Here is a 143,865-nt window from a genome sequence, read left to right as displayed (position 1 = left end):
GATATTCACCCAAGCGTGAGCAGTGTGTGTGTGTGCGTGTGTGTGTGTGTGTGCACGTTAGAGAGGGAGGCAGATACAGTACACGGAGTGGATTGAACAAATGATGATCCTTTATAATTGAATCGTATAGGGACGTTTTGTTGTGGTTATATCCAAGACATGATTTCAATGCAGGTACAGTCAAATTGACTGTAGTGTGTCTGTCTGTCTGTCTGTCTGTCTGTTTCTGTGCATCTGTGATACAGTCACTTGTGATTGAGCACTACGTTAGCAGTAAGTACATCAGTACCTTTAAGAGCGCAGGTCTCACCTCACTTGATCAGCAAAAGAAAGCAGCAGAAGAAAATCTGCGTCAGCTCCGGTAACACTCATATAGGCACAGTGGAAAGGGTAGAGAGAAAGAGATTTAAACAGAGAGAGAAAGAAAGAGAGGGAGGGAGGGATTGAAGAGGAGAGAGCTGAGCTGTCTCTCTGGTATAATCTGGGTCCCCCATCCTGCTGCTGTTTCTCCATTCACCATTCTCCTAATGATGGTTGACTGGGAGCAACAGAGAGAAACATAATGTAGGAGAGGAAGAGAGAGCGCGAATGAGAGAAGAGAGGACTGGGGCCTCTGGAACAATCAAGCAGTCAATGGCCCAGAACACTTCCTTACGCAGCAGCAACCTCAGTGTGCTAATAGAAAACACACCTTAACACAGACAGACACGGACAGAAAGCCAGACAGACAGACACACACACACACACAAAATGCCTTTGAAACACCAGCAGGTTTTTTCAGATGAACCATTAATACTAACTCTCAGTGAACACTACCGAACCTGCAAATACTGTTATTGGTATCGACCAAAGAGCTTCCCAGCCATAAGGCCACAATCTCCAATGGGATGGTGAAAGCTTTAGGACTAAGTGCTCTTCCTTCTTTTCTCTCTTGCTCTCTCCCTTCATCATTTTCACTCTGTCCCTCCCTCTCTCTCTGTCCTTCTGTGGTGAGCTGAATGGGCTGTCATGAATTGAGTTGGACATGATAGAGTGGTCCCAGAGCTTGGGTATAGGCTATATGCTAGGGGAGAGGAGGGAGTAGAGAGGTCCAGAAGTCTGCACGATACTGTCACAGAGCTCTATCCACACACGGCCAATGCCTAGTCTGCTAGCAAAGCATGACATGAACAGGTACAGGAAAGTATAACATAAGAAAACAGATAATCCTGTATTGTTATAAATGGTGTAATAGAGTATACCGTAAGTTGCCGAAGTGCTCTTTCCCTGCAACAAGTCTATCTGATGACATGTCGTTATTGAGACATAATACTGAATAACAGATAGAAAAGCTGAATGTACTGCACATTCCACTATAAGAACCAGTGTCCAATATACAGAAAAAAATAAGATTGTGACACAAAAGATGTGCATTGTTTTGAACAGCTTGTCTATCCAGAGTGTAGTTGCCTGTGCAGAGCAGACGGTACAGCCCAAGTCTCTGAATCACTAGAATGGCATAGTGTATGTTGGTCTCTGAAGAGAGGGATTGAATTACCAAGACCTGGAACACCTACCACAGCATCATCACTCATAAAGGACAGAGGAGGAGAGGAAACTAGCGTTAAACTTTAATGCCTGAGAACACACAGACCTGACAGGAGGCAGAGAGTGGAGGGAAAAGCAGGGAAAAGCAGGTCCGGTTTTGAGAGGGAAGCTAATCTTGTGCTGGGCTGAGGCGCATGCACAGACGCACATGCACACACTATAGAAAACACACAGTGACACAGCCATGTTTAAATGTACAGTTAACATTTATATAGCTAAATTCAAAAACACTGTGGTACAGATCAATTATAAAAAGAACAACAACATAAATAATTTGCAATCATGACCATTGCAAATAGCTTAGTCCCCATACTGTAGTATCAGATGAGTGAGTGAGAGAGGGAGTGGATGTCTTATTGCTTTCAGAATCAACAGTCCACTATGTGTAAGAGTCAATAAGTCACAGGTGATCATCTTGGTCCTACCCCACGCATCCTGTCCCATTGATTGAGTGGTTGTGGTGAGGGGACAAGGAGACAGGTGGATGAGGGGAAAACAGGGGTGGAATGCCCTCATTGTCACCCCCCAGGGCCGCACGCTCAACAAAGCTACACCTTTTAGAATGATCAGACGGAAATACATGATATAGAACAGAAATGCCCCTCTCAGTCAAGAATCACATCAGCTCTGTTTGACATTTCTATCTGACACACGCACGCACACACACACTTGACCTGAGAGCCAAACACACTTACTGTATGTACAGGTAATGATACTGTACAACCTGTACGTTATAAATTGTACATGACATAACCATACATGACATAACTACTGTATGTGTGTTTTACACGTCATGAGAATATACAACATTCAATGGGTGGAGGAGCTCAGGAGTGAAATGGTAAAAGGCAAAATGGAGGAATATGGAGTGATGTGAATGGGTGGATGAAAAGAGAAAGACAGGAGGCTAACGGACAGGTATGGAACACAGAGGAAAACAGTGAGTGTATAGAAAAGGAGGGAGTGGAAGAGGAGGAGAGATAGATAGAGAAAGAGGAGAGAGTCACTGAAGAAGGGTAGTGGTGAGAGGAACACAGTAAAGTTGTAATACTGATGGTGGTGTTGATAGAGTGAGTGACAGTGTCAATGTGAGATGTAGCAGAGGAGGGTGTTGTAGGGTTGTCGTGGGCTGTACTATAGGGCTCCATCCTGACCCCTACTGGTCACTCAGGAGTAGTTCACAGGTACAGGTGTGTGCGGCAGGTGTCCATGGTAACCCGCTGCTGTGTCAGTCTTTGTTGTTGAGTCAGGGCGACGAGAGATGACAGAAGGTCCAAATACGTCCACCTGTCCATCTCCATCTCCATCTCTTGAAATAAGAAGCCCTATGTCGGAGTCTGTCTGTCCATTGGTCTGTCCATCTGCCTGCCCACATGTCGGTCTGTCGGTCTGTCCAGATATGTCTTTGCGTGTGTCTGTCTTTCAGGGGATCTGGATCTGCAGCTCCTCCTCCTCCTCGTCGGGGTCACTGGGAGGTCCGTCTGGGTTCTCCGGGCTGAAGCGGGCCGACCTCATTTTCCCAAACATACCCGGGTTCTGCTGCCGCCTCAGCCTAGACCAAGGAGAGGAGAGGGAGAGAGTGAGTGGACATGTGGGACAGAACTACAAGTCATGAACTGTGACAATGGATCACACTGCGCTCCGGTCTCTATCGTTTCCAGTAGCTTTGCTAAACATGCTAGCCGGGAGATGTTGTACATTGAATCCCAATGGATTTAAATGGGTTAGGATCAGCACCCCAAGTGCTCAGAAATAAAGTAAAACTCTCTCTATAAGACCACAGTGTTGGGTTCACATAGTCTCTCTTTAACAAGATTGACACTCTTGACGACCGGTGAGCGTTCACTGCAAAAAGCAGCGTGTGCAAAAAAAAAAGGCAGAATTCTGGACTCTGCGTCGGCTAAACAAACCGCCTTAAAAACAGAGTCGGTAACATAAGCATGTGCTGCTTCCGTTGCCAGGTAACGCACAACTGGCCAACACTGACCAGGCAGGCAGCCACTGAACTTCTGCTGTTTTACCGGTGTTGACACCGCCAGCCTGGACCACTCTTATTATGAGCTCAGTTAAACACTCAGGACAGGAAAGGGGAGAGGTGGGGGAGGGGAGGGGAGGAGGTAGAGATGAGAGGAGAGGAGAGAAGGTAAGTGGGGGATGTGGGTAGATGAGAAGAGAGGTAGAGGTTGGGGGGGGTTAGGTTTAGGGATTCGGCCGAGGTTTCCTGATCGGGTCAGGCTGTAATGAATCCCTCTCAGACTCCCAGAAAAGCTTAAATGATTTATCAGCGAGGTGTTTGCCCAATTGATCTTCATCTCAAGATGATTCATAGACTTGACTCGGGGCCCAAAACCATACCTGTGTTTGCAGTCCACCCCGGCCCGCGCCGTAATGACAAAGACAAACAGGTACAAGAGGAAAGCCGCCGCACTTAATTCCTTTAAACCAACACTCTCTCCCCCCCTGTTTTTGTCCCCTCTCTCTCTCCATCTTTCCTCCCTTTCCTGTCTGTATGGCTCCCTCTCTTCTCTCTCTTTACTTTAGCCTCCCTCAGTCCTGCCTTCTTGTGTCGCCACGGGCTCTGTCTATCTCCTGTCAACAACAACAGCTTAATTGTCGGGAAAACGTGTGTTCAAGACAATACCTGTCATCGCGTCTGAGCCGGGGCTCTGTGGGACCGGGTAAATTTGCCAGCTGTCCAGGTAAACAGAGACTAATTAGAAATGAGACGAGGGGAGGAAGGCTGCAGCAGCACCACCACCACAGGCTTAGGGCGGCCAGTGAGTGTGATCCTCAATGACTCACCCTGTTGATGAATAATACAGGACCACTTATGAACTTAGCCAGCAACCATGGGCCGGAGCAGAGACTGAAATCACTGTCATTCAGAGGCGCTGCTGCTTGGGGACGGGGGACGGCGTTGGGGGGGGTTAGATGGAGATGAGACTGAGATATATGAGCTGTGTGCAGAGTAGAAGAGTGGTGGGTGGGTGGGCGCTGTTCATATGAGATATGAACAAGCAGTGGAGGACACACGCATACACACGCAGGTATGGGCTAAAGGCTAGCAGCAGGTGAGCGAGATGCATGCATGAACGTGTGTGCGCGTTCATGCTGGGGGACAGACACACTAAACAGTGACATGTTGTGACATGTTGGTGGCTGTTCTAATTCTGATGCCGTCACCGGCAGGCTTTACCACACACAGGCAGGTCAAAGACTCAACGTGCGTTCACATAATGAATCCACTCCCCTTTTAAATCATTAATGAACCTTTACTTTCATGACTGTATCTTATAAGCTGAAAGTGTGATTTAGCCCAGGAATAGTCTAAATCTGTGTCTGGGGAAACTGCCCACATTGCTGGGATGAACTGGGCAGTATATTTGCAGTGGACCTATTGTATGGTGTAGCTTACAGTATAATGTGATGTTATGATAACTCATAGGGTTGCTCGGACTGGAGTACAGACTGGAGTACAAAGGTTCAACCTTGAAGATTCAACCTTGGAATCAATATCAAATCTCGGCAGGAACAGAACCCACTACGCATTTCCAATAAACAGTGGTTGCTCCCAGATTGTCAACGGTGCATTGCAGTCACACTGCACAGATGATCAGAACTCAAAACATCTGGAGAGGCGTTTTAGATCTACTGTTAGAAACCGCATGAGTGTGACATTTGCAATCTGCTGATCTGGACAACGTGACTGCGACGAGTCCTGTCTCCCTCTCTCCCTGTCGCTCTCCCTCCCCGTCTCCCTCCCACTCTCACTATCCCCATCTGCCCTTCCTGTCTGTGTAGCAGACCTGGGCTGACCCTCTCCACACCAGCCTACTGAGGAGACTCACTGTCAGAAAGTGGGATCCTTTTAACGGCTCTAAATTACACATAAAAGTGTTTTGACCAGTCACCCGCTAAACGGCTAAAAGCTTTTCAATTGAGCCCAAACACTTAGCTAGGCCATGTTTAGGTGAGCGACTGTAAATCTGGAGAACAAGAGGAAGAGAGAGAGAGAGAGAGAGAGAGAGAGAGAGAGAGAGAGCTAAAAGGAGAGATTCCGAGGCTCCCTCTGACATTAATTTATCAAACTTGGCTGCAATTGCTTTTCTCAACAATTTCAACAAAACTCAGAACAGCAAATAGAGGAATGTAACAGAACACCAATACCTAAGCTAAACTTCACCAATGTGTCATCCCTGTTGGCTGTCAGCTGCTGTTACCAGAATAAAATTGAAACAGAGCACAAACGGGAGGAGACATTTTTTTGACCGACCTGAAATACTATGTGAGAGCTATACCACCACACATTAGAATGAGAGGCAATAGAAATAAGGGTTTACAGGAATCACGCCTGTCACTAACACACTAAGCCTGCACCTTATATCCACACACAGATCCAGTGCTCTCTCTCCCTCCCTCTCCCTCAGGCACTTATCTGCCTCTCAAATCGCATTAAACCTCCAACACCGCGCCTCAGTAAAATAAACACACAACACACACACACACACAGGGGAGGGAAACGCATCATAAGCACACACTTCTTGCTGTCAACATCAACAGCTTTTAAACCGAGGGGCTCTGTGCATTAAGCCCCTCGGTATACAGCCAGCCAGTCGTGTGTTAATAGCGTTAGCGCGAGAGGAACAGAGCAGGCATCACGATGGCAGTCTTAATCGGCCCCCTGATTGCGCTAAACAGACATTCCTACTACAGTGAAGGGAAATCAAGAAAAAAAACAGCTTTATTTTCTCTCATTTGTAATTGGCTTTCTAGTGTACAAAATGCCCTGACATGCACGTGAATTCCTCCATGTACACGTATGCACACATGCTCTCACACACACACACACACACACACACACACAATTATGCAGTACTGTATAACTGGCTAGTTGTTACCGCCCAATACTACGGATTGAAGCACCATGTATCATAAAGCCTTCAGCCTGGGTCCTGGTTGAGAGAGCCTTCACATGACACCAGCACACCTCAGGATCAGGACCTTTCCATTTAAACGATGCTCTGACCATGCCTCAGGAGCGGTTTTACAGCAATGTCCTTGTCCTCCATTGTCAGAGGACACATTTCCCATGGCTGCTGTATATCTGATGTGTTCCTTCTCTTATCTCCCTCTTCATTCCACAGACTCTCTCACACACACACACACACACACACACACTCACACACACACACACCCACGCCTCAGCGCCCCCTCTCACCCTTGACCCCAATGCTGTTAACACACCCAGGAGGCCAAAGGTTGTGTGTGTTTGTGAGATAGTAGTGAGGAGGAGTTGTAAAGTGTGAGTGCATCATGGGTAGTATCATGCAAATAAACATGGGTGTAGTTTTATGTGAGCATACATACATGCAAATTCTATTGAAAACATAGGGGGAACATATGTGTGTATGCTTAGAGTCTGTGTATTGCTCCAGGGGTGCTGCATTGCGGCTGACCCTGTGCTCTGTCCCTTTCTGTGTGTGTGTGTGTGTGTGTGTGTGTGTAAAATGCTATGTATGCGTATAAAAGTTGTTGTATTGTATTGTATTTTGTGTGTGTGTGTGTGTGTGTGTGTGTGTGTGTGTGTGTACAGGATCAGTCAAATTCAGGGGGAATTGATTGATAAATCAATATGAAGGATGGACTTTTAACAAGCCACAATAAAACAACAATTCAATGGGTCAGTCCCCAACCACCCAAACCTCCCACACAACCCTCCACTCCCCAGCCTGCTGGAAGTCCCAGAATGCAGCAAGGTCTTTCCCGGATCACCTGCCCAGTTGTGGTGTATATATTGATTTAGGCATTAGGTTTATGATTATAGACTGGGCAAGAGGTAGTAAAGTAGACTCCACTATGTTCTCTCAGACTGAAGGACCGGGAACTATTTCTTTCAGAAGAGAGAGAGAAAGGGAGGGGGAAGCATTAGAAGGGTGAGAGGAGAGAGAGAGAGAGAGAGAGAGAAAGGGAGGGGGAAGCATTAGAAGGGTGAGAGGAGATAGACAGAGAGAGAGAGAAAGGGAAGGGGAAGCATTAGAAGGGTGAGAGGAGAGAGAGAGAGAGAGAGAGAGAGAAAGGGAGGGGGAAGCATTAGAAGGGTGAGAGGAGAGAGAGAGAGAGAGAGAGAGAAAGGGAGGGGGAAGCATTAGAAGGGTGAGAGGAGAGAGAGAGAGAGAGAGAGAGAAAGGGAGGGGGAAGCATTAGAAGGGTGAGAGGAGAGAGAGAGAGAGAGAGAGAGAGAAAGCAGGGAAAATAGTTATAGAGATTGGTAGGTATCCTTAGGGAAGATAAAAAAACTGAATAATACAAAAATTAAAAACCTAAACTCATGAATACGTCCTACTCTGTGTAAGACATGTGATAACTGTCACCCAAGCCTGTATGACTCCTGTGGTTATGGGTTCGTTCCTCTTTCTCCCTATAGCTCAGTATGGTACAGTAACAGCACAATCTCATAGTGTTATGGGGTTATAGGGTACATATCAGGTTACGTATTGTTGCCTGATATAACCTGTCCCAGGTCTGTTATGGTTCCATCATGCTGCTCCACACCAGACACACATTCCCCTCTCAGACGTACTGTGTGTGTGTGTGTGTATGTGTGTGTTTGATGTGTGTGCGTGTATCAGGTCCTGAAGGCGTTACCATGCCGACACGTCTGTCGCTCCTCTGCTGAGCTACAGGGGGGCCAGCGCTGCTGCGCAGCTTGAAGGCTCTCTGTTACTACGGTAACCTGCAGCTGGGAGGCCCACGATTGGCTGTCTGAGGGCATGGGCTGGGACGCCGACGGAATGATAAGGCAGCGAGATGGAGAGAGAGAGAGAGAGAGAGAGAAAGAGAGGAGGGTGTGAGAGGCAGATAGAGGGAGAGAGAGGGGGGGAGAAAAACAGTGCAAGACGCTGAGAGTAGGAGATAGGCAGAGAGGAGACGAGGGAGAAAGAGGGAAAAGAGAGGGCGAGGTGGGGAAACGTCCTAGTGTGAGTAGACAGGGCTGTCTGACAGGCTAAGACTCATGCCTCATAGTGGGCTAATCTCCTTCAGTTAAGACACCTGTGTGAGCTGGAGTCTCTACTGAGCATGACAGCTAGAAGTATATTGTCTGATTAACATCACAAACTACCAGGCCCACTGGCAGGAAGGCTTACAAAAGGCATGACATAGGAAAAGCACACACTTACACTGTGCCCTGCATGTGGATTAGCGTAAGTGTGCTTTCGCTAATAAGTGCGTGAGAGTATGCATGTGATCATACACGATGAGTGTGTGTGAGCACAAACACAGTATGCATGTCAAACACATACAGCAGGAACGTGTGTGTTTGTGTGTGACAGTAGCACTCTGACCTGGACTGCAGGTGCTCCAGCTGGAGCTGAAGGTTCTCAGACTGTTCCACCTGCTCATCCAGAGACCTCTGGAGCTTCCTGGTCTGATTATGTTCCTCATCCAGCTGCAAAACACACACACACACACGCACACGCACACGCACACAATCAGACTTCAATTCCCAGAATCAACATTCAACAAAAAACATAAAGTTCCATATAACAAGTGTATGCAAATGTATTATCAATAATCTAGATGGTGCTTATTCAGTTAAGTGTTGCGGCTCACCTCGTCCTCAGCCTGTCCCAGCTCCTTCTTCAGCTCCTCCACCCTTAGCCTCAATTTCTTCACCTCCGTCTCATGCTGCTCCACCCGCCGGTTGGCATGTGCCAGCTCTGCCATTTTGTCCTGGTACTGCTTCTTCACCTTGGAGTGGACATGGCGCATGTCTGCCAACTCCTGAGGGGGCACAGGAGAGGAAAGAGGATCGGGTCAGTTAGGGCCGGTTTCTCCAAATAAAAGATTCCTCAATGTCTCAGTTGAAAGTGCCATTTAAGTCCATCTCTGTGTCCTAGGGTACATGCAGTCTCGAACAATCTTAAAACCTCCTTGAGTTTCTGTGTGAGGTGTGCGAGTGTTTGGTCTGGTCATTGTTGTGATAGTCATTAGCTAGGTTAAAGAGCAGTTAGTATCTTATTTCTCTTATCTCTTAAAGACAAACATCTAAAGGGAAAGCTGGTGGGCAAGGTTATCCCGTAAAGTAGTGTGAGACAAAGTGTTACAGGCACGACAAGTATACAAAAGAACAAGAACACAAATAAAAGAATGAAATGCTCAAAGCTCGCGCGCTTCTCCTCTTCCGTTGAACATTCAGGCGGCAGTATTTACTAGTCATTATTGTTACTACAGCATCCCTGAATCTTCCAATGAGCATGGTAGGGTAGCACAGACTGTACCATACATGTTTTATGGCCAGGGAAATCAAATCATATGAGAGGGATAGAGCTGACATTCACCACTGCATAGCCAAGCAATAGGGCAGGCCTGGCTACAGGAGCTAGCCTATTGAAAGAGACAGCCCATTGGACCGATTCACTGCTCCAGCACTACACTTAAAAAGCAAGGGAGAGAAAACATACCTTCAAAACAAACACACACACACACACACACACACACACACACACACACCAATGTGAGGAAAGAAGAGATTTGTTTTGTGGTTGAGGTGATGAATTGTCAGTGCAATACCTCAGACCTAATAATGTGGTCTTCTACTTTATGTAAAATCAATTTTCAGGGATGATAGAAGTCTGATGGAATTCTATACCTGTCTCAAACCCATCAGTTCCCACAAACCAATTATCGGTGCCTTTATACCAAGCCACCACTGACAATATCATAATGTCACTATGTCTTACCGTCACTCTCATATTCATATCTCTAACCATACCTTCTGGTAAACAAATCTGACAAATCCCATTCCTCATTATGCATATCCCTCGATGGAAACAGAGAAGTGAGAGAGGAGAGGGGAAGAGTGAGGCATGTATGGACAGACAAAGGGGCATAAATCCATTGTGGCCGCATTTGCCTCCCAGGGCCAATTGAGGCCTTGATTAAGGTAAATTATTTAAAGGTTTCCGTGGATTTCATATGCTGAAGCAGACTGAGGAAGCCCCCCCCCCCCAAAGTGACTATCACCTGGACCCATGACCTCTACACTGCTTCACTCACACACACACACACACACACACACACACACGCAGACACACACCCACACAAAAAAGGAAGGGAGAGTGGGCTTACAGTAAGAGGCAGGAACAGAGAGAGCACATGGGTCATCAATAATTCAACATGGTAATCAAATGTCCAGACTGTGTGCAAACACATGCATAATGGGCTGCCCCACACTCCAAGCCCTGCCTCCACTGAACTGTGATAGGTTACACAAACATGTGTGCATCCACACACACACACACACACACACACACACACACACACACACACACACACACACACACACACACACACACACACACACACTCTTTCTTTCTCTATTTCTCTCTCTCCCTCCCTCCCTCCCATGAAACCCCCTTCAGTCTCCAGACCACCTGGAGAGAAATGTTCCATGATGGTGGGCTCTTTGTTTCTAGGTCACATCAATCGAGGACATGGTCTAGTTCCTGCAGCATGTCTGCATTCTGTAACTGCATGTTGAACATAGCCTGACAGACTGGATCACACAGAGCAGAGATACCCAATCAGATATCAGGACATGACCTAAGCTTATTAAGGGGAAGATTGATTGGATGATTGGTTGGTTGATGTCAGATCTGAAGAGGGTTAAGTTGAGAAGTCTCAAGGTCAACAAACAGACAAAGGCAGAGAGAGGGGGGGAGAAAAAGAGAGATAAAAAGGGGTAATGTAAAGTGGGAGGGGGGGTAGGGAAAGGAGGAGGAGGAAGATAAGGGGAGGGGTGGCATAAGAAAACAGGACAGAAGTGAAGATCAAGAACAAAGGGAATTTGCAGAAGCTAATAGCATGATGAAAAAGAGAAGAGGGGGAGTAATAAATGAAAAGACTATAGTGTGGGGGAGGGGGGGTGAAGGAAGAAGAGCGTGCACATAGAAGTAATAAATTCACATCATTATGGCCCCTTGTCAAAAAAAAAAAAAGAATGTTAAGTCAAACATCAGACAGCGTTCTCTACTTTGGATTTTAAATTTCAGCCCAATGTCATTTTTGTATGTGAAGGAGTGCTTCAATAAAGAGGGGAAGGAAGAAAGAGTGAGGAAGGCTAAGAGCTCACAGTCTCCATAAAACATGAGGGAGGCTGATGAACGATCTATGGTGATGAAGACACTCACTCTGCCCTTCAAATGGGAGGTGAGAGATGGAGATATTGTGTGGTGTGTGTGGGGTTTTCTGAGTGTGTGTGGTGTGCCCATACACTGGAGGAATTGGGTCCAAAATACATATTATACAATTGTATGATAAAAAACATATTTTTCAGAATTAGAAGATGGTTAAGTTGCTCGAAATCCAATGTTAGCTGTCGTCCACCCCGGAAACTGGCAAAGTAGCCACTTCAGGCATTCGCAGAGTTGTTTTGTCAGTGATAGGAATATATATTGTGAAAGTAGCTGAACAACAAAGTGCAACAAAGTGAGTGAGAAGATATTTTAAATTGTGTCACGAATGTTTTTATTCCTGCATCTCATCAGAATGTGCATGTGCGTAGCAGTCACTCTCCTTAAATAAGTACTTTTTTTTGCAGATTGGCAGGCTAACATGCTCTGCTGTGTACAGGGCGGAAAGATCGTAGATTCCTGGACATTACACTTAATAAGGACATTATGCAATATATATATATATAAAAAAACCTGAATGTTTACAGCTCTCCTATTCTTCCCCAGCATTGAAAATACATCCCAGTCCTCATTTTTCCGCAGTGAACCCCCTGGCTCCTCCCATCTCTGTGCTTGTAGTGGGCACACAAGGGCAATGCAATTAAACACACATAACAAACATTATTTTATGGACGCAAATTCCACACGAAGATTGACAGAAATACACGAGCAGGCACCCCCATATACACAACTTCTACGTAAATAAATAAATGTGTGTGTCACGCGTGGCTGGCTGTTAAATGTTTCTCCTTGACTGGCTCCAAGACCATGAAGTCTGCCACAACATCTGCTCCACTGCACTGAAACAAAGGCACACACACACACTGCAAGTGACCACACATACTTCTTCAGGTATATTGCTCACACACTCATATCCTCCCCCTATGCCAATTTCACATAATCACAACACACACACACAGAACAGAACAGAGGAATTGGGTTGATTATATGGCTGTCTGAGGGAGAGGAACCTATTGCACTGCTCAAGCGTGGTTGGTCAGGATTAGATCAACCCTATGGAGACGGGATAACAAGGAGAAGGAGGGAGGGAGAGAGAGGGACAGATGAAGAGGGACATCAATCAATGGCAAACCGGGGGCATTGGGAGTAGCGTAACAGTAATGGTTCACTGTCAGCAAAGCCCATTCCCACTGAAACACTCTGTGTGATTCACAGTCCCCCTACAACCATGAGGAGTCAGAGGGATTCTACAGGGAACAGCTAGCCCCCGGTATAGTCTATACCACAGCCACACAGTCTCCTACACTGAGCAGTACAGTCAGACAGTCTGCACCATGCAGCAAAACAACAATACACAGTATTTGTCATCTCTGAGAACAAACATACAGTTCTGGCAGAGGATGTGGAGAATAATTAGAAGCAATAATTAAAACAAACACAGACACACACACCTCTCCAAGCAGACAACCCCTTGCCTCAAAGTAGGAGCCCATCTGCAGTAATTGGTGGAGCAGGTGCATGGCCTTCGGGGCAACCGCTGGAGTTAATCTCTCTGTGTACCTGGCAACCGCACAACTTCATTACCCTGACCACATCTCCCAACACCTAACCCCCCACCCCTCGCTAAAAACAACAACTCTTTAAAACAGTTACTGCTGCATCAAAGCTAGTTTAGGTTTTCGGCTCTACAATACCTTGCTCTCCTCCATCCAGTCTCTGTATCACTATGATTACTGTACCACCGTCAGCCCCAATCAATGTAAACACACACTCCTTTCCTCTAACCTTTCTTTCACCTCTATCTTCTTATCATCTCCTTCCTCCCTGTCTCTAAAACACATTTTGCTGACCCTTGCCCCTCTCTTCTTCTCTTTTTCTCTTCTCAGAGCTCAGGATAAGTGGCTAAAAAGCACATGCACACACGTACACACACACACACACACACTGGAACGCATGTGCCCTCAAATTACCTCAGCTTCTGCATGGTATCTGTAAAATGTCCTCCCTCTCTCTCTTGCTCACATTTTACAGTGGCAGTGTTTTTTTGCCCTTCACACACACACACACACACACACACACACACACACACACACACACACGCCAAATGTATTTTCTGTATTTTAATTAAAATACTTTTGTCCTAAGTATTTTGTAGTTTATTTTTGATACATTGGTCTTTAGGGTATTTTGTTACATTATACATATTGATGTATCTTTGCTCATCTCTGCTAATGACACAGACTGAGGGGGGAGGACGGCCTCTGTGCTGCCTGCTAACTGCAGCATTACCCTGTGGAACCTCATAAATAACCCACTGGGGCAGGCAATAATGGAGTCATTTACACCACATCTCAGACCACACGGCCTACCTGCCACTTATAGGCCCGTTTAGCCTGAGTAAAGATTAGGGGAGAGCTGCATCACACTGAATGGTGTCCACACTGAATGATGCACTGACAGGCTTTACACATACATGTGTTTTATTTTGCTTTACACACGTGCATGCACGCACAGACGGACACACACACACAACAAGGTGACCTCCTGTGTGCAGTAACAATTCCTTTTCTTTCTGTCAGACCAATGAGAAAATCACGTCAGTATGTGCCTGTCATGCAAGGTTGTGGATGCTTTGAAATAATAAAAGCTATGAACAGCGTATTAGGAGAAGAATAGAGAAAGGAAAGGGAGGGAGAGACAGTGAGAGAGGCCACAGTATGAAATAGAAGACCACCTCGGGGAGAACACAGCAGGTCCTAAATGGAAAACTACTGGAAGAGAAGCCCCGACTCTGAGGAGCACGACAGATTATTTCACACCAACTAACCCCAGATGTTACAAGCGCATGCCAGGAAAGAGCTCATTTACATAAACACACACAAACAAAAGCATGTAGGATCACAAACATTCATCTAAATACAAATATATTCGAACACAGAGACAAACACAGCCACACAAACAGGTGTGCACACATACACACACAAACAAACAAACACAAACACATGCAACAGCCAGTAAAATGCTAATGAACATCGCTAACAGAACCTGTTAAACCAAATTCATCAGAATGAGAGAGTCCATTAGTCTGGCCTGAGCAGATGAGAGCTCTGTACGGCTCCATTAATCATTGTGATCGGTGAGCGGCCAGCTGTTTTAGGGAGGGGGGCGAGGGTATTACCGATGGGGTGCTTATTCACCCTGTAGCTGGTTCTGGCATCAACACCTATCCACAGTAGCGCTAGGAGAGGTGAGAGAAGAGGTTACACGCTGCTCAATCAAGGTGTCTATCCGTGGTGGATTGGCTTGCTGTTAAACCAAGCTATCTTTATTCAGGGACTGAACATCTCCAGAAGGAGAGAGAGAGAGAAGAAAAATAACACACAGAGATACAAAAAGACTTAGTGAGTTACCTTGAGCCTGTGACTCGTTCTGCTTTGACGTTTGTTAATGCCAGCCAGCTTGGTGTTTGAGTTGTGAAGCTTGTACTGTATGTGGGTTCCATAGTGAACTCCACCTCTTAGAGAGATCACTCTAGCTGCTCTGTCGCCCACGCTGCCGCTTGTACCAGTATTGGTAATTCTGAAACAACATTAGCCTCTAACCGAAGATTTGTTTACCAGGTACAGTAGTCTTGAACGCTGTGTGAACCAGTCTTCCTGTGCTTTGTGGTAATGTCATTTCTCCAATAGCCCCTGAGCACCTGACATATTTTACAATGGCTATGTAAAATAGCACAGAGCAGTACTGGCAGGGACATTTAAGTGTGTGCCTGTGTGTGTGTGTGTGTGTGTGTGTGTGTGTGTGCGTTGTATGCAGTTAATCATCCACCCTCTCTGTACTTTATTAGACTTGTCTTCCCCCCATCACTCACTCATAGCATATGCTGAAGGTGACAAGGAGAAATGCTCAGCTATATATTAAAGTTTTACACCAAGCTTAATCTGTTATGCTCCATGAAGAATATCCATCTCCATATGTGCAAAGACAAGCTCCTGGCCTCTCTGCCACACAAATATATATACAGCACCTCACACTGATAAGACAAATACACACACACACACACACAGGCAATGTGGTTAGGCCATTGATTAAATGCATTTATCAAATCTCTCTCCTTGCTCAATCAATAGGCTTCAGTTTAAGTTTTCTTCAATGTAACACCAATAAAAGTTAGCGGTCACACACACACAAACCAACCAACAGAAGCTGCACACAAAGACACAAACACACACACACACACAGTCCCATTCCCCATCTTCTCCTCAGGGCCCTCTGTATTGCAGTAGGACAGACGACATCAATCTCAGAGCCGGGTCGTGAGTTGCCCAGAGTCCTGGCTAGAGGATGGATATGATTTTGGTATCAATCACACTTTGTTCTTTGTGTGTGTCGGCACAGTGTCTTAATCGCTCTGTGTTTCTCTCCCCCCTGTCCCGATCGATAACCCAGCCTCAACACCACACAGAGATGGACATCCATCACCTAGAGAGTTTCAGTGTCTGCAGACTGCTGTTAGATACACAAACACTCTCCTTCTCTCAAACACAAACACGCACATGCACACCTTTACCCTCCTCTTTTCAGCTCTGCTTCTCTCCCTCCTCTCACTTGCTCCCTATTGCCTCTCTCTCTCTCATGTTGACAGAGAGTATGCAAGAGTGGGAGAGTGTGTGTGTATGGTTGCAAGTGTGTGTGTGTGTGTGTGTGTGTGTGTGTGTGTGTGTGTGTGCGTGCTTATATACTGTATGTGGGTGCGCGTGCTGGAGGGTGGGAGAGTGAGTGACGGCTGCAGTCTGATACGAGTGCAGTCTGATAAATCACGTCCACCTCTGATGGAGGTCATGTAAAGACCCTCCACTAAGTGTTTTGATTCCTCCATAGATTCCTTTAACAGGGCCATGCAGACGCACAGCTGGACCTGGAGATTACACTCAGACAGAGATGGATGGAGAGATGGTGGGTGGACGGGAGAATGAGGAAGGGAGGGGGAGAAAAGGAGCGGAGTGCAGCTATTCTTTCTCTATTTTCTCTCTTCTTTTTCTTTTTCTCGCAGTGGTGACCTGATTTATCAACCTCGATAAGTTGCCGTAACGAGTGTGACCACTCCACACATGCCTGCAACCATACATACATCAGTCAACATAAGCAAAAATCTATGCTAGGTGTGTGTGTGTGTGCGTTTCCATACATGTGAGCCCGAGATAGTGTAAGACATTCATGTGAGCCAGTACAGTGTGGGGAATGCTAGGTGCCCAGTTGGAGCAGGCCACCTGCTCATGATGGATGAAGGGCTCCTAATATCTATGACATGGGCAGAATTGATAGGCAGGCAGGGATAATTGGGTCCTGTGGCGGGTGCGGCACGAGGACACACAGGACAAATTTAAATAGAAAATTTCAAGGTTCCTCCATCTGTCTGTCTACTCCACATGGCCTCTCCATCTCTTCCTCACTTATTCATGGCCAGAAGTGTAGTGTATTGACCCAAAAGGAGCATCAGGTAAAATGCCAGAGGTACACAACCTCCAAGTACTTACACAAAGAGAAAATGACACAGGTATTGAGGACACAAGGAAAGGAGCCTTGGGATAGACAGTTCAGTAAGGCGACCGTGTCTCAGGTATGTCAGAAGTGCATAGAGGTGTGTATGGTGTGTCAGAAGAGAATGGAGGGGTGTGTGTGTATGGAGGTGTGTGAGCTCTGACCTGGTTAAGCCCCACCTCTGGCTAGACAGCCCAGCAGTAAGAACCCTGTCTGTAAGGTGCATCAAGGTGTGTGTGATGTGTGTGTTGAGTGACTAGTCAGCAATCATGTGACAGCTGTATGCAGGAGGTGTTGTGTGTGTGATGTGTGTGTTCTGACCTTGTTCCTCTCGAACAGCTCAGACTGGATCGTCTTGAGGTCGGTGTCCAGGGCGCTGGCGGCCTGACGGCGTTTCCGCGCCAGCTGCTCCTCCAGGTCCTCTGTCTGCGCCCGCAGCTTCTTGTTGTCCCTCTCCAGCGCCAGCTTCTCCGTCTCCAGACGTTCCCGCCGGCCCCACTCCGCCGCATTCTCCACCTGCAGACGTTCCATCTGGGGGAGAGAGTATTTTTGTTGTTGTATGTTTTAATACACCTTCATTGCTCAATTAGGTGGTGACAGAGCTAGTGCCACACATTGGTAGAGTGGTAGAGAGAGAGAGAGGGGGAAAATAAGAAAAAGAAAGAAAGAAAGAAGAGAGAGAGACCACTAGCCCTAACCCCCTATGTACTTGCGGAGATCTGACAGAATTGTATTCAGTAGATTCACTCACTATCGCACAGTAGTACTTATGGACAAGCCTGGAGTCATTTGAGGACATTTCACACAACAAAGAGATGGTATAAACGCACTAGGACTAAAGGAGATGGCCTGTCAGGATTCCAACATGCTCTGCTTCTCCACTGGTGAGCCAGCAGCAGCAGAGTCATTAAACATGCACAGGCTGTATTCCCAAGGCTAACTTCCCAGCAGAGCGGATGTGTGGTGGGCATGAGGGAGAAGGAAAAGAGCGGGCGTGACGCTTGTGTGCGGGGTGGACAGCAGGCTAGCGTGGGGGCCTGGTGGTGGGGACACTGGGATGTTGTGCCACGGGGACATCTGGTGGGAGAGCGCTTCAAAATACACTTCAAAAGGAGGGGACATGTTACGCTCGGCCATGAGAGCACCATGGGCTGTACTTTTCCAGAAAGCGACAACAAAGTCAGTCAGTAACAAACGACTGACACCAAGCCCCCTGCTGTCACCGCATGAACTTAATGAGTCACTTGGGTAGGATTGTCAACTAGAATTGACTATATGGCACAGAGAGTGTTTAAGTGTGCATACAGGCATCTGTGAGTAGACCTCACCTCTGCTCGTAGCTCGGCCAGTTTCTTGTCCATGCTGGTGCGAGCTCCCAGCTCGTCCTCCAGGTCCTCTGACATACGGCCCAACTCATCCTGATGCAACTCCTTCAACATGTTCAACTGAGAGAAAGAGAGAAGGGAGGAAGGGAGAAATGGAGAGAGAGAGATCAGGGTACAGAGATCATGTCATATACTGTAAATACAGTTAGGTCCATATATATTTGGACTCTGACACAATTTTTGTTATTTTAGCTGTTTACCAAAACATATTCAAGCTACAGTTATATACATGGGCTTAAAGTGCAGACTCTCAGCTTTAATTTGAGGGTATTCACATCCAAATTGGAGGAAGCGTTTAGGAATTACAGCCCTTTTATATGTAGCCCCTCTTTTTTAAGGGACCAAAAGTAATTGGACAATTGACTCAAAAGCTGTTTAATGGACATGTGTGGGCTATTCCTTTGTTATTTCTTTATCAATTAAGCAGGTAAAAGGTCTGAGTTGAGAGTGGCATTTGCATTTGGAAGCTTTTGCTGTGAACTCACAACATGCGGTCAAAGGAGCTCTCAATGCAAGTGAAACAGGCCCTCCTTAGGTTGCAAAAAAAAAAATCCATCAGAGAGATAGTGGCAACATTAGGAGTGGTCAAATCAACAGTTTGGTACATTCGGAGAAAAAAAGAACGTACGGGTGAGCTCGGCCACACAAAAAGGCCTGGACGTCCACGGAAGACAACAGTGGTGGATGATCGCAGGATCCTTCACATGGTAAAGAAAAACCCCTTCACAACATCCAGCCAAGTGAAGAACACTCTCCAGGAGGTAGGCATGTCATTATCCAAGTTTACCATAAAGAGAAGACTTCACGAGAGCAAATACAGAGGGTTCACCACAATGTGCAAACCATTCATAAGCCTCAAGAATATAAAGGCCAGATTAAACTTTGCCAAAAAAACATCTAAAAAAAGCCAGCCCAGTTCTGGAACAGCATTGTTTGGACAGATGAAACTAAGATCGACCTGTGCCAGAATGATGGGAAGAAAAAAGTATGGAGAAGGCTTGGAACGGCTCATGATCCGAATCATACCACATCTTCTGTAAAACATGGTGATGGCATGGACATGCATGGCTTCCAATGGCACTGGGTCACTAGTGTTTATTGATGATGTGACAGAAGCAGCCGGATGAATTCTGAAGTGTTTAGGGATATACTGTCTGCTCAGATTCAGCCAAATTCAGCAAAGTTGATTGGACAGCGCTTCACAGTACAGATGGGCAATGACCCAAAATATACTGCGAAAGCAACCCAGGAGTTTTTTAAGGCAAAGAAGTGGAATATTCTGCAATAGCCGAGTCAATCACCTGATCTTAACCCGATCGAGCATGCATTTCACTTGCTGAAGACAAAACTAAAGGCAGAAAGACCCAAGAACAAACAACAACTGAAGACAGCTGCAGTAAAGGCCTGGCAAAGCATCACAAAGGAGGAAACTCAGCATTTGGTAATGTCCATGGGTTCCAGACTTCAGGCAGTCATTGCCTGCAAAGGATTCTCGACAAAGTATTAAAATGAACATTTTAGTCATGATTGTTAATTTGTCCAATTATATTTGAGCCCCTGAAAATAGGGGACTGTGTATACAAATGGTTGCAATTCCTAAATGTTTCATACGTTATTTTTGTTCAACCTCTTGAATTAAATCTGAAAGTCTGCACTTCAATTGCATCTCGATTGTTTCATTTCATTGTGTTGGCGTACAGCGCCAAAATTATGAAAATTGTGTCACTGTCCAAATATTTCCGGACCTAACTGTATGTACAGTAGATAGGCTAGCCAACAATCTCAGTTAGAACAAGCAGAGCTAGCACAATTAGCTATGCATTTAGAAGGTGCATCTGAGACAATGCTTGAAGGAACTATGCTCTTAGTGTGCTCCCTGTTTAGACTTGGCAGACATTATTTACAATGTGGCGATATTGTCTCTGAGCATCTCAGCTGTGAATGTAGTGTATGATCTTCTTGCTGTATTCTAGGTGAGAGTTGTGATCATCAAAACCCTACTGGTAAGAATACGGATATCCTTACGCAGAAACTATACCAACACCGAAACGAGAACGTACAGTCATAGCTCCCTTAACACAGTTTTCAGGGGGCTGCACCAACAGCCAGACGAGACGCGCTGGTACAAACGTTGATCTGATGTCAAAATAGGCTATATTTCATAAAGGGAAGCTATCTGAAAATAATGTCAGCTAAACTTCATAACGGGAGGCTATATTCGTTAAACCTCAACAACTAACCTGCAATTTAAATCATTTGAAGTAGCCTATACATGCATGACATCAAGAATTGCGTCAACACTTAATCTGTTTATGATACAAGCCTAAAATGTGATACCGAACCATTCAGTGTGTGCAGGTGATTTGTGCAATGTTCCTACTTAGTTTTAGGATGATTGAGGTTAGCTGTGAATTTATATTAATATGATGTGCTTATTTCTCTGCATCTACGCCTCGACAACGCTCTCGCTGCAGAGGAAAATGGACTCGAAGCGTAAAACTACGCTGCTTCAAGCGAGCATCGCTTCGCAGACGTGCTGATTTCTCATTCTGTCTAGCATGTCTCACCGTGACTTGTTAAACTGCGGCTCACGTTACTGAGACGTTGCGGTGCCGTAACGGCGTTACTATAGTTTGGCCTTGAGTCTTCGTGTAACTTCTCTCTCCTTCTATAGTGAGCTATCCTCAGTGACAACCATGCAACGTGGTTTCATCTGCTTACCTACTGCATTTCCTCTATGGTCCAGGTGCTTACATTATTGCTTCAACCTTCCTCCTCTGGCGGTTCTCAGTGTTCTTATCTCACCTTTCTATCACACATTCATCTCCTGTCTCATCCCCTTGTCCACTACCTCTCGCCTCTGTGATATCCTGACATTCCTCCGCCTGCCCTTCACTGACTGCCTGTCCATTCATGGTTTTCAATGAAATTGATGCCGTTGCAAGATAGCTCTGCCTCTGAGCACTGAGTGCCCCCTAGTGGCGAACCCTTAACAACACACTCTCTGTCTCTCTCTCTCTCTGAAGTGGTTGTCTCTGCATATGTGTCTGTGTGAGGTGGGCCCGTGCCAGGTTGGGGTGGTGACGGCAGGGGAGGAGGGGAGGGGAGGGGAGGAAGAAAGGATGTGTGTTAAGTAAAGGCCATAGGGATCCCATGGCCGATACGACAACAACAAAAAGGACCAGGATTATGGCTTTAGCTTTAACCCAGCACCAAGGGAATCTGTTATCCTGAGCCTCTCTCTTCTCTTACCTGTTTCATGGCCTCCTGTTTGGTCTTATTTAGCTCCTCGTATTTGAGTTTCCACTGGCTCAGGTCCATCTCCAACTTCTCAATGTTCTTACTCAGCGCATGCTTGTCCCTAGGGAGAAGAGAAAGGGTGTCATTGTGCTGATAACAGCATCATATAGGACAGAGGTATATTTACCAAGGGTAAACTAAACTACAACCCCCAGAGATTCAAGTAAAACGTCCTCATATTCCATTCTTCCAGATATTTTGCGACCATCAGCTCTAGCATACACTGTCAAAATGTCACATCCCCTTGAGCAGAAGGAGAACATTTTCCACCAGCGTCCACTACCGGTCATGGGGAAGTAGGGGCCTTTAAGGAACTGTGTATCGTGAACACTATCCAACCCCAAATGCCACCAAAACTGACTAGATGTCATTGTTAACTTTAAGTGACATCATTATTCTGGGACTGAATAAAGACTCTGACAGAATATTCCAGAGTAGAGACAAAGACAAACACAAACAGGTCTAATACAGATGGCCTGGCCACACTGGAGGATTTGAAGGAGACCACCAATGACGACAGAAGCCAGAGACTGCCTCTGGAGAGCTCATAAAGCGGCTATGATTCTAATGGAAAACCTAATGGCAGTGCTGCTGGCAGGAGTGGGAACCTGCACTGGTGCCAGAGCACAGGCCAAATCAGGAGGCTTCACTTGTAAATAATTAGTTAGGCATCTCAGCTTGGCTGGAATAGAGAAAGCACTTTCTAGTGTAGACAAATCCAGTGCATACAGCTGTACCAGCATTTGAAGCTCATACAAGGGTGCTTCTGTACACGTTTGGTCTCATTCCCACACCAAAAAGCTGTAAATGTACACACATGTTTAGTTGTTGATGTGGCTGTCCAAATGCACATGAGCTACTGTACATACAATGGTGATCGGGCTCAGGTAAACAAAAATCCATTACTATAGAACAACCACATCAGCATTCAATCTGATTCATCTACCACCATATCTTAATGAAAGTGGTTTCTGACATAATCCCTCAATCTTTTCACCATTAAGCCTATTGAGAATAATAGGCTATATGAAGCATGCATTGTCAAAGTGACAGACTATAAAGCTGCTGCATTTTCACACAACCCACATCTGAAGAAAACATCTCCTTCACAAAAAAACACATATTCCAGAACCTCCCCCCCCCCCCCCCCTTCCTCTCCTCTCCTTACTCGCGCTCCTTGAGCAGGACCTTCTGAGACTCGTCGAGGCGTAGCTGGAGGGCGTTGAGCTTGCCCGAGTCCTCCTCCATGGCGGTGATGTCGTCCCAGAGCAGACGGCTGCGGTCCTGGCGACTCAGGGCGGAGCGCAGGCTACTGGCGCTGCGGGCGTCCCACGAGTCTGCTGCTGCTGGACCCTCGGCCTTGGACCTCAGCACGCTCTCTAACAGCTCCAGCTCCTAGGGGGAACACAGGAATATTCAGCATTCAAGCTTCATGGGTCATCAAATCAACATATGACAGAAAATTGTCTTTGACATTTTGGGGGGAGGGTGGGAAAGAGAGAGAGAGAGAGAGAGAGAGAGAAAGATCAGCATAGAGTGTAGTGTAGAACAGCAGGAGAAAGACAAGTGTCAGGACAAGAGTCAGGACAAGTAAATGTGTACAAGAGAACAATCGAAGAGAGTACGAGTTGAGAAAGAAAAGTAGGGAAAAGAGAGCTGTTGATAGTGGCTGGCTGTATACAGTATGTGAGTCATCTGTTGGATGAGGACATCAGATCTCTGGACAGACAAAGAGAGAGGAGGGGGGAGACTGCTAGAACTGGAAGAGAGGAGAGAGGAGGCAGTTGGAGGTAACAGTGCTGCTGGCTTTACATCTAAGTATTGACTGTAAAAGTGTCTTGTGGAGAAAGACATCTCAATGCCGTCATCATCACCATCTCAACTCTGCCCATAGAGAGAAGGCCGGAAAGAAGAGAAAATTCCCAGACTAAAATATTTACATTTCTTAATTAAACCTCACATGGGAGGGATTTTTCTTAAAACTCAATAGCGCCGGCACAGCAGCTATCCTATTACCCCCTATCCCCATTTCCTGTCTGTAAAAATGAAATTCCCAGGCTTTTTGGCGGAGTAATCAAAAACGGCCCTTTTCAAAACAACACTTTTTTCTTTTCCTTCTCTTCCTCACAGCAAGGATTACATATCAAAGGGTTGGCCCTGGGAGCCACACAGGGGCTCTGGCCCCTCTGCCAACTTCCTGTGAGAGCAGAAGCTCCTCACCAAGGCTGAGTCACTCAAGTCTTCCCCCGATTCCTAACATCCTCTCTCCTTACCTCCTTCTCAAAAGCGATTGGAGGAGAAAATCTGAGGTTCCTCCACTTAGACGCTCTTCTTGTATCCATTTTGAGAAGGAGAAATGAGAAAGGATGCAAGGAAAGAAGGCTTTTGAGGTTCATCTCAACTATCAGATGTGGAAAAAAGATGCTGTTGAAGGGTCGGGGAAAAGTGATCATAGCTCAACTTAAGAGTTTGGCGCCCCTGCAGCCATTGAAAGTAAATAAAGGCCTAGAATATAGAAGTGGGGTTTTAGTGATTCTGACTTTGGTGTACTATTGCTCTGTTTGACATATTTTGCTTCAACAATGTAGTTAACTTTTGATAATAGAACAGAGCCTCTTTGTCTGTGAGGGTGAAGTCATACTCAGGTGTCCAGCATTAATTAGAGAAGTGTCAATGTTATCTCATGGGACCCGGAGAGTTTGTGGTCTGCAGAGCCTGGCACAGGGCAAGATAAGAAAGATTCCTGCAATAAATTGATGTGGACAGCTCACTGTTGATTTGAAACCCAAAACCTGTTAAGGTGTTTGAATATGATAGGCTGATTTTGATTCCTCCCATAAAAAAAGACCAATCAGTGCAACGCTAAATCTGACGTAGAACCAGGTATAACTGTGAATGCACAGCAGAATTATACTTTGAAAAATGGCTGATCCAGAACGTTCTCCCAGGCACCTGTCTTGTCTACTGCTTTTGTGCCTGTTTTGTCTGTGCCTGTCTTGTCAATAAAAACATCATCTTGTACTCTGAAGATCCACCATCTGATCCTTCATTATTGATCACTTCTGAATCCTTCACTGTTTTACTTGCCTGGCCACCAGAGGGCCCTAGAGGTTAATGAACTAACTAGGCAATGTGGTGGGTGGACTAGGTGAAATGGCAGCACTGCCACATGTGGAACCACTCAGTGTGTCTGTCTGTCTATCTATCTGTGTGTGACTAAGAGAGAGAACAATAGAGGGGCAGGAAATGGGATAGTATGTGAGCAGCCTCACGATGCCCAACTCTGCTCATGGTGGGGTTCTAACTGCGATTTATTGCAAATGGCACCCATAAGGCCTGAGGAAAGATGTGTGGTGTTTGTGTGTGTGTGTGTGTGTGTGTGTGTGTGTGTGTGTGTGTGTGTGTGTGTGTTGGAATCTCGCTGGACATTCTCCTCCAGATTATGGAGACAGATAACAGGCAAGATAACAGAGTGGTTATCACCATTAATTTTCATGCCTGAAGAAGAATACTCTGTGTGTGTGTGTGTGTGTGTGTGTGTGTGTGTGTGTGGGTGTGGGTGTGGGTGTGGGTGTGGGTGTGGGTGTCTGTGTGTGTTACCATGGAGACAGCAGCCCCTGTTATGAGCCAGCTAAAGGTCAAGTCTAATTGGTAATGTTACTGACCTGTATTCTCTGATGTTTGAGCTGAATCACCAACATTATGGGTTACTTATTATGGGTGTGTACAGCACGTGTTTGCTTGTGTGCATGCTTGTGTGTGTGAGCACAGCTGAGCACATAACCCCATCCTGTTTAACTCTCAACCACTGCTAAATATGACTTCAATACACAATCATCGAGTTAAAATCGACCATACTCTAAACTTTTCTAAAGCATACTGAGATTCACTATGTATATCTGAGGACAGCAACTAATACAATACCCTTCATGTGGGGCAAGAGGCTTTTTTTCCCATCAGGAAGCTCACTCTCTTCCCTGTGCCCTCAGCCCTGTACCCTGTGTCTGAGAATTGTACTCTTTCTGGGAATATGAGGCGAGTCTAGGCTTCAGTACTGCAGTGCCTGGGCTTTGCCCCCCTGGGTAGACGATAGATGATGGGGTGGGTTCTATTTTAAGAACAAAGAAGACACACTACTACTTCCAGTAGCTGCTCCGCAGGGGCTCTGGTGTGTGTTCTGGTAGGAAGACCTCAATAAGACTCAGCTGGAAGCTACGCTCCAAACAACATCTGCTGTGTTTTCGCCCAACTACAGCAAAGGTGAGGTCAGTTCAATTTACTGTCACTTCTGGTATTTTATTACATAGCCTGTGTCTGGTTCTGTTTGACTTTGTGTGGATCTAGGAAGATCTGGGTCAAATAAATGTGTCAAATACTTTCAAGTACTTGGTCTGCATCAGATTTAGTGGAGCTTAGAGCACTGGAGCAGGTGAAATAGTCCCGAAAGTGCAAAATCCAAGCTAAATAAAACATATTGGAGATACATTCAAATATTTTACCCATGTATGCATTTGAGCCAGATGTGGTCTGGAGTTGTGACCCACCTTTTGTCTATCAGGTTTCTCTGTGCTCACGTCCCTCACTGGTTCTTGTTCAGGTGAACCCAGCCCCTCGCCCACCCTCTCCTCCTTGCTGTCCACTGGGGGCTGGGAGGAAGACGAGGAGGAGGAAGGAGTGGAGGGGGAGGAGGAGGGTGGGGCCGAGGGGAGGGTGTGGGAGGGTGAGGCTTGGTCGGCACAGAGACGTGCTGCCTCCTGTCTGAGCTGCTCGTTCTCCGAGGCCAGCTCCTGCCGCTCGCGCCGTGCGCCCGTCAGCTCCTTGGTGAGCGCGTCCAGTCGCTGGCGCAGCTGCCGCACCTCGTCCCGTGCCCGGTTGCGCTCGGCGCGCACCTTGCTCCACTTCTCCCTCCAGTTGGCTGTGCAATCCGACCACCAGCGCATAGTCTTCTCCATCTGGGCAGCCCGCGCACGGGCCTCCTCAAGCTCCCTGAGCCGCAGCTCCTCGCGGCTCTCCCAGTCCCCGCCTGCGCCCTCGCCCAGGCCAGGGGAGAGCAGGAGAGGGGGGCTGGAGCTGGGTGTGCCCCCCGTGGGGCTGGGTGTGTGGGTCAGGCTGTCGGGGGAGCGCATCCTGTCCGGCCCCAGGCCCAGGCCACAGAGCAGGCCCGCCCCGGACTTGGCGGCCTCGGCCATGTGGGGACTGGGGGTGTGGTTCATCACAGAGCCGATGATGAGAGAAGGGGATGCGAGCACTGCAGTGCACTTAGGAGTGCATGGTCCTCTTTACTCAGGCCACTCTGTACAGAGACAAAACACAACAACAAGGACACAGGTTAGAACAGGACCTCTTTCTTTTTAATGCCCCCTAGTTACTCCTAAAAAAATCATTAAACAAATCATAAGATCATTAACCTGAACTACTGCAGTGCAGTGAAAGACTTGTAAATGAGTAACAGGTTCCAGTGTTCCAAAACAGCACTAGTATCTGTTAATAAGTACCTTGGTGTATACACGTTCTCAAGTGAAGTCTGTTCTAGGGTCAATGTAAGTAGGTGAGAGATAACTGAAGGCCATCCTTCTCCTTCTATTCTAGCATCAGCCTCAGGAGGTTACAGATGAATGGTCACATGCATGAGATTACCTACAGAGGCCGTTCAGCTCGGAGGGAGATTTTAAATGGAAATTTGCAACAGCCAGCGTTGAGGAGTGAAGCTTCTACCGACACCATGGCAACCCAGAAAACCCATTGACCTCAAGAGTGTCCACTCAGAAGCCCAGCTTAACGCCATGGCAACCAGTAAACCTATCTTCCGGCAGAACTCGCACCGCAGACACCAATGGTGTGTTTACCAGAGAAGGAAAGAGAGGAGAGAAAGACTGATAGACAGACAATACAGTACAGATGGGTCATGGCCCCTGTCAACCAAAACAAGGATCTATTGGATCAGCTGGCAGTTGAGTGCTGAGAGGATATAAAATTAAAAAGAGAGAAGCGAGAGAGAGAGAGAGAGAGAGAGAGAGAGAGAGATTGTACTGTATAGGCCTAGAAAAGAGAAAGGAGAGCAAGAGTAGAGAAAGAGGGTAAAAGAAGGAGAGAAACCCAGGGCTGAGAAGAGACTGTTTGCGCTAGCTTCCTCTGAGGGCAGGAAATGAACTTGCTCTGATTTCGACTGATCCCAGAGGATGAAGCAGCATAGTTTATCTACAGTATGTGAGAGAGGCAGCTGGGGAGTGTGAGAGGGCAGAAAGCTTTGGTGTAAAAGGATTAACAGATGAATTCTCAAATTAACCCTTAAAACAAACCAAGGGAATAAAACATGAGATTTGCCTGGATCGGCATCAAAGCCTGCATCCCTGTTTACTAGTTTCATCACATCCTACGTGTATGTGAGGGAGATTCTGAGACACAAAATAGAGACACACAATACAAACACGCACCAAATGGTAGATACATACACAAACATGAACAGTTTGTGTGTCTCACAAACATACAAATGAAGATGTAAGTAGATATATAGAAATGTAGAAATATGTTTGCAGCAGAAAGTCATACAAATGAGCCCACGCACTGAGTACCCTCTCACCAATAATTGTAGTTACATACAATAAACATGATGCCTGACAGAAACTCACACCCACGGCAGGCTCTCATACAAAAACAGTCTCTGCCTCACTCTCTGCCAGATCTCCTTGCCTTGAGGACTCTCTTTCTCTCTGATTGGCCTTTCAGTGGTGGAACTCCGGCTGTACTTCTTCCGGCCCTCAGACACAAAACAATTTACATTTGAGTGGAGGGGGCAGTGCATTCACTGATGTGTTCTTAGATGAAACGGTGTGTAACACTATGTAAGACATTCACCTACTGCACTCTCCTTATGATCCCTCTTTTTCATGTTCAATAATGTTTTAGGAGGAGGTCTCCCCACCCCAACTAGCCCCCTTCCCTCCACCCCTCCCTCCCTTCCTTTCTCCCCTTCAGAAGAGGTTCCAGAGAGGTGGAGGTGCATCAGTACAGCACCAGGGAAGAAAACAGAGGCAGCAACTCCTCATAAAACTTTACTCATAGAAAGTAATTTTTATTGGATGCGGAAATTATTCCAATGCAGAAACCTGGAGAATGCACACAGACAGAGCTGTCTGCTGTGTCTCAGAGGAGCTGGTAGTCTTTATCAGCCCAATGAAGACCATTACAGAGGCAGGTCTCTGGGCTATGGCTGACAATGGCCACAAGATAAAATCTTCATTTGCACTCAACACTCTCCTGTGAGAGTATTTCAGTCTCATACTCTCTGATAGGGAAAGACAAGGAGGAAGAGGGAAAGAGAGAGAGGGAGAGAGGGGGAGAGAGAGAAAGAGAGAGAAATGGGACAATAGAGAGCTGTTAGGAGAGCTATCACGCATTATAGACAGAATGTCAGACAAAGAGCACCACATGCACGCAGTCACACATACACATTCAAGCTAGAAAATAAAACATTCCATCTGGACTCCAGACAATTCCTGGTGTCCCCTTGCATGGAAAGGGGACTGTTTTGGAAAACTGTGTGGAAGATGAGGAGAACAGGGGATGAAGAGCAGAAGATAAGGCGGAAAGAGAGACACAACATGTCTATCAGCTGACTGTATAGTAATCTGAACCAAATCAAGGGGAGACACACAAGAACCCAGGACATTGATACAGGAGGGGGACAGACAGGGGAGAAAGAGAAAGTGGAGAGGGAGAAAAAAAAACAGGGCAATACATGGTTCTTGTTAAGTGTGTAATCTGAACCTCATCAGAGGCAGACAGAAAGGTAGAATGAGAGCACGACAGGGAGAAATGAGAAAGTGAGAGAGACACAAAGGGAGAAACCGAGGAAGGGAGGAGAAACATGGAGATGAGTAATCGGAGATAGGTAGCACAAGATAGAGAGGAGAGATATGGAGGGACATGGTTTGTGTCCAGCTCTGCTAGCGTGGTGGTGTCAGAGATGGAATCAAGACAAGAGCCTTCCAGATCCAGACCAAAACCAACCTCTTGAGACCCGCACTAAAACCATTAGATCAACCATGTCTGGTTGGTGTAGATGGACAGAATGTGGGATGGATTAACTTCCCAAGTGGCTGTAATGGGATGATATTAGCTCTACCTAACACAGGTACAGTAAGGGGGACCTGGTCCAGGCAGGGACCTGAGGATCTTCATTGGACATTCAGTCAATTGTTCACATAGTGGGAAAAGTGCCTCAGAGCCCAGTTTGAAAGGTTTATAGGTCTATTTCACAACGACCTACTTTTTGCATAAGTGGAGCTCGAAACTACTGCTTTTGTTCCTTCAGACAGACAGAGCCTGGAAAGCTGTTCCATCTTTCAGAACCTAAATGTGGAAAAGGAAACATGCTTGAATGTCTATGAAGTGTTGTTGACAAAACCACAGATTGCTACCAGTCAAAGGTGACGTATGTGTGCCTGTTTACAAAACATCAGAGTGTGTATGGGTGCTGAGATAAAGGACTTAGCTGGTATATTTCCTTTTTGTAATGATCAAAGACACCCACTCCACAGTATCAAATCCTCCTTGAAAGCCTAAACTTTAAAGCTTGTCATGACAACTAAAGTTGATGTTGTTCAGACCCATCCATGACCCAAAGGGTCAGCATCTGGTGGATTAGTCTATCAAATGTGTTAGTGGATTGAAAAGGCTAAAGTAAATGCTAACGGCCAGTGTCACTCTCTTCTAACTCCAGAGGGATTTGTGTTCATTCTTCACTGCTTCAGAAGAGTAGCAGTCTTGTAGTGATCAAACATCAAATAGATGAGCGAGGAATTTAACTTGGAATACTAATACTGACTGACTACTACAGAGAGAAACCGATATAAAACACACACACACACACACACACACACTAGAAGAGATGGAGAGAGAACGTTAAAAAACTAAAGATTCAATTTTTTTGCATTTAAATACAATCTGTTCCAAGACAGTGGTATCATGGATCAACGACCCCAGAATTAAACGCTTCTATAAATAAGCAGATTTCTCCGGGGAACTTCCTTGTGAAACTTGTTCCAGCTCGAAGATCCAAGCCTGTGTGGGATCTGTGGTATCCAGCCGACGGCTGTAGGATATCCAAGAATGAACGTCTGAGAGAGCAGAGTAGCCTATACTGGAACATGCACCAATGTGTACAGAACAGGCACCATTCAAACTCACACAATCTACAATAAACTATCATGTAGGCTATGTATACAGTATATTATAAAAAGACAACCATGCAATTCATAACAATCTCTCACTGGCCACATTAGTGTTATGGAAATGTTCCTTGTTGACATCGCACATTGTAATGCACGTTTAACACTAGATTCATGTCATGTAATTCTAGAGTGGGTCCAGTAAACCGAGCATTAGAACAGCCCAAGCCAATGTGTTCTGTACCATTTTGACAGCATTGGAGAGAGACAAAGGCAGGCAGGACTGCCAGTGCTATTTAGGGAGAACAGACAGATTCTATTTACATGTGTAACATGCCCCATTCACAGATGGGTTAAAAAAGAGAAGCAAGTGTTGTGGTAATGTGTGCGTGTCCTCGTTCCAACTCAGTTGTTTTGCCACAGCACTTTGCAGTTTCACTTACCTGAGAGGATAGTGGGTAAAGAGGAAGTCAAACAGGCTGTGCAGCTTAGGACTCTGAAGCTGCAGACAGAGCAAGTGTTGTTATCTCTCTCTTCCGTTTCTGCAAAGCGTTTACCACACTAACCCCAATGCTTTTCGATACATCTCTGTTCTTTGAAGTGCAGACAGCTACAGAAGTAGATCTGAGATGATAAACACAGACAATGCTGTTAACATTCCCTCTAAGCACTCTAAGATGATGTTACTGATGCTACTGTGGGTAAGATATGACTGCAGCAATGTCTGGGGAAATACAATGGTGGATGACACAAATTTGCTGCACATGTAGCGCATGTGATTTGGAATGACGCTCTCGTAATGAGGTAGCCCTGCCTGAGACATGTAAACTCAGGGACATCCTTTTGGCCTAATGGTAGCTTGGGTGTTCCACCTGGGAACCTGGAACCCAGGTTTGAACCCTGCCAGTCACATAAGTTAAAAATAGGAAAAATAGGTCATGGTGCAGTATGGTCTTCTTGGTCACATGGTTTTAAGGTTTGTTTTGAGAATAGGAGCAGGGGGAAATGTTTTGCAAAACCTTTGTCCTGCCCCTCTAGACATGTAATAATGCAAAGAGAAAAAATATGAACAGGCTATGGTCAATCTTTTTTATGAAAAATATTTTGTGATGCTTGTCCAAGTACCATACACAGTGTGTCATAGCTCATTAAAATCTCTCAATCCACAGTGCCTAACTGCTTTGGCAAGTGAAAAAAATCTTCCAATTCCAGACAGTGAAACAACAGCAATCCTTGTGGATTTTAGGCTTTCTTGCACAAGTTTCCTGTTGAGGCCCTGTTTAGTGGAGAAGGGGGTGGGATCTCAGTATAACACAGCGGGCCTGCAAGTCTCCATCTTCTACATATCAATGATCAGGAACAACCTGCCCTCTCCTCTAAATACGGTCTCCAGAAGCAGCAGAATGAGGGGGGACAATAAGAGGGTCCGAGGGGCAGCTGACCAGTAGGGTGAGGGTCAGCTGGAAGGTCACCTCAGGGCCAGGGTCTAATGGAGAGAGGGCCTTCTGAACAGCCTAGTAGAGCTGTGGACATACCATCATATTAAGGCTTGCTTTCACAAAAGACATAAAGGTCGACATTAGTGTGCGTGTGTGTGTGTGTGTGTGTGCGTGTGTGTGTGTGTGTGTGTGTGTGTGTGTGTGTCTGTCTGTGTGTGTGTGTGTGTGTGTGTCTGTCTGTGTGCACGCAGGGAAAAGTTGATATATGCTGACGGAGGTGTAGACATGACAACAGTGCTGCGTGTTAATCCTGTTAGAGGCCATCAGGGCATAAAAGCAACAGAAAGGATGTTTCAACACTGATCAAACAATGAACCATGACCTCAACAGGAAGCCAAGGCTGCAATATCAGAGCCATACCTCCATTACACTCACACATGCACACAGAATAATATACAAAACAGGAATGCAACCATCTGTTGCTCACATTCTAACATACAGTATGCACTGACACAGAAATAGTAAACCATGCTCATCTACTGATTCACACGCAAATGGATTTCAGCAGAGAAAGAAATCCCAGGCAGATCCAACAGACTTGGCCAACACAAACCGTGTTTGTGTGTGTGTGTGTGTGTGTGTGTGTGTGTGTGTGTGTGTGTGAGTGTGTGTGTGTGTGTGTGTGTGTGTTCTCTGAGACCGCACACAGGCTATTGGATTTCCATTCTGCTCCATTACAGCAATTTGAAAGCTGAATGAAATTCCCTCTCTAGTCTTTATGCCTCAGTCTGGAGGAAAGAGCAGGAGCACCAGGTGCAGGTTGCTAACAGTGGGTAAATGGGTGTTTATGAAGATCAGGACCTCTCTCTATAAATCACTGGACCCCAATATATGCTGGCCCCAATTATCGACTTTTTCCTGAGGTGTGCATTCATGCACTTCCCCACATGGATTAAAAAGCAACTAACTGGTGAACAGTAACTGATATGGTGGATTGACAAATTCTCCCCCATTAAAGGTGAAGAGGGAAAATACTAATGGCTCCACCCCAGAATTGTAACCTACTGTACATATTCAGCAAAACGGCTGTATCTCCACCGATTAACCTCATGTTGACTAGGGGGCGCTATGGAGAACTGGGTGTATCTGCAGTGGTGCAAGCCTGCAGGCAGCCTTAATACATGAATGATTAAAGAGCAGATATCTAATTAATGCCAACGCTGATCATGCTAATGACACAGCACCATGCCACAGGCTTCTACAGCCTGCAGGAGTTACATTACAGTGTCTCTGTTTCAAGACACAATGGCCAAGGATCTGAGAAGGATAAATCATCTTCAGGCCAAATCGATCCTGCAGAGTTGTCATCACCCCATGTCTGACAAAATCAGTGAAACCCTTAATCAAGGTCAGAGTTGTCAATACCTCAAAACATTTCACTGTAATCTCTCCCTTCCTTTCGATCATTCATGGACTATACTTTCTCTGGTCCCTATAAGCAGCGCTGTCCTCCTGAAGGACGAAACAGCATGAATCTGAGCTCTGAGTATGTGGTCAGCTGGTTATGTCCCTAACCTCTTAGTTTCCACGGTATCAGAGTAGGGGTCCTCTATATATATCCTAATTCACTACACTGTACTGTATCATCCTGTCAATGCGCAGGACAGGACACAGAGCCTGTGGACACCTGGCAGCAGCAAGGTGACAGCAGCCATCCAACACAGCCTCCACATCTGGCCACAGCACAAGGACACATTGTACCACCAGAGAGAGAGAGGGATGGATGAGGGAAGAGAGGGGTGGAAAGGCAGCAAACTGTTTTGTCATGAAAGCCTGCTTAGTTCGAGTAAAACAGACAGAGGGTTAAAATATTGTGATGGGTCAGACGGGCCAGGTGACTGCGTATGAAGTCATAGTATGATGGTAATTCAATAAAGATTATCCATAATATGTTTAAGGGTCATTGGATTATGTATTGCCTTGTGAAACCGTACCTGTGTTGAAGGGGTCATACATGAAGGTTAATATGACATGTGGAGGCTTATATGACACGTGAAACCTGAATTGTATGCCCTGAGGAATTTGTCAAGGACAGAAGAAAGGAGAAGTTGGATGGAAGTGTACACATATCACCAGGCATGAAGCCTAGACAGGGAGTAGTTAAGAAGGAAATGTACAGTTTAAGGGTTTGGACAGACCACACTTAGCTCTGAGTAATAGAAGTGACTTGGAGGACAAGGAGGAGGGGGAGAATGAGAGACACTAGTCAAACAATGGGAGTGAGGGAGGGAGTGGGGGGGGGGGCAGAGAAACAGCTGAGGGGGATGCAGAGAGGGAGAGAGGGAGGTAGAAGAGTAAGCCTTTGACAGAACAGCAGAGTCAGACATGATTGGGGGGTTGGAGAACAGCCTTTGAGAGGGCAGATGGTAGAGGAGAGGAGACTCTTTTGACAGGGTTCCCTTCTGGAGATAAAACAACACACTGGTTATTTACAGCCAAGAGTCAGCCTGCCATCCGCCTTGCAGACAGACACAGCCACACACAGAGACACAGACACAGACACAGACACAGACACAGACTGATTTACTACCAGTCCCACTAGCCAGAGGCAAATGAGAAATGGGAGAGTGAGTGAACGGAAGGGATGGGACATGTCATGACTGTGTAAGTATGAGTGTTTATGTGTACAGTAGATGGAGGAATGTGTGAATAAGTGTGTGTTGTGCAAGCTTGTGGTAACACGTGTGTCGTGTTGGCCCCCTTTCACCATCCCATTCTCACTCTACTATGGGCTCTAATGAAAATCTATGTGTGTGTGTGTGTGTGTGTAGTTGATGACCCATCACTTTCTCTCTTCTGCTAAAACTAAATGAAGCTTTGGCATCACAATAAACACACTGTAAAACTGTTTCCACCCTGGCTCTGAGTCTCTTTTGTTCTCAGGAAGTTTGGGCAACAGCAGAGGGAAAACAGCAGCGACCATGTGACTCATGAAAGCGAACCAGGCAGGAAGACAACAAACGCCATGTTGGCTAGAGAGAGAAAGCCATGGCCTGTCCAGCAAAGAAAAACTCTAGGAAAAATCCAAACAACATGTTTCTTCAGTAAAAAACTGCAAAAAAAGGAAGTTTAAGCAGAAACATTGTATGTTTACAGAAGCAATCATCAGTTCGTGCTGGCTATGAATTGCATTATTGAGATAGCTTAGTGACAGTAGTAATGAATGGTAGTCATCAATGGTGCAGTACAGCACATGCAGAATGTGTCTAGCCTAGTTTAAAAACTGTAGGAGGAGTTTCAAGGGTCATGTCACTACAAGCACTCTAATAGGAGCTAGAGTAAGCAACATGCTGTCCCAACTAAACACATTTTTCCCTCCTCTCTTCTCATCTGCCTCCATTTCCCCCCTTTTTTTTTTAAATATGTTTTTTGGGCATTTCTGCTTTATTGGGATAGAGACAGTAGAGATTGACAGGAAGGATGGGAGAGAGAGAGGAGGGATGACATGCAAGATAGGTCGGGGGTCGGAATCGAACCGGGAACCTTGCGATTATGTGGTGAGCGCATTAGTGTGCTACACCACTAAGCGCCCCAAAAATCCCCCCAATAACTCTTAACTCAATCCCCTCCAGTCAACAAGCAGAATGAAATACAGTAAACTGTCTCTAGGTCTGTAATCAAGACACCATTCACTATTGATTAGCTGATCATTAACCTGATGGATGCTACAGTAGGCTGGCTAAGCTGACGTCTGAGCAAGAACAGACACGCTTGACAGAGAGTTTAGTCTTCAACTGAGAGCATAGCTAGACACGTGGCTAAGCTAGTCAGCTGTCCTCAATCTATACTGCCCCTAGCAAGGTTGCAGTAGGTAAGCCAAAGTGAGAGTTCAATTAAACCCACCAGTGATACATGAATCACTCACTCACTCACTTACAAACAAAACAACACACTCGTTTTTGGCAAAGCAAACCCAAGATAGAGCTAAGCATGAAAGAGTGAGAGCCTCTCCTCAAGAATGAATGCGGCATTGAGACATCTTTCTCCACTTCTCCAAAGACACTTTTACAGTCAAAACCGGCAGCAGTCACTGTTACCTCCAACTGCCTCCTCTCTCCTCTCTTCCAGTTCTAGCAGTCTCCTCCCTTCTCTCTCTTTGTCTGTCCCGAGATTTGATGTCCTCATCTAACAGATAACTCACATACTGTATACAGCCAGCCACTATCAACAGCTCTCTTTTCCCTACTTTTCTTTTTCAACTCATACTCTCTTTGATTGTTCTCTTGTACACATTTACTTGTCCTGACACTTGTCTTTCTCCTGCTGTTCTTTTCTCTCTCTCTCTCTCTCTCTCTCTCCCTCTCTCTCTCTCCCTCCCTCCCTCTCTCTCCCTCCCTCCCATAGGTCCATAAAACTGCCCCTCTGTGGGGTCCCTGTGGGGTAATAAACTTTCACAGCAGCATCTGTCCTCTGACCCAGTCCCTGACTGAGCTGTGGCTCAAACACACCCACATCCATCAAATACAATACTTTCAGAAATTAAGACCAAGGCCTCTTTAATCCTCCCTCTCCTCCTCTCTCTCTAACTACTACCATATACCCCTTCTCCCTGACCCCCAAGTCTCTAACTGTCAGTCAGTCGTCAGATCGCCGTAGCCATGTTGCGACTCCCAGTCCAGCCAAGTGCCTCTTTATCGTTGCAAACTGGGCTATAAATATCAATAACCCCATAAACATACACTGTCCCTCCCCAAAGTCAGGGCTTTCTTATCTATCAGAGATTAATAAAAGTAATGGGCTGATTTGGAAGCAAAGACAATGTTTAAAAAAAAAACACATAAACTAAGGACATTTTTATATCAGGTCTGGAATAGTGACAGAGAGTTTATGTTAAATGTAGGGGTTTGTGTGGGAATGCGGTCAGAGTGGATTCAATCAGACCCAGTCCTGTTACAGAGGATTTCCTCACTTCTACAGAGTTGGGTTATAAATTAAAAACGTATGCTCAAGCACAGCTCTGTGAGGTTGGTTGAATGGTTCGACCACAAACCTCCTTCCTCTGAGAGACTATGGAGGGTTGGGTCGGTTTACAGTTCCAAGGACTGCATGAGTCAGAGGGGAGGGAATGGGCCTCTCACTGTGACCATGCAGTCATGTGGGACCCTGGTTGTTTCAAGAGCCCTTCATCAGCAGATAGCATAGCCAGAGCACCTGGTGTAAACCAACGGTCATCCATGAAGAATGAGTTTGCAAATGTCTGTATTGGAAAGCAACCCAGGAGGGGGGAGAGAAACCGTCTGAGGTCAAGAAAAGGCACACTACTTTGCTATAACTATAATTTAAGCCTCAGTATCTCAGCTCTACCCTGAAACTTACATTTGAAATAGATTCAATTTCAGTTTAGCTTTGAAACTAAGCCAGAAAGAGATTTGCTAACATCAAAAAAGGACTTTCAACTAAGACTGAGTTGAGCGCTTCAGATAAATTATGATTTGTAAACAGAGTTTTGCACGCAATTCATTTAATGCAACAAAATCACAGAAATGAGAACTTTCCCCCTTCGGCTCTTCAAAGGAATGTCCACTGAGGATTTGAGCACATTGTGCAGCAGAAACGGGATGCCGGGATGTGTTTAGCTGATTCATAGCTCATTCAATATCTAGGTACTCCTCCTCAGACAAGAGACCCACAGCTGTAAGAAGGCTTTGGGCAGCCTATAGGGTTCAAAGGTCAGACGTGAGTTATAACTGGACAGCCTGCGAACGAGGTAGGGTCAAAGGCCTTGCAGCTACCAATGACAAAGACATCTGCATGTTAGACAAAGTATATCCTATCTCCACTGCTAGCTCTGGTGCTATGGCAATCGACGAACAATGGAATGACATCCAAACACAAAATTTGTTGGCACAATAATAATGTAGGATGTCCATCACCAGTGGAAAACTTCCTAGTCTCACAGAACCAAAAACTCTGTCAGTCAGTCCATAGTTACATCCCTAAATCTATATCTGTCTGACTGTCATCTATGGGGCTAACCCTTTTAAACCTGATCCAGTTCTTTGTAGCTTCTCTCGGTCTGATCAAAAACAGGATGAGTCCAGTTCCCTCTGGGACCAGGTGTAGAGTGACTGTAGCAGGGTCTTGCTCTACCGTGTAGACTACAGTGCATTCCTCAACCATGACTCACCAACATCCTGTGCTCATGCATAGAAACGTATACTACTATACAAATGCCGGTAGAAGTGTGCACACACAATAGCACACAGAGTCCTCTCCACCCTATTATTGCTGAAGACGACAGCAGATTTGGACATCGATGTTGACATTCTAGCCCTACACTGACTGAGATAGAAAGTGTGAAATGTTATTTAGTCATTTTCCCTCTAACATTCCCAGAACCTCAGCCTTCCACGGCTGGTTTCATAGACCATGCTCAGTAAGAACAAATTTACAAGAAAAAAAAAAAATGGACAGTACGCTGACTTACTCAGACATACTGTAGGTCACTGTAACTACTACCAGCCAGTCCTCTGATGGTCACACACATTAAAAGTCTTATTTGTGTGATCAAAGACCAGGAGAGCTGAAATGCAGTGAAATTCCAATGAAATTCACTGGCAGCCTAGGGTATAAACTAGGTCTAATTAAAACAGTACAACTACAGTCAGAGGAATGTGTCTGTTTTTTTTTTTTTTCTTCCATCCTGCCTCTCTGTCTGGTACACAGACATGGATGTGGTTTAGTAGTGGAAGGGGTGAGTCCTCCACCTACCATGTAAAGGGCTTTGAGCACTTATAAAAGTGTATAAAATGCTATAAATACAATCCATTATCAAGAATACAATACATACATACATAGATACATAGATACATACATACAGAAAATGAACACAAAATACCAATACATGTGTACAGCTACAAACAACACATTGGAACATATTGAAAATATATCTTTTGGAGGCTTTACACACATATAGTGCTGCTTGAAAGTTTGTGAACCCTACAGTGATGGTCATTATTTGTGTATAAAATATTAAAATGAACTTATAAAATCTTTATCTAAACCCCAATTCGTAACAAAGACATTCCAAATAAAGGACACAAACAAAAAAATATGATATATTTTTATTGTTTATTTAACGAAAGTGGTTAAAACTCAGATTTCATCTGTGCAAAAATATGTGAAACTCTTCAGTCAATAGCTTGTGGCACCTCCATTAGCAGCGATAACTTGGAGTAAAGTTATCGTATAGCCACTAATCAGTCTCTGACATCTGCTTTGAGGGATTTTTTGCCCAATCCTCCTTACAGAACTTGAGTGAGGTTTGAGGGGTGTCTGGCATGAACTGCTCGCTTCAGGTTCTGCCACAGCATCTCGATTGGATTTAGGTTAGAACTTTGACTTGGCCAATCCAAAACACAAATCTTCTTTCTCCTGAGCCATTCTTTGGTACATTTGCTTGAATGATTTGGGTCGTTGTATTGTTGTAAGACCCATTTTCAGTCCAGCTTTAGCTCCTTGACTGATGGCTTGACGTTCTGTTAAAGAATCTCCTGGTATACCTCAGAATTCATGGTTCCCTTAATGATGTGGAGTCATCCAGGTCCAGAGGAGGAAAAGCTGGAGGCTTGTCCAGGTGGTCTCTGGCAAAGTTAAGATGGGCAGTTTGGTTCTTTTTTTGACAGCAGAGGCTTCTTCCTAGCAACCTTCCCATAAATGCGATTCCGATTCAGTGTTCTTCTTATTGTTGAAGCATGCACAGTTGCCTGAGATGCAGCAAGGGAGGTCTGCAAATCTCTAGATGTTGTGTTTGGGTTTGTGTTTTACCTGATTTATTATTTCTCTTGTGGCTCTTGGGGATATTTTGGAAGGGCGTCCACTTCTAGGCCGAGTTGCTGTCATGTTAAATGCTCTCCATTTGTAAATGATTTGCCTCACAGTGGACTGATGGAGCTCAAATCTTGTTGAGATGACTTTATAGCCTTCCCCAGACTGATGTGCTCTCACTACCCTCTTCCTGATGTCTCTATTTATCTGAGTCCTGCCCAAACCTTTTCTTAAAGATCTCTCTTTTGATTGATTGGTTCATTTGGTACTCAATTATTTACCCACCTGATTCTACTTAAATTGATTTAACCAATGCAACTTGGGGTTCACTTATTTTTGCACCTGCACTCATTTCTTATTTCTTTCTAATTTCCTTAGTTTTTCTACTACACCAATGATTTCCTCTAACCCAACATATGGAAACGGTAAATATAAACCTGTTATGTCAGATAAAAAAGACTGGTTCTAATTAAATAAAAACTAAAAAAATTGCACAAGGGGTTCACATACTTTCAAGCAGCACTGTATGCTGTATCAGTGAAGTTGTGTGTTGAGCAGAGTGACCTTGTGATGTCTCTGAGTTGCACCTCTCTGTATTGCTGAGTTGCCAGTGTCCAGCACTGTCTGCCAGTGTGGTGCAGTATCAAATGCCCATCATTAATTCAGCAGCGATAGAGGGGTAGAGGGAAAGGGGAGATACAGTTTCACTTTTTGTACCTTGCAGTTTGGTGAGTGTTGAGTGCATCTCCCAGCCTTGTGTTGGAGCCGCTGAGCCAAAAAAGGAATGCGTCCGCAGGGTATGAGCTTCAAAGCTTACGTGAAATAAATGAATTCATTTTGATGAGACATTTATGCATCATCATAAAATGAGTTAGGTAAATACTTTATATAAGCCTTATGTAGCACTAGATGCTGCAATGTGATCCCAAATCTCCCCCCATGGGTAGGGCCACACTGTCAGGGATTAGGGGTTAAAGAAGGGAGGGGGGCAAGTGTCCTCCACATCACCCATAACTCCAACTGAAACACACATAAAGTCGTCTGTTAAGGCCATCTGGTCCATAGTCTGGTTGTTTCCTTGGTGGAGCAGAGTGACAGAAGGCCGGATGAGACGACTTAAACTCCACGTGCACTGATATGGCCCAATAGGAAGGATGAGTTTGATAAGACCTGGAGGTGTTATAGTATTGGGGAGAATACTTGTGGGAGTCCCCCTTACATCTAGTAACTGTTTCTACCAGGGGAGGCTAGTGGAGGTAGAAATCTGAGGATGGGCTCATTATAATGCATGGAATGGAATGAGGAATGGTATCAAACGCATGTGTTCGCATGTGTGCATGGTAAGAACAGTGTAATTACACTGTAAGTGCATATGATAATGTAGCCTAATACTCAAAGCAGCTACTGTGCATTCACTAAGACTCAGTTTCATCAGTTTCTCCTTGTACTTGCATCTTTCCACTAGTCTTCCCACTCTTTTCCTCTTACTCCCCCACTCCCTCATCACTTTGTGTTCTACAGTAGGAAGACAAGATTCAGTGACAGTGTAAAATTCTCTACCAGCACCTCAGGAGAGCTGGTCAAATGCAGTCTTGTCAGCTCAGACAGGAGTCATGTGGTTTCAATCTTACAAACACATCCCCCCCCCCCCACACACACACACACACACACACACACTCACACACACTGACACATCCTCCCCATCTGTCCCCCTGTCACATACTCCCTTCCCTTCATCCACAGACCCTGTCCACCAAAACAGCTTCACTCTAAATTAAAAAGTAACATATCAACAAACAAACATTCACTCAATAATGAATAGTTTGCTATTACCACCACTTCTTAGAGGGTTTAATTAATTGGAAGCACACTGCCATGCAAACTGTAAGGAATTAACTAGCATGAATAAAATAGTGTGAATTTATAAAGCAGACACATAATATTAGTCATGGTCTGCTTCTACATCCGGGGAAGAAGGGTTGGAGTGTGTCTTTTTACACCCAGTATAAATTCCACTCTCTCATAAACAGACAAAAACAGACAGTGTCAAGGATAAGAATAAATGGTAGTGCCATGGTAAATGCTGTAGCAGTAACTAACCACACTCACCACAGGCACCTGGCTAGGTTTGGACTGAAGGAAGGTATTACCGGTAGCATACGCTTACACCGGAATAATTCCCTCCACGCCGCTTCTTGAGCTAGCATGGTGGAATCAAATTCCACTCATGTGAGGGGAGGGGAAGAGTGGTTTGTGTAAAAAAATAAATACAAATAACAATATAAATAACACAGACGGAATCACAGAATTCAGACAATGTGTATAGCCAGGTAGCGAACATTAGCAATGTAGAGGCTCGTCCTATGTAGGTAAAAACAGCTTTTCAAAACATAATTCACATTAACTGCAAAGCACATGACAGAATATTACCTCAATTACTTTTGTTAATTGATTAGGCAACTAGATTCAGCTTGTGCACATGCAGTAAAATACCAGAGGGAAATTTCTGCTGTCACTTAGCTCAGAATCTGGGTGCGCTCATTTGACAATGCCACGTGTATTACCGATGTAGCAGGTATTTTGGTGGGAAGTTATACAGGTTTGAGAATTCTGATACTGGCAAAAGCCTACACCTGGCTACAATTTGCTACTCAGTAAAATGAGCCCAATACATCTCAGCGGGCTGGAGACACATTAGTGCTGTTATACAGTGGGGTGGAATAAAATAAGTCAATCACAAACTCCTTACAGTCCAGTTAGTGTGAGGTGTTAAGTTGCTGTAAAATGATACAGGTTCTACTGTGGGGTACGGATTAAGGCAGCAGCTCTCAATTGATAAGACTGTTTGACTGATTCATGTAGGTGTAGTATACAATATACCACAATCCATCACGTTTTGGCTTGAAGCGTTAGTGAAGTGTCAATCTCATGTCTTTCCTACCTAGAAAGTGATGGATCGTATAGGTGATAAAATGTACAGTTGTGGTCAGAAGTTTACATACACTTGTAAAGAACATGTATGTCATGGCAGTCTTGAGTTTCCAATCATTTCTACAACTCTTATTTTTCTGTGATGGATTGATTGGAGCACATACTTCTTTGTCACAAAAAACATTCATGAAGTTTGGCTCTTTTATGAATTTATTATAGGTCTTCTGAAAATGTGACAAAATCTGCTGGGTCAAAAATATACATACAGCAATGCTAATATTTGGTTAAATGTCCCTTGGCCATTTTCACCTCAATTAGACGCTTTTGGTAGCCATCCTCAAGCTTCTGGCAAGCTTCTGGTTGAATCTTTGACCACTCCTCTTGACAGAATCGGTGCAACTAAATTCGTTGGCTTTCTGACACAGACTTGTTTCTTCAGCACACTCCACATGTTCTCGATGGGGTTTAAGTCAGGACTTTGTGAAGGCCATTCTAAGACCTTAATTCTAGCCTGATTTAGCCATTCCTTTACCACGTTTGATGTGTGTTTGGGGTCATTGTCCTGTTAGGACACCCAACTACGTCCAAGACCCAACCTTCTGGCTGATAATTTTAGGTTTTCCTGAAGAATTTGGAGGTAATCCTCCTTCTTCATTTTTCCATTTACTTTCTGTAAAGCACCAGTTCCACTGGCAGCAAAACAGGCCCAGAGCATAATACTACCACCACCATGCTTGATGGTAGGTATGGTGTTCTTGGGGTGAAAGACCTCACCTTCTCTCCTCCAAACATATTTCTGGTCATTGTGGCCAAACAGCTCAATTTTTGTTTCATTTGACCACAGAACTTTCCTCCAGAAGGCCTTTTCTTTGTCCATGTGATTAGCAGCAAACTTCAGTCGAGCCTTAAGGTGCCGCTTCTGGAGCAACGGCTTCCTTCTTGCACGGCAGCCTCTCAGCCCATGGCGATGTAAAACACGCTTGACTGTGGACACTGACACCTGTGTTCCAGCAGCTTCTAATTCATGGCAGACCTGCTTTTTGGTGGTTCTTGGTTGACTCTTGACCATCCTGACCAATTTTCTCTCAGCAGTAGGTAATAGCTTGCGTTTTCTTCCTGATCGTGGCAGTAACACAACTGTGCCATGCATTTTATACTTACAAACAATTGTTTGCACAGTTGATCACAGTTGATCTTGACCTGTAGCTGCTTTGAAATGGCTCCAAGTAGGGATGGGCATGATTAATCGACGATCGATTAATTGATCATTAGAATTTCGTCGATGACATTATTTTTTTAGTCGATGAAACTAGGCTTCGCGTCGTGCCAAACAACTCCCCTTACCTGTTGTAAAATCAGCGAAACCCGCGGCTTCTTGGGGCTTATTGCTTAATTTTACCACACGGGGGCAATATTTGAAAAAAACGCCACAGGCCTACTCAGTTACCTGCGAGTTTCCGTGTATTTCAAAAGTAATCATGAAGAGGTCACGGCGAAGTGTGGTGTGGGACCATTTTGTTTTAAAAAATGACTTAGTTAACTGCAAACACTGCGAAGCTGTGTATAAGTATAACTCGGCCACGACTCAAATGATGTACCACTTGAACAACGCGCATCCGACCCTGGTTAGTGGCGGTGCATCCTCCTCTCAGTCTCAACCTAGCATCAACTCGGTGTTAGCACGGAGGAGCTGCGATGCACAACGAGCAGAGAAAATTACCCAAGGGATCTGCAAGTTCATTGAGATGGATATGCTGCCCTTAAGTATTGTTGAGGGAGAAGGTTTTCGAAAACTGATAAACTTATTGGAAACAGCATATCACATTCTGTCACGACGTACTAACGAAGAACGGAAGCAAGAGCTGTTAAAATAATTTAACAGCGGAGCCTGCTTAGCTGCAGGCTCCGCTGCTAGAGCACAGCAGCGCGTATCTTCAATTGAACGGATTAGATTAGATTAGATTAGATTCAACTTTATTGTCATTGTGCAGAGTACAAGTACAGAGACAACGAAATGCAGTTAGCGTCTAACCAGAAGTGCAATGAACAGTATTTACAGGTAGTGCAATATATGAGCAGTAAGTAGTGCAGTATAATATAAGTAGTGCAGTATATGAGTAAGCATTAGCATTATAGCAGAGTAAATAAGTTACAGTATGAACAGTGTAGCAGCATATGAACTGTATAGTAATGCAGTCTAGCAGTATATATGTATTAACAGTACATGAGGTAGATAGCAGAATAAATATAAATATGGAATGCCGTATGAACAGTATAAACAGGTATGTACAGTATGTGCAGAGGATCCGGTTTAACTGCCACAAGAGTTGTTCATCTTGTAAGTTTAACTGCCACAAGAGTTGTTCATCTTGTAATAAAGATCTCAATGAGGAAAACACGCTGTTTTTGTATTTTCATTGCATTTTGAATAGAGCCTATAAATAGTGAATTTTAATATAAAAATATTAATGATTAATCGAAAATCGATCGTTAATTCTCCCGACGATCGACTAAGACAATTTAGTCGAATGCCCATCCCTAGCTCCAAGTGACTTTCCTAACTTGTTCAAGTCAATGATGCGCTTTTTCAGATCCGTGCTGAGCTCCTTAGACTTTCCCATTGTAGCGTTTTTGGCTGAGTGTAATGAGTGTATCAAACGAGCCCTATTTAAATGAGCTGAAATAAGTCACCAGCTGTAGTCAATCATAATCACTCATAAGAAGTTAAGAGGCCATGCCACAAAGCAAATTTGATTGACACAACTTTCTACATCACCAAAATTGATAATTCAAGGTGCTGTATGTATATTTTTGACCCAGCAGATTTTGTCACATTTTCAGAAGACCCATAATAAATTCATAAAAGAACCAAACTTCATGAATGTTTTTTGTGACAAAGAAGTATGTGCTCCAATCAATCCATCACAGAAAAATAAGAGTTGTAGAAATGATTGGAAACTCAAGACTGCCATGACATACCATGTTCTTTACAAGTGTATGTAAACTTCTGACCACAACTGTATACTACATAGGCATGTATCACAGTGCTCTGTCAGACTGGGGATACTGTGTTTTCTAACTTTTCATCCAATGAGAGGAGTCCGATTCCTGACACACCCATTAGCTGGGCACCATGGGTAAGTAGTGGCGGTGGTACAGCAGATGTAATTGAGCATTAAAGCCCTCAAAATCTGTCTGCTAATGGGACAACAGAGAGAAACCGCAGGATCAGAACAAAACAATGAAAGAGAATACCTCCTTGAAGGCAAATGGAGGCTGACCAACATAGTTGTCTCTGGTGGTAAACCCTTTACTGAGATTTTAAATGATAATTCACATGTTTTTTTTTTTTAGATTAGATTCAACTTTATTGTCATTGTGCAGAGTACAAGTACAGAGACAACGAAATGCAGTTAGCGTCTAACCAGAAGTGCAAAATAGCAGAAAGTGCAATGAACAGTATTTACAGGTAGTGCAATATATGATCAGTAGTAGTGCAGTATGATATAGTATAATATAAGCAGTATAATATCGCAGTGCAGTATAGCAGTATGTGAGTAGCAGTAGCATTATAGCAGAATAAATAGTTACAGTATGAGCAGTGTAGCAGCATATGAGCTGTATGGGTAATGCAGTCTAGCAGTATATATGTATTAACAGTAACATGAGGTAGATGCGGAATAAATATAAATATGGAATGCCGTATAAACAGTATAAACAAGTATGTACAGTATGTGCAGTAGTATTAAAGAAAATATAGGATATGTGCATTATGTGCATTATGAACAGTATGAACAGTATGAACAGGTATGTACAGAAGAGCAGTGGTATTGAGTAAGAGCAGGGGAGGGGAGTATAGTGCAATAGTGCAATTGTCCGGGTGGGGGGGGGGGGGTGGGGGGGGGGGTTGCGGGGGTAGTAGGTTGTCAGGTAGATGTAGTGTTCAAGTTCAGCAGGGTGACAGCCGCAGGGAAGAAGCTGCCTCTGAACCTACTGGTTCGGGTGCGGAGAGACCTGTAGCGCCTCCCGGAGGGGAGTGGGGTGAAAAGTCTGTGGTTGGGGTGAGAGATGTCCTTGACGATGCTGCGTGCCTTACGCAAGCATCGTTTGCCCTGGACAGCCTCGATGGAGGGGAGTGAGGAACCGGTGATGCGTTGGGCAGTCTTCACCACCCTCTGCAGTGCTTTCCGGTCCGATGCCGAGCAGTTGCCATACCATACTGTGACACAGTTGGTAAGGATACTCTCGATGGTGCAGCGGTAGAAGTTCACCAGGATCTGAGGAGATAGATGGACCTTCTTTAGTCTCCTCAGGAAGAAGAGACGCTGGTGAGCCTTCTTTATCAGGGTGGAGGTGTTGAGGGTCCAGGAGAGGTCCTCAGAGATGTGGACACCCAGAAACTTGAAGCTGGTGACTCGCTCCACCTCAGTCCCGTTGATGAGGATGGGGGTGTGTGCGCCAGCTTTAGACTTCCTGAAGTCCACAATGAGTTCTTTGGTCTTCTTGGTGTTGAGAGCCAGGTTATTGTCGTTGCACCACACTGTTAGGTGCTGGACCTCCTCCCTGTAGGCCGACTCATCGTTGTTGCTGATGAGACCGATCACCGTTGTGTCGTCTGCAAACTTGACAATGGTGTTTGAGCCATGTACAGATGTGCAGTCGTAGGTGAAGAGGGAGTAAAGGAGGGGGCTCAGCACACAGCCTTGTGGAACGCCGGTGTTCAGGGTGAGGGTTGAGGAGGTGTGGTTGTGAAGCCTAACAGACTGCGGCCTGTTGGTCAGGAAGTCTAGAATCCAGTTGCAGAGGGAGGGGTTGATGCCCAGTTGCCTGAGTTTGGAGATCAGTTTGGAGGGGATGATGGTGTTGAATGCTGAGCTGAAGTCAATAAACAGCATTCTGACATAAGAGTTAGTCTTGTCGAGGTGGGACAGGGCGGAGTGAAGTGCCGTTGAAATGGCATCCTCTGTACTCCTGTTCTGCCGGTAGGCGAATTGAAAGGGGTCCAGTGTGGGTGGTAGGCAGGTCTTGAGTTGAGCTAAGACCAGCCTCTCGAAGCACTTCATGATGATGGGCGTGAGTGCCACTGGTCGGAAGTCATTTAAGCTCGTTGCAGTGGAGTGTTTTGGCACCGGCACGATGGAGGTGGTTTTGAAGCACGCGGGGACAGCTGCTTGGGCTAGGGACAGGTTGAATATGTCAGTCCAAACCTTAGTCAGCTGCACAGCGCAGGCCCTGAGGACGCGTCCGGGGATCCCATCAGGACCAGCAGCCTTGCGTGCGTTAGTCCTGCTCAGTGCCGCACACACGTCGGTGGGGGATAGAGTGAGGGGCTGGTGATCCGCAGGGAGCACAGCCTTGATGGCCACCTCCTTGTTGTCCCTGTCAAAGCGGCCGTAGAAGTGGTTCAGCTCATCAGGGAGGGAGGCGTCAACGGAGAGGGGTGAGGTGTTAGATGGTTTGTAGTCAGTGATGGCCTGGATGCCCTGCCACATGCGTCGGGGGTCAGAGTTGTTTCTGAAGTGATCCTCTATCCTCAGCTTGTGGTTGTGCTTGGCCTTTTTGATGCCCCTCTGCAGATTAGCCCTGGATGAGCTATAGGCCCGAGCATCCCCTGATCTGAAGGCAATGTCGCGTGCCTTCAGCAGGAGTCGGACCTCACTGTTCATCCATGGCTTCTGATTAGGGAAAGTGGTGATCCGCTTGAGTGTGGTGACACTGCTGATGTTGGAATTGATGTAGTCCAAAACAGATGAGGCATATGAATTAATGTCCGTGTGGGAGTCATGGGTGGCCTGAGTGGCAAACACACCCCAGTCAGTGTTTCCAAAACGCTGCTGGAGCGCTGAGTCAGCTCCCTCTGGCCAGACCTTGACTGTCCTCACTGTAGGTTTCACTCGTTTGATGAGTGCTGAGTACTTGGGCAGTAGGAACAATGAGAGGTGGTCTGATTGACCTAGGTGGGGGAGGGGAACGGCTTTGTACGCATCAGCCATGCTGGTGTATACTTGGTCCAATGTCCTGTCTCCTCTGGTGGGGCAAGAGACATTTCGGTGGAATTTGGGCAGTACAGTCTTTAAGTTGGAGTGATTGAAGTCACCCGCGACAATGAAGGCTGCCTCGGGATGCAGAGTCTGTTGTTTGCTAATGGCAGCATACAGTTCTTTCATAGCAATCTTAGCATTAGCATCCGGGGGGATATAGGCTGCCGTGATAACAGTGGACGTGAACTCTCTGGGCAGATAGAAAGGTCTACACTTAACCATGAGAAACTCCAGGTTAGCTGAGCAGTGACTCTCGGTGATGGTAGTGTCCGTGCACCACGTCTTGTTAACATAAATGCACAAACCTCCACCTCTGGTCTTACCGGAGTCGCCTGCTGTTCTGTCTGCTCGGAGAACGCAGCGCCCTGCTAGCTCGATAGCGTTGTCGGGAACCTCGCTGTTGAGCCAGGTTTCAGTGAAAACCATGATGTTACAGTCCATAATCCATTTGTGGGTGGTGATCCGCAGCCGCAGTTCATCCATCTTGTTTGCCAGGGAACGAACATTTGCAAGGAAAAGGCTAGGTAATGAGAGTCGGTGTGGGGTTAGCTTTAGCCTAGCTCTCAGCCCACCTCGGCTCCCTCGCCTGTGTTTTCGTTTCCGAGCCGGTCTGGGGCCTCTTCCGGTCGGTGTAGCGGAGTTAGCTGGACCCGCTGTTTTGCTAATCTCGGGTATATCGTCGATAAAGATGACTGGAGTGCCGGAACCGATGTCCAGAAGTTCTTGTCGGCTGTACGATATGTTCGCTAAACTGTTTTTAGCGAGAATACTTAAGATAAACAAGCAAATAACTACTAGTTCGCAAACTCTGGAGAGACACTGAGCGTCGCGATGCATGCGCGCCGCCATCTTGGTCCTTGGTCCCTGCCTAATGTTGTCCTATTGGGTGTGTGGGGGGATGTTTAAATGACTTGTAACTGTTTACACTTCAAGTGAAGTGTAAACAGATCACCTGTGGATAGTTTTGTGTAAATTACTTTGACTCTGAGATCAACGACGGCTGCCTAAGGAGGCTTCAGAGATCTTCATATGACACATACTGTACCTGGCAGCATTGGCTACTCCTTTCTAGTATCACGATTAAAGGCAAAGCTGACGCCAGCCAAAAATAAGTCCCCTTCATGGTCTTCTCATCTACACACACACCAAGGAAACAGAACGACTGTAAAATAAAAAGCATACCAGAATTTATGAGCTTGTATTAATTTCAGTCGTTTTTGGCGAAGTCATCGCCAAATATTATCTGTTCAAGGCCAATGGCAGACCTGGCCTCCACCAATAAAAATGTTATGAAATTAATCCTCCAAACATATATATCTACTAAAATATATTGTTAAATGTATTTTAACAGAGCAAACCCACTCACAGACAGTCAAACCATTACATCATTGAGAGTGTGGTTCTTTTAATGTAGTAGAGCCCTGGTCCTCCTCAATGTTCTATTGAGGAACCAGGGCCGGTATCTGGGTTTTGTGGAGTTAAAGAGGGGCCTCTCTCTAATAATGAGTAGCACACAGCATGCCACAGTCCCTCTAAACCACTAAAAGCCACAAGCAGCTGCTCTGATACTGTAGGTTACATCTGGAAGACTGCTTAAAGAGAGGCAAAGACCATCCCATGACGTTGTCTTGTTTGTCAAACCCAAACGGCCACAGCACAGGGGTGACTTACGGCCACTCCCTGGAGAGCGCAGCCAAGCTTGTTTCCAGGTTGGAAAGGGAAGTGTGTGTGTGTGTGTGTGTGTGTGTGTGTGTGTGTGTGTGTGGTCAGTGGTCACTGGAGTGAGTGAGCTCTCCACCGCCCACCCTTGGTTCACCCCCACCTCCTTCCTGCAGTCCCTGGGCCGCAACACAGTACCCAGTCGCAAGCCCAGTCAAGGACCGCTTGAAAACAACAGCCCTGAAAACAACATCAAAGTCACTCTCTTTCACACTAACTCACGCTTCGGTTTAAAAACTGGGGGCTGTTGTAACTACTGCATCCACTAAGATTGCCCGATAGCAATGCTCCATTGACAGACTACAGTACTAGACAAAAGGCATTCCACTATTCCACTCCTTGCTCAAATGCAATTACTCTCAAGGGCAATTGCAAAGCTAAAGACAGACACACATTCACATGGAAAGACACTTACGGCACTGAATACACACCCATATTATTCACTGAATATGTGCTTTGTCTATGAACAGTTATGATGACATAGTTACTAGCTATTAGTATTATTAAAATACTAGAGCAATATTAGTATTATTAAAATACAGAGCAATATTAGTAAGGTTGGCCTGTGCATCACAAAACAGTTGTCTGGTTTAAACAGCTGGTGTTGTCATCAAATAGTACATGGCATTGGCAGCCACGTAGCCCCTGAGGCCAAAGTAATGGCAACCAAGGTCAAACACTGCGCTTTCTCTCTGCCTTGATCCAGTGAAATATGCAGCAATGGCGAAGGCAGCCGTGCAAAGGCCAGCACATTCCTCCCCCTCTCATCTCAACAAATTGATAGAGTGTCTCTCCTCTTGTCCAAGGTCTGGCCTTGACATGGCTAAACAAGAACTGTTGTTGTGAAGACCCTTTATTCCATTCAAGACACCCAATTAAGATGACAGGTTACAAGAGAGGGAGAGAGGGAGGGAGAGACTAGTATTGTACTGTAAAGGCCAGCACTATATGGAGCCACCCTGCAGAGATACAATCAACATCTCTGTCCTACACAGATATTCATCCGAGCCAAAAGTTTCAATATAACATCAATATAACAACAGCTCAACAGCACAGACAGCCAACAATAAATTACGTAAACTAACACTGGTTGTCTAAGGAAGATTGAGTCTCCAGGAGACCCTGGGAAAACTGATCACAATGGAACTAGTCACAATGGAAATACAACAAAAAAGACATATGCTTTATGAATGATCAGTCCGCTACATGACCACACAATCGCACTATGCACCGCTGACCCACAGGTTAGGACTCCACAGACACTCTGGACATCGGCTATAGCATTAACACAGTTCTATCAAGGGTGAGCTTGGCGGTTACTAATTTAATTAGGAGATTAGACACCAATAAGTAAACACACACTGGCTCTTATCTTTTAATTAGCTCTCGGATCAGTCATTAAGCTAACAGACAGTATGCTCATTCTCAGGCATCTGATGTTGTGACAGTAAAGCATGGTCATAGGGCTGAGACAGCACTGCAAGAGGAGCTTCTATACTTGAATCTGTCATCAGAACTCTGTACCCTTTTCAAGAACTTACCACCACAGCACTAATAAGAAACACATTAATTCTTTTACCTCTAAAACTGTCATTTCATATGATACCCAATCAGTGTCATGAAGGTCGACTACTATTTATCACAGAGAAAAACAAGTTCTGATTCACCAGACTCCTTTTCCCTCTGTGCTTATTCTACAGTCAGGAATGATAAATAAAGCATTGAAAGGCATCCTGGTGACAGCCACTTGACTTCCAAAGCAAAGAAAAATGTCAATCACAGAACTGGAGCGACGAGAGAACTGGAAAGGAAGGGAGGGAGAGGGCACGCAACTGGAATTGAAAGGAGGTTTGAGAGAAGAGCAAACACTATGAGAGGGTAAAGAGCAGGGTGTGGGGGGAATGGAATGCGTTTAGCCAGGATGATTGTAGGTACACTGTCAATTTGGCATGCAGGCTAAATACCAATTCCTCTTGATTGCACTAAAATAAACACACTGTACTTATCCTGGAAATCCACTACAAGAACCATTCAGATCAAGGGTAGTAGCTCTGTTACATTTAACCAGCAGCACTGTATGATCCTTTGTTATATTTTGGCACAGCTTATGTAAGTACTGAGGGGTGGAGAATAATGGAGGATGTCATTCTTCCACACAGGAAGAAAGACAAAGAAAAGCTCTCATCCAAGCCAAAGGCATAGGCTACCTCCAGTACAGCCTACGCTCACAGACAGAATAACCTCTCTCCAGCTTACAGACATACAGTGCGCACGAAGCACGAGAGCAGATGGGGATGTCTGTTCCCCCCGAAAAATTCTGTGTCGCCATGACAACCACACACAGGAGTCTTCAATCTGCATGTGTGCCATATATGTGTGAGAAAAATATCCACCAGAGCTGCAAATGATCTCAGCATATCTGTCTGTCTATCAAAGCCCAGTTGGTCTTGGGAAAATTCATTAGGGACTTTGCATGTGTCGAGATGTGGAGACAGGGAAAGGGCACGGTTGTATAAAAACAGAATTGGATGTTGGACTGAAGGAAAAAGGAATTATTATCATCATCATCATCATACAAGTAATCAGTTTCGTCTTCATTAACACTCATGATACAGTATTCTCAACAACTGTAGACTGTAGGGAATATTATGATCCTACTGAGTAGACTTAGGCTATTAAGTCATTGACATAAGAGAGGAATACAGCAAGCGTGGACAGGTTTTCACTGAGCCTCTGTCTCACATGAAACCCTTAGAGTGTGGTGAAGCTGGGGCATTGAGAGGGGGAGAAAAGGAGAGGAGTGAGGGAGAGACAGAGAGAAATCATGACATCTGCGGGCGACAAGGGGTCTCCAGATGTGGAATCCAGAATATTCTTGTGAAAAAAAAAGTCAGGAGGAGAAAGTGGAACATGGTGAAGGTTTAAGGGGCCGTGTGTCCTAAATCTATTTACATTTTTCCCCAGAACTGTATTTAACTGCTCTCTATTGTAGGCTAACAGTTGTTTTCTAAAAGAAACCATTATCCAAAGATGATAGTAAATAACCAAGAGGAGTCTCCCATTACATTGATGGCAAGATTTATCGTGGAAGAACATTTTGCAGAGCTCAGAAGTGTGGAAAATGTGAGACAGGCTGTGGTTTAATGAAACCTGTGTGACCTCCCCATCAACACTGTTTTGGAGTGGAAGACCAGATTTGTTATAGCTGGGTGTAAAGGCAAGCTGGGGGTAAACAGATGTGATGTTTTTTAAAACCTCAGGGCCCTATTCAATCAACCGTTGTAACCAAGTATCTGTCATATGATACTGATTTTGTTTCCCCACCCAGAATACACAGAAGCCTGTGTCATCAGCCATCTCGTCTTTCTGACAGAGAGACACTTAGATAGAGGCATAGAGAGACCTAGAGAGGGAGAGAGAGGATGGTGATGAATAGAGACTTTTCTTGAGGACACATCATAAGCAGGTCACAGAGATACTTTCTTGGCACTTACAATAGGCCTATTATGGAAAATGTTAAAAGAAAAAAACATGTGAACTGTTGTGACCCTCTAAAAAAAAAAGGGGTTTCTACAACTTCGGTACAAAGAACTGACATCATCTTTGGAAACACCGATTCATTACAAACAACAGTAACAACTTGGAATAGTGAGTTAGACAACACATTATTGATCTAGTGACGTTTTAGGTATGGATCATTCTGGGTTCTGTAGAAACAACGCTCAGTAAAGCTACTGCTGTTTCTAAACAATGACACAGAAGTGCAATACTCAGAGCAGATGGATTCAACAAGTAACATGATGAACAACTCAAGTCCCACCATCGCTAGTGTTACAATTCATGCGATGAGGCAAGCGGTCATGCAGATCAATGCAGTGTCACTTGAGTGGTTCTGTATTCATTGTAACATCCATTCTAACTTTTTTTTAAACATACAACCCTAGTTTATTTCACAACGAAGCAAGCGACTATGTATACGCGTAAACCTCGCCGTTATAACCTGCTATAACCCCATTGCCATTGCTTATCAATTTTACTTGGGAAGATCATGTTCTATTGAGTTTTGACTAAGAAAAGCTACAACACAATACTTGGAAACTGACTTAGCTTTGGTGTTCCCGAAGAATATAATTCCATTGTAGTGTATTGTCTCAACTTCATCATGGTATGGTAACAGTAAACACCAACAATAATGTTTTGCTACAATGTAAGACTGCAAAGTCAACAAAGTAACGCTTTGTATGCCATTATCCTGAGTATATAGATTATTCATGAATTTTAGCTCATGCACACACAAGGACAGAGAGGGTTTTCCTGCATGGAATTCTGCCGTGTTGTCTGTCATTTGACACCCCTCGTTTCAAGAAAGCTGTAGCTTTCTAGTGAAACTACGATAGCTGATGTCTTCTGCAGAATAAAATTATATAAACTCATGCACCCACCTTGTTAATGACAAAATGTCAGGTTATTATTCTCGCCTGTTGTTACAATTCCTCCTATATTCAAGTCGTTATTCCTGCTTCGGCACTAGTCTTCTCGCCCTTCTTCCTACAGGAATTTTTCCTTGGGAATCGGAGGGATCTCTTGCAAAGGAGCGAAAAGGGGTGGGACTCTGGAAGTAAGGCGGGGCTTTGAGAGCATCTACTGACAGTTTGAGAAGTTGTTGAAACGCCAATCGAATTTTAGGTCGATACACACACACACACACACACACACACACACACACACACTGTAGATCACATACCGGTAAATCACAAACGTGGAACAATGGTATGCCGTAAATTGAAAGCTTTGGCTACTTTCAGATTAGCGCTAGGCTGTTACAGCAGGGGTCAAATGACTTTTCACAATAAATACCTTGTTTAAACAGGCAGTGAGATAAGAAAAATAATGATGAACGTATGCAGCCATGAGCGGATGCATACGTGTGCTTACGAGTATGGAAACAATATATACTGTTGGCTATAATGATATTCATCCCAGGTTTAACACACAACCAATGAATGTTAACCTTGCATTGAAGGGAACTCCCTATGATAGTGCAGCCAAACTAAATAGAGATGCAATCTTGGGACTACAACCATTGGCTACACTTGAAGTTGAATATAGTCTATAACCTTCTTAGTATGTGGTCCTCTGAATACTTGCTCTAGATTATTCTCAATTTGTGTGTCAAATGTGTCTCTCTATACTTTCCTATGTGGATCTTGATATTTAACAACGTTCTCTAAATCAGAGAGACACATATTTCCACCCAAATGTTACATCTTAAATGACAAAATTTGCTTTATCCATGGAGACAATAACACTTAGTGCCAGATTGACAAAAAAAGTGCTTGAGTTGATTGATGATGGCAGGCGTGGATTCACTGTGCACAAACTGTGCAGAACAGAGAAGAGGCGTGCTGCCAAAGTAACTCTCTCTCTCTCTCTCTCAGCCCTATCATCGTCTATGGGAGCCTGTCCATCACTGCGGTCTGCTCTGGAGTGAATCAGCCCCTCCCGGGGAGCCAGCTAGAGAGGGAGCCAGGGAGGGGGTAAGTGAAACCAGAGGGGGAGAACGTAGAACCCTTTGCCAGAGAGATATTGTATTTAAGAGGAGCCTGTTGTATTACAAGGCTACAGCACTCTGGCTCAAACATGAGGTCCCATTAGGTGTGGTATTAGGGTACACCTGAAGTTAGAGATCGAGGTTGAGGTGAAGATGGGTGGGTGTTGAGAGAATTATGGGGAAAAAGTGAGAGACAGAGGCATGTCGCCTGGCGCATCCCTTCCAGACAATAATCCCATTGTACAGTGTGTCATCCTGTTGAGCTGCTATCTGTTTTCACAATTTAGTTTCACTCTGTGGGGGCGGTAGAATGCAAAGAGGGGGAGGACAAGAATCATTCAGTGATGAGTGCTAAAACATAGAGGGCAGGATTTCTATTCACTGAGTGCTGATCTAGGATCAGGTCCCCAACTGTTCATATAATCTTGAGCTAAAAGGCTCAACTGTTCCTAGATCCGCACTCTTACTCTTAGATGCTTTGTGAACACGGTCCCAGAGTAGGATGAGCTCTGAACTGTAGAGGGCAGTCTTCTCTCCTCTCTCACTGCTTGGTGGCATAGCTCCCAAGGGAGACGGGGAGCCCCCTCAGGATGACTGGTAATAGCTGATAATGAGGTCACTTCCCCTGGGGCTTCCTTCCTCTACACTCAAGGGGGACGGGACGGGACAGGACACTTGAGAAGGTTGGAGCAAGGGGAAAGGCATTGGTCAGAGCTCAGAAAGTAGGACAGCTAAATATAGCAAATAGAGATTTGTAAAAACGGGGGAGAGTCACTCCTTACTAACCTATTTCTACTGTATTGAGACTATCTATCTCACTATTTCTTGCAAGAAAAGAGTACTGGGACAATGTGGAGTATTTACCAACATATGAAACATAATTGGATATGAAAAGGATATTCACTCATGTCATCCAGTGATTGGGGAAGCATTCTTATCGTCACACACCAAGCAGTGAATTCTCCATTCACAAAGCCAAGTGGACCTTGTGAACACAGTATCACTGAAACAGCAAGAGAGGAGGAGACAGTCTCTCTTGTTCTCCCCCGCCTGCTGCACCACAGCCAACGGCATCCTTAGATGTTAGATGGGAAAATGTGTGTAATGCAAACTCACTTTAGGGTTTATGCAGTGTGGAGCTGGATGGGCTAGACGAAGGGAGGGATGGGGGCCAGGGGGTGTTCCCCCTCCTGTTCTTCCCCAGTCCAGCAGCTTGTCTCTGGGGCTTGCTGTGTTGACAGATTTGTATGGATTCCGCCATAGTCATAAAACCCATAGAGAATAATACCACAGTGGCATTCATTACCCAGTTTAAATCATCAAGTCTTCATTGGTGAATATTCTACCCACACGTCTATTTACTTAAATACAAAACACACACAAACAAGCCCACACAAACCAACCAATGCAGACACTCATTCACTGGCCAGTTGCCTCTGAAGACAACAGATTCATGCTACATCACATTCTGGAGCCCAGGAGTGGTCCTCACAGCCAAAGTTTCTCTGAAGCTCTGCCCAACTTCAGTAGGGAGGCATCCAAGAAGAGTATGAGGGAGAGAAAGAGAAATAGAAAGAGAAAGAGAGAGAGGGGGAGAGGGCGGAAGACAGAAAAAAAGAGGATGTTCAAAGTAGAGCTCCTAGTGCGAGAGAAGGCCAATCTCTGGATCACTGTGATTGTAGTGTAAACTTCAACAAGGAGATTCACAGAAAGACCACACAGTAATACACACAGCTCTACAGCAGAGGGAGTTCCCTGGACTAGTTGATAGTAGTAGTAGTAGTAGTAGTAGTAGCTGATTGTGTGTAGTAGTTAGTAGCTAACTAACTTCTGCTTTAAAGGGCTACACAATTTCATTGAAACAACTATTGCAGAGATAGGGAATATTGCAGGACGTTCCTTACTTGTCTGATTCTGAGCATGGAGGCATAGGCTCTCAGTGTGAGTGTCAGTATAATCATGTCACATTTAAAAGCCATAAATTATGTGTGTGTGTGTGTGTGTGTGTGTGTGTGTCACCATTGGCTTGAATTATTATGTACATGGGAAATAAACCATCTCATTCACATCATAAATGTCATCTCTGTGTGCATGCCTTCTTCCTGACTAGTGATTTGGATCAGGCTCTGTGAATGTCATGATTATGCCACCCAGTCACTGCACTCACGACGTCTGAATCTACAGGACCACAGGTCCAATTGAGGTTTGGGAGGCAGCATTACCCTCCCAAGAATCAGTTTTCCACCTCATCTATCTTCTCTCAGTCTTGCAACAGAAAATAAATGCTGCTCTCTGTCTCTCTCTCTCTCTCACTCTCTCTCTCTCATACACATTCAGCTTAAACTTCAAAGATAGTGCATGTGCAGAGAGTCTGGGCTCTCTTAAATGTTTGCTGTGTGAGAAACTGAAGGAGCATGTTGACTCGTTCCCCCTTGTTTCCTCCAGAAGGAGTTTTGCTGAGAATAATAAAATCATTTTCTGCACAATTAACTCTTTATGGTCCTGTGGGACTTAGAATGTAGCTCTCTTCCTCAGCATCGTTGGACACAACATCTGTCAGCTGCACAATACCTGCAAATGTACTGCAGGGGAGGGTAGAAGAAAATAAAGACTAAAATACATTAGGTGCATTGACCTCCTCAATGACCTCCCATGTGTTAATTCTGTATAATATATATCTGTCCATCAGGAGGCGCTTTACATCCATGTAGGTACACTGTGAACTCAATGAAATTCAGACAACACCACAATACTATGTCTCAAGGGACCATGGTTACCCTAAAGAAAATGTCTTCTCAAGGTCTCTTGATTAAAAGCTGTTTATAAAACTGAGAGAGAAAACCATCCAAAATTACCATTCATGATACAAAACCATTTCCTGTTATGCAGTATTCAAATTAGAAAACCATGAAATGACTCAGTGATTCACTGCATAGTATGGTGAGGGACTGTCAGTAACATCTGAGTCAGAGTGATTCATATGAAATAAGGAGCAAAACACCTGCTAAGAGTGTTCAATTGTCACCACATACAAACACACATTTACCGTTTTTTTTAAATATAATTTTTTATTTATCACAATTTATCAATCAAGATGAGCAGATAAAAGCTCACACATACATATAATTGGTTGGGAAGGTTGAGGGGAACGAGGGAGCAGGGAGGGGGGGTGGGGTCAGAGGTGACATGAATCAACCAAAACAGAGATGAAATCACAGCTGAGTCAGAAGGTCTTTGTATTGAGGCACAAAGACTTTCAATTTAGGTCAATTATTCTGCTGTTTTCACCCATCCCCCACTGCCCAATGTGATCTAGCTTTACTTCCAGTAATACTGAGGCGGCAGGGCCAAAGAGGGACATAGAGAGTGGTAGCTGTGAGAAACGAGAGAGTGAGTGAGGGAGTATGGAATGATCTGATGGAAACCTCTCCATGCCTGCTCTGTAATCATTCTGTTTGTAAAAAGGAACACCTTACTCTCTAACAGCAGAGCTTGTCTCCACACGCTCTTACTACTACTCTACGTCAGATCAGATTTTTCTGAACACAACACACTATTTAGCACTTAGCATTGGGGTATATTATATACTTTACTGTAAGGGTAATATCCTAATATAATACTCTACAGTTGATTGATATCTAACCTAATTTGGTTAGATATGATACATAGTTATACATGCTATATGCAATTTCTGGCACCTCTTCAACCATGTACCAACCAAGTGTTAGCATTTGGTGAGTTAGGTAGCAAAACAAGCTCAATCGATATGATAATGAGTTTGGGGAGACTGCTGATGAGGTGGTTTGATGCCTGACTGTGACTGCAGGAAGAGCTTTGGGAGGAGCTAGCCTCTGCGGGGAGTGACCAGGCAGCTGGTCCCTGGACACACACTTGTCAACCTTGGTGACAGAACCCGGCAGATGATGAGGAACTGATGTGTGTGTGTGTGTGTGTGTGTGTGTGTGTGTGTGTGTGTGTGTGTGTGTGTGTGTGTGTGTGTGTGTGTGTGTGTGTGTGTGTGTGTGTGTTGGCCCGCGTGTTCATTTAAAAACGTTTTTAATAATGCAGGGGAGAGGGTCCATCTGTGGGTGTCTTTGTCAGCTCAAACCCAAGCCATCTGTTTGCAGTCGATTGGTTGAGAGAGATGTTGACCAGGGACCACAGGAGCCTGACCACCGCAGACACCAGTCAGCTGCTACAACGGCTGTCTGGTGTGGTGGAGCTCCTGTGGTCACCGGTCAGCATCTCTTAGAATCTACAGTACAGTATGTATATGGAAGGGCAAGGAAGAGAAACCCAGACAGAGAGAAGAGATGTTGAAAGGAAAAGAGGGAAGCGGACAGAGAATATGAGCTCCTTATACTGCCTCAGGACAAACATTTTCAATAAGCGTAGAGGATGGGGGTGAATACTTGAATGCAGCTGCCCACTCAAATGATCAAATGATCACAGTATCATACCAGACATTACTCTATGGCTTACACACAAGTTATGCTGAGAGGGGAATTGTGTACAGCGTATCTAAGATAAGTAATCCTTATCAGCATCTGACTGAAATAAACCACAAACCACCTGATCGGGAAACAGCAAAAACAGAGCCCAATCAGTCAGCCTAAACTCATAAACTCTACGTTACGAAACTACGTTGCGATGTACACAGTGCAAGATTGTTTGTTTACTTACAGCTGTAGATACTGCAATACAATGGCATTTAGACAAAAAACACAAGGGTATTCAGTAAAGAGGGGATACTATGATACTGATCTACTGTATATGTGGATATTGTATTACATTTCTCTATCCCACAATACAGTAAGTGCATGGAGACATATAATCTGTCCTTTGAGCCATCCACCTGGATTTCCCCCACATTCTTAGAGCCCTGTGGGAAGGAACAGTGGGAGTCAGGCAAAACAGGCATGGGAGGGGTAAGGGGCGGTGGTTAAGAAATCTGCTGGCACCTCACTGGCAGTCAGCCAATCCTAATGTTCACCATCCTGGAACAACAAAAATATCACAAAAAATATGTCAAGGTCCAAAAAAATGTTTTCGTAGTGAATTCTGTACCCTTTGTGGCTTTAATGTGCTATAAAACCATTCACTATGTTGTGGAGATAGCAGTGTCCGAAACAGCTATGAAACCATTAACTTGGACTTTAACAAGAGAAGGTCACAAAATCGTAATTGGGGTAGGACCTTTGTGTGTGTGTGTGTGTGTGTGTGTGTGTGTGTGTGTGTGTGTGTGTATAACCCTGGGCACAATGCATCAGTGTTAATACTTTGGGTGCCATGACATTCCAAGGGGTTGGGGGTGGCGGTGTCGATAAGGAGTGTAACAGTCAGTGTAAAATCTCTCTGAGTTAAAGGCACCGGGTATCTAAGCCATGTCTGTGTGGGAGGCATCTACCTTCCTTACCTATCTGCCCCTATCTGCTTTAGCTTTAGGGCTTCAATGAAACTTCCAACAAACTGCATGAGGATTACTTTCAAAGTCAAATTTGAGGAAGTGCTTCCTTTGACAGATTATATTTTCAGGAGGAAAGGTGACGCAAATTTGCTTTAAATTTTTGTTTTTGAAAGCTGATGGTAAAAAGGCACCCAAACCATTGACCTACAGTATTTGTCCCCCTGTGAAAAGTAATTTCAACATGAAAGACAGACAGTTATTTATCTAACCACGTTAACAGTATTTGGAAAGTCACACAGATGATTTCTGCATTGAAGAACCATAATTGACAAGAAACATTAACACACACAGACACATACAGACACACACAGACACAGTCCACCTGTAGACTAATTTCTGTTTCCTCATGTGAGACAAAGACTAAACAATGTCACTATCTCATGATGGGGGATGTGTTAGCTACCAATACACAATACAAAAAGGTATAGTTCTGTTTTCACCCCAGGTTTGTATCTCTCAGTAGCCCCCTGTGTATCACCTTGGCCTATTTGCCCTATGCCAACGTGTTAGTGGCTAGTGTAAGATTCAACAGCTCAGACAGCTTTTATCTCCAGTCAAGTGGGCCTTATCCTTATCACGTTGAGGGCAACACCCACGTAATTTAACTGGCAAATTCTTCTTCCACCTCCACACATATATACACACACCCTCCCTCCCAGACAAATATACCTTTGTTAGCCTTTGTTTGTTACACACACACACACACACACACACACACACACACACACACACACACACACACACACACACACACACACACAGACAAACAAGACAGCTGGAGAGAGGAGGCCAGTTGCTTCACCTACCCCCCTGCTCCCTCTCTCCCTCTTTCTCTCCTTCTCTTGTCATTACAGTTATCCACATTTCTGTTCATATACAGGACATACGAACAGACGCATTGCATTACCACAGAGTGACAGATGGTTCCTGAATGAGAGGCTTATTCAATGGAAAATGTGGAAATAACAATGTCTACAGCTAATCTTGTGTGGTTAAACATTAACCTGCAACAATAGGTGTAGCTACTTCTGAAAACATTGGAACAGAACAAAGCCTGCCAATAGAAATGTCAAAATCAAACTCTACTTTTGGAGTTGGAGCTTACAAGTATACAATGCAACGATATGCCTTATGCAGATTGCACTTTCACAAGAATAGAAAGTGAGAATAAAGAACACACTATTGGATACCCTGGATAGTGAATACATTTTATCCTACTTGTACAGAGACAAAGCTCTCACCACGGTCGCCCCTCCTCTTGCTTCACACCCGCAGGCTGTCTAGCGCTCACACCTTGTCCGCGCTGACAGCTATTCCCCAAGGAAAGCTTTCTGTTAGTCAGCGCCAACACAGCCCTGGACGTTTTTTTTTTATGGGACTGTACTGCGTGTAACACGGGTGCCATTTCAGGGAATTTTGCTGTTTGAAGTGTTTTGAATATGTACATTTCGAAACTCTTGAGTCTGCAAGATCTGTTGCTAAACATCCAGTCACAATTGGCTGAGTTTAGTGTGCGTGTGGTTGACTGAAATCACGCGTAGACATTCCTCTTACACTCTCTGGTCAGTCCCGAGTCTAGTCGACGTGGGGGAGCATAATTCTTTTACCAGCAGTTCTAGACATTTATTCAAGGACGCAGAATAATTACCACCACGGAAAAGGACGGGTTCCGACTGTAAAGGTAAACGTCTTAACTAGCTACAGAAAATAGAACAATTACAATATATCGTAATCATGAGTTACAGTAGTTGTCTTACATCAGATTGATGCCTTCATAATTTCAATATAATCATTTAGGATATAATATAGCCAGTGTTAATAAAGTGATCAGTGACACAATGCTTAAACATGTTTAACCGTACCTATTGCAACCACAAGAACATTTGGGGCCTAGTCATAGACTAATTCACACTTTCAATGGCAAATTGCTACTGAGGATGCTTTTTAGTCTAGGACTAGGCTTAAGCCTTGTCTGTGAAACCGCTCCTTGGTGTAATAATAATTCAGAATTATAAAATGGCAGGTGTCAGTATGGGGAGGCCTTTTTGCCTCCCACAACGAATAATGAGTGCGTCATTCATCTTCCCATTGTCAGGTTGTTGAAACCAGTAGCCTTGTCTGGTTAGATAACATTATCACTGGTGCATGTGATAAAGTGGTGGCAAATATGTGTCTTATAAATGGTAGCATATATGTTCTACTGTAATCTGTCGTGAGTAATTGTCCTGTTATTACTACTAATTTTGAGATCATGTTTGAATCATGCATTATTTTGCAAAACAAAATCAAAGAATGAGGCACATTGTATTGCACCTGCTGGTAGGAAATTCACTGATGGTTTTGATGTGGTTTCATACCCTCAAGAAGATATACTCAACCATAGATTTTAAAAAGGTTACATTACATTACATTACTTACTAAGGCACAGCAATAACAGTAACCAACAGAGTAAGTGAGTTGCAGTCAACATTTGCAGGCAAAATAGCTGGTTTTGTATAACTTAACAACAATAAACAAAGTAGACTGTGAAGCCCCTCTTTTTGTGCAGTGAAATTTTATTTCCTGGTACTGGCTTGTACTCAATGTACCCCACCCTAGGCGATGTTGAGATGGACTATGCTCAGTTCTCAGTTTTTAGGTGCAAGTGGTTTTTGTGTGTGTGTGTGTGTGTGTGTGTGTGTGTGTGTGTGTGTGTGTGTGTGTGTGTGTGTGTGTGTGTGTGTGTGTGTGTGTGTGTGTGTATTGCTGGAGGTGGTTGTTCATCTTCTCTGTAAGGAAATTGGAGAGCAGGCGGAATGCCATAGATATTCACTCTGAGGCTAGGAGTAAATCAACCAGACGCACAGTCAACTCTCACTGTCTAGAAGTAACAGAAATACCATACACAAGACCCATGCCTTAGTGGAAAGTTACATTCATATAGCCTTCAGATTAAAGAGCAATGGCTTGGAATACTTTGTGTGGGCCTTGCCTTCACATTGTAAACAACTATATGTTTACCATAAGATGCAACTAGAAACTGAGAAAGCTAAACATTTTTCCGGAGCTTTCCTTTCATCTTTGAAGTGAAACAGCTACCCGGCTCACCTGTTCTCGTAACGCGCTGAACTCAGCTGAATGAGAGGGAAAAACTTCCCCACATGGCTGAAGCAGACACTAGACCATCCCACGACCCTTGAACTTTGTTCAGACACTGTGTCAGTTCAGCTCACTTTAGGGCTCCCAAAACAGAGAGCTTTTTTGTCCAGCACTGATGTCACATAGCAGGGTCACATTCTTCAGCCCTAGCGAGGCTTTCGCGTCCTCAGACAAAAGGGAGGTACAGAGTAAAAGTGAGCGTGTCTGTCTCACTTTTGCTTTGACTGCCTTGCCAGTCAAGGGTGATATGAAGATTAAATGACAAGGCAGTGACAAACAAGATGAATCATAGTCGTGGACTCGTCTAGTGATGTTGAGATCAAAATTCTGCAGATGAAAGGAAATAAAGGTAACAAGAGTTCATGTAATAGGGGAACTTTCAGTTGAGGTTAAAATGCCAGGGTAGAGCGAGGTGTGAACATCTGTAACTGTAAGTAGTGTGTATACCATGTAGGATACAGTATCAATGTGCTAGAAGCTATGACTCATTGTTCCCACCGTGTATGAGCTGAAGGATGCAAGCAAACTGGCTTTGAACATGAGTGTTTGTGATGTTAAACAGTCTGAATGCAGGTGTCAGCAGTCTTCAGAATTCAAGAGTTGAACCAAACAGTCAAGAATAAGTTACCTTCTTTTTAACAAAGTTGGATCACACACACACACACACACACACACACACACACACACACACACACACACACACACACACAGGGTTGAGAAGTGAAAAGGGACATTCTTTCACTGCATTGAGGCCCTCTGCACTCGGACAATGGATAGGGGGTGGGGGTGGAGAGAGGGTGGAGGTCCACTGGCGCTCGCCCTTCTCAAACACAGCCCAGCACAACAGAACTAAGAACTCACTGTGTCCACTTGTTAATAGTGGGAAGTCTGATTATGACGGGACAGACTGTACTTTTTTTAAAGTATGTCTGTAGTCTACAGAAAGACCAGGCTGATTATAACTTAGTATCAACTTTTGTCCTTGTTCAGTACTTTCATGGCTGTATTTTAGTTACACTTAGACAAACCAATGTCAGTCTATTTGAGTTAATTTTTTTAATGAGATACTTAAGTACAGTATCTGACAAAGTCACAGATAAGAAGCCAAGCAATCAGATACAATCTATTCATGACATAACAAGCAAGCACATAGAGATCTTGGGACCAAGGTTGATCAAATACTTTATTTGTACAGCGCAATGATATGTTCAGCAGTGTCTCATTTAGTCAGTCATGTTACTGCAGGTTCCCTCATGCCTTAGTGGTAAAAGACAGACTGCTGTACTGCTGCCAAGACTTAGCGGTCTCCTCATCCCACTTGAGGCATACAAGTGCATTGGAGGTTGTTAGATGAACCCTTCTCTTCCTGATGAGTCACCTTGCCAGAATCTTGAAGACTTGTGTTAGCTCCACAAGCTAATGTCTAAGGCTAGCTTAGGCGGCAAGCACAGCCTTGTGCCACACAGACGACTTGGTTGCCCTAGGAACTCCTACCTGGAAAAACATGATACAGTGCTTCTGATGAAGTAGAATATCCTGCTATGGCTAGTTTATTAGTCACAGAATATTTGATGTGAGGGTTTTATGTTTGGAGAGGGATGAGGTAAGATAAGAGGTGGGACTAGAGTTCTTGTGAATGTAGAGGAGTGGTGTTGCCATGTGTTTGACCCCATTGTGTGTAACATTAGTTGAACATATTCTAAATAGTGTGTTGGAAAGCAGAAGAGAGAAAGGGCTGATTTAAATGCAATCTTCATAAAGCTTGACACAGAAGGTAAGCTAGTTAATTGATGGCAGTTCATAAACTGTACACAAGTTATCAACATGGGGTGTGTGTGTGTGTGTGTGTGTGTGTGTGTGTGTGTGTGTGTGTGTGTGTGTGTGTGTGTGTGTGTGTGTGTGTGTGTGTGTGTGTGTGTGTGTGTGTGTGTTGGATGGAGCAGTTCTACGTCACCTGAAACCACAGGGCGGTTACACGTTAATGAAAAGACACCAATTTTGATATTGTTGCCACAACTCAATGCATTTAGGCATGTAGACATGGTTAAGACGACCTGCTGAAGTTCAAACCGAGCATCAGAATGGGGAAGAAAGGTGATTTAAGTGACTTTGAACGTGGCATGGTTGTTGGTGCTAGACGGGCTGGTCTAGCTGGTTCAGAAACTGCTGATCTACTGGGATTTTCACGCACAACCATCAATCTCTAGGGTTTACAGAGAATGGTCAGAAAAAGAGAAAATATCCAGTGAGCGGCAATTCTCTGGGCGAAAATGCCTTGTTGATGCCAGAGGTCAGAGGAGAATGGCCAGATTGGTTTGAGATGATAGAAAGGCAACAGTAACTCAAATAACCCCTGTTACAACCAAGGTATGCAGAAGACCATCTCTGAACGCACAACACGTCGAACCTTGAAGCAGATGGGCTACAGCAGCAGAATACCACACCGGGTGCCACTCCTGTCAGCTAAGAACAGGAAACTGAGGTTACAATTCGCACAGGCTCACCAAAATTGGACAATAGAAGATTGGAAAAACGTTGCCTGGTCTGATGAGTCTCGATTTCTGCTGCGACATTCAGATGGTAGGGTCAGAATTTGAACAACATGAAAGCATGGATCCATCCTGCCTTGTATCAACTGTCTAGGCTGGTGATGGTGGTGTAATGGTGTGGGGGATATTTTCTTGGCACACTTTGGGCCCCTTGTACCAATTGAGCATTGTTTAAATGCCACAGCCTACCTGAGTATTGTTGCTGACCATGTCCATCCCTTTATGACCACAGTGTACCCATCTTCTGATGGCTACTTCCAGCAGGATAACACGCCATGTCACAAAGCTCAAATCATCTCAAACTGGTTTCTTGAACATGACAATGAGTTCACTGTACTCCAATGGCCTCCAGTCACAAGATCTCAATCCAATAGAGCACCTTTGGGATGTGGTGGAACGGGAGATTTGCATCATTGATGTGTAGCCGACAAATCTGCAGCAACTGCGTGATGCTATCATGTCAATATGGACCAAAATCTCTGAGCAATGTTTCCAGCACCTTGTTGAATCTATGCCACAAAGAATTAAGGCAGTTCTGAAGGCAAAAGGGGGTCCAATCCGGTACTAGCAAGGTGTACCTAATAAAGTGGCCAGTGAGTGTATATACATGTAATTTATGAGCAAATGTCATGCTATAGTATATGAAGGTTGTGAAGCATCAATGTTTGACTAACATTTTCATTTTTATCGTTTATATCAATACACCAATAGGAGGGTTATCAGTCTCAGATGGTTCAGTGTATTTTTATGTTCCATTTGCAGGAGACAGATGCCTTCAGGCACTTAATCAACGTGCTGCGCAAACCCACTAGACATGTGGTTCAACGGCTGGCTTTTGTTATTGAGGACAACTTGAGGCCTACAATTTTACCCACCAAAACCAAAGTGTGTACTATGACTCTTGCAGTGGTGTGGACTCCGTCACAGTAGAGAACTCTACTGTGACCTCCTCCCATACAGCCAAGAATCTTGGGGTGATCCTTGACAACCACTTATCCTGTGTGGCGAACATCACAGTGACAGCACGCTCCTGTAGATTCTTCCTCTACAACATCAGAAGGATACGTCCATTCCTCACCAGAGAAGCAGCACAACTTTTGGTCCAAACACTTGTGATCTCTCGCCTTGACTACTGCAACGCACTCTTGGCCGGTCTCCCCGCCTCCACCATCAGGCCTCTGCAGCTCATCCAGAACGCTGCCGCTTGTCTGGTGTTCAATGTCCCCAAATTCTCCCATGTCACTCCCCTCCTCTGCACCCTTCACTGGCTCCGGGTAGCAGCTCGCATCAGATTCAAGACCCTGGTGCTCGCCTACTGGGCGGCAAAGGGAACAGCCCCTCCCTACTTGCAAGCAATGGTCAGCCCCCAAGCCCCTTCCCGATCACTCCGCTCTTCCACCTCGGCTGGCCACCTGGCACCGCCACCTCTACGTGGATACAGCAGCCGCACTACTCGGTCACGGCTTTTCACTGTCCTGGCGCCCTGCTGGTGGAATGAGCTTACCACTGCTGTCATGACTGCAGAGTCACTACCAATCTTCCGCCATAGACCCATCTCTTCAGGCTACATTTTAACGGTCCCTCCTAATGACCTCTTCACCCCCTCTACCCCCCTGTACAAGTTTCTCTCCTGTTAATAATAAAAAATAAAGCATTCTTCTAGCATTGTGACTGCCTCTGGTCTGAGCATTGATTACTTTATCTTATGATGACTGATGGATTGATGATTCACTTACTTAAACAAATGTATTTGTTGTAAGTCGCTTTGGATAAAGATGTCTGCTAAATGCCATAAATGTAACATGTAAATGTAATGTAATGTAAAATGGAATGCACAATGTTGTAGCATCAATGTTAGAACCTCCATAGGTACAATTAAGTATTAATATGCCTGCATATTACTAGTGTGGTTAAATCTTATGACACACACATACAAGTCCTCGGAAGCCCTGTCTGCTACCGTTGATGAAAGAGTGTGTGAGGTGTGTGTGTCTGTGGCCTGTTGTCACATCTGTTACCATGGCAGCAGTCCCAGAGGTTTTTCAAAAGTATTTTGCAAAATGATTGCAAAATGTATTATTACAGCGTATAATGGTATATATACAGTGTATAATGGAATTATAATGCAGTTAGTGTATATCTGAAAAGTGACTACAGTAACTAATTGTGTAGGATCTCCATTCATCAGCTATTCTACACCATTGAAACTGCAGCACACACAGGCCATTGAAGAGTGAATGAAGAGAGACACAGTGAATGGTGTTTGTGTGACCGTTAGGAAGGGAAGAGTGTTCCCATTGATAAGCCCACAGGAGAACACTGGTGTATTTTTAGGAGTGAACCAATCTTGTTTTCCTTGATGCATGTATTTTGGTTAGAATTCTAAGAGTATCTACAGAGAAGAGCTGTGTTTAAGAAGTGTCTGATGTGTGTTTAGAGAAGATAAGACCTTTGTTGAAAGCATCAAGGAGAGAATGTGAGGTAATGTTGCAGATATGTGTGTTTCTGAGAGAGTGACCGCATTCTCCTCTAAGACATCAACCTGCTTTCCAGAGAGGTTTCTAAATCACATAGATTCAACTGAGTTTTTTGTACAATTGTGCTGCTTTTTATGGTGTTTTTATAGGGGTTGAACGTCAGACCACATCAATGGGGGATGACCAGGGATTCAGAGGGACCATGAGGATGCTGTTTCTCCTTGCCCTCTTCGTATCAGGTAAGAGAGGATGTTCGCTTGCATTGCTCATTAAGTAAAGCACAATTCTGAATGAATTTAAAGTGATTGATGATGCAGATTATAAAACGCGACAAAAAAATTCCACGCTTATTTGAAATGATAATAAGTTCATCAATGTATGGAACTTGTCCAAATGCACATACTCAAAATGTGATTCTGTGATTAAAGTATTCATGTATTTCCACTCAGTTTTAATTTCACACTATAGGATCACCTATACAGTAACCATCATTTTTACATCCATTATTTAAACCTTCTAAATCTGTAGTTTTGAAGCACATTTTCTGCAATTATCCCAACAGGATCAAGTGAAAACGACAGTTACTTCAAGATGTGCGGAACCTGGCATCATGGCAACGTGACCCTATCTCTGGATTATGATTTAAAAGTAGGCTGCCAAAACATCATCATCTCTGCCAATGAAAGCTCTCTGTCCATCCGGGGTGACATTACAGCCCAATGTGAGGGCTCGTCTGCCGTCCCGCTAGCCGGCCCCATCACTGGGGCGGGACTGAGCTCCTTCTGTGTGTACTGGGAGCCGCTCCTGGACCAGCTGTGGGTGGAGGTGAATGGTCAGAACCACACACTGTGCGGGCCTTCTGGCCTCCAGGAGTACTGCTGCACTGACCTGTCCCAGGGACGCAACCATGTGACGGGGACCTACGGGATTGTCAACGGAACCGTCCGAGATGATGTCATGAGCTCTGAAACACGCACAGCCTACAACTTTAAGGGCGTTAAAATCAACTGCAGTAAGAAAAACGTACCACTGGGTTCTGCTGTCTGATTATGAGATCATGACTTCAATATTCAAGTAAGTTGTATTCAGTCACTTGAGGTCTTGTGATTCTTTGTCTTGCAGAAAATGAGTTCTGTGATGAGGCAAGTCAGGGGTCCAACCAAATCAACAGGTAAGCAAGTTCTATCTCTATATTTGGACTTGTATGCCTCCTTGTCTATCATCCAATGCACTACAATGCTACATCATATGATATTGTTGCCTAGACAATAGGGTCAGAAGACACATTATGCAGCATTAGGTTATCAGATATGAGTCAGACACAAACAGGAAAATGAGCTCAGTTAGAGTAATGGGCGTTGGTTGGTTCACAAAACAGGCACACAAGCATGTGGCTGTCGTGTGAAAATAAGTTCTCATTGTAACTCTCTCAGTTTCCATATCACTCATATCACTATCACGTAAGATAACAGTAATAACAACAACAACATCAACAACAATAGTGATCATAGTTGAAAACTAAACCCATGCTCTCGAAGCACATGCCTATGAGATACTTGAAATGTACTCAAAGTGCCTCCATAAGAGGGAGTGTGCTGTAATCGTGTGTGTGTGTGTGTGTGTGTGTGTGTGTGTGTGTGTGTGTGTGTGTGTGTGTGTGTGTGTGTGTGTGTGTGTGTGTGTGCATTCGTGTGTGTGTGTGCGTGCCTGCCTGCCTGCCTGCCTGCCTGCCTGTGTTTGTGTGTGTTTATGTGTGTAGGATAGAGGAGACAGTGATGAGGTCCCAGGTCCTGGGCAGTGTGGAGCTTCCCTGTGCCCAGAGCTCTGTGGTGGAGATGAAGGAGGACTTCCAGGGCCACAACGTCACCCTGCTTGTAAGACACACACACACACACACACACACACACACACACACACACACACACACACACACACACATACACCACACACACACACACACACACACACACACACACACACACACATACACCACACACACACACACATACACCACACACACACACACACACAAACACACACACACACAAACACAGTAACACTAAATGGGTGTTATTGGAGAAGTTCCTGTTGATCTAACTGGTGTGTTGGTGTTATTCAGGCACCTCCAGGATTTGACGCAGAGACAATCCCATCAGTCCACATCCACCTGCCTTCCTGCCTGAAGCCTCTAGGCAAGAAGAAGGCCAAAGTCATCTGTACATACTTCAAAAACAGCACCTTATTCAATGTAAGAGGGTTGACTTTCATTTAACAAAGACAGTACCATATACTGTAACCATAGCCAGCTTAAAAATACCAAACCATTGTGGACATAATTAGATTTGTTGAGAATGTGTATGTATGAGGTGCAGGGGTGATGCTAATTAGATAATTATGACTGGTCTCTTAAAGATGTATGTAAATATATGGTTCTTATTGGTTATTCCCAGGGACATTCAAAGGCGGACCACAATGATATTTGGATTCTAGATGATGTGGTGGGAATCACTGTGGAGAATGAGGTCATCAACAACCTTCCAGAGCCAATCAGAATTGGTTTTCACCATGCAGTTATACCTGTAAGTGTGTGTGTGTGTGTGTGTGTGTGTGTGTGTGTGTGTGTGTGTGTGTGTGTGTGTGTGTGTGTGTGTGTGTGTGCGTGTGTGCGTGCGTGTGTGTGCGTGCGTGTGTTCTTCTCTGAATTGAACAGAATCCTCTCAGAATGAATCACATGTAGCAAGTGTAGATGGGTAGTAGTTTAATATTGAAACATGCAGCATTTATGAAGATGACACCATCTAGTGGTGAATCAAATGTTATGTCCCTCTTATCCTCCTTATTTTTATTTTTCAGGCAAATCACTCAAGAAAATGTGTTTCATGGGACACAAAGAAAGGTTTGCACCAATAATGTTTATATTTGCTCACAATAACAACTTATTTGTTTTCTAGCTTCTTATACATCATGACGGAGGATGTTTTATGATTACACAATGTTTGATTTCCATGTCTTGTAAATATTGTTGGTGTTACTGGTCTTATCTTTGCAGATCCAACAAAGCTCAGTTGGAAGGAGGATGGGTGTGTGACTGTACAGAAGGGAGCGGAGGAGACTGAGTGCCACTGTAACCATCTCACGTACTTCGCCATTCTAGTGGTGAGCTGTGTAACCTCTATCCTCCATCCCATCTGCATTGGACTTGTTTTACAGTCATATGTGACATACTGGAACAAGTCAATGAGATTTGGTCATGTCATCAGGTAGTATTTTACCATAAGTGCATAATATGGAAAATCATGGAAAGTAGGCACAAATCAGGAGAACATGTTTTGAAATGGAGGAGGTACCACCAGAATTTGTCAAAATAGAACACCGATTTTTTGTTTTCCATTTGGTCATGTTATGCCATGCTGAACAAGATCCTGGTTTGATCTTTGTTTCTTCTCTTTTCCCTCAGCAATTGGAACCGCGGCCAGTCCACCATCTGCTGGCTCTAAGCATCATTACATCATTGGGCTGTGCTACATCTGTGTTGAGCTGTGTTGTCTTAATTTTCTTCCTCAACAAACAGAGGTACTCATTCCACTGCAATGCTTTCCCCCCCTGTAGCTGATTCTCATAGGCATAATGTCTCATACCAAGCCTTAACACATGATGATGATGATGATGATGACGACGACTCTCTCTCTCTCTCTCTCTCTCTCTCTCTCTCTCTCTCTCTCTCTCTCTCTCTCTCTCTCTCTCTCTCTCTCTCTCTCTCTCTCTCTCTCTCTCTCTCTCTCTCTCTCTCTCTCTCTCTCTCTCTCTCTCTCTCTCTCTCTCTCCATCAGGAGAGTGAAAGATCAGTCTACCATAGTCCACCGTGGTTTGGCCATGGCGTTATTCCTCCTCAACCTCCTCTTCTTCCTGACTGGTACTCTAGCCAATGTGTGTGGGGGGGAGGCCTGCATCTTGATTGGAGCTGCTCTCCACTACGCCCTGCTCAGCTCCTTCTCCTGGATGGCTATTGAAGTGTTCCACACCTTCTGGTTGGTCTACGTGGTGTTCAGCCCCTCCCCCAAGCCTTATGTCTGGTACTTGGTTGGCTTTGGTGAGTGAATTGGACACAAAATGTGTTCAGATGTATGAATACTGAACAGTACCTTTTTGTCATTGACTAAGGTCATCCCCCTTCTTCTAATCCATCCCCCAGGTGTCCCAGCTGTCCCTGTCTTTGTGCTTCTTGGCATTGGCAACATCTACGGTGTGAGGGAGGTTGTGCCCAGTGATGATGTCAACAACCCCTACCTGATGTAAGTGCCTTTTAGATCTACTGTTATCTTAGGCTTAGGATGTAGTCAGTGTTCATATTGTAGTATGATACCCAAACAAGACTCATTATACTGTGGTGAAGTGGATGATGAGTTACTCTATGGTGATGGATGTGTTGTCATGGTGTTACCATGCTTTTCCAGGTGCTGGATGAAGTCCTCTGGCGAAGCTCTACTGGCCCATTACTTCACCAACCTGACCTTCTCGGCTGTAGTGGTCTTCTCTGGCCTGGTCATGCTCTTCCTGGTCCTGGGAAAGATCCAGAACTTTGACGAGTGGAGGAGGAACCGCGTAGCCTTCCTCAGTATCTGGGGCCTCAGCTGCCTGTTTGGGACCACCTGGGGCCTGGGCTTCCTGGACTTCGGACCACTCTCTGAAGTCATCCTCTTTCTCTTCTGCATCCTTAACTCCTTCCAAGGTGGGTATCTGTCCCTGTATCTGTTAATGTACCTGTCCTGGCTCCTGTCCCTGTCCTGTCCTGTCGCTGCCCCTGCTGCTCCCCCTGCCTCTGTCCCTGCCCCCCCAACCCCTGCCCACCTAGTCAAGCGGTTGGGGTCAAGGGGTTGAGGAGGTCACATGTCTACAACACTAGCAGCCAAACCACCAGACATGGTTGTCAGTGCCAACATTTTGTGTAGCTCTGAGACAATGGCCCAGTAAAAACAATTCTGTTTCAACAGCATATCAGGAGAAAACCTCCCCACAACCTGTTTCCGTTTATATGCACAACACGCTTATTTTAGAAGCCGGTTAGGAGTTCTGTTTGAAAGATTATAACACAAAACATCTGCAGTGTATTGGTGGTGAGGAAATAGCTTTTACCACACACCTATCATCCAATGTGTATGGTTTGTGTCGCTACAGTATAATGTATTGTGAGAATGCCTGATATATGATACAATTAGCTTGGAAAACATCAGATTGCTCTATAAATTGTTTCAGATGCATAATTGTATTGCCATCAGAAGCATCTTTAGCATTTTCTAATTCTGTGGTTTGTCCCATAGGTTTTTTCCTGATGCTCCGGTTCTACGTTCTCTATCGTATGCGGAAGCAGTCAGCCTCCAGTTTGGGTGGGAGCAGCACAGGATCTACGAGGCAGCACATGCTCCAGCAACAGGAGAAGACCTAAGCTAGGTTACACAAGTACATACTCTATCTCCTTAGGAGAAATGTACTCTGAAGAAAAAGATGCAATACTTTTGTCACTCAGGAAAACACTGGGGCGTGTATAAAAAGATCAGGTAATACTTATTTGGAGTCCCTAACCCAAGCAAATTGTTGCATGTCAACAGAGATGCAGTTGATCATGTTTATCTGAAGACCATCTGTAGGGGACTATGCAAATAAAGGCCCACATGCTGTTTTGAGTGAGTTCATAAGCATGCCACATAGAGCAAGATGACATTGATAATGACTCATTACAGAGGCTCATACTGTACATGTTTACAACATGTAATTATGCATTATACTGTATCTGTTGGTTTTTAGTCATCTGTTAGCAAGGATCACATCGGATTCCGAATATTGCACTGAAAAAGCCACTATCCATATGTCCATATCTGAGTGACTGTAGAAAAAAACTGTTGAAATGAAAGCTTCAGCTGTGTTGAGACCCTTGATAAGCTTGTTTTTATAATGTGTAAGCTTATTATTTTGTAGTAGGAATCATGTCAGTCTTTTGAAGTAGCACTTTAGCTTCCTAGCTTTGTCATTTAGCCATTCATCATTGTGTGGAACCACTAGGGTAGAAATTGGCAAATGTGTTTTTTTTTTCAAGAGAATGACAGCTTTTATATGAAAAATGTATTTTTTTGTTTGTTTTCAAACATTTTAAATGTTTTTGAAACCATGGTATGACTGTTTTTTCAGTGAGCTCTACTGCCCAGCTAGCCCTATTACAACGATTTATTTTCCACATGGTATGAATAGTCGTAACACGGCTAATGTTAGCATGACTCCACAGTGGAGTAGCTCTGTAGAATGTCTAGTCTCAGATGATGGACATATCTTATGATTGAATAGGTGGTTGACTTTACCTTCAGGGCGTAATAGTAGCTACTGTGACTTGCACTTTCTTTTGTTCACTTGTATATAGAGTCTTTAGAGAGAAACATATATGGATTATATAATTGGCATTACTGTGTATATTTTGTAACTCTTTTAAATGTGTAAAGGGACAATCTGGGATTGGTACATCCATTTTTGGACTTTTAAATGTATATAGTCGTGATGTACTGCATAGTCATTGATTCTTGAAGAATATAATTTAGAAATGCCTCATGAGCTTAGTTCAACTTACCCCATCAGAACCAAAAATATAAGATTGTTTTACTCCATTGTTTGTAAAAAATGTAATTGTACACAAACAGGTTAATTGTCTAGGTTGTTTGAATTCTAAATTGCCCCTTTAAGTGTGTGTATACATATATTGCTTTAATAAAAAATACTGAATTACAAAATTACTCGAACTTTACATTGTTTGCGAAATGTTTATATTTCATACTGGAAACCACACAAGACCAGCATGGAGGAGCATGGGGAAGTAACCCAAAGGGAACTTGTGATCACGCCTGTACATGATGATTTGATGATTTTGCTATTACTGGCCTCTGCTATTACTTATGTTGTAGACATTGGTGCACTCACTGTGTTAAAGCATTCGGTCACTTTAATTGAAAAATACCTCTTTCAAGATTTTATGAAGCCTTCCTAATCCCTTTTTAAGGATTACATAAATGCTTCACAAATCATGTATCTGCAAATGTCATGAAGGTTGTGAAGCATCAATGTTTGACTAACATGTTTATATCAATACACCAATAGGAGGGTTATCTGTCTCAGATAAAGGCTCAGTGTATTTGTATGTTACATTTGCAGGTGACAGAGCTTTGTGGTACATGCCTTCAGGCACTTAATCAACGTGCTGCGCAAACCCACTAGACATGTGGTTCAACGGCTGGCTTCTGTTACTGAGGACCAATTGAATTGCTTCTCCCGTTCAGTTATAATTGAGAATGAAAGTGTGTGAGGCGCGTCTGTGGTCTGTTGCCACATGTCTATGACCATGGCAGCAGTCACAAGGGTTTTCACAAGTATTTTGCAAAATGCACATACTGTAGCGTATAATGGCATACATCTTTTCAAGTGTGTCTGAAAAGTGACCTGATGTGCGTTTCTGAGAGATTCAGAAATTAATTCTGCTCTTGGATATCTTTATCCTGCTTTCCAGAGAGGTTTCTGTGGCAATAAACCACACTGAGAGATGTCGTCGGGAAGTGGGTAATACCCGTCTTTTATTGCACCCTGCACGCTTAACATAAATTAGCTCCTTCTGTGTGTACTGGGAGCCGCTCCTGGACCAGCTGTGGGTGGATGTGAATGGTCAGAACCACACACTGTGCGGGCCTTCTGGCCTCCAGAAAACACATTATGAAGCATTAGGTTATCAGATATGAGTCAGACACAAACAGGAAATTGAGCTCAGTTAGAGTAATGGGCGTTGGTTGGTTCACAAAACAGGCACACAAGCATGTGGCTGTCGTGTGAAAATAAGTTCTCATTGTAACTCTCTCTTTTTCCATATCACTCATATCACTATCACGTAAGATAACAGTAACAACAACAACAACAATATCAACAACAATAGTGATCATAGTTGACAATTAAATCCATGCATTACACGCAAAGCACATGCCCAAAACGTACTTGACTTGTGAAATGTATTGAAAATGCCTTGAGAAGCTGTAATTGTATGTATGTTGGTGTGTAAGACAGAGCAGACAGTGATGAGGTCCCAGGTCCTGGGCAGTGTGGAGCTTCCCTGTGCCCAGAGCTTTGTGGTGGAAATGAAGGAGGACTTCCAGGGCCACACACACATGCTGGCATGCATGCGCACACACACACATACAGGTTTAACGAAATGGGTGTTATTGGAGAAGTTCCTGTTGATCTAACTGGTGTGTTGGTGTTATTCAGGCACCTCCAGGATTTGACGCAGAGACAATCCCATCAGTCCACATCCACCTGCCTTCCTGCCTGAAGCCTCTAGGCAAGAAGAAGGCCAAAGTCATCTGTACATACTTCAAAAACAGCACCTTATTCCATGTAAGATGTTGATCATAGACTTCAACTGCACGTTTCTTCTCTAAATTTCTAAAGAAGTTGACACCATCTAGTGGTGAATCAAATGTTTTGTCCCTCCGACTTATCTTTTTCAGGCAAATCACTCAAGATAATGTGTTTCATGGGACACAAAGAAAGGTTTGCACCAATAATGTTTATATTTGCACACAATTACAACTTATTTGTTTTCTAGCTTCTTACATCATGACGGAGGATGTTTTATGATTACACAATGTTTGATTTCCATGTCTTGTAAATATTGTTGGTGTTACTGGTCTTATCTTTGCAGATCCAACAAAGCTCAGTTGGAAGGAGGATGGGTGTGTGACTGTGCAGAAGGGAGCGGAGGAGACTGAGTGCCACTGTAACCATCTCACGTACTTCGCCATTCTAGTGGTGAGCTGTGTAACCTCTATCCTCCATCCCATCTGCATTGGACTTGTTTTACAGTCATATGTGACATACTGGAACAAATCAATGAGATTTGGTGACATCATCGGGTAATATTTGACCATAAGTGCATAATAGTATGCCTGTGTCATGGAAAGTAGACACAAATCAGGAGAACATCAGGCCTCAGCTGCCTGTTTGGGACCACCTGGGGCCTGGGCTTCATGGACTTTGGACCACTCTCCGCAGTCATCCTCTTTCTCTTCTGCATCCTTAACTCCTTCCAAGGTGGGTCCCTGTACACAAGTACATACTGTATCCCCTTTTGGAGGAGCAAAGGAGGAGAAATGTACTCAGGAAAGCACAACACTGGGGCTTGTATAAAAATATCAGGTAATACTTCATTCGGAGAGTCCCTCACCTGAGCAAATTGTTGCATGCCAACAGAAATGCAGTTCATCATTTGTTGATCTGAAGCAGTAGCGGACTGGCCATCTGAAGTACCGGGAGAATTCCTGGTGGGCGGGTCGATCTGTGGGCTGTGGGGCCGATGAGCGACGCAGCCCTCTACTCCATAGAAAAACTAAATATGAAAAATATTATGTGTGATATGCAAGACATTTCAAATTATATTGTGGTGTGTTTATTATTGAAAATGTCTGTGGTATGATTGTTGTTTCAGCGAGCTCTACTGTACCAAGCTAGCTCTATTACAACAAGATTTATTTTCCACCTTTTCATATTTTCTATGCACCCCTTTCCCCTCAGCACTCCCTTCACCAGGGCTGGGAATGTGTACAAACATTATTTCATTTCAGCAGACATTCTGAATAGAATTGTATAGTCACACATTAAACCTATCTGTAAATATACCTACCATGAATGAGCAAGTCAGTGTAGTGTGTTTTCTGTTTCTTTACCAAGAGAGGGCGCTACTTGACTCTAAAATCCTATGGTGAATACGGCAATATCCACTTAAAAACAACCTAGAATGAGTATGGTTTGTCCTCTTGTGATATTACATCTATTATAATTCTCATCTTATATAGTGTAGCAAAATTCTGTGCTTGTCAGTGAGGCTTAGTTATGTCTTGGCATTGACAGAATTAGTGCAAATTACTCTGATGACATGCTGTATATTCAGTTGTAGTACGTCAATACAGAAACAATTCAAGTACAGGGAACAAGGCCAGTAAGCTACAGTACTAAGCCAGTGGTGTAGGCCATTGACTCCAGAGACTGAAAAAGATTGCACAACATGGTTCCCTTATCATAGACTTGTAGCCTTGGTGACACATTCCCTAGCAGTCCCACTTACAACCACATACTATACAAGGAGAACACCCTAGAAAAGGCACTGCCGGGTACAATTGTTTTAAAGTGTACTCACCTCCTCCCCACCTCTTCCAGACCCCCTACAGCCCTCAGACATGTCATGCCCTCCTGCCCCAACCCCTTGACCCAGCTCACTGTCAGCTGCCATGGTGGGACCCGTGTCTTAGCTTAGACCATCCACCCATTACATCTACTGTATTTCCCACAGGCTGGTGGTATGGAGCCATAAGCACAAAATCAAAAATCGTCATCTAGAATTGACTGAATTTGAATTGTTTTCTGAATAATGTGAAAAGAAAGTGAAGCATTATGAGAATGAGTACAGGTTACAAACATTGTGTGTGTGTGTGTGTGTGTGTGTGTGTGTGTGTGTGTGTGTGTGTGTGTGTGTGTGTGTGTGTGTGTTTGTGTGTGTGTGTGTGTGTGTGTGTGTGTGTGTGTGTGTGTGTGTGTGTGTGTATATGCCGAGTAAGCAGTTTCGGGGCTTGCTAGTTTCCTGCATGGCCATCCTTTCTCAGTCTTATCTGTATCCAATGTGTTTCCTCCCTTGAGGTTCTTTGTTTCTCTCCATAAGTTGTCTGTTCATCTAAATGCTCTGATTCAGGTCTTCACTGCCACAGCCAACAATGAAAGTCTGTACACTCTACTTAGGTAGAATAGAATGCAATAACCTCAGCTTCAATAAGCTGTCCACCACACACACAGATGAAAATATTGTGTATGTGCGCGTGTGTACGTACGTGCGTGCGTGCATGCGTGCACGCGGTGGATATTAATGGAGAGAACCAGGAATTCTTAATCACTTCATCAGAACAGTTTACACAAGAGAGCTAGAAGGTCCTGTTACTATCCACAGTCCAATAATGTTTTGGAAACAATGATGTTTGAGAGAAACCAAAGGAATTAAATTGCTCTTTCAACAATAAGGAAGTGCTACAAGTTCCTGAGCTATCCCACACTGATAGCTGATTATGATCATGAATGTCCCATGAAAACACTAATAGCCTTCTCTCTCCTTTCATGTATGGTTGATATAATACATTGTGTTTGCATCATTAAGCATCATAGACAGCATACTGCTTTGAAGTACATATTAGCCAACATTTTGCATGATCCTGTTCAATAGTTTGTGAATAATTTTTTTAATTTATTTATAACTCTGTCTTATAATGTGAAAAAAGCTGAAAAAACACAGAGCTTGACTGTGTGTGTGTGTGTGTGTGTGTGTACGTATCTTTTACATCCTTAACACTTGAACCTATAGGTCAATGTCACATTGCCTTATGATTTTATGCCCCATCTTGTGCCACACGCCTTCTAACAGGACACGTCTAATTGCATGCCTGGTGTTCACACAGTACCACTGGTTAGGGTGATGCTAAAGTCCAGCTCTGAGAGTGCTTTTTGGTTGTACTTGTTAAAATTATCACTCACATTGCAAGTACTGTCTAAAGCCACTTTGGTTCTAATTTAATGGGTGAGAGATTTCTGCAAGTGAGAGGCCCAGAGCAGTTATCGGCTGCATTTTTTGTTTGTTTAGGTTAAAGAATCAGCTAAAGAATGGCTTTTCTCTGAGGACTATGTGTATGATGGCATCAACTGAAATATGCCTATGTGTTCATTTAGATTGTATGAAGCAGAGAAGTAACAGCGGATAGATCTCATACATTTAGTTGAACGTTTCACATGAACATGAACGTCCCACGACTTATCTGTAACACTTCTCAAGCAGATCATTTGATTTGAGGGTTGCTTCATGAACATGCGTTTAATGGTATAATGTGATGTATAATACATGGGATTCATGTGGCTCTGGATATGCTAAGGGTTATATAGCCTATTAGGGCATGGAGGGTTTGGAACACCTGTATACAAACGATGTCAAAATTAGATCCAATAAAATCCAATAAATCCATGATGCTGTTTATTCTTGCGATTCTGTTTCTAGGGGGCTGTGCGGTGGATACTTGACTCCATTCACGTCATTATTACCGGCGTCACGTGACGAGTAATTTGTCTCCGCTGTGGGTCAGTTGTGCTGTCAGAGATGCCGCTGCAGCCACACATCCTGGCACGTCGTCAAGGGCGATAAACTGAAAACAAGAAAAGGTAAGGTTTCTCAAATCATATTGTAATAATGTTATTTCATTAGTGCAAATACAATTCGTTTTTTTAGGCCCTTTAGCCTATCTGCCCTTTCGTGCCGGAGACAAAGGATGTTGTTTTTCTGCCAAGAGATGGGGAAAAAGTGGAAAAAAAGGCAATTAGGCGTTAAGGATGTGTATGTTTTAATGTGCCAATTGTCGGTAGTATTTTAGAAACAGAAAATTGAAACATAAACTCGGTTTCTTTTTGCCTGAATAAGACATCGGCAGGATGGTCGCTAGATTTCGCCATTCACCTTCTCCAGATCTGACTATTACAATGTAGCAGATAATTGCCTCAATTTGGATACATTGAATTAATTGAACATTCATTGTAACATTGTTCTGATACTTTGTAAACAGAAATCAATGTAGTAACACTGCCCAGCTGTTACTCAGCATGAAAGCTGTTTGAAAAACAATAGCAAGGTGATGTTTAGACGAACATTCAGTGACCAAGTGAAACCGTGTGTGTGTGTGTGTGTGTGTGTGTGTGTGTGTGTGTGTGTGTGTGTGTGTGTGTGTGTGTGTGTGTGTGTGTGTGTGTGTGTGTGTCGCGCTGGATGTCGCGCTGGATGTACTGCGCTCACATCCCCGTATGTCGGCTGGAATATCCACAGCAGACTCGGCAAATGTACAGAATCAGACTTAACCATCTTAACCAAGCCTCTAGAATATTACACACATTATTCCTCTCTTTATGGAGCCATGGGTTGTTTATGGCTGTAGTTATGTTGTGTTCACATTAAACTATCTTCAAACTAAAGTAGTATAAATAACTACTAACTTTAAAAGTCTGTTGAGAATTATACTGACAAAGAGACCAAGGCAAACAAGGAAGCATAGTCACTATAATTTCCTTTGGGCATAGAGATTGTATGAGTCTGGTGTGGGAAAGACTCAATGAGGTATTTGATGCCAGGGCATTGACTCACAAAAACACAAACTCACCATCTTATAACAAGAGTGCAAAAGTGCAAGTGCAAAGCAACAGGGGGCTATACCATAGCTCAGGAGCATGAACCCTTACACACACACACACACACACACACACACACACACACACACACACACACACACACACACACACACACACACACACACACACACATACATCAACACAAGGCTTGTCTTCTCAGTGCATCTCACACCCACTGCCTGCTCTATGTTGCGATGGCACTTGGTTTCAAGGGAGAACTCGGCATCCTTTAGCGTTAGCATTTAATGTCATTTATGGGCGTGAGAATCTGGGCATCTTTCGTGAGGGGGAACAAAAGGAGACTCCCCCTCCAGAGAGAGAGCTTCAGAAACACAAAACCCAGTTTTGTCTGAGGTTCAAAGAGTATGGTGCCATGCAAAAAAACATGCATCATTTTGTCAGTTGTGGCAATGTGGATGTCTCTCTTCTCCCAGCCTAGGCCTACATGTATTGGCCATTATGTTATTGGAGTTAAATTCCTATGTACATATGGTGACTAAGGACTATATTTCCTAGACAGGAAAGCTGGACATAGCTGCACAGTGGTTTTCATGGTATAGCAGAGAGTTGTGAGGATTTTTATACATGCAACCTGGAGGATAGAGTGTTCATGTTTTTAAAGGGATAGTTCACTCAGATTACCTATGTGTTTCCTGACCTTGAACCTTAAACAACCCCACTTACACAAGCCTCCTCACACCTTAAATTCAATAAAGATCTACATGGAAGTTAAAAAGGGTTTTATATGGAATTTAAAAGGCTTCTAAAAGGCTTCTTCCACAAGGACAGCCACCCAAAAAAACAGTGGGAAATCATACAGTCGTAGTTACAAACCACTGCATCAACATCCTCACCATGCACCACATCAACATCCTCATCTCATGCTCCAATAAATGTAGACTTCATTGTTGTTGAGTACAGTAGAGAAAGTACAGCCAGCAAGTCACACAAATATGGAGCACAAGGTACTTCCATTGAGAATGTTGACATACATGTTGCACACTTCTACAAAAAGGACAGCAAGGGATTTATCTTCATCATGAAAGAGCGCACTGACACATGATGTGGTGTCCCAAAGGCAGATTCTTAGGATCCTTCCCACACCGGTTGCAGACAGTAAAGAATGTTTTCGTTTTGCAGTGGCTATCTCTGAGGCAAACTAGGAGCAGATTGGATGTCTCTGTATGTGTCTGCACAAGACATTTTTTTCTCCAGAAAGTTTTTTGCTGCAAAAAGTGTAGGCCATTTTCTTTTGGTATAATAAAGAAAAATACACTGAAAACCACATGTCATTTGTGATTTAAATTAAGAGTTTCAAAGGCATATTTTTCTATCAATTTCCCTTTTTCATGTTATATATAAGTTATTATATACATTATTACCTTAAAGAGAGTGTCTATTGTATATTTGTACCTTTGTTTCCCTATTTTAGCTACATCATCATGTACAGAATGACATTCAAATCCATAAATTATGCATTTCTGTAGGGGACCCATTTACTGTAGTGATTCTGTTACCGTCATTCTGTTACCGAATGTAAATCCACTTCACTTACAACAAAAAGAGATATTTTCAAACTCATATAATAGCTAACATCCCACTCTTTCTGCAGACATATTTTATATATCTTATATCTTAAAGTAAATGTGTTTTTTTCAGTTGGAATTGTTAGAAGTAGTCCTTGTGCATAGAGTTGTATAATTTGTTAAACTTTGCTATTAAGGGTTTTTGTTTGGCATATGTTTGGAAGTGACCAATTTAGTCCCAGTCTCATTCTGTTACTGTAGAATTGCCCTGTATTCATGTCTCATTGCACTCTCTGAGGCATTTCTCTAGTCTTCTAGGAGTTTAGGCTAACTTCCAAGAATCAGACTTCTTCACTTTACCTACATGAATGACTAATGGACCCAGTATAATGCCTTTCAGTCTTTCTCATTGATTTGTCTCTATCGCTTGACAAGCCTGCTGTCTGTCTAGTCTAGTGGAATGCCTAATCTTGGTATTGACCAAACACACAGTACATCAGAGCTTTTTGTCTACACTGACATGATCAGTTAGCTAGCTCCCCCCAGTGCATTGTACACATTTCTCACATGTACTGTACAGCCCTGACCCAGCACTGACTTCACTACTGGAGAGGCCACGGCATTAGAGCCAGGATGTAATGTTGACACATGGCATAGCAGTAGGCTTAACCACCAAAGTCTCTACTTAAACCAGATGTATTGCAGTCCTCTTTCCCTCTTTAAAATCTCTCTTCTCTTCCTATTTTTTCCGTCCTTCTTGCTGCTCCTTTTTCTCTCTCAGGGTGCACCTACCCTGAGCCAGAGGGGACTACTTTTCCCAGTAGCAGGCAGGCCAGGCCTGTGGACACCATGGAGAACCGCGAGGAGTCCAGGAAGCTGAACGGGAGCGCTGTCACCCCAGCGGTCACAGCTACGCCCCCCAAAGAGAGCATGCAGTTGAAGAAGGAGATCTCCCTGCTCAATGGCGTCAGCCTCATCGTGGGCAACATGATTGGCTCAGGCATTTTCGTCTCCCCTAAGGGCGTGCTCATCTACAGCGCCTCCTACGGGCTGTCGCTGGTCATTTGGGCCATCGGGGGAATATTCTCTGTGATTGGCGCCCTATGTTATGCTGAGCTGGGCACCACCATCACCAAGTCGGGTGCCAGCTACGCCTACATCCTGGAATCATTCGGCGGGTTCATCGCCTTCATCCGCCTGTGGACGTCCCTGCTCATCATCGAGCCCACCAGCCAGGCCGTCATCGCCATCACCTTCGCCAACTACCTGGTGCAGCCGCTCTTCCCCACGTGTGAGCCGCCCTACGCTGCCTCGCGCCTTATTGCCGCTGCCTGCATATGTGAGTCATCCTACTTGTGTCTCCCTCATGTGCTCACTTGATGTACATCAGAGTCCAACATCTAATATACTGTATGTCAAATACTTTTTTTTATAGGTGCGCTTGATTTAGCTAGGAGTTAGCACTGCAGGCAAACCACCAAATCAAGCAGGACTCGAGTGTTTGAAGTATTTGACTAGGGGTGTGCCGACCATGAGTACAAGTACAGACAATACGAGTGCTCATTACGGATTTTGGCTATTTTACAGATACAATCATAATCAGATCATGTCTAGATATCAGTAATGGTAGAGGGATACCTTTCTATCTCAAAATAATCAATCCATTGGCCAGTGAGCTGTCTGTAAACAAATGGAAGATGTGTGCGATGTGCCTGCTGCCATGAGTGTATCCTACGCGCATGAAATAACTGGAAGGACAAATTTGTGAGGAGGATTAGTGATAAGCACTCGCTAATATGTGAGCCTCTGGCTGACTTACGCAGCTCAATGGCATTCATAACCACCCGCTTCATCATTTTAAGCATCTAAATTAGACACGCGGTTGTCCGAGTATCAAGTCCTAATTAACAAATACAAATACGGATGTAACAAGATCGGACCTACAGTATATTTGATATGCATTTGACCCAGTTCTGACCCAGTTCTACTCACTTTTTTGGGTTTCCTTTCTCCTGTTCTCAAACTGTAAAAATGTACCAGAGCACATGGTCTGAAAAGGTTTTCTGTAATGTAATGGTTTAGTTATTCTCAGCAGGACCTGTTCTCCAAGTTTTCCAGTGCCCTCCTACTGAACCCTGTGGTGTCTGGGTGTTACCTTATACCTGACTGTTTTGGTAGAATCATAACCCTAGGTACTGCAGCATGTGCCCAAGAAGAAATGGGCACATGCTGTTCTTATATTAGACTGAAACTGCTCCAGGCCTGTCATATATGCTTGTGCAAACAGATACCCAGACTACCTGAACCTAGGTGACTACTGTCAAAGAGTCAACATCTTTTATGTCCTCTTATTACATAAACCACCTGATAAAACGAGTTGCTTTGCAATTGAAACATTGAAATGATCTTTAACACTTCTCTGGCTAGTAGAGGGTCTGCTGACGTTTCGGAAACACTCATACCCTTTTGATTGGCCTAGGCTTGCTAACATTCATCAACTCGGCCTACGTGAAGTGGGGCACCAGGGTGCAGGATGTCTTCACCTATGCCAAAGTAGCTGCCCTTATTGTCATCATTATCACTGGACTTGTCAAACTCGGCCAAGGTGGGTGGCACTGTCTGGAACACTTTTGCTTCAGCCTGGTCGTCCCAGATCTGTTTATGCTCTAGCCAATTCATAATACTGTCAAAGTCATGCTAGGCCTTGACAATGACAGTAATAGGAGTTAGTTAAAGCTCAAAATAACAGGCCTGGGACAACCAGGCGACTTTACCTCTACTGTCGGTTCATTATCGTATTTGATTCAATGTAGCGATTTCGTTGCAAAATGATCACGTATTGATTGTTGTGTTTCTTCCTCCTCTTGGTAGGAAACACAATGAATTTTAAGGCCTCATTCAAGGGCTCCTCACTGAACCCTGGAGATATCGCACTGGCCCTGTACTCAGCCCTCTTCTCCTACTCAGGCTGGGACACACTCAACTTTGTCACAGAGGAGATCAAGGACCCAGAGAGGTACCTCTCTCACACTCCGAGAATACCATCTTAAACCACACGACACCATGATAACCTGCTTGATATTCCCCACTTGAAGTCCCCACTACATTCTCCTCCTCTATTTAATTTGTGTGCTAGGTAGGTTCAGTTAATGCAAAGAGGCTTAGGGATGTGATCATGCAATGGGCTGGATAGGGCTACAAATCGCCTATTGTTTTCTTTCAGCCATGAGAGTTGGCTGTAAGGTGTTTTTCTTGGTAGAGTGGTAAAAATGGGAGCTTGTTTGAGTATTGAATTCTCCAACCCTAATTACCCTAATAACTAACACCATAGCACTGTTACTGGTTTGATTGTCTGATGTGACTGTTTGAGTAAACTCAGGAAAGAGCTTTTACTAAGCTTAAGTTAAACTGACACCATAATTGATGTGACACCTTGTTGCCGTAGGAACCTGCCTCTGTCCATCGCCATCTCCATGCCCATCGTAACGGTCATCTACATCCTGACCAACGTGGCCTACTACGCCGTGCTGGACATGAGTGCTATCCTCGCCAGCGATGCAGTAGCTGTGGTGAGTTCACCATGGTCAGGTCAGGTCACTGATGCTATCATAGGGAATTTACCGTATATCTACAAACTTAGAGTTCTGTTGTTTGACAGATGAGAAGTTATTGAATCTAACTGCGGTGATTTCATGTTTTGGCCAAGCACACCTTGTTATTGTGCGATTAGGGGAATGAGTATAATCTGATCAGACAGGTGAAGTCTTTGGTGTTATTTGTGAAATGTGGAACTGGTCCTAGAGATTTCAGCCGACACTTTTGATTCTGTTATTTGGTAGTTGGGTTTCTGGGTCATTGTGTTTATTGTTCAGATTTTCCAAATTGTACTTTGAGATGGGAAAATGTGTAAATAGCGCTGACCTTGCATGCCATGTGTTGAGGTTATTACCATGTGATTATTTCCTTAGTTTGTTTTCATGAACACATCAAGCTGGGGGGTGGTTGAGGTTTGTCTTTCCTATTTGTGTCTGTGTTTGAACTTGCACTTGCTCACCCTCAGGCAAAGGGATCAGGGAAGTAATCTTTGATCCAGTGCTACTGATTGTGCATGCACGCGTCAAGCCTGTATTCAAGTTGTGTTTTCATGTTCTGTATTCATGTCTGTGTAGACCTTTGCAGACCATACTCTGGGCGTGATGAGCTGGACTATCCCCATCGCTGTAGCTCTCTCCTGCTACGGGGGTCTAAATGCCTCCATCATCGCTGCTTCCAGGTAAGGCTTGAAACACACACACACACACACACACACAAACACACACCAAATGCTTCAGACCTTTGGTGTGTGTTGTACAGTCTCAGTCCCGGATCTCCATGTTCTATTTATGGCAGATCTGTGATTTACGTTCTGGTCCTTTGGCTTTGACCCTCTAAATAATAAACACCATCTGGATTTACTCTCTGGTAATGGTTACAGATGTATGCACACTGCAGGCCTGCCCCTCCCTTTAAATAAGGTTTCTATATTTGGGAGGGAAGAGAGCATTTTTGTAGGTTAAACTGAGTCTACATATGCGCTTATTTTATGTGTGTCTGTTGATGAGCAATGTTAGCAGCCATGTTCATGATGCTATATTCATACTACTGCACTGGGCTACAATATTGCCCTATATAGCCTATACATTGTCCTATATAGTCCCTATGCTGATATATGTTGCTACCTCCTCCACTGGCAGGCTGTTCTTCGTGGGTGCTCGTGAAGGTCACCTCCCTGACACCTTATCAATGATCCACGTAGAGAGGTTCACTCCTGTCCCTGCTCTCCTCTTCAATGTAAGCTCTCCTTATCCCTGCATTACTAAGATACTGTATAATACCATAGCTTTCATCAACCTCTATACATCAAACAAACTAGCAAGGTAAATCTTCTCAGCTGTCTATGGTAAACGCTATAGACAATGACACCTTGTGGTTGGACCTAGTCAGTGCACCCAATTTATGCTGATGATGAGCCACGTGTTCCCCTAGTGGTGGGTTGTACACACTCCCTGTCTTGACTTAGGTATTTGTGCCCACAGTGTGCCATGGCTCTGATATACCTGACAGTGGAGGATGTCTTCCAACTGATCAACTACTACAGCTTCAGCTACTGGTTCTTTGTAGGTCTGTCCATCGCTGGGCAGATCTACCTGCGCTTTAAGGAGCCAGACAGACCCAGACCACTCAAGGTGAGCTAAACATCCAACATCCAATCCTTGGCTTGTTATTCACTGATGGATACACAGGCAAGAATCCCCCAACTATAATTGCGTGGGTGACATGGGCTTGTGGTGTGTAAATGATTTACCCTCAGTGACTTGGAATGGATTTTACTCTCTGAGGTCCAGATGTTTTACCATCATTAATAGAGAATGGATTCTTAACAGATGAATATACTATAGTACATGCCAAGTAATAATAATGCTCTCTCCCTCTCACTCTCGCTTTCCCTCCCTCCCTTGTCTGTGGTTGCCTACCCGCTTGTGTGCCCGTGTCCAGTTGACTCTGTTGTACCCCATCATCTTCTGTATGTGCACTGTGTTCCTGGTGGCAGTGCCACTCTATAGTGACACCATCAACTCCCTCATTGGCATCGCCATCGCCCTCTCTGGAGTGCCTGTCTATTTCCTGGGCATTCACCTGCCAGAGTCGAAGCGCCCACCCTACATCACTAAGTTACTACGTGAGTCACTTTCTCTTGTGGATGTATACCCCACTGTACAGTGTATTCCATGTACAGACAATTCTCCTCTCTCCATGTTTCCTGACATGTTGACATGACATGTTTGCTTTGTAGAATAGTTGAAACTAGTTCCACTGTAAGAAGTGGAAACCTCCAATATATTTCATGCATATTTGAACTCTTAAGTGTACTCTAACTAATCGCTCTTTTCCTCTTGTGCTAGGTTTAATCACCCAGTACACCCAGTTCACCTGCTTCTGTGTGCTCACAGAGATGGACAAGAGCGAGTGAAGCTCCCTTCTCTCCATCGTCACAACATCAACTTCTCACCAATGTTTACTCTGCACTCGTTGCAATCCACAAATAGTCACAGGGGACCAGTTCATGGAGATTTAACTTTTTTTTCAGAAACGGGAATATTCAAATACTTTTTTTGTCCTGAATGTCTTACTCCTCCATTACTCTCTAGTTTACAAGCTGGAACAGATACACACGTTTACTTACAAACACAGGTGACCGTGGGACTCAAGAATTTTTCACTGCTGCCAATCTAGTGCCTAAAAGAGCCCATAATGCACTGAGGTTAATGGAAAGTTCAACTGGACTGGTCCCAAAACCCCACTTGATGAGGAAATGTCATGTGACAAGTACTCTTGGACATCCCCATGCCCCTCCTCCTCATCATCATCATCATCCTCACTTATCTCCAAACACCTCTTGGTCCCTTGCCTTGTCTGCTGTAGAAGTTGAGGAACAGGTAGTGAGGTCTGTATGAGGGCCTATGTTGAGGCTTTCTCTCTCTCTAAGCTGGAGGTCTGTGTAAGATGGCAATACCGCTTCACTCTGGTCATGGAATTACCTGCTGCGGTTGTGTACAAGTACTTTTCTCTTATGACCTCAAATGGTATTCTTATAATTTCCTTTTGAGCCTTTTAAGTATGTGCCTGTCAGTTGAATAGTGCTGTGTATCTGAAAGGGAAATGCAAACAGACTGATTTTAGCATAATATTTTTAGCAGGTTAGCAGAGGCTTAGGTCTGTATCCAAGTGGAAGTTATAGCCCGGCCTACTTTGAGATTTTGGATGATAAAAAGTGTTTGGCTGTTGAAAAAGGGAACAAATGATTCAATGTCTGCTACTACAGAATCACCACCTTTACCTTTATACATAATGGGGATGGACTTCTGATACACACACTGTTCATAAACCTTAAAACCCCCAAATCCTACCTACAAAGAGAAATTATTCTGTACTCCTAAGTGCTTCTCCTAAATTACTTTGAGCAATAGCCAAAGAAAAGCTGTCATCTCAGCAAATGGCAACCATAACCCTTCAAAGACTATGGTGGCCAAAACCATGCATAAGGTCTCCCGGGTCAGCATTTCATGCTAGAAACAGAAGTTACTCAGTGAGAATGACAGGTGGTGTATTTGTGATTAACGGGAAGAAGCAATCAAGGTTCTCTCAGGCATGATGGTGGCTGTCAATTTCAGATTTGTTTGCTGGCCAACTTATTCCAGCTTCATGAAGTGCAACTCGGATGGTCTGTTATAGTTTTATCTAATTTATTGTATAGTTTATCAATAAAACCTGTTTCTCTTAATCAGATGCAGTATATTTTTGAATTCCTTACATCAATAATGCACACAATCTATTTGGAACTTTTACATTTATTTTGAAAGCTTTATTTTATACACATCTACATATTTACAAATGGATTCCATGTTTCTTTCATCAAGCAGCCTCTTACACCTCAAGAGTACAATCTGCAGATGACAGGGAATGTTGAAACAAACATATTGCAACATACACGCACACAACAGAAAAAGTGCTCCACGCTTTCAGATATGCAATCACTACCATACGCTTACACGTACATTCTACCATGCACAAGGCAAACAAACACCCCAAAGGCAAACTCACAGTCCAAACCATCTCACTAACATACAACTTGAACGACAAGAAGCATACAAGAGCATACCACACTGATGTGCAACATATCTAACACACATTCACTTTGAACAAACACTCACACACAAACTCACTCCAACACTTGCACAGTAAAAAAAAAGACTCTAGAACATCCACAGATGCTGAGAGTTGAAGATCAGTCGGAGTCGTCCTTGTCTCCATCGTCGTCATCTAGCTCCTGCAGCATCTCTCTCTGGTACCCCTCCCAGGTTCTCCGACTGTAGGAATGCTCCTCCTCGAAGTACCCTGAAACAGGAGAACCAAGCAATTAGGGTTGAGAGAACGCAAGGGAAATTACCTTTAACTAAGGTAGCAGATCATACACCCATGTCATGGGAGCTTTTCTAAATCCACATTGCATTAATCGTATGTGAATTGTCTAAAACTTCCTCATTTAAGCAAATTAAGCATTACCTCTTTTGCAAGAATGTCACATTTAGATGCAGTGCCCTTGATATATAAACATTCCTTCATATTGGAGATGTATGAGTGTTGGAATTGGAGCATCTAGTTTGATGAGTTATTGCCTCCACCACAGTCCTGATATAGCATAGTAGCAACTATCTTTCCACTTCAAACAAAGGTGAGTACTAGTCATACCTCCATAGCGCTCCTCTCTGTCACTACCATCCTCGCTGTCTTCATCTGGGTAGTCATTCCTCCAGTTCCCCTCCTCATTCTCGTCATCTTCGTCCTCATATACCTCCTCTTCTCGCACCACCAAATCAGGTACCTGGAAAACCAGGAAATCAATTAAAATCCTTTACTGGTCAAGAATGTAGGTATTTCAAAAGTATATCAACTGAAGAAACAAGATTATCATGTGCATCATACAACCCAAAACATTCACAAATTAGGTGTGCAGGTGCCAATGAGGTTGAATAGGTTACATGACCCTTACCAGCTCGCCCTCATCGGAGTAGGGCCTGACCGACAGGATGTCCTGAATCCAGCCTAGTGTGACAGTTTCCTGGTAGTAAAGGTCGTAAACGTAGTCATCCTCCCTTTCGCGATGCTCAACACCCACCCCCTCTCCAGACACACTCAGCTTCTCACGGATCATCTTCATAGAGTTACACAAGATTGTCTCTGGGTCAGTAGTCACCATCTGGGGAAACAGAAAGCAGAGATACAACGAAGAACGCCACATGCATATAGACTGCGATAAAATGTATCTAATTGTTATAATCAGGCAGAAATTGATTGTTTCCCCCCCTGCTAGCATGGTGTGGTGAGTTGGAGCTTGAGCTGGGTGGTTTGGGGTGCACTGCAATTTGTCATTCAAACAATTGACTGGCTAAAAGTCCAAAATACAGGTTGAATAAAAGATAACATTGTTGTTAGGCTAACTAGTGCTGCTATGGTGTTGACAGTTATTTTAGAATATCACAAAGACGTTTTTAAACTGACTTTCAACACCGGATGTGCAGCATCCAGAACGCAGCACCGACCCGTGCGGCTGCCGAGACACAATTGTGCTCACCGCATCTAACATGATAGCTTCTTTAGCAACAGATTATTACAACCACGTTGCACTAAGGAGCGCAATAGGAGATCTTTTCTGCCTGCCACGATAAGACTGTACAACCCCTTCCTCCGGCTGGCTCGATCTGGATGATCAGTGTCAGGCTGGGGGGGATGTACTGGACTGTTGTTACTGTATATAATGTTTCATATGTCTATTTTTATTTATTTTTATTCTATTATCACTTTATTTTGTTGTTGTTGTTTGTGATGTGGGCTGCTGGAACATCTTAATTTTCCCTCAGGGATGAATAAAGTACCTATTTATACTTCTGCCTGACCTCAATCACATTAAATTGTCTATGTACACATGGCATAAGTTAAAGCCATAGAATGAAGAGTAAGTTGAAGCCATTCAAGTACTCTGTGTCTAACGGTAACTTTATGTGCACTTTTTCTTCATGTGGTTTAGATCTATAAAATGGTATTTTAATAATTGTTAACATTAAGTGTCTTAGTTCAGCACTAAAAGTAGTCAGGTCTAAAAGTGATGACCACATGCAGTTCCCATACTTTAATGATATAATATGATGAATGTGTCATTGGTATACATCTGACCTTGATCAACACACTTACCTTGCTGTGAGCTTTGTCTTGGTCTCCATCTTCCTTCATAATGTCAAACACTTGTACTTCACCCAGGGTCCAGTTAGCCTCCTTGTCCATTTGTCCAGCCTCTTCCCCTTCCGCTCTCTCTGTGGGCTCTGTCTGAGCTGTGGGGATTGGAACTGCTGGCAGCCCTGTTCGATGGCTGGAGAGGATCCTGTATCGCTCCTCCCGTCTGGTGCACCACTTGGCGCTTCGCAAGTCTCCCATGATCCTTTGGGAGCTGGTTGCAGAGGGGCGCAGAGCATGGGCCACACGGGGCCGGGCCAGAGCCTCACGGACTTGTGTTTGGACAGGAGCATCCTGAACACAGGAGAGACAGGACATGAGAGTTAACCTGCTTATAGAGGGTTGAGCTAGTGTAGTGTGGATGTGTGCATGCATGCATTCTATTCTCTGGCATATAGCAACCATATGAAATCCTTACGTTGTGGTCAGAGACTATACATTCATATATTTAAGCAAACCAAATAAAACATGCAGATGTTAACTTAGTTGGCTGTTACTACCAGCCACAGGTGATGCCTAAATTTCTGCACTGACCTCCGCCATAAAAAATTTATATAGGTAGCAATACAAAATGGTTTAGGTAGCTGGCTAGCCTTATTATGGAGTCTAATCAAACATTTATTAGTTTGCTAGCTAGCTAACTTACTGAGCTAGCTAAGGAAACACTTGATGGCTGCTTTCTTGGCTGACTCAGTTAGCTTGCTAACATGCTAATTAGCTAGAGCTATGTTTTAAGCAAATCAATACAAAGCGTTAGCAAGCTACTCTAGCATGGAGAGATGCTATAGTCTCATTAAAACCAAAGACTTATTTCTAGCCACAGCTTGGAATGCTCTGTCTAGCTGGTAGCTAACGTTAGCTAACTAGTAGCTCATAAACAAAACAAAACAGCATCCATCATGCAGTGCACTGCGCCACACTGTAGCCCACGTCCTTCGCTCACGAAACATCGTGGCTTTGACAGCGGCCCACTCACCTGAGACGCTACGGTCGCCACGAGTTTGAAGACTGAATTCTCGACCTCCGTTTCATCGGGCTCAGGCACAGATTCCCCAGTGGCCTGGGATGTGTTCTCCGGCCGAATACGTTTACAGGCGAGCAATAAAGCGTCGGCAGGGTCGGTCCCCCGCTTTCTTTTCACCCGGAGAATCGTGGTGCTGGGATCCATGGCTAGTAGTTGGCGCTTCTATAACAACAACAGAAACAGACCGAGTGGCAGAAGAGGGCGGTGCTTCAAATAAGAAGGAGTCATGTGCTCTCTCTCTCACTCTCACACACACACACACGCACACACGCACACACTTTAACAAACACACTTTTCACATCACTTCGAACATTGTATTGGGAAAATGATTACTCATTTAATCAATAAATAATGGTTTAACGTTTATTTTCATAAAGGTTAGTCTGAACGCGTGAGTGAGTGAGTGTGTGTGTGTGTGTGTGTGTGTGTGTGCGTGTGTGTGTGCGTGCGTGTGCGTGATGTCATTTTATCTTCTGAGGTGCTGGTCAACATGACAGTGCAGGCCATGACAGTGCAGGCCTGACATAGACAAAGGCAACAACAGACAATCTCTTCTTCAAAATAAAAGGAGAGAGGTATGGCGAATGATATTTTCAGCACTGTCAAAAGTCTGATGGAAAGGAGGCTATTGCACGTCCCAGAAGTTCAAAGTGTCAGTTATTGAAGCTTGTCTCCATTTTTTGAGTGGAGGGGTCTTTGACTGAAGAGCGCTCCTCTGGACGGGAATTGCGAGTCAGGGCGAGAAACCACAGGAACATGAAGACACCTGAGGATTGTAAAAAAGTGTAATAATGTCTTCATTTGACATATAATGAAATTATTGAATACTAGGTATTAATACGTATACATGGCTATGATACTGACCTTGGAAGCAGTTGAATACGCTGAAGAGGTAAAGTCCAGGGAGGGGGATGGGGCCGTAGGTGCAGAATATTAGCCCCCATGGTAGTCCCAGTACACAGCTGAGGCCCAGCACCGTGGCCCAGTCCTTCCACCTCCTACTCTTCACCTCCTGGTACAGTGTTCCTTTCCCCTTCAGCCTCCATAACTTCACCACTACTACACCTAGCATGGCCGTGTTGAAGAGGAAGACCAGGCCCAGGTAGCCGCTTACTGTGACATAGCTGACTGCTTCAAGGCTACCTGCAGCACTGCTTAGCCAACATCTACAATGAGATGAGAGGGACATTTAAAACACAGCCTCTCTTTCTGTTGTTCATGGCTTCTGTACTTGATAGTCCTGTACTTCAGAAAAGACTGACATGGTTTAAAATAATTGACTTAAATAGATTTAAGGTCATTTATCTCTCCCTTTGATGAAGTACAAATACAGTGAAACAGGTCTTACAGTTCTGTGTCTGAGCCATTGGTGGCCCCCTTCACATAGAGGCTGTATTTGCCATAGACCCCTGAGAAACCACAGGCCACCACAATCCCAGTAGGAATGCCTGGAGAGAAGGTGAAGAAGCATAACTGAAGTTAGAGCTCTGACCAAAATATGAAACCAGTAAGGTTTATGATTTATTTAATGACCAAACAATGTCTCCTAACATTAACATTAATTTTTAGCTCTTTAAGTTCCTTTGTAAACACCCAAATATAATCTTATTGTATTCTGCTATTTCCCTAAACAGCCAGCAGGTGACACTGGCTACCTGACTGAGACAATATGGCTTGGGATATCATCTTACCCCATCCAACCAGACACAGTTTGAGCAGGTATTTCCTGACGTAGATGTTGAAGACGCGGACCAGCAGCACATAGAGATGGAAGCCTTCGATGGCCATCCAGGTGAAGGTGGACAGCAGAGCCCAGTGCAGAAGCAGCCCAAGGGCCAGACAGACATGTCCCTCAGCCCCGTGCCAAGCCCACCACCCACTAAGGAGGAAGGAGAGATGAAGAGACAGGAGTGCCCCTGTCAGCTGCATGTGGATGCCAATGGACTGCTCAGAACGGCCCTTCCTGTGGGGACAGGAAACAAGGGGACCAGGTCAGTGAGGTCACCCTCTGAGGATAAATCTTGGTAGGACTCAGTTGACCTTTTTTGAGTGAAGTAAAGGATTAGTTTTTTGAAGTTGTAGTTGCTTATCTATGCATAGCATTGTGTTGATCTGTTGTCATATGTTACTGTATTGTTCTTTATTTGACTTTTGAAAATTTGAAGCAAGTGGAATTTTTACCTTTGACATAAGTACATGGAAAGGGTTACTATTGTGAAGATCACAGAGAGGGATGAACCAATGTAGGAGATGTAGTTGAGGCCGACAGCATTAGCAGAGTTTACTGACACCTTTGGATTCTTCCAATGGGAAAATTATATAAGACAAAAGAGTATGTTTCAGTAGAATTGTTGAACAGTGACAAACTGACTTACTGGGTAAGAGAACATTTTACATGTATAGACTTCTACATCAGATGATAATATCCTCAAAATGTCAAATGCTACCAAAAGCACTGCAAAAAAACTAAGATGGTTGCAGCTGCAGACAAACTCCTTGTGGTTATGGCTGGTCTCACATCCATCTGTACCCCAGTTCCCTGTAAACCATGCACACACACACGTACACACACACACACACACACACACACACACACACACACACACACAGATATATTAACATAGAAACCACAAAGTGTTCACAACAGGCGAGACCAGCAAGAGAACAAATGGTTGTTTTCTCTTTATCAGTCAGGCCATAGCCCCCTTCTACCTGTTCCATCACTGTCATCAGAATCCTTCCAGAACACACAAATCCCTCTGTCACCCTGAAATGCAGATAAATGGAACATTTATTACATATACATTTAATATAAATGCAGGAATATTATGGATGCTTCATAATAGACACAGAGACTGTCTGCATTACAAAACGATAGTATATACAACCACAAGTTATGTAATATAAACAACATTAACTATCTTCCAGTTACAGGTAGGGTCTACTTTAGTTGCTATAGTTGAAGTGGTTTGGTTGTTGAGGCATGTAGACTCCAAACCACTGAATGTTTCTCTTTCCAACCACTCACCTCATTGGAGTGTTTGAATCTTATCCTGACAGGCTGGTCAAGGTTGTTCACAGCCTGGTCCCCTACCCTAACTGCTACCACAGACTGCTCCAGGACCTCCCGTCCCCTGAGGCCTGGAGCTGGACCAAGCTGGAGGAAACATAGTAGAGGAGTGACAGAAAGCAATAACAGGGGATGCCCATTCAGAGAGATAACATGTACACATGTGTTGCTTTATGAACTACCTGTTAACAAGCTTTAGCCCTGTGATACCAGCAAAGAATATTAAGAATAGACTCCTGTTTTGGTAAGAGATACCAACCCTGAAAAGAGAACTGTTGAGCACCGACACAACAACCACCACATTCTCAAAGCTGAGGGAGGCATTCTTCCTGCTTTTCTGAAGGGCATTTGCTGGGATGTGGACCGTGTGCTCTGTTGTTGGGCTCTGTTCTGCCTGTGGTGGAATATAAGAAACATTAGGAGTTTCCCTTGGACCGGATCTGTGCTCTTTAAGGTATTTATGAATGAGCATATCTATTTGCGTTACTCCCATAATTTACCTCATAATTTACCTCGAAGTGTGCAAGAGTAAAATAGAAATACTGAAATCAAGATCCCACCTCATTAGATGAGTTGACAACACTTTGGGAGAAGTTGAGCATTCTTCTAGCCTTTAGTCTGCATGTAACTATCTTTTCTTCATAGCACCTTCCAAAACACAATTCACAGTTACCCTTTTTGCTTTTGTTTCTTTCTAATCTGAATGTTTATAGAACTGTAAGGTTGTCTCTCTCATCGAGATAGGACAACATACAATACATTTGTGTTACTATATGTTTTACCTGGTCCAGTGCCCACGTTTGAGACATTGGTGAAGAACTTGTTCACAGTCGTCTGAAAAAGTGGTCAGATCATTAGATTGCATTATCAATCCTACACTAACAACCACCCATTGGCATAGCACTGAAGCCAGTGTTCGCCACTGTAACTCATTGGGGACCACATATAGTTAGATCAGGGTTGACAATGCTGACATAGATAATACAATGATATGTATTGCTGGTCATCCACTACAGTTCACATGTAATAAAATAACAGGTTGTCCATTCTAACACATTTGGTTAACACATAGAGCTTACCTGTGTTTCCCATATTTACAGACTCATTGAAGCATATCAAAATGAGCAGGAAATAGCGGGTCCCCATCCCTCTCTCACACTTTCTTTCAACTGTTTCAACTTTCAGTGTGTAGTGATTAGTTGCTGTGTTTGCTCGCCGCTAGTATATGTTTGTCCTGCTGCTGGTTTCATATCTCATTCTCAACCACAGGGGATGTTTGACAAATACAGGAACCTGATTTGTTTACTAATGCACCAGTATTAAGTTGATATGATTGATTTGAACACAACTTACTCAAACTCAGCATACAATCTGTAACACAGTTAATGTTAATGTAGTATCTCTGAAACATTTGATAATGACATTTCTTAAAAGCAGACATTTGTAACTCCAACATCATTTGAGTGACTAATTCTGCCAGTCAGACTAGAAAAGAGGATGCTGATGTTTCACAACCAATGATACCATTTACTTGTGAAGTAAAAACTTGTGAAAAAAAGGAAATGGTCAAAAGCATTTGGGAATCTCCTCATGACATATTTAGAATTTGGAAGTGAAACTACTTAAAATGTCCATTATCCAAGCAACAGACTTTCCAAAGTCGGCTAGACTGTAAAAAGCAAGTAAAGCTATTCATAAAAAAATTATTGTAAAACCATGATGAGGCTGTTTGAGGCTATTACAAATAATACTAATAATCTAATAATCACTACACAAATAAAACATTTGAAACCCAAATGTATTATATTAATTTAATTACATTATGGGAACTGAAGTAGTTATAGAGTAACTGTAGATGGTACTGTTAAAAAGGCCAGCCCTACCAATATAGATTTTTTCATGAAAAGCATGCATGCACAATAGATAGATAGAACTTGTAGCCAAGTCATAACTGTCCTAGACTACCTACTTTCTCTCTCTATTGGGTTTATGTGTGAGTATCCAATTGCATCCATACGGATGTCTAGTCACAGTACAGTAACCTCTCCTTGTATATATACATTTCCATTACTCATCTCTTGTATTTAAGCAATAAGGCACGAGAGGCCATGCTTTATCGTTATTCTTTATGTTTTATGCACTTCACTATCACATCTGCCCTGTTCTGATTGGACAGCCCTACTAGGAGTTCAACTCTAGCAACCAGCATTTTATTATATTTTAATGGGTGAGGGCTGTCATAAGCCAACCATTTTTACAGTGCAGAGAATCTTTTGTTTATTAGTTACGAAGTGTCACGCCTGAGGTTTCTGTCCGGTGACTCTGGCGCCCCCCTCTGGCTATACGGGTCAGTGCCTCCCAATCGACCTTGAATCACCCTCATTCATATCACCTGTGTGTTCTGTCCCCTGTTTGTATAAATAGCCTGTGTCTTCCCCATGTCTTCGTCCGAGATTCTCCCCGTCTGTTGCGAGTACCCTGTCTGCATTGTTGGTCCCTGTGATAACCCTGTATCCAGTATTTTCCACTTGTTGAAGTGTGTACCTTATTTAGTGGAGCTTGCTTTCTCCACCTTTGTTTTACCGTTTGGTCCCCATGTTTGTTTGTTCCCGACTCCCTACTTCTGTTACATTAAACCCCCCTGCTTTAAGAACACTGTACGCCGCTGTCTGAGTATCTCTGCACTTGGGTCCACCACACTACCACCCACCCTAACAACTAAGCATACAATACAGTCAGTTTAGCACAAGGTACAGAGATATATACAGTAATGTTAGTGCCAAAGCATAGGGGCAGGAATTCAATCATTGCAGATAGCAGACTTTATGCACTGCACTTTTAAAAGTGGGTTTGATTTGCACTAGCAGTGGGTCCTGAATCAAAGGGATGTTGTCAAATAGGGCTGGCTTATTAAACGCTCTCTCAAGAAGAAGTCTTCAGTTGCTTTTTAAAAGAGCCAAATGTTTTTTTATAGTGGTATTGCTCAAATGGAAGTTTCTGAGTGACAATCAACATATTTACTGTACCCCCCCCCCCACATGTTATACAGGAAGAGACAGTACTGACAAACTCCTTCCATCAAACACACTTCTTCGGGGTGTAAAAAGCAGCTGTCTGGTCATGACTGAATGACGGCCTAGGTCTGAGTTGTTTTTTAGTAGTGATTGATGCCAGGAAACAGGTCCTTGTTGGGCTTGGCGGTGGAGTTATCCAGCCCCCCCAGATGTAAGCTTGGTGTTCGCCACCCGCTGTTTCTCCTTCCTCGCCGTGCCACAGATCCACAGGAATATGAAAAACCCTTGTTGAGAAATATACAAACAGATCATTACCCAGGTTTTTCACACACAACGCTTTATTTTGTGGGTTTAGGTTCTGATCACTGCTAGGCACTCTGTGAAAAAAAAGCTATACAAATGACATTTTATAATAATGAATCTTACTTATGAAGTGCATTTCTCACAGCGAAGGTGCTATACAACATGCTTTGAAACTATTGAGGGCCATGGAGCTCGACAGCCTCTACCCTCCTCTTCTCTCCTCTATCCACCCTCTCTTACTGTATTTTTATATAACCTTCCCTGTTCTCCCCCTTTCTCTCTTCACCTCTCTGTCCCTCCATGCTGCCTCATCAGCTTCACAGTCTCTTCCTCTATGCTATCCTCTCTTCACAGTAGTATGCACTACTATAGTTCACCTTGGAGGGAGTTGAAGATGCTAAAGACGTAGAGGATGGGGTAGTTGGTGTGTCCATAGCCCAGGAAGGCCAGTCCCCAGGTGGTCCCCAGTAGACATGTGAGACTCAGGACGGTACAGATGTCCCTGCAGTTTAGAGGCTGCTTGCCCTGGCTGCCGTACCTCTTCAGGTGGCAGATCCTTGACGTCACTGACAACAGGACACCAGAGTTGATGAGGAAGATGAGAGTGAAGTAGACCAGGTTTATACCATAGAAGAAAGGGAGGTCAATGATCCAACAGCTGAAAGGAGGAAGGGTTGGTTATGATGTAGGGTTGGCTTAGTGAGATAGTGGGCCAACAGACACCTATACTGTATGTGAGGTTACAACACTTGTCGTAGGCAACTGCCGTCACAGGCAAATGATAGTCTGTAGGAGCTGGATACAACAACAAAGCGGTAACCCCTGCCACTTTTTGGTAAACAGTTGAGGGATGGGGTTGTAGAGATATAACCATTGTCAAATTCATAGAAAGACTTGTATGTCTGACCATCCATGAGATCAAAACCCATGTTTTGAAGCAATACAGTGTTTTACAAATAATTGAGTAAAACAAGCTTATACAGTATGTTGGGTTCTGATGGAGTAAGACTTTTGAACTAAGCTCATGAGGTTCTACGCTATATTGTTTGAGATTAAATGACTATATATGATTAAGTTAAAGCTCCAGAAATGTGTGTACCAATACCAGATTTCCCGTATAATATCAAACAAAATGGTCTTCACAAAATACATGATTATAAACGGTTATTCTTTAGATAGAGTGCTACAGAGAGAGCACTGTTTAGAGGAAAATACATGAATGGTATTGATATACCTGTGGAATGATATTGATCTTATGTGAATGTTCATTCAGAGAAAGTCAACTTTTACTCACATTGTATTTGTTTTGTTAGTGTCTGACAGAGTAATTTCTGCTGCACCGTAAAATGGTCTAACATCCTTGACTACCAATGAGACTCCCACAAGGACTCCAGGGACACCTGAATAATGCACACAACACTAATGACATTACTGACCGCTCCAGTTATTGTAAAGGGTAAGGTGAGACGCAAGTAAGGTATTGGGTAGGTATTATCATGGCATACATATTATTTTGCATCTCATAATGTAGCAGTACAATGCAATACATTACATTGTATTATAACATGGATTTTGATCTTAAAACGTTAACTGGAGGGCGTCTCTGTGTCCCTCTTATCTGAATGTATGCTAGGCCAAGTTTTTCTTGTTCATGTTTGCGATATGAGGTAACAGAGATTAGTATCATACTCTAGGTGACACATACTGTATTGTGTATGTTATGGTGTGTGACAGAGAGGATTTACATATGGCATGACTCACCCCAGCCAATCAGGGAGAGCTTGGCCACATAGTGGCGGTAGTAGGTGTTGAAGACCTTGACCAGGAGCAGGTAGAGGTGGACAGCTTCGATGGCCATCCAGGTGAAACAGCTGAGCAGGCTGTAGTGCATGGTCACTGCGATGAACACACACACCCAGTCCATGTTCAGGGTGGCCCCCCACTCACTCAGCAGGAAGGAGGTGTTGAGCAGGAACAGAGCCCCGCTCAGGGATACGTGGATGGTGTTGGAGTCGTCTGTTCTGGTGCTCCTGGAGGAAGGGTACAGCAGAGACAGACAACGTATGTCAAATATGACTAGCATACCAGGACACATACAGGACCAGATAGGCCTACTGTACATGAGAAATACATGGACATGAACAGGACCAGATACATGAGAAATACATGGACAGGGCCATGAGAAATACATGGACATTAACAGAACCAGGTACATGAGAAACACCTGAATACATAGCAAACAGACCTGCTTAGGACATAGATGAGGAGTGATATGAGTGTGAAGAAGGCAGACAGGCCACAGCCGATGTAACTGATGTAGGACAAGATTTCCCAGTGCACTTTGTCAATATTGCCCCTGATCTGGAGGGAATAAGAATGAAATCGTATAACAATCATCAATATTCGATTCATGATATACTGTGTAGTTAGAGAAATAGACTGATTGACAGATGTATCACCAGTAGCACAGAGAATGGAGTGGTATGATTGCAGCTACATTCCACCAGAGTTTGGTTGGGCTGTCTGTTGATGGAAGTTACACACCCATCTGTCACCCACTGCCATTTTTCTAGGAGGATAAAGTGGCCATACACAAATACAGTCACACGATCAGTTTGTACAGCTCAAAATGTCAACCAAAGTGTCAGTGATGAGTCAATGATGTACAATGTTTAGTCCGTCCAGAATATACAGCCAACACATCCTTAAAATAGTAAGGATGGAAATTAATAAAAACCTTAGAAAATATAAAAATATACCCACCACATTCATCAAAATAGTGACATATCAGATTGTGATGCAACTGTAGAAAAACAACAACAGACAAGTTACACAAAGGCAAAAGCTATTAACCCAGATAACCTGCAGGGGGGATACTGTGGTGAATCTTTGGCAACACGCACACACGCACACTTACTGGTGTCATAGGATCCATCACACTGAACTTTATCGCCACTGGAGTGGTCAAGTTCACAAGTCGTCTTCCCCCCGCTATCTCTATCCGGATGACCATGGAGCTCACATCTTCCTTCTCAAACTGGTTGGAAGAGGGAGGGATAATGACATGGAGGATTATTGAGTAGAGATTCCATAAAGCCTAGTCAAAAGTTATTGATTGAATTGTGTGAATTGCATTGTGTAGGTAGGTTCATTGTATGTGGAAAGGCCTTACCAAGAACTGATTGTGTAATTTATAGGTCACCACGCCAACTTTCCTTTCCTCCTCTGGGATGTTCCAGAATGCGTTGACAGGGAGCCATGTCTCTGGAATGTAGGTCTGGTTTTCAGGCAGGAGCTAAATGGTCCCCAAACATGGGTCAGAGAGAAATCCAATACATATCTGTTATACAATACAGTTTATGAAGATCCTCAATCCACTTTTTTGTAATCAGAAGTATACTCTGGCAAAATCTTAGTGCCGTTTCCAGGAGGACAAAGTCATAGTAATGCTTGGAATGGAATGAGGAATGGTATCAAACATGTGTATTTAGTACCATTCCTCATTACGTTCTTTGAATTAACAATGAGCCTGTCCTCCGATTTCTACCTCCTCCAGCCTCCCCTGCTGTACGGTACTGTACCTCTGGTGCTTTTATCAGCAGCATGCTGTTGTTAACATTGGTCTGGTTTGTCATGTTGACTGTGACCACTGTCAAAGCTAAATCTCTCAGGTTGTAGGACACAGGCCCTCCAGGCAAAGAGACGTTGATGATACTATGAATGATGTACAGTTCAACCCTATCAAAACAAAGGAGGAAAGGTTGTCAACACAAAATGGTGTGTATCTGACTGTGTAAGCAAATGGATCTAGGTTTTCTGGTTACTTACGCCATAAACAATTTCTTCATCATGAGATTGCCAGCAAACAGGTTTTCGCACATGTTACGTATGTTCAGGATCCTTCTCAGATCCGTCAGTCCTGGGCTGGTGAGATCTTTTATTTCCTCAACAAGTGTTTTGATTGGGTTTACTTCACATACTATGACCTTACACTCAGATGATACTGGGGGTAATGACAAACAAAGAATAAAGTTAGTCTTTGAAGCCTTTATACAAACCAGTATTACAGCACAGGACTCAATAGGGATTGTGGATGTAATTTCGCAAGGAATAGACAATTTAAAGTGTATCTCTGAATCATACTCGTGGCCTGAGGATTTGAGTAAGCTCCTTGAGTAAAATGCCTCTGAGGCTTCAGTTCAAAGGCCGAACACAGTCTTGTGGCATGCAGTCCACCTGGGTTCGAATCCAGGTGGTCGCACAGATATATTACAAAGGAAATCACTGCTAGAGTGTGACATCACATCCATTTTTCAGAACACCATGAGTCTGCAGACAATACAGATAAATGAAGTTCATACTCACAAATATTGAAGTTAATTTGGCCAGTTGGGGATCCAGGAGTGTCCATAATCTGACAAGTATTTAAGTTTGCTGTTGTTAAGTTCACTGTTAAACTCAAAGGCTTGCATTCCGCATAGCAGTGGCCATTAACCCATATACAAACCATCTCACTATAGACATCATTGATGATAATGAATTCATTTACTTTTGATGTCAGATTCACCACAATCCCCGCAGTTCGGTTGTCTACTGAACAAGGTTCTGTGGAAATAAAAAAGTGAAACATCTCTACCATAGCAGTTAACAATAACAATAAAAACAACAACAACAACAACAATAACAATAACAATAACAACAACAAATGTATTTATCTTTAGCATCTGATTAAAAGCGTATTGCTATAAAGTTTTAATTCAAGTTTAATTGATGAGTCCCATTTATGTTTTGTATTCATTACATACATTTTAAGGACAGACAATGCATTCTGATTAAACACACAGTTCTAGACATTTGTGTATTACCTGCCAGTTCACCTGATATCATCAGAAGCAGGTGCAGAAGAATCATTGTATCTGTCTGAAGTTTAGAGCTGAACAGATTATGAACAGCCAAAGCATGAACTGTTATTTGGACCAGTACACCCAACTCATTCAACATCACGTCAGTAAAACAAACTTTGCAAATAATACAGTGGTTACTTCTAGCATAGCAACATTATGAAATACACACACACACACACACACACACACACACACACACACACACACACACACATACACACACACACACACACACACACACACACACACACACACACACACACACACACACACACACACACACACAAATAAATACATACAAACTCAAAACCTTACTTAACTTACCTTACTTAATTTCACATGTATTCTGTGTCCTCATGAGGTGAGCATATGATCAGTCTAACCCTTGGGTGTTTTGTACAGAAGAACACATCATATGAACCACTGAATGAATCCCATTGTCATACAGCTTGACATACGTTTTCTGTGAAGGGACCTTGTGTAGTTAGTCAAATTAGTTGATAGTTGAAGTTCAGAAATGATATTTGAAACTGGAAACTGGTTAATTTGTTTAATGCAAATCACCGGTTTCCATCAGAACAAGGAATAGGTTACACATATACAGCATCTCAAATTATTCAACATTTATTGCTTTTAGTAAACAACAGTATTCCGATTGATAATTAAGCCCCGTGGCAACTTATAACAGCTATGTACAGAGTATGTACAACAGAAACATTTACATATATTAATGGAAATTATCACTTTTCCACAAAAGTTATCCACATAGCCTTTCCTCAAATGTAATTTTCATCAAAGAGAGGCTTCCCATCATTACATCAAAATCCTGCTGGTTCACATTAAGTTATTCATTATATTGTAATATATGAATTGACTAACAAAAGACAAAAAAACACCTCCCTCTTTTCTCAGGCGATGTAACGCCTGTTATCCTTATATTGGTATTCTGAGTTTGCTTGTGATATCTTCAGTAGTTTAATTTTGAACACCAACAGCCCGCCCACTTGTGACTGCTCAATAACCAGTGAACAACCTATGTTTGACAGACTATGTGGAGCGTGTGGAGCACGTAGACCCCTCGAGAGACTACCTCCCTCTTGATGCCAGCTGAAGAACACAAAAGACAACTTTGGTGAAAGAAGATATTGGTACAACGTTTCTGCAGGTCTATACAAAGAAAAAAGAAAAAAATCTCAAAATGTATGTAATACAATATGCACATTGGGAACAGCATTGCTAAAATTGGTTTCCAGTTGACTCAAGGCCATTGGCACTTCAGGTATTGGTATTGTGGGTGTCACTGCCCGGGTTTCTGTCACCACGGTGACTATCCCCAGCCTTCCATTTAGACACACAGAACCAGAGGAAGATGAAAAACCCTACAGGTGAAAGAGAGAGAGAGAGAGAGAGAGAGAGAGAGAGAGAGAGAGAGAGAGAGAGAGAGAGAGATTATTTTCAGATGCAATATGACAAAGGACATACAGTACAGTATTTACACAAATTTGACTCATAGCCAAATTTCAACATTGAACTTCAGTGCTCATTAGGCTTCTGACTGGTCTAGTCAAAGTCACTACTGTAAAAGAAAGGCACAGGGTGCATTATGTAAAGATCCCTGGCCCTTTGCCTTGATCTTTTGCATATTAGTGCAGCATGGCACATTTACTGTTTTATGAAAGTCCCAAAGGCAGGGCTATGGATATGTGAAAAATATCTCAGGCACTGTGCAATACAGAAAGGGGGGGTTGGGGGTTGGGGGTGCATTTCTCTTTCCATGCGAAATCTCTTTCCTTTCCAAATACAACTATTTCACGTGGTGCAAATAAAATGTATAATAAAAACTGCCAGCAAGTGGATTTCATATAAACCGGTACAGTGAATTCTGCTAATAGCCTAACACACCCTTTTCTGGGGGTAAAATTGTTTGTTTGCAATGACCGTCGTACTTGCGCCCTTCACATAGGTTGCACACATGTGAAATTCCTGTCGATGCCCCTGCATCCTGATTCGGCTTTGTGAGAATTGGCCTTAATGTTGAGATGTTAAGGTGAGCAGTGCGCTCTCACCTTGCAGAGAGTTGAGGACACAGAACAGATAGAGCCCTGGCGTGGTGAGGTAGCCGAAGGAGAAGAAGATGATACCCCAGGTGATGCCCAGCAGGCAGGTGATGCCCAACACGGTGCCTGTCACCCTCATAGCCTTGTCCTTCTCTCCCAGGGCTTGCTGCACGTGGACACGTGGACACAGGATATGCCTCACGCTCACGGCAAGCATGCCCAGGTTGAACACAAACACCAAGCTGAACAGGCCCACCGTAGTCACTAGCTTCACTGTGTCATTGTTGAGGTAACACCTAAGGATGGGGCAGGGTGAGGACGAGGGAGAGGGAGAGTGAGAGAGAGAAAGAAAGAGGGGGGAGGGGCAACTAAACAATAAAACTGTATGGGTTAACATGTTGATTAATATGCCTTCAGTACCTCTACAGGCTCTGAGAATAAAGTGTGTGACAAGGGAAACTTGTGGGGTATTAAACAAAACTGCCAGGAGTATTAGCTGTCTCACATTTTCACAGCTGTACCATTGTTGTCCGAGGACTGAAGTGTGACGCGGCTGTACATGTTTGTGTCAATGATGGCTATCAGGATGACAACGACAGCAGGGAAACCTGAAAAGAGATCAGTGTCTATTAGCATAAGTATCCATATGTCAGGTCACAGAGGAAAGACAAGGCACAGCATGAATAAAATGTAGTTTTCTGACAGTTTATCATTATTATTATTATCATTCCCTGTTTTGCTATAGTTTGCTTCCTGCTTACACTCATCAAATCAGTCTCAGCTTGTGATCTCACCCCATCCAACCAGGCTCAGTTTGAGCAGGTATTTCCTGACGTAGATGTTGAAGACGCGGACAAGCAGCAGGTAAAGATGGAATCCCTCGATGGCCGTCCAGGTGAAGGTAGCCAGCAGAGAGTAATGCAGGAGGACAGCCACATAAACACATGACCCAGAGGAGGGTAACGCTGCCACCTGCTTGTTAGGTAAAAAGTGCAGGTTGAGCAAGATGAGAGCCACAGCCAGGTTGATGTGGACCTTCAGTGAGATATCTGTGTTCACACCTCTGAAGAAAAGAAGGAAGATATACCATGGTGTTAAGAGAAAGAGAATACACAGGAAAGGCAGAGAGATCAGAAAAGATAGGGAGAGGGTTAAGGGGGATGTGGTATATGATAATGGTGGATTACAACATTGACAGTTCACCTTTTGCTAGTAAATTATCATAATTGTTGCTAAGAGATACATTATATTCCAACATTATACTGTATATCAAGTCACACGTTAAGATCATTAATGGTCAGACCTGCACTCTCTGAGACTATTCCATTTCGTCCATTGTGCCTGGCAATTTAAATCAAGCACACCTTAGGTTTTGCATGGTAGTATTTTGCCCCGGCCTGCAAGGTCTACTTAAAAAAAAGGAATGTGCTTTTTCCACCTAATTTCCTAAATAATAATAACAATAATAGTACATATTATTTCAATACATCTCACACTTTTCTAGAACCAAAGACAGTATACAATGTGCTACAATCAGCTTTCTGTAACTGTCTATTTGCTGACAGCGGGGTACACATACAGGGAGCTCACCATACATTTTCCATTGTTTTAATCTGAAGGTCTAAACTAAAGAAGAAAAAGACAAGCGGTATACAGACACACTAACTGACCTCTGTGTGATGTACAGGTACAGGAGGACAGTGACCACCAGGAAGAATAGAGACAGACTGCAGCCTATCAGAGTGATGTAAGTCAGGATCTCTTGGTTGCGGGCAGAGATGGAGGGAGATACCTGAGGACCAGAAAACACATCTACTGCTTTCAAGGACCCTCAATAGATAGGTATTAAGAACAAGAAATGTATAATTTATTTTGTAAACGTGTAATTTGTTGCTATATGTATTCATAGGCCCACAACTTGCTTCTAATGTCTGACCTGAATGACCACACCCACCACAGACACTCATGTCTTGTCAATTAACCTATTCATTCATATAAATTACTTATCAGTTACGATTTCTAAAATCACTCTGATATTATGGTTTATCGCATTGACTCGTTTTATGTTTCGTTCCTTTTTCCTGTATACCACCAGCTTGTTCAAACAGCACTATACATGTGAAATGTACTGTATTATGCCAAGGTCATGAACCAATGAAAGAGCCCCATTAACAGTGGTACAGTACCATCAGCACGGCAAAGTATGTGAGGTGGTCACAGGAACACACCACATCACCCTGGTCTCTCCTCCACTCTGTGGAACAGCCATCCTTATAGAACTCTATTATGTTGATTTGAACAAAAGAAAAACAGACATGGGTTACTGTACCAAGCTTTGCAATACCTTAACTTTCAAACTGAACAAATGGATGATAACATTCCATATGGGCAGTGCACTTACTGTTGGTTGAGAAATTATAGAAGTGGCAGGATGGTTCTTCGTCTCCCTATATCATGAATAACAAATGTACTGTATTAAGTTAATTTAAGGTTGTGTGCTTACCACTGGCAGACACTAATTGAATAGTAATACACAACTGTTTGATAAATACTTGTTAAATGCTTTCGTAGCATGTAACTGAAGTGGTGTAGTTGAAAGCTGATATCATACTCACATACAGAGTGGAGTTCTGTAGAGGCATAGAGATGTTGATGTTTTCACGCAATCCTGATACAATTTTGTTGGAGACACTCAAGCCCACTATTCTGCCATCTAGAACACCTAAAGGCTAGAGTATACAATAGCGTTTCAATATTTGACTGAACTGAAAAACCACATGCACACACACACACACACACACACACACACACACACACACACACACACACACACACACACACACACACACACACACACACACACACACACACACAAACATTCCTAACCCCATATTTCTCTGGTGAGGTAATCATGCAGAAAACAATGTTTCTCTTCTCTTTGGATTCCAGGAGTTCTTTGGGCAGGTGGACCTTGACGGTGTAGTTGGCCATATCATCACTCTCTGACGTCACCTGGGGCAACAGTGCCAGAGGGGGAATGACATAAAACACAGTGCTCCTATAGGCTAAAGTACAAGTGAAAAGGAAAAATCCAACTGGATTGACAGGCTCAAAAAAATGTACATGTAGATACAACTCACGGTTATTTGATTCTACCAATATTTGAATCTACAACAGTATTTAAATCCCTCTGTATTCTCCACTAGTACAGTGGTACCAGAGGTTTTAGAATACATATATGCTCTATGGTGGTACTGTACCTACCTACAGTATATATACTCTCTGTTATGTGAAACTTGGAGTTGGCCTCACTTATGATTTAATACTGTCTGCCCTGCATCATAAATTCCTCCTCTATGAAATGAATTTACCACGATTCCAACCTAATGGTGTCATACAGTATCTCATATGTAGCAGAAAAATTAAACTCTATGTATGTATGTTTCTCAAAGTAAAGTTACTCGAGTCAGATTTTTCATCCTCGTAATTTTCCACCATCAGATTAAATATATCATACACGATTGACAGATTGACAAAACCTACGACAGCAAACTGTGTTTGAACTTCCTCAAATATTTCATCCAATGTCAGTGTCACCTTACCTCTTTTTGACTTGCAATAATTCTAAGGCCATTGAAGTTGCCTGTAGCTTTGAATATGTAGGACACAAGCCTCCCTCTGATAATCGATTTTCTAGTGTCAGAAAAATAGGTGTTCTCAAGAACCTTCTCCAGTTTCTTCACAGACCTAAGAAAAGCGACACACAATACATATTCCGTGAGGTTCGAAGAGAAGCTAAACTCAAACCCATCAACACTACACATGCTGTAACATTATGGGTCCTATCTTAACAGAACAGTAATAAATAACAGCAGCTGTAGGTGAAAATAGACTCAGGTTTTGATAAAAAATATGTTATTGATATAACAATAAATATTCCTGAAATATTATATCTGATACTCTCTTAGATAATGTTACATTTACCATAAATTGATCAATATGAAATTTGGAGCATTATGAAATGGATTGCATGTACCTGCAAACAAAATATGTGTTGTGTAATTATTTAATGCATACTTGATAATGGTGCTGATGTTTTCAGTTTCAAACTGCTTATTGATGGCTTCTATCCAGCATCCTGTGTCATTGTCATTGATTCTAGATGGAACATTCTGAGGAACTGTACAAACATACAGTATAATGTAAGATTTCAGAAGATCACCACACAACATCACCCCTTTGCCCAAAACTCCCATTTAACAACCACACTGTTTACACACACACACACACACACACACACACACACACACACACACACACACACACACACACATACACACACACACACACACACACACACACACACACACACACACACACACACACACACACACACACAGCCCTCTACTATAGAGTACACATACAAACATAAAGGTTGGAGCGACCAAGATATAGAAAAATAGCATGAGTGAGCTAGAGATATAAAAAGAAAAGGAGGAAGGGGGTAAGAAACAGAGAGTAAGAGAGAATGACTTCTGCTCTAACATTTGTCTGTTGTCCTTCTTGGTTTTAGTTACCTCTATGGTTCGTGGGGCACAACAAACAACCTGGAATAAGAACCATAACATAGAAGAGCCTGGACTTCATCCTGTAACAACAGTCAAAAATAATACAGTAAGACCTCCCCAACTCTATTATTATGGTATGACCATTTGCAGTAAAAGGTTATATTTGCTTGCATCAGAAGTCCAGATGAAGATGCAGGTCTAACTCTTACTGTGAATCTGATGACATGACAGAAAGCCCTATGCTGTGCAATTGTAATGATGCATTATACCTTTTGCCTTTGAAAGCATTTGTTTTTATGGACATAAAACTCCAAAGAGGAAATCAGATGCTAGAAATAGACATTTAACACCCACACCCACCCACAGTAGTATGTGTGTCAGTCAAACACCCTTTCTATCTCTAGCATCTAAGTTCCTCTTTCCAGTTGTATTTCCATAAAACAAATATAAGGTATAATGCATTACTTGTAAAAAGCATGAGCCATTATAATATCTATTTATCAGATCATGATGTGTTATGAGTCTTCTGATGCATTATAACCTCATTATTTAAGCAATAATACATGACATTTTTATCAGTAGATATGACCATGTCATGATAAAAATGTCCTAAACATGGCCTCTCTGGGTTAGGGTTAGGCTTATACACTTGTCTTTAAGTAACATTTGATGTTAATAATGTCTTCATCATGGCAAATTATAACCACTTCCTGGCCTAACCTCTTGTAAAACATGTTAAATGATGGTTAAGGAAATGAAAATGTTTTCTATAGTATCATTTCATCTCCAGATCATGATATGAGTTGAATTAAATGCATGATTGATATTCTATGTGGAATTTGGATTTAAAGAAAAGATCATTTAGTTCATTGACTGGAATTTAAATGGAATTTAAATTACAACTAGTTTTGTAACAAAAGCATTTTAATCTGGTATCATAAAGTCAGAGTAACTTACCTCTAGACTAACCAGGGGACATGGAGGCTCAGTTTAAAAGTTGAGTTATGAATATAGAGTACAGTAAAAATGCTCTTGCAGGTCCTGACAGGAGCACACAGAAGAGTGGAGGTTAGAAAGGAAGTTCATTGTAAGCCAACACACCTACACAGGAAAGGTAGATGCTAAGTGGGATCCTTGGGACGACCATATCCTAAACCCAAACCCTAACCTTAACCCCTAACCCTAACCTTAACCATAACCCTTACCTAACCCTAGTCCTAACTTTAACCTTACCTTAACCATTTTAAATATCAACTTCAATGGTGTGACATCAGAGTCGGGTCATCCTAAGGATCCCACTTAGCATTTACCACACAGGAAGTTGATACAGGATCAAGTACAAATATTTCAATGCATTTCTGCACAGAGCAACATGTGATGTCATGCATTTATTTTAGTTCCTGAGTCAGCCCTAATACACACACACACACACACACACACACACACACACACACACATAGTGCTCGAGTTCACAGCCGATAGAGTTAGAGGAGACTGGCTGGCCAACCCATGGGGGAGGCATAAGTATGTTTTCTTTGAAAAATCCATGGTTTTCCCCTCTTTAACTTTATAGAGGCTCGAAACAAAATCTTGCTGACAACTACATGTTTTGGTAATGCCTTCTGGCTGGTCTTTGCCATTACATAAGGCTTTTGCACACAAAATGTGAATACTCACCCCTAAGAGAGGCAAAAATGAAGAGCATTATCTTTATGAATATTATAATTGCTGTCATCCTCATCATCATCATCAATGTCGCAGTCTTTTCATTTTCTGATATTCACAGGCCAGATTTGATTAAACTTCAAAACCTCTAGAGGGCGCCTACAGATCACCAAATACAATATATTTCACTGAACAACACAGCCCTTTTCAAGCGAAACAGAGGAGATCCTGCCCATACATACCCATCTCTTTTATGGCCACAGCTGTATCCATTAATTGGAAACACATTCCACACACATCTTTGCTTTGTCACTTTGTCCACTCTGTTGCACACTGTGCTTTATCAATCAGCATGTTTGCTGGCTTGACAAGCTGGAGGCAACATGCACAGCTGCATGGTGCCCGCCGCAAACCTGGAGGAAGTCTGTGTGTGTTTGAATTTGCTCCCCCAAGTAGCCTATTATTGGTAGATGATTAAATGTTTCTCATCTAGGCTAGTAGCTGGGTACACAGAGACGGCATTTACATATTATTGGATTTGTTGGGAGGCATAAGAAATCATAAAGTCATTGAATTAATGTTTGCTCACATTTTCCAAAATAGTGTACAACTTCATGTAGCAACATTCTATGGACTTCTGGCAACTTTGACAGGGTACTGAGAGGTGATGTTTGATCTGAAGGAATGTCTGTTAGATGAACTACAGCACCTTCATTAGACAGGTAGAATATAGCCAGGGGCAGTCATGTAGAATCAGTGTTAGATACATGAGCAGGTGACATGTGAAACTGCATTTCCCTTGTTGATCACACAGATAAGTTTTCCACCCTGTCAGAAGTACCTTCAGCACCTCTTGCCTGGTGAAAAAGCCCTGACTCATGTAGTGCAGGTTTTAGTGTGTTCACTCAACTGTGCATCCTCTTCCTTTGTCGAGAGAGACCTAGACCTCCATTGACCCTGCAGCCATGTCTATCTCCAGCTGCAATTAGCTGGCAGTAGATACTCAAAGGAGCTGCAAGAACTAATGAGAGAGCTGCTACATACATACTTACCTACATGTCCACCTGATGACACACATGTCCCCTGCACCTGGCTAGCTGTTGACAATCATGAGTGCTCTGCCTGCTGCTGGCCATTGCCTGATGCTCTGCCTACTGGACATACAGTATATGACCATGTGGTTGTGATACGTGGTTGTGGTATAGGCCTACAGATTATCTGCATACCTGCTTTAGTCACCAAGCATTCTATTATGGGATATCAGAGAATGCCACTCATAGGCTTATAGTAATTGAAATTACAATGACAATTTTCAGGCTATTGTTAATTTAAATTTAGCAGGTAAATATATTTAGATATAATCGAGTGACATCAAATCAATAATCATCATTTACATTTCATAGTGAATCTACTGTAAGTGCCCATCCGTCAATGTCCATCTACGGATCTGGTGCGTTAATGATTGTAGGGGGAGGTCATTTGTCGACATCCGCTCTCCCTTCCCCTCCCCTCCCTTGCCTTGAGTGATTTGATAGGGGAAGCTGAATACCGCTATCCCGAGTTCGTCGCACAACATAAGGTACAGAATCGTCCAGTCCAAGCGTCGCGCTGCCTTGGCCTGCATCGACCCGGGAGATTACCGGGTGGACAGCGTCCAGGAAAACTGTGAGAAAAACCTGGATATAAAGGGCAGAAAACCATCATATCAAATATTTATAAGAGCGACTTCAAAACATTCGTCATTACCCCGCTATAGTTTTGCACGATTGTTCGGCAAAATTATTTTAAACGTAATTAAATACGCGCTGTCTGTTTTTGTCGGTACATCTTGAGTACATTTGGGACACGCCCGCAAGCAATAATAGGCTACCCAAGAACTTGGAAATTCTGGCAACAGTTTAAGATTTCCCAGGGACCACTCTCCTGGGTCTTTGGTGTATTCTGAGAACTGTGGAGAGGACTGACTAACATATATGAGAGGGGTGACAAGCAACGGACAACTTATAGAGCAGTTATAACAAGGATACTCGAGTGTTCGAGTCTACAATTGACGGACTTGATAAATGTCAGACTCCTTTTTGATGTTCCTGCCAGTGTTAATTTAACACCTTTTCATATTAGAATTCACGGCATTTGTAAGGGGAACCTTGTAAGGTCACCTGCAAACCAGAACAACTTGAGACACACTATTTTACTCACGGGCTGAGTGGACACTTGGACAAGGTAACAATTCCCTTGTCCTTGTGAAGGGTCGGACAGGTTTAGCGCACGTAAAGACTATGGCATCCACATGGGAAAGCTGGAATCGGTTACTCTGGAGACGGACTTTCGTTTCCTCTCTCCTGGTGCTGTGGGTCAGCAGTCTTGGGACACACGGAGGAGAGGATGACACGTTCAATGCAGAGGTAATTACTAGTCCATCTTCATTGAAAATGTAAAAACATGAAGTTATTGTTTCCTTGCAAGCAATAAGAATATGCTACATTGTTTAAGCGAGCACTGCTTTTAATGTATCTTAGTCAGACTTTAAAACACATTTCATCACCTCTCTCTCAATGCTTGTTTACCTATGCTGGTATTGCTATTTAGCATATATTTTCAGTGGAGACAGTAGCGCGTATGGCACATAGCAAGCCTTGCTATGCCATCCTTACTATACCAGGACAGGGCATCAACACATGTGTTTGGGCGATACTATCACAGTCAATTGTCAGTTTCTGTGTTTACAATTTCATTTTTAGAATTCACTCATAAATAAGTCAAATTGGCCACTTTTACGCACACATGTGGAGCTTAAGGATCTAGCTCATTTGGACCGTGGTGGAGGTCGACCCACCACACGACCCTGCAGAGCAGGCTCACGGCTTGCTGTTTCAAGTTGAAAAACATGATTACCTCGTGTGCGCAGCCAGCAGGGTCCCTCTAGCCCTGGGCTGGACCGCTGGAAGACTTCCCAAAAAGGCCACACTAGCCAACATGTACAATTCTTACCCATTCCACTCGTGCACTGACATACTGACATACTGACTCTTGCACAGCAGCATGCGGAAAGATTATGTAGTTAGGTATCTGTCACATTCAGTATGATAACCATGTTGTAAACATATAACCACATGTCTGTGTGAGTGTACCACTTTACCTTCCAAAGGTTTGGCTGTTGGAATGTGAATTGATGTTAATGAATGAATTTGCTGACCAATGAAATATGGGGGGGAATGGTATGTTTGCTTCTCATCCCGTCCCTCTACCCTTTGTTATGTAGCAGGCAGTACTGATTCCTGACCAACTACAGTACTGAATGTTGAATGTTTGTAATACTCTTTCTTCCCCCCACCCCCCTGTTATTGTATAGGTCTGTGTGTCTATGTTTTTGTGTGGACCTTGCCCCAGCTGCAGCCACTTAACCGTGCTGTGTTGATTTTAGTGTTTAGCCTCCCCAGTCGAGGTCAGGGTTTAATGAAGGGGTCAGTTATGCACTCTGTTTGTTTATCTGCCACAGGTCACTGGCAGTTAGTTTGACTGGTTAGTTGTTGTCTCACCCTATTGAAACTCTTAGGCCACTTCAAAATCTTAGGACTGGTTCCCAGACACAGATTAAGCTTAGTCTTAAAAAATATTTTCAATAGAAAAATCTCCATTGAAAATCGTTTAGTATTATTGTTAGTCTAGGATGAGGCTTAATCTGTTTCCAGGAAACTGGCACATAGATGTTAAGACTTCCATCTGCATATCATATAGGCTAAATCTACCCCAGATATGTGTCTGTATCCTTTGTCAATACATTTGTCAAACCTCCTTCACCTGTGGGACCTGTGACAGCTGTAGCAGATGGATCCAACACCTCTGTGGTGGGCTGACCGGAGAGTTCTGCTGTGAGAGATGAGCAGCTTGTCTCCTCCTTCATCAATGGAAACACAGAGTTTTATTTCTGACAGGCCAGATGAGGTCTACTCTTTTATTGTCTCAGCTTATCCCCATGGCCTCACCGCTGCCAAGAATAACTTTTAAGAATTGTGTCCAGTCTGAGTTTGTGTGGCTTGACACTCTCTCACAGTGCTAGCAATGCTGTGACTCTCCTCCTCACAGGAAATGATGCAGCCGCTACATTATGGAGTCGTGTGGCTGTGGTGTGTGTGTTGTGGTGGTGTGTGTGGATTGGTCTGTGGGGTGGTAGCCTTATAGCCTGTGTGCGGTGAGACCATAGTGGTCCAGAACCTGTCACTGCTGGCCTGGCTCTGAGATGCACATACAACTCCTTATGTCCATAAAGGGTAAGAGTTAGAAGAACACACTTCTAAGACCTTTAAAAAACACAACATACACATACTGTATACAACATCATCTGTGGCAGAGCCAATGTGAATTTAGGAAAGCAACCTAAAGGTAATTACAGGTGAGCTAATCACGGCATGCTGTTGATATGTGTGTTTGTATGTGGGTGGGTTTGTTTATGTTTGTGTGGGTGTGTGAGTTTGTGTTCACTCTAAATGAGACAGATGTTTGTATGAGTAGATTGGAGGATTACAATGAGGAATGGGGCTCAGACACAGGTCGTTAGTGGTTGCCTGGCATTGTTGGCCAAACAAAAAGACCAGGGGGGGCTTTAATTTCTTGTCACAACATGCTACTTCCTGGCAAGGTATTAACATAGCAGTGTTTAGGCAGTAATGGGCACTTTACGTGGAGTCAGGCAGACCTGTTGAGTGAGGGACTGGAGGGCTTTATATGAAGTGAAGACTGACGAGGACAGCCTGCTTGTTAACACCTATCTGGCAATGTCCGTTGGAAGATGTAGGCTTTGGATACTGTTCATCTGAGCATTTAAAGCTGTGTGTGTGTGTGTGTATGTGTGTGTGTAATCTTAGATTCATATTCTCCCTCTCGCCATTTCATTCAATACAAAGTGATTTATTGGCAGAAATTAGATATGTGAACTGTGGACCATACATGAATTACGACAATGAAACCGAGGGCAATTGGATAATTTGATCTGATGAATTTTCTTTAATGGGGAAAAAAAGGTCAAGTGTCACTTTTCTCTTTGTCTGTCTTGTTTAGAATTCATCCTCTTATTCATCCTCTTACAACTTCTCTCTCATATTAGGTCCATTTGCTCTCTCTCTCTCTCTGCGCCTACGGCTTGGCCAATCCAAGGCTCTGACTCCTACTCTGTCTGGTGTGGAGCGATGGACAGAGAGAAGACAGAGTGGGAGGGAGAGAGATTGAGTGATCGAGAGAGGGAGAGAGATTGAGTGATCGAGAGAGGGAGAGAGATTGAGTGATAGAGAGAGGGAGAGAGCGGCATGGCCGGCTAGCTCAGCTGTGCTGCATGTGATGGGTGAATGTGACAGCTGTTTTCCAAATGGGACACAAACAGAGGAGAGACATTTAGGGCTGCTGGGCTCCCAGGCAGCTGAGGAGCAACAATGAACGCTCTTGTCTGGAGTTCACTGTTTCAGTGAGAGAGAGAGAGAGAGAGAGAGAGAGAGAGAGAGAGAGAGAGAGAGAGAGAGACTACTCACCAATAGAAGAGGTGGAGAAGGGGGTGGGGTAGAGAGGTTTATTAAGTCTGTAGAACACAGGCAGCCGACTGTATCGCTTCCTGAAACCCTATCTTTATACTCAGTTTAACCCTTTAGTTAGCCTCGCCTATCCCTCCCTCCCTCACTCTCCCCCTGCTTATCCATGGAATCTCCAGCATGCCTACTCTTTACATTCTGACTAATCCCTCCCTGTTCCCTTGTGGTGGGCTGTCGCCATGGGCACGGGGAGCTTTTGTCACCATGGCACGAGGTAATGAGTTGTGATGAGAAAGGGAAATGCTATTAACCTTCTAATGGCGGTGAATGTCTCCCCTCGAGATTTGGCCATCGCTGTCTCTCTCTCTGTCCCTGTCTCTGTCTGTTTGTCTGTCTGTCTGTCTGTCTGTCTGTCTGTCTGTCTGTCCTTCCATCTCTCTCTCCGACTCTCTCTCCCCTTTAACACAATTTAACGCAATGTCATGGTCACAAACCTATTCAATAAGAGTCTTCATCCAGTGATTTGGCCTTGTACTCAACCAATAATTAACAGGGTATATGCCACTTCTTCAGAGCTATTCTGAATGAACAGAACAAGAGCACATCAAAAAGCATGACACAACATACTGTAACAATATGTTTTTCATTTGTTTCATTTGAACTATAATGATAAACCGAGTGATAAGCCGAGTCAATCTTGGTCTGTGCGTCTATGTGCTTGGTATTTTATCATTGAGTGTGCATAGAGTAAGGGAACATTGGAGTAAGTATAGTAAGGCCTCCACACACACTCATCTGGCTCTGTGGGAATCAGTCATAAATATGAAATAGACGTTGGCTCTGGTTATGATATTTGGCAAGGCAGAGTGTGGCTCTCTTTGTCTAGGTACAGCAGCAGAGCCCATTCAGTCCTTCAGTCAACCATAGACAAAGACCAGGCAACAGGGATCTCAGTCCACTAAACCATGGCCCTCCCACCACAATCACTGTAATGTCAAAGCCAATGTGTGTTTTGTTTTTTATTTCCTCCCCCCGCTCTCTCTTTCTCTCTCTCTCTCTCTCTCTCTCTCTCTCTCTCTCTCTCTCTCTCTCTCTCTCTCTCTCTCTCTCTCTCTCTCTCCCTCTGTTCTCTCTCTGCTGGAGGTTAGGAGCAAAAGATGGCAGGCGACCAAGTCCAGGGAATAAAAGCATTCTCCATTTGTTAGTGTCTTGGCTGACATTGTGCTGGACGCAGGCACACACACACACAAACACGCACACACACACACACACACACACACACACACACACACACACACACACACACACACAGACACTCCCCTTTTGCAATTCCTGGTGAATTGGTGGATCCGACAGCAGGTCTTGGTTTTGGCATGTAGGCTCAAGGTCTCATTGAAGGACCTGCCACTGACAGACAGGCTGACTGGAGTTGAAATAAGTCCTTCTCCGCAACTCTCCCTCCTCCTGGAACCTCAGCCTTACTTTGTATTCATAACACATGATGCCTAAAGGCTCGGTTACAGATTGAAGCACTTTACTTTTTAAAAGGGTACTTTCATATATATATCTCCAACGTGGTGTATTAGTCTTGTTCCAACGCCCTACAATAAATACCGGGACCTAACGGTGCCAGGTGCCCTCAAGAGAGAAAGGGAGAGAAACCAGGTTGTTCTCTCCTTTTACAAGCCGGGATAATATCTTTTCCGTCTTGTGTGATGCTGAGCACACCCTTTCACCTCCTCCGCCCCTCCGGAGGCACGGACTCAGATTGTGTGACGGAGCCCTTATCTGAGTGCTTAAGGTGGGTCGGGGGTCACACACAGTCCAGACAGTCTCTACTTCCTGCTCCCATAGCCACACTACCGATACCGAGACTCTGCCTGTGTTTGCATTATGAGAAAAAGAGAGAGAGAGAGAGAGAGAGAGAGAGAGAGAGAGAGAGAGGAAAGAGAGAGAGAGGGGAGAGAACAAGAGAAAAATAATAAAAGAACTAGAGATGAAGACTTTCTGGAATGACTCTTTCTCGCTTTCAGTCATATTACTGTCTATGGTGGACAGAAGGTGGTCTAGAATGTGACAGGAAATAGAGAGGAAGTATATCAGAGAGAGAGAGAGTAAGGGGAGAGAGGAAGAGCTATTGAAGAGTGTGAGGAGAGGAGGAAAAGGGGGAGAAAGACAGAGTAGTGTTTCAGTACTTTTTAAGGGCCTCTCTTGTTTGCAGTGTTTCCAGCGGCAGCAGCAGCATGGGATCGGGGGTGCAGGCAGCGCCCTGAAGAAAGAGGGGGTTTACATTCAGACTGTGCCCAGACACAGGGACAGTTATTCAGTAGCCTCCAGCCAGCAGCAGAGCAGAGGGAGAGGGCCACAAAGACCTGTGTCTTGTGTGAGCAGAGAGGTTGGCAAGGGTTTGTGTGTGTGTGTGTGGGTTAGGGGGGGGGGGGGGGGGGGGGGGGGCAGGCCATGAATCAGGAACCCATGCAGCCTGGAACAGCAACTCTTGGTCCTTAGCTGGAAGAGAAGGGGCATTATAACAAGACACTCCCACTCCCACACCCCTTCACCACTTCTTCACCTCCTGTCCGGTTCCTGTTGGCCCTTCTGCTAATCACCCCCTTGGTAATATAGTCCTGCACTAGAGGTGTGTCGACAAGTTTCAACTAAACATTGAGAATTGTTTGTGTTACCAGGTCAGAGGTTGGAACTATTATTGTGTAAATCACATGGGTCATACACTTACACAGGTCAGTCTAGTAAATCAGGATTGATATTAATATATGATCGGTTCACCTTCATCTGGGTCTTCATTTGTTACAGACCACTCTAAGAAAACAGATGGAAGCAATGGGGAGTGATTTACGAGATAAAAAGAAGAGATCAAATATACCACTTGACGTTAAACGGCTCTTGAGAAGATCAGGAAATGTATGCCATGTGTTTTCCATGTATTTTCTTTTTTTGTTAAATGAAGATATTGTCTTATCGGTTTGGCTACAGTAGACCAGTTCATATACCATGATTTATTATTGGTTGGACGTGGAACGCTGTCAACAAGATGGCCGCACAGCTGTATGCAATCAAACCCAGGGATGTGTTCGACTTAACCCACTGCGTTTACCCTCAGTTAGAATCACTAGCCCTGTTATTGCCCCTACTCAGCTGTAACTGTATAGGATAGAGTTAACTATGAACCTTGGGAGGGGGGGCACTTGTTATGTAATCAGCTAATTGCTAATTACATAATTAAAGATCAGTAGCATTGAGGCCAACCTCCTGGCGTGGGCTTCAGAGGAAAAGTCCACCCCCCACCCCCCAGGCTATCCCACCTACCAACCCCACCAGCTGGACATTATGGGTTGTGGTCTGGCCATACTGGTGCCACTGGATAGTTCCTGATCCTGTCTCTCATTCACACACACACACACACACACACACACACACACACACACACACACACACACACACACACACACACACACACACACACACACACACAATGGTTTTAAACTGGATTCACTGGCCACCCTGTGGAGTGTCTCCATCTGTAGTTATATCCGCCGTGACACTCTCACTCAGCCTGTGGTCGTATTATGTATCCATTTAACAGGTGCAACGGTCAGCCTTAAGTCTGTGATTGGATCAAGTTTCTCTCTCCCTTCATGTCTCCTTCCCCCACACGCCTCAGATAGGCCGTGCTGAATTAGAAGTGTTACACTCTCTGCTACACAATCTGGATAAGATGTTTAAGATGTTGTCTTCTCTCTTTCTCTCTCCCTCTCTCTCTTGACCCCCCTCTCCCCTCTCTCTCCATCTTCCTCTCCATCCCCCTCTCTCTAACCTACAGTCATGGCTGAGGATGTATGGCTACCTCCCTCAGGCCAGCAGGCAGATGTCCACCATGCGGTCTGCCCAGATCCTGTCCAATGCTGTCAGTGACATGCAGCGTTTCTATGGACTGGAGGTGACCGGCACGATGGACACCGGCACAGTGACGTACGTCACACACACGCACACACTCCCTGTTGTTAGTGCTCGGAAGCTTTACTGCTATTACTGTCATTGTAAATGCTGTTATCTTCCTCCAGACCTCTCTCTCTGTCTGCTGGCTGTGTGTCCACTGTGCGTCATGTTAATGTCTTAATTTCAGTTTGTAATTGAGATTTGACAGAGTACGGGGGTGGTTGAAGGATATTAACTATAGAGTTGTAAGTTCGCTAGACCTGTGAGAGGTGTACATATCAAAGCCCCCACACAGGAAGTAAAAGTAAAATGGGGTTGGGGGATTTGGGTCTTCTTTCCTTTAGAGGAAGCCAACTCCATGGGAGTCCTGCTTTCTTGAACCCACAGATCCATTACTGCACATAAACTGCACACGTATGAGGTTGCCCAAGATCAAGCACCTGGGTTCTTTGTTAGCTGTTATACCTTTCTCTGTATGATTGGTGGTATTCACTTACAGTGTATAACCAATGCAACAGAGATACCCCCGTGAAACAGTACCATTCTCACTAACAGTTCTATCTCTGTCTCCTCTCCCTACACTCACAGAGCCATGAGGAGACCACGATGTGGAGTCCCTGACAAGTTCGGGGGTCAGATCAAGACCAACGTGCGTCGGAAACGCTTTGCACTCACTGGCCACAAATGGAATAAGAGCCATCTTACCTTCAGGTAAATTCAACTTGTTTTGAATGGAAAATGACTTTTTTTGCAACTTTTTACGTTTTCAACCTACAGCCATATGCAAAATCCAAATTAGAATGTTCATACCACTCTGCCCCTCCCTCTTCCCTCTTCTCCCAGTATACAAAACTACACACCAAAGATAGGGGAGTACAACTCGTACGAGGCCATCCGCAGGGCCTTCAAGGTGTGGGGGAAGGTGACACCATTGACTTTCGATGAGATCCCTTACCAAGAGATCAAATATGGCCGCCGGAAGGAGCCAGACATCATGATCTTCTTTGCCTCTGGTTTCCATGGCGATAGTTCACCCTTCGATGGTGAGGGGGGCTTCTTAGCCCACGCCTACTTCCCTGGGCCTGGGATGGGCGGCGACACCCACTTTGACTCAGACGAGCCGTGGACCATTGGCAATCAGAACTTACAAGGTAAGTGAATGGATGCAAATGCTCACAGTGTCAATACCAGTCACTTTTACTACAGTAGATGCATTAGGTCATACACAATTTGAGGGAAAATAATCTCTCCCTAAAAGCACCCCCTCTCTCTTCACATGGTATTTCCCATCCACCCCTCTTGTTTAACAGTGTTGGCATGACCAAACTACAACAAATGTTGGATTTGACTCCTCTATTACCTCCATAAAACTTCAAAGGAGGTGGATGATGACATTATATTGCTCTTACTAGGCCTACAATTCCCATTGGCTCTATGTTACCATGGTATTATTTTTATTCTCCCCAAATTCTCCATTATTTTCAATAGTAGACTCATTAACCCAGCTCCCCTGTTGCCCAGAGGGCCTTGGTGACTGGAGGGTTCTCCTGGTTTCCTGCTCTGTCATTTCCTGACTCAGAGCAGAGGCAGATGCTTGGCTTTGTTGAGGTCGGGAGAATAGGAGGTGTCACAGGACAGACAGGTTTCAAATGCCACAGTCAGTGGGTGGGTGTTGAGGTAATTCTAGTGGGAGATCAGTTGGTGTGTTGAGTCTGTCTTTTATGTCTATAGCTGTCTGAAGCTTTATGTAGCTGACTTCTCCTGAAAACCCCATGACACATGCATTTAAACAGTATTGAAAACCACTGAAATGCTAAACTTAAAGGTCAGCTTTTTATTAGATGTTGTGGGCACATCAAGTTACGCGCATTTCCCTGAACAAGCTTGATGAGTGTTGTGGTTGTTTGTTCTTAATGTGTGTCTTTAGTGTGCATTTGCAATACTATAATTCCTCCCTTCAGTTCACTATAGTCCACACCCTTGGCACTGGATGTGAACAAAGCTCTGACAAAGCTGGTTAATCAGAGAATAAATCCATCCTGAATAATTAAATTAAGTGAAAATACTAGGCTCTTGGATTAGGAGGAAATGTGGTGTTTTCATTGTACTGTGGCGGTAGAGAGATAAGTTGGCTATCTTCTCCCAAGTCATTTGAAGTCTGTCAGCCATATGGTTGTCACGGTTACCTTACAGAGCCCTCTTTCTTTCACTTTTCTCTCTCTCTCTCTCTCTCTCTCTCTCTCTCTCTCTCTCAAACACACACATTTCTCTCTCTCTCTGCATCCTAGGGGGATATTTTTAGAGTCACATGGTTATGATGATGTGCCGCGAAGCCACAGATAGCCATGGGAGGGGTTGGTGGCTGGGGGAGGGGAGAGAGGGAGCTGACAATAGATGGAACTCTGAACATCTCAATTTCTTTACATATACAGCAATGACATAATCTAGCTCCAAACCCTGTCCATGTCATAGGGAGTAGACATGTGACCAATCACCATCAGCCCTCATTCGAGGTGGCTGTGAAAGCATTATGTCAAACTTCAGTTAAAACTACAATGGCATAGTGCTGCATTCACCGGGAAGGTACCATGCCATAACTTGGACCAACATCAAAGAGGACCTATGGCAAACCTAGGTCAATTCAATTCCTATGGCAACTTTTTTTTGAGGTTGTCAACAGGATGTCCTTTGTGGAGGAAATTTGACGTGGTGGTCAATATATCACAGATGTGTCCTCTTTTGCATCACTGTCACTCTACCTGGTGACAACGGCTTGCTTTGACTGGAGAGAGAGAGGACTGGGACTGTGTTGATGGTTTTCAGAAGCCATTAGAGTGACTCAGCACTTAGGATGGCATATACGTATGTTGAAAGCACCATTTCCTCGTCTAAACGTATAAAGTCTCTCTGAGTAATCCTGAAGAACCACATTGTGCTTCATTAACTTTATAATGCAATGGGAACTTTATTCCAACTGTGCGTAATATAGCCTATTATTTTGTTCACACACATAATGATACATGTTCCCTATGGAATATCTGGTGGCGCAAGCTAGCATCATTGTGTTGGTGCACACAACATTTTCATATCTATCCCCCCAACTTGCTTTTGTAGTTACAGCAAAGTCACTTTTTGTCCCTCTCCTAGCCTGCTTGGGCCAATGGTCTTAAACAAAATGGAAAACCCCTAACCCCTAACCCCAGCCCCAAACCCTAAACCCTAGCTCACCAGGTCATATTTATTTACTCAACATGCTAAATATAGCCGACCCTCATCTCACTCCAAGCATATCAGAGCTTCTTTTATTAGCTCAGGATAGTAAATGTCTTTCTTTCATTCAGTATCATAATATACAGTAATACACAATATGTAACTTGTTGTGTTTTTCAACATTGTCACATTATTACTAATTACATAGTGAGTGAGTGTAACGGTTGAATAGAGGCATGCTGTGTGACGTGGTGCTACAGTACCTATAGCAAGAGACTGTTCTGGGGGGTTCCCACTGGGTGACCCCAGTTACTCCTGCTCAGGTTTCTGGTGTTACACAATGACACCTGTCTTACGGTTAATCTCAGAGATACGTGCATCTTCAGTGTCATGAGTATGATAATGATTATCTTCTCTTTCTTTCTCTGTCTCTCTGACTCTTTTTCTCTCCATCTCTCTCTCTTTCTCCATCTCTTGCTCCCTCCCCCTCTCTTTCTCTCCCTCTCTCTCTTTCTAGGTAATGACCTGTTCCTGGTAGCAGTCCATGAGCTGGGCCACGCCCTGGGGCTAGAACACTCCAACAACCCCATGGCCATCATGGCTCCCTTCTACCAGTGGATGGAGACGGAAGACTTCCAACTACCCGAAGACGACCTCAGAGGGATACAACAGATCTATGGTAAGTTTAGTCACTCTGGAACTAGGAACTTGTTTTTGTCTGTCTGTCTGTCTGTCTGTCCGTCTGTCCGTCTGTCTGTCTATCTGTCTACCTGCTCATTTATTTCTGGTTTATTTGTGGGACATGTATAAACACAGTAACACATTGAATAAGTAATCATCTGATGTGTTGCACCATAGTGTGTAGGCTTTATATTAGACTGATTCTTAACACCCACCACTATTTGTGAATTGTCCTGACAGTCTATGATTTAAGACCTTTGGTTTACAGTATTATGTCAGTTTGAGTCTGATCAGGCTCTTTAGTATTCAAGTAAGTGTTCCAGCGCCTAGGCACCCCTTTTATTTGAACCTTGATCAGAGTTTAGTCTGAGGTCTGCGTTTCTGCTCAGCATGCTGCATCCCGCCCACAAAATGCCCTAAGTGGAAAATCAGTCTGCTGACACACATATCAACTTATCTCAGGCTAAATGAGGACACAGCTACCTATTATGAGATCTGTGGCTGCGATGAGCCTTTGGAGTCCATGATTTCCTTTTTGGATGTTGTGAAGTGGAGAATATGTGATTTTGGATGTTGCATGTAACTGAGTGTGACAATGAGTGTGTAGCCTAACTATTTTCTCTATTGTGTCTCTTCAGGGCAGAAAGACAGTACCCCTACCCAGGCTCTGCCCACCGTCACCCCTCGCCGACCGGCCCAGCCAGAACCCAAACCCCCCAACACCCCGCCGCGGAGACCAGACAAGCCCCGCACCACTGATCGGCCCGACCACTATGGGCCCAACATCTGTGAGGGAAACTTTGACACGGTCACCATGCTCAGGGGAGAGATGTTCGTCTTCAAGGTGAGATGGAGGAGGAAACAGAGCTCATGTAAATAGAACTAACCCACCAGGCTAAACCCTGGGTAGCTAACTACCTCTATACAGTAGAATCTACACAGTAGACTCTATCAATTCAGTAGATTCAGTTTGTGCAGTGCTGCACAGTCTCTAGAACCTAGCAAACGCAGATGCTCTTGTCTTCATGACCCTGGTAGTTAACATGATCAAAGGCTGGTCCCATCACAAGCTGTGGGAGTGATCACCATGTTGCTCTCTCAAAAGTGCAGTAAAAGTACCGTTCTACCCCAGGACCAGCTGGAGAGCGCCTTATGGGCAGGTGGATCAGGGTCTGGGTTCAATTGGGCCCAGAGCAGGCCGTAAAACCCCAGAGCCACTCACTTTTACAACACAGAACTCAGCTGGAGCTCTGTAAAAAGGGAGAGGAGCAACACTCTCTGTGTCTTAGGTGTACCTTAAGAGCTGCAGGACACTCACACATACCACACAGGCTTGCAAGACGGCCCTGGGTTTAACTATTTGTCAAGTGATTTGACAGCAGCTGGAGGACATTTGGCAGCTGGAGGACATTTGGCAGTTTATGTCTCAGTTGACCTGATTATGGCGTCCCTGTGGCGTGAAAAGAGCGGTTCCTCGTCCATTCTCTGCCTGTTCTTTCACTTTTAATGAGCATCCATCGCATAAAGAAGTGTCTGCACACCTGTGATAAAGTCTATTATAACAGGTGCGCAGGAGGAGAAGGAAAGCATAGGGACTCCTGCACAATGACTCTGGTTGCACATTGTACATGTATATGTGCAAAGTTTTGGTCACATAGACATTCATCAGAGCTGCCATTTGCCATTATACCAATTATCTGTTAAGCTGTGAGAGAGGGCAGAATGGAAGGGTGTGTAAATATGAGAGACAGGAGGGGAGAGTGTTCCCTTTGACTGTGTCAGCTTCTCTTGTCATCAGGGTTTATTTGAAGTGCACTGCAACTTCACTTAGGATCAACTGTAGCTTTACAAAGATGTGCTCCCCGTCTATTTTACGAAAGGTTCCATCAATCCAAGGCTGTGACAGACATTATACAGGATTCTTGCATAAGCTATATGTTCAGTTTTGGCATTGAATAGTAGACTATTGTTTAATGAGACATGTTGAGGTTTGCCTTTAATGATGCATATTCTGTTTTGATATTGAACAGTGCTCTTGAATTAGTATATAATGTTATGTTCAGTTGCGTTTGTTCTTTTGCATCAGCCGGTCTCTACGCTCAGTAGATCACATACAGTACAGCACAGCACATTCAGTGAGATTGGAGATGTCTACTTCCCTGAATTGTAGATCTAATTGCGCCAATGTTATCCTCTCCCCTTCCTGCCTCTCCTTGTTCACAGAAGATTGAAGTAGATTGAATGCAGGCAGGCAGACTCACACACACACACACACACACACACACACACACACACACACACACACTCACGTCTGCTTTAAATTATGTTCAGTTCACTAACAGGCTGTGCCGCTTGAAGGACAAAGACTAGCAGCCCTGCCAGGAGGATGCAACTCCTCGCTTTTACCATTACTGCTGACAGCTAACGCTATTGACCTACTGTTAATGAATGAGCTAGCAGATATTAGTAAATCTGCCTTTGTGTCTGTGGGGGAGAACATCTTGGAAAGCACTCATACTACAACTCAGGGTAATTTCCCCTCTTGTAGAAGTCAGGCATGTTTTGTGCTGATTTAAATAAACGGATTGGTTTAACAGTTCTTTATACAAAGTCCAAATCATAAAAATCTTTTCTCATGCAACATGTAGCCATCCCGAACCAGTCCTGCTATAATTGGACATGTGATATGCCATATTGTGGTTATGGTTATTAATAGGCTTTTCAGAGTTGCTGTTGATTCGGTGTCAGTTCTGGTTGGGATCTTGTGTACTACAGTGCAGGCATTCGGATGCGCTTGGGAGAGTGACCACCCAGCACCTGACTGCTCGTGAACTGCTAACGGTGCTGTGTGAAGTCAGGCGACAGAGAGAAAAAGCATGGGTTTGGTACATCTGGTTCCCTCAACTTTTAAAAGGAACTTTATGCACACCATCCTCTCTCTCTCTCTCTCTCTCTCTCTCTCTCTCTCTTTCTCTCTCTCTCTCTCTCTCTGCCTCTTTGGACTGGACCCTACCCTCTGTCAGGCACTGTGGTTTGTGCCATGATGGTTAATTGGAAAGGGAGAGTAGTGTAGGTGTGTGTGGACAGGGTGGGGGAGGGATAGTGAATTTCGAGGGAAGGGGGGAGGGGGCAGGGTGTTAGAACAGGCGGTTTAAATTTAGAGCCCCCTTGGCTGCGTTCCTGTGTCCTAGGTCCTGGGCCTGGTTTGGATATTGGACAGGTCTGGAGTCATCTCAAGGTTCTGGAGCTGTGCCAAGGAGATGAGGGGAATGTGAAGGGCAGGCTTGGACGCTCACTGTTCCATGTGACCAGAGAGAAACAGAGAGGAGTGTGTGTGTGTGTGTGTGTGTGTGTGTGTGTGTGTGTGTGTGTGTGTGCGTGTGCGTGTGCGTGTGCGTGTGCATGCGTGCGCGTGTGTGTGTGTGTGTTTGTTATTGAAGTGTACTGACACAAACTGTCAAATGAGTTTTAAACACTCCTCTCAGGCCATGTACTGAACAGTCTCTGATAGACTCTGATAAGTGATGTTCAGGAGCATCAGGCACACAGCCCATCTTGGTACTCTGTGTTCCCCTCTCCCATATGGCTCTATTCATTTGTGTATAGATTAATAGTTCTAAACAGCTGATATCTAGTACTGGTTCCAGATCTGGTCTGCAGGCTGTCTCAGTTAGGTTTGGACATATACAGTAGGGCCTGTTTCTCCAGCTAAGACTATTCCTAGTTTTCTAAGCATCTTCAAGGGAGTTTGTCCAATTGAAAGTTTGAATTTGTCTTGGACTAGGGTTAATCTGTGTCGAAGAAACTGCCCCATAGAAAGTTGTCCCATGTTACAGGCAGGGTCAGAGTTCGGACTGATAGAGATCCAGTGGATGTGTTTTCTAATAGCTGTGCTCCCTCTCTCTCCTGACAGGGCCGCTGGTTCTGGAGGGTCCGGAGGAACAGGGTCCTGGACAACTACCCCATGCCCATTGGACACTTCTGGAGGGGGCTACCAGGGGACATCGACGCAGCCTACGAGAGGCATGACGGGAAATTTGTCTTCTTTAAAGGTACTTGTAGTAGACACACACACACACACACACACACACACACACACACACACACACACATACACACACACACACACACACATGCAGTCATCGTTGTGTTTGACTCACAGGGCTGGAACTGTGTTTATTGATCTGTTTAAGCAGCAATCACAAACCAGAGAATGTTTTGGTTGCACAACCTAATGAAGCATGACTGATGATACTAGAATAGATTCACAAACACTGTTAACTGCAGGCTGTAAGTCAATTTCTTATACTTTCTGAATTACGTGACATCCAAGTTGATTTGAGCACAGGGCCTCTAATGTACTGCAACCCACTAAACCCATTAAGGACAAACTGGGGCCTTTACAATTGATAGTAGGTATTAGTTTCTGTCTAGATGGGGAAGATAATTATGTCAACATATAAGGAATGGGGAGGCTTGTGGTCCCTCTTGAGTTTTGGCCTGAAATTAGATCTGATTGGACAGAAATGAAATACCCTCGAAGGCAAAGAAAGCACATTGGCTTGAGCTTTAATTCTCCCGTAGTAGCCAATGATGTCACAGCAACCTCTCTCATCACTTTGCAGTTGCCACAGAAACCGTCCCATGCCCCCAAACACTTTAGGTTTTAGCTTTCATTTATACAAGTTTCCCTCATTAGATTGAAATACTGCCCTTGCCGCTGCTCTAAGGGTTTCTCCAAAACCTCATTGTTGCTGCCTATTGATTTTCCCTGCACCACTTCTTCAGCTGTTAGCCTAAACCACAAATGTAATAATGATATAAGGACAATCTATACAATCTGATTTCTCTGTAGAGTTTATTCATTCCCTTTGGCATCTCATCTCTTTTGTTCCATGGATATTGAAACAGACAGATATAGATAGATAGAAATTGGAGCCGTGGCTCTTTAAGACAGCTGGCTTCCCTAAAGAAAGTCTTCAGGGCAAAATGATGTCATTGGCAAGGCCTTCTGAAATTTGGACGCTGTCCATTGGAAAGAAAACCAGGGGACGAATAAAGTTGGCCTACAACATCTGGCAGATGTGTGTGTGTGTGTGTGTGTGTGTGTGTGTGTGTGTGTGTGTGTGTGTGTGTGTGTGTGTGTGTGTGTGTGTGTGTGTGTGTAAGGGAGTAAGGGAGGGGGTTGCATCAGCCGCTTGTGTCCAGATGCTGACTGCTAAGGTTTCGCTTTAGAACTCGAACGGTACCGTGAGTAGAATGGAAAACCAGGCACGCGGACGGAGCCTCTGTGTCTAACATACTGTAAAACAATAAAAACACTCTCGCATGTAATGCATATGAAACGCTGCAACACTGTTCTGTAAAGTTGTCCATTACTTGTGTGCGATAGCCAGCGAGTAAACAAGGCAGTTATGTAATGGTGGGGTAAACAGTTTCCATAGCATGCTCCAGGTTTACAAGCGGGAGTCGTTTGGAGAGGGAAATTCCCAATGCATGTATGCTCCATAAAGGACCATTAACCATGAATCCCTTTCTCTCCCCCCCCCCCCCCCCCCGCTTTCTCCCTCCTGAATTATTCTCTCCATCTTCCACTCTGTCCATATGTGTCCACCTTTTTCTGTCCTCCCGTCTCCTCTCTACTCCTCCTACACCACTGTCGTCGTCGTTGTCGTGGTCCCCCCTCTTCCACCTATAGGGAATAAATACTGGTTGTTCAGGGAGGCCAACCTGGAGCCGGGGTACCCCCAGGAGCTGGTGGACTATGGCAGAGACATCCCCTATGACAAGATAGAGACAGCCATCTGGTGGGAGCCCTCGGGCTTCACCTACTTTTTCAAAGGAGACTGGTAAAAATCATTCTGTCATCACCTGTACCTGTAGTGGAAAAACAACCAACTCACTACTATAAAATCAATGGGCTTTCAGCTTAAAAACCATGCAATGTTTACAGGTCTAAATGATTTTAACTTCAGGACACTGTCCTCCCCCTCCCATTTCCACCCCTTCATGTTGAGTTCTACTTGTATGCATGATTTAAATTAATTTGGTCTGGTCACTGGGCTGACATACAGTGTATAAATTAACATACAGTGCTGTTGTTCACTCCCTCGTTGCCTTCTGTAGGTACTGGCGCTTTAACGAACAGTCCCGGGCAGTAGACACAGACTACCCTAAGCCAATCAGCGTATGGGGCTCTGCGGTTCCGTCCTCTCCCAAGGGGGCCTTCCTCAGTGATGATGGAGGTGAGTGAGACAAGAGGGGGAAGGGTGGCCAGGAAAATGCCTATAAACGCTCTCCGAACAAAGGAGAAGGGTGGGTCCAGTCAATCAGAGAGAGAGAGGGGGGGGGGGGGGGACTTTGGGCAGGGAATCTTAGCTGAGTGGGGAAAAAAGTTACATCATTTTGTGAGAGTGCTGAAAGAAACTGGTGGTTTTCCCCCCAAAACCTACATCAGTCTCACCATCAGTATACTGGCATGTTTCCTGATTACAGCATTAGAAACATATTACATAGTAACGTTTCATTGGTTAGAATGCCATTAGTAAGCATTGGAATCAGGATCCTTTAGTTTACAGTGGTATATTTGTGATTTAATTGAACACTTTTGTATCCTGTGTTTGATAGTATTATAGTGGGCTTTTAACTGCCTTTCACATGTATTTTAAAAATAATGTATGGTTGTAGTACCATAAACAGAGGCTCTAAGCTGAAATCTGTCCCTATGTCTTCCCCTCCCAGCGTATACCTACTTCTACAAGGGATCCAAGTACTGGAAGTTTGACAACCACCGGATGAAGAGTGAGCCGGGCTACCCCAAGTCCATCCTGCGAGACTTCATGGGCTGCAGCGTAGATCTGGTCCCGGACAGAGACACGGACACAGACGCTGGGCGCAAGGTCCCAGATCTGGACCGACCGCCCTTCAACCCGGACGCGGGCAAGGACAAAGACAAGAATAACGATAAGGACAAAGATAAAAATAAGGATCGAGAGCGCACCAATGACATTGACTTCAAGGAGGAGACAGAGGAGGAGACCAACGAGGTGGACGTGGTTCTAAAGGTTGATGACAGCGAGACGCGCACCATGAACATCATCATGGTGACGGTGCCCCTGCTCCTGGTGCTGTGCATCCTGGGACTGATCTATGCCATCATCAACACACTGCAGAGGAAAGGGGCACCCAAGCTGCTGGTCCACTGCAAACGCTCCATGCAGGACTGGGTGTGACCCCCTCCCCCCCCTCCCCCCAACACACACACACACACACACACACACACACACACACACACACACGTGTTTGTAGATACAGAACTGCAAATTACACACACACACACAAACACAAGCACACATACAGTACACATACACAGACACATATGAACACACACACACGGAAACATACACATGCAAACAGATCCCCCAACTCCCTCCCCGTGGTGCTCTACAATGAGTTGACTGTAGTCTATTTATATCAGAAAGTTTGCACATTGTTTTTTTGTTTTTGTTTGGTTGTATTGTGTGAGTATTTTTTTTAAATTCTAAACCAGGAAGTTGTGTTTACATTATTCTTCCTCTCTCGCCGCCCCCCATCACTGGGGCGTTCTGTGCGATAACTGCCATCTGGTTTTTTGATTAAAGTTTGAACGAGAAAAAACAGAGGGACAAAACAGAATGACAGAGAGACTGCAGCGCAGAAAGAAGGGAGCGAAGGAGGACTCATTCTCTGAAAAGCAAAGAGAGCCCGTCTCTCCTCCTCCCCACCTCCTTCCCTCCCTCACTCAGGACTCTGTCAGCCGAAACACAGACTTCTACGGAAGGTCAGGTATCAACAGAAGAGAGAAGAGTGTAAACAGTGTCACTGTTGAGCTGTAACTCACCCAATGCCTTTTATTAAGCCTTCTATGTTGTACCATCTGTCACACACAAGTCACAGAGCTTTGTTTTTACTCATCTGTTTTTCCTCAAAAGGCACTCTGGATGGTATTGGAGGAAAAAGTGAACAACTTTCACAAATGTTTGGTGTATTCAACCAAACATGGATCTGTCCAACCTCTATGCTGTGCCGCTTTTTTCCTCCTGTTAGATCAAACCAATGAGAATATTAAGTAGGTCTGATAGGGAAGAGCATAATGGCATTTCTTGCTTTATTTGATGACAAAGGCAATTCACTGTGAAATGACACTGCTAGGGACTCTGCGGAGCATTTGAGGTACCGAAGTAAGAAGAGAGATGGATCTAAATGATACCTTTACCAACACTGTTCTGTTCATCTGACAAATACTATGGACAATAGATACTTCAGAATACCCTAAAAAGTATACTTCAGAATACACTAACATTGATTAGAGTAATGCACTACATACTGCGTACTACTAGGTGTTGCTTTGAAAGGCCTAAACTCTTATAGATGTAAATAGACAAGAGGGCTTCTCTAGTAGATCGGGTTCCAGAGGGTCATTTAACTGAACATACTCATGTCGGCTAATCCTCTCATTTAAAAACAGCAGGTGTGTAAAAATATTGTTAACCCCCGCAGCCTCCAACCTTAAGCCTTCTCCATACCAAAGCAAGCCTCTATTCATCTTCTGAGAGGTTCCGAGAGAGAGAGAGAGAGAGAGAGAGAGAGAGATGTACTAGAAGGAGAGATGGGGAAAGGGCATCTGCGAGATCTGAGAGATTCAAAAAGCAAGGGTTAAAAGACAGAAATCTTATCTGTGAAGTATTTGGGGTAGGCTTACAGTTCTGTTAATCCAGAGTGGGGCCTGGATTGGGTTACATACGCAGATGTTGGTGATTGTAGAGGGGGATGGCCAAGCAGCAGGCTGAGTGAGAAACCAGAGGTTACTAGGCTAATTCCTACAGCTGAGGAGGACTAGTGGGGAGTGAGGCCCCTCCTGAGAGCCGTGAGGGGGGAGAGGGGCTCACTCCAGTGCTCTCCCTGTAAGGTCTCTTATTGGCACTGTGACATGTGACCCACGTTCAGAAGCACCACTTAGGGCTTTCTTTGGACTGTACTCTCCAATAGCGAGTGGGAATAGAAGCATGAAGTGTATGTGACTGTTCTAGTTTGTACATTTCTAAGTTTTCATTACGCTCCTCTCTGTTTGATCATAACAGCCCATGTTTCAGCTTAAGTCTAGTAGATTTACTAATAGTACTCCCCAAAATATTCTCGTCTGGGAAGTCTCAACTGGCAGTTTTTCTGTAGTAGAATACTGTACACGTGCTGTATTTTAGAGATCACACACAGATACTGTACCTGTCAGGTTATGTTCTTTTACCCTCTATCAAACAACAGTTTGTATGAACATGTCTGCTTCAGGCATTTTAAAAGGGGGGGGCGTAGAGAGGAGACAAGCGAGATGCTGTCTTACTAACGTCGAACAGGGGGAAGGAGAGTTAAAAGGGCTATTATACATTTTATTGACAGGCGAGAGGAATCGCAGTCGTGAGACGTCCCATGTACGACAGTGATGGATCCCGCTCGATGGGGTTGCTAGGAGACAGGCCTCTGTCCAGTTGCCCTCTCATTGTCGGTGGGCGGTTTAGCTAATCAGAGGTAAAAGCTCTTTCTTAGTCAGCCCCCCACTGGCCCCACCCCCCATCCTGCCCAGTCAGATCAATGGAGAACGATCACCAGCAGGCCTCTTGGGGTATCTGGACAGACTCAGAATGTGTCGACTCATTGTCTTAGACACAATCCATACCTTACTATACTCTCTATGTGGTCTAATATTGTGACCCTAGGTCTGTGTTCATATGGGTCTATATATGGGTTTATGTTTATAGTGTCTCAATTTGTTTCTGACATCTCTCCCAATGTTCCACCATTGTCTGTAGCGTTGCCTGTCTGGGAATGAACTCAAGCAGATTCAACAGAAATGTGGGAAATTTGACTTGGGAAATGCCTGCTTGAAGTAAACTAGAGCCTTTATAACAGTAGTCTGGGATTGAGTCCAAGATTTTCCTTTGTTTTGTGTTGCATTTTTTTCTATGACCATTGTTTTTTGTTTTTTAACACTATATTGATTTTAAAAAATGTATTGTCAGGGAATGATTGAATGATTGTGTGTGTGTGTGTGTGTGTGTGCGCGTGTGAGTGTTTTCGAGTCTTTAGTCAATCAGCTCTTTACACTTCTTGACTGTCTTTACTCCAGCCTTATGGTAGAGCTTCCTCTCTCTGTCTCTATCTCTCTCTCTCTCTATCACACCACTCCTCCCTTCCCTCCTCTCCTCTTGTCTTCAACCCAGACCTTGGCTAGGCCCCAGGGGACAGTCGGAACAATGGCCCCTCTCTCACACAAAGTGCATTATTGTCCTCCATTCCAGATCCCTGCAGGAAGAGAGAGGCTGGGCCCTGGGCCATGATTCAGGCTTCCTCCCACAATCCCTTTCACCCCAGCCCCAATCCGCAAGGTATGAGTGAGCAGCCATGGAGGCCTAATGTGTCATCTCTGAGATAGAGAGGAGAACACAGCAGAGTGTATTATAACGGAGACTGTTCTGTTCCATGTGGTTGGAGGCCAGTGCTTTCCACATGTGTCCTGTATAGTTGTTTCCTATCACCTTCTACTGTCAACCACTAGCTTCACAAACTCTTTATTTTAATTCTGTGCGGATGCGGACAGAGGATGCAAACCTGAGCTTCATATTGAGAAGAGATGCAGTGTATTAGAAAGATGTCTTGAAAGATGATGTGTATATGGGTTCCGTTTCATCCTCGCTCTCCATGGTCCAACCCTCTCGATGATGTAATAAGACCCAGAGGGTCTTCGATGCACTTCGATGAGCCTCGATGTCTTGAGTGGAGACACTCATCGGGTGTGCATCCTTTTTCCCAGAGAGCATCTCACCTTCCTCGGCGAGCCTGACAAACTGAAACCACATGCTATTAACTCTCAAGTGACTTACTGTAGTAGACTGCTCCTCCCACATCCATGGGAAACATGGCAACTAAAAGCCTACTGTACCAGGCTAATGGCATAGCATCTCACAAATGTTCTTTTGAAACCTTACAGCAATGTTGAGTGAATGTTGCTTCCCTGGGTAACACTTAAGTGATTTAGTTTTTTATAAAACCTCACCATCCTCGTTAACAATATTGGGATGGAAAAAAAGTGGTATTTTTTTCCCTGTATGATTATTTGTAATATTAATTAGGCTGGTTTTATTTTGTGCCGGTTTTTTTCTCTGACATTGGTATGACATCTTTTTTTTTTTTTTACATTGTTACTTTGTTAATAACATTCCGTTTTGTGCCGGTTTTTTTATTTTATTTTTTTCGCTGTAGAAATGTAAGATTTTATACATTTGTGTTGTGTGTTCACCTCCTGTTGAGTGTGTTAACAATCCATGCTGGACATGTACACATTAAAAATGCTCTAAAAATAAAGAGATGTAATTGAGCTCTTGAGTAAATTAAATTATCCATAGATCAACTAGAAAAGAGTGAAAATGCATATTTGTGAACCATTATGAAACAGCCATAGGAATTTCGAAGGCATTTCTTTGTTAGCCTAGAAAACATGAAACTCATTCATTTGTTGCTTGACATTGCACCACTCCTCTACACAAACTGTGGCTCATTGATACACTATCTTGCACTGTGACCACTATAATGCAAGCTTCCCAATTGAGGGCTTGTATAAACAAACTCCACCCTGCTGGTCCTCCCAGCCACTCTCCAGGCTCTCCCTGAGGTGAGATCTCAGTCCGTGGTTAGGGCCACACATCCGCTCTCTCAGGGAAGAGGATGGTCTCATGGGCATTGGGAGTCTGGGTCTGGGAAGTATGTTTGGCAGTTAGCAAAGAGGACAAAAGAGAGAGGAAGCAAGTAGCTTGGTCAGTTAAAACAGGTGCAATGTATAAGCCTACATGCATAGAATGCACATACCGTACTGAACTCTACCAAACAATGACACAATTGTTGAATGATAATGAAGTTGGAAATAGAGTACTCATACTATCTACAGTAGATACCTATTTTCAAAATGGAGACATTGAATGGCTGCACTTTTTGGCCTTTTATGATTGGATGCAGGCTATGTAATACAGGACTGTTTTTTAAATAAACACTGTTATAATGTGTTTGGCTCTCCAACCTGCTGAGCGCTAATGGCTTTCTCATCTCTGTTGAGAGCTCAGCACCTGGCCTGCCTGGGCCTCCTTAAACCAGCTCACTTATCACTGGATGCTCCCCTGGGTAGCATGCAAATTACTAACAGCTCAGGCTAAACCACAACCAAAAACAGACTTGTTATGAACCTGATATACACACCTGTTAACTGTACAGTACACACACACACACACACACACACACACACACACACACACACACACACACACACACACACACACACACACACACACACACACACACACACCTGTTAACTGTACAGTATACACACACACACACATGTTACTACCTGATTGGACCTAATATTCTGGAATATTCCAGGTATATCCTCTCTATATCCATGGAAAATACACAATTTCTATTTCCTTATCCTTCTCTTTGTCTAACCCCTCTCCCTTGCCTCTCAGTGTTAAAGAGTGAGGTAATGGTACACAACATCTGGTAATGCACAACATCTGGTGGAGCATAATGTGTGTGTTTGGGCATTGGCAGACATCAACAAAGCAAAGAGGGCATCTTGGTTCATTCCAAGACCCACACATTACTCATAAACCAGTATGCATATGTATGGTAGTACATGTGCCTCTGAGCAAACAGCTGGAGTGTAGACTGGGTTTCTGTCATGTCCTCAGTGACACTAGCCAGAGGATTCAACTCTAGTCATCTCCACTCACCCCATACAGTTAAACTTGAACCAAGTTTTACTTCACAATACTTAATAATTCCCAGTTTTTACATTTCCACTGGACAGTAACCATGTCTAGCATTTTGTTCGCCAATCTGTATCTTCTTTTACAAGTTCAACTGTACGGGGTCGGATACTCTGGCTACAGTGACAGCTACATACACTCTATGGAGTTTAGTTCATCTAGATCTCTATCTCTCCCATATAATGAAATATCTTATACTATGCATACTCACTCTAAGTTTAGTGTAGTGCAAACACTAACAACATAATACTTACAATCCCTCCTCAAAATAAATAATTGGTGCTTTGTTATTTGCTCCATCCTTTAAGGGCATGCCAGCCTTCACAATGCAAGCCCCTGAGTGAGAGAAGAAGACATGTTTCTAGGCAATAGTGGCCCCAACCTTAATTGCAATACGGCAGACCTGATGTGCTGACTTGCCATGTGAGCATAATTAACACAATTGAACCATGTTGTATGTACGTAGTGTATATAGCTTAGCAACCTGTGACATCCAGCTTCTGCCTACTGCTCCAGCTGTAAGACAGAGGTGAGTGTGACATTGTTAACAGAAGCAGAGGCTGGTGGAGGTAGAAATCTGAGGACGGGCTCATTGTAATGCATGGAACAGAATGAGGAATGGTATCAAACACCAGTTAGCTCCTGACCTGCAACAAATACATGGCTCTAATCTCTGGCTTTGACACTCACTCACACTATAGGAAGTGGCAAAGGAGATGGGGAGGAGGAGAATGAAATAAAATGGAATAGTTTATTGTCCTCTGAGGAAATTATTTTTCACTTCATAAACAACAAACCAACAAGCCATCACTCAGACATTTACAGATGAGGAGGAGGCGCAGTTGCAGAAAGTGGTTACAGAGTGGGTGGATGACACTCATAATTCATAACTGTAGTAGTCATCCTTAGCACTCCACCTCTAGTTATAATCAGAGTAGTGTATGTCGTCAGGCCCTTGTGTGTGCTGTGGAGTGTTAGTATACTATACAGGGTCAGGGGAAGTGAGTCCGTCAGGGTCACATGGTCCATCCGGGTCACTCATTTTCCTGAGGGAAAGTTCTGGCCTCATTGCCACGGCAACAGGGTCCTATGGGCCTGGAGAGTTCTCACTCTTCGACTCTAGTTCCCATAACCCCCATGCTGTTGTGACATTTCAGTGTGGAGGACTCAGGAGAGATGTGGACAACACAACGTTTGAAGGGCTGCATCCTCCCATAAAGGACAGATTTTAATGGATGTCACACACATCCATGTTCACACGTGTTCATATACTTCCATCATTACTGTATTATAGTCTTCATGGAAAATAATAGGTAAGGTTACTCCCTGACAACACAGGGTATTGACCTAATCTTTTTTATTACTCTATTGCATTCACCATCATCTTCTATAGAATGCAAGGCATTCATATGTATTCATTTCACACAGAACATCAGGTGTTGTATGAAAGTGCATTGAGAACAATACAATGCCAAACCGTGTTGTCTCTGACGGAGACATCAATGCCGGTGAATCGTCTGTCTGTGAAACGTGCTATAGTCTGTACCCAGTTCAAACTACAATGAGCATGAGACAAGGAAGTGGTGGACCTGATGTAGACCTGATGTCCATGTTTTATGATGCAGTCCCCCTCTGCGTACTAAAACACTGTGTAATCTGAGGTCTATGTTTAGAGAGAGAGAGGCTTTGACAAAAAGTCTTCCCCCCACAGAGCCCTGTGTCACATTAAACACAACCCTACCCCAGGGACAGCCTGGAACATGGAGGGCAACAGACCTGGCATCCATAAAACACACACCCTTTGATAATAATGGGGACCTGTAACCCTGTTGGGTGGTGTGTGTGTGTGTGTGTGTGTGTGTGTGTGTGTGTGTGTGTGTGTGTGTGTGTGTGTGTGTGTGTGTGTGTGTGTGTGTGTGTGTGTGTGTGTGTGTGTGTGTGTGTGTGTGTGTGCATTCACCCCAGTGTGCCTGTATATGGAACAGGTGTAGGTTGGACTCCTGAGTGACTCCTGAGTGAGTGAGCAGAACCAGACCACGGTTCTCACTGATGTTAAACCTATTACTGTAACACAGAGGAAAAGTTAGACAAT

The 143,865-nt window shown here is 43.9% G+C and overlaps 8 protein-coding genes across 14 annotated transcripts; 3 read left to right on the top strand and 5 right to left on the bottom strand.

The window, feature by feature from the left end:
• Window positions 1-1,659: 1,659 nt before the first annotated feature.
• Window positions 1,660-55,654, bottom strand: ccdc102a (coiled-coil domain containing 102A). Of its 2 annotated transcripts, none has more exons than XM_083697277.1 (9): window positions 55,572-55,654; window positions 26,551-27,297; window positions 23,175-23,401; window positions 21,959-22,067; window positions 18,650-18,766; window positions 17,643-17,852; window positions 9,199-9,369; window positions 8,931-9,034; window positions 1,660-3,139 (listed from the first exon to the last, which is right to left on the bottom strand). In XM_083697277.1, the coding sequence occupies exons 2-9, from the start codon at window positions 27,217-27,219 to the stop codon at window positions 3,010-3,012; spliced, it is 1,737 nt and encodes a 578-aa protein (XP_083553403.1). In that variant the 5' UTR covers window positions 27,220-27,297; window positions 55,572-55,654; the 3' UTR covers window positions 1,660-3,009. The 2 variants fall into 2 exon arrangements, with proteins under 2 accessions (XP_083553403.1, XP_083553404.1); XM_083697278.1 differs by having other exon boundaries at window positions 26,551-27,299; window positions 55,576-55,654.
• Window positions 55,655-63,694: 8,040 nt separating this feature from the next.
• Window positions 63,695-77,082, top strand: LOC310824821 (adhesion G-protein coupled receptor G5-like). Its single transcript, XM_083697271.1, has 14 exons — window positions 63,695-63,832; window positions 70,465-70,554; window positions 70,878-71,327; window positions 71,438-71,486; window positions 72,075-72,189; window positions 72,435-72,563; window positions 72,766-72,894; window positions 73,169-73,211; window positions 73,365-73,471; window positions 73,773-73,888; window positions 74,146-74,405; window positions 74,508-74,607; window positions 74,770-75,044; window positions 75,634-77,082. Exons 2-14 carry the CDS (start codon window positions 70,488-70,490, stop codon window positions 75,756-75,758), a joined length of 1,965 nt encoding a protein of 654 aa, XP_083553397.1. The 5' UTR covers window positions 63,695-63,832; window positions 70,465-70,487; the 3' UTR covers window positions 75,759-77,082.
• An 8,955-nt stretch (window positions 77,083-86,037) lies between these two features.
• On the top strand, window positions 86,038-91,135 carry slc7a6 (solute carrier family 7 member 6; the record flags this gene model as incomplete). Its single annotated transcript, XM_083697285.1, has 9 exons — window positions 86,038-86,464; window positions 87,605-87,730; window positions 87,997-88,141; window positions 88,571-88,694; window positions 89,295-89,398; window positions 89,859-89,955; window positions 90,201-90,350; window positions 90,661-90,844; window positions 91,068-91,135. Exons 1-9 carry the CDS (start codon window positions 86,056-86,058, stop codon window positions 91,133-91,135), a joined length of 1,407 nt encoding a protein of 468 aa, XP_083553411.1. The 5' UTR covers window positions 86,038-86,055.
• A 1,372-nt stretch (window positions 91,136-92,507) lies between these two features.
• On the bottom strand, window positions 92,508-96,219 carry slc7a6os (solute carrier family 7 member 6 opposite strand). The gene is made up of 5 exons (XM_083697283.1): window positions 95,930-96,219; window positions 94,915-95,247; window positions 93,716-93,922; window positions 93,415-93,547; window positions 92,508-93,060 (listed from the first exon to the last, which is right to left on the bottom strand). Exons 1-5 carry the CDS (start codon window positions 96,119-96,121, stop codon window positions 92,951-92,953), a joined length of 975 nt encoding a protein of 324 aa, XP_083553409.1. The 5' UTR covers window positions 96,122-96,219; the 3' UTR covers window positions 92,508-92,950.
• A 107-nt stretch (window positions 96,220-96,326) lies between these two features.
• Window positions 96,327-99,069, bottom strand: LOC310824916 (adhesion G-protein coupled receptor G2-like). The gene is made up of 7 exons (XM_083697284.1): window positions 99,006-99,069; window positions 98,353-98,744; window positions 98,159-98,277; window positions 97,669-97,940; window positions 97,326-97,425; window positions 96,842-97,143; window positions 96,327-96,743 (listed from the first exon to the last, which is right to left on the bottom strand). Exons 2-7 carry the CDS (start codon window positions 98,365-98,367, stop codon window positions 96,631-96,633), a joined length of 921 nt encoding a protein of 306 aa, XP_083553410.1. The 5' UTR covers window positions 98,368-98,744; window positions 99,006-99,069; the 3' UTR covers window positions 96,327-96,630.
• A 301-nt stretch (window positions 99,070-99,370) lies between these two features.
• Window positions 99,371-107,681, bottom strand: LOC310824830 (adhesion G-protein coupled receptor G5-like). Of its 4 annotated transcripts, XM_083697272.1 has the most exons (16): window positions 107,593-107,681; window positions 107,230-107,297; window positions 106,730-106,969; window positions 106,193-106,367; window positions 105,946-106,102; window positions 105,537-105,659; window positions 105,282-105,401; window positions 105,128-105,167; window positions 104,824-104,933; window positions 104,610-104,725; window positions 104,126-104,394; window positions 103,659-103,764; window positions 102,742-103,022; window positions 100,127-102,345; window positions 99,830-99,881; window positions 99,371-99,695 (listed from the first exon to the last, which is right to left on the bottom strand). In XM_083697272.1, exons 2-14 carry the CDS (start codon window positions 107,273-107,275, stop codon window positions 102,254-102,256), a joined length of 1,875 nt encoding a protein of 624 aa, XP_083553398.1. In that variant the 5' UTR covers window positions 107,276-107,297; window positions 107,593-107,681; the 3' UTR covers window positions 99,371-99,695; window positions 99,830-99,881; window positions 100,127-102,253. The 4 variants fall into 4 exon arrangements, with proteins under 4 accessions (XP_083553398.1, XP_083553400.1, XP_083553399.1 ...); XM_083697274.1 differs by lacking the exon at window positions 103,659-103,764 and having other exon boundaries at window positions 102,742-102,930; XM_083697273.1 differs by lacking the exon at window positions 107,593-107,681 and having other exon boundaries at window positions 107,230-107,354.
• Window positions 107,682-107,876: 195 nt separating this feature from the next.
• Window positions 107,877-114,989, bottom strand: LOC310824875 (adhesion G-protein coupled receptor G5-like). Of its 3 annotated transcripts, XM_083697279.1 has the most exons (13): window positions 114,851-114,989; window positions 113,903-113,973; window positions 113,403-113,505; window positions 112,928-113,072; window positions 112,212-112,337; window positions 111,941-112,054; window positions 111,727-111,772; window positions 111,512-111,606; window positions 110,996-111,117; window positions 110,120-110,388; window positions 109,831-109,933; window positions 109,335-109,621; window positions 107,877-108,647 (listed from the first exon to the last, which is right to left on the bottom strand). In XM_083697279.1, exons 2-13 carry the CDS (start codon window positions 113,970-113,972, stop codon window positions 108,544-108,546), a joined length of 1,584 nt encoding a protein of 527 aa, XP_083553405.1. In that variant the 5' UTR covers window position 113,973; window positions 114,851-114,989; the 3' UTR covers window positions 107,877-108,543. The 3 variants fall into 3 exon arrangements, with proteins under 3 accessions (XP_083553405.1, XP_083553406.1, XP_083553407.1); XM_083697280.1 differs by lacking the exon at window positions 112,212-112,337; XM_083697281.1 differs by lacking the exon at window positions 113,403-113,505 and having other exon boundaries at window positions 114,851-114,868.
• Window positions 114,990-117,837: 2,848 nt separating this feature from the next.
• On the top strand, window positions 117,838-136,157 carry mmp15b (matrix metallopeptidase 15b; the record flags this gene model as incomplete). The annotated part of the gene is made up of 10 exons (XM_083690783.1): window positions 117,838-117,963; window positions 124,919-125,067; window positions 125,623-125,745; window positions 125,878-126,185; window positions 128,762-128,923; window positions 129,564-129,769; window positions 132,839-132,977; window positions 134,624-134,774; window positions 135,052-135,170; window positions 135,667-136,157. The coding sequence occupies 10 exons, from the start codon at window positions 117,838-117,840 to the stop codon at window positions 136,155-136,157; spliced, it is 1,974 nt and encodes a 657-aa protein (XP_083546909.1).
• Between the last annotated feature and the right edge of the window lie 7,708 nt (window positions 136,158-143,865).

The sequence above is a fragment of the Argentina silus genome (assembly GCF_951799395.1).
Source record: "Argentina silus genome assembly, chromosome: 2".
NCBI classification, from domain to species: Eukaryota; Metazoa; Chordata; class Actinopteri; order Argentiniformes; family Argentinidae; genus Argentina; species Argentina silus.
Note: the sequence above shows the minus strand (reverse complement) of the source record. Positions and strands in the feature narration are given on the sequence as shown.

Bases quoted from the DNA above. Each gene is read 5' to 3' on its own strand.
- LOC310824875 (XM_083697279.1), bottom strand. From the start codon at position 113,972: ATGAAGTCCAGGCTCTTCTATGTTATGGTTCTTATTCCAGGTTGTTTG. The intron at 111,773-111,940 runs GTGAGTATGATA...TTCATGATATAG, and splicing joins TACAGAACTCCACTCTGTAT to GGAGACGAAGAACCATCCTG. The intron at 111,118-111,511 runs GTACTGTACCAC...TCTGGTCCTCAG, and splicing joins CATACTTTGCCGTGCTGATG to GTATCTCCCTCCATCTCTGC.
- LOC310824830 (XM_083697272.1), bottom strand. From the start codon at position 107,275: ATGATTCTTCTGCACCTGCTTCTGATGATATCAGGTGAACTGGCAG. The intron at 106,103-106,192 runs GTAAGTAACCAG...TTGTTTTGATAG, and splicing joins ATGAAGAAATTGTTTATGGC to GGTTGAACTGTACATCATTC. The intron at 104,934-105,127 runs GTGGGTATATTT...TTATCCTCCTAG, and splicing joins TCACTATTTTGATGAATGTG to AAAAATGGCAGTGGGTGACA.
- LOC310824916 (XM_083697284.1), bottom strand. The intron at 97,941-98,158 runs GTAAAAATTCCA...CTGTCCCCACAG, and splicing joins TCCATGTACTTATGTCAAAG to GAAGGGCCGTTCTGAGCAGT. The intron at 96,744-96,841 runs GTCAGTATCATA...TACAATCCTCAG, and splicing joins CGTATTCAACTGCTTCCAAG to GTGTCTTCATGTTCCTGTGG.
- slc7a6os (XM_083697283.1), bottom strand. From the start codon at position 96,121: ATGGATCCCAGCACCACGATTCTCCGGGTGAAAAGAAAGCGGGGGACC. The intron at 93,548-93,715 runs GTAAGGGTCATG...CTGGTTTTCCAG, and splicing joins ACTCCGATGAGGGCGAGCTG to GTACCTGATTTGGTGGTGCG. The intron at 93,061-93,414 runs GTATGACTAGTA...CTCCTGTTTCAG, and splicing joins CAGAGAGGAGCGCTATGGAG to GGTACTTCGAGGAGGAGCAT.
- LOC310824821 (XM_083697271.1), top strand. From the start codon at position 70,488: ATGGGGGATGACCAGGGATTCAGAGGGACCATGAGGATGCTGTTTCTC. The intron at 73,212-73,364 runs GTTTGCACCAAT...TTATCTTTGCAG, and splicing joins TTCATGGGACACAAAGAAAG to ATCCAACAAAGCTCAGTTGG. The intron at 75,045-75,633 runs GTGGGTATCTGT...TTTGTCCCATAG, and splicing joins CATCCTTAACTCCTTCCAAG to GTTTTTTCCTGATGCTCCGG.
- ccdc102a (XM_083697277.1), bottom strand. From the start codon at position 27,219: ATGAACCACACCCCCAGTCCCCACATGGCCGAGGCCGCCAAGTCCGGG. The intron at 17,853-18,649 runs GTGAGGTCTACT...TCTCTCCCCCAG, and splicing joins TGGCCGAGCTACGAGCAGAG to ATGGAACGTCTGCAGGTGGA. The intron at 3,140-8,930 runs GTCAGAGTGCTA...TCCTTGGTCTAG, and splicing joins CTGGAGCACCTGCAGTCCAG to GCTGAGGCGGCAGCAGAACC.